The 142,824-nt window shown below is 48.0% G+C and overlaps 5 protein-coding genes across 7 annotated transcripts; 3 read left to right on the top strand and 2 right to left on the bottom strand.

Annotated features, from left to right (window-relative positions):
• Positions 1-262: 262 nt before the first annotated feature.
• Positions 263-14,483, top strand: LOC144169328 (SPRY domain-containing protein 7). The gene is made up of 5 exons (XM_077698421.1): positions 263-544; positions 1,053-1,169; positions 7,510-7,670; positions 10,784-10,886; positions 11,757-14,483. The coding sequence occupies exons 1-5, from the start codon at positions 433-435 to the stop codon at positions 11,852-11,854; spliced, it is 591 nt and encodes a 196-aa protein (XP_077554547.1). The 5' UTR covers positions 263-432; the 3' UTR covers positions 11,855-14,483.
• An 807-nt stretch (positions 14,484-15,290) lies between these two features.
• On the bottom strand, positions 15,291-75,556 carry LOC144169326 (uncharacterized). 3 transcript variants are annotated; one of them, XM_077698417.1, is made up of 24 exons: positions 75,326-75,556; positions 74,961-75,077; positions 72,179-72,330; positions 70,961-71,045; positions 69,288-69,534; positions 61,406-61,671; positions 60,253-60,590; positions 56,576-56,767; positions 55,239-55,347; positions 52,733-53,112; positions 49,198-49,375; positions 48,102-48,208; positions 44,657-45,756; positions 43,979-44,045; positions 43,076-43,178; positions 42,194-42,389; positions 38,045-38,200; positions 30,992-31,089; positions 30,057-30,142; positions 27,026-27,087; positions 25,595-25,699; positions 22,673-22,918; positions 21,283-21,503; positions 15,291-15,712 (listed from the first exon to the last, which is right to left on the bottom strand). In XM_077698417.1, the coding sequence occupies exons 2-24, from the start codon at positions 75,075-75,077 to the stop codon at positions 15,605-15,607; spliced, it is 4,719 nt and encodes a 1,572-aa protein (XP_077554543.1). In that variant the 5' UTR covers positions 75,326-75,556; the 3' UTR covers positions 15,291-15,604. The 3 variants fall into 3 exon arrangements, with proteins under 3 accessions (XP_077554543.1, XP_077554545.1, XP_077554544.1); XM_077698419.1 differs by lacking the exon at positions 38,045-38,200; XM_077698418.1 differs by lacking the exons at positions 74,961-75,077; positions 75,326-75,556 and adding an exon at positions 74,695-74,826.
• A 1,949-nt stretch (positions 75,557-77,505) lies between these two features.
• Positions 77,506-88,180, bottom strand: LOC144169327 (ras-related protein Rab-18-like). Its single transcript, XM_077698420.1, has 7 exons — positions 87,849-88,180; positions 84,316-84,371; positions 82,973-83,034; positions 82,678-82,750; positions 80,991-81,109; positions 79,979-80,107; positions 77,506-78,213 (listed from the first exon to the last, which is right to left on the bottom strand). Exons 1-7 carry the CDS (start codon positions 87,917-87,919, stop codon positions 78,118-78,120), a joined length of 606 nt encoding a protein of 201 aa, XP_077554546.1. The 5' UTR covers positions 87,920-88,180; the 3' UTR covers positions 77,506-78,117.
• A 192-nt stretch (positions 88,181-88,372) lies between these two features.
• LOC144169329 (uncharacterized) lies at positions 88,373-97,849 on the top strand. The gene is made up of 3 exons (XM_077698422.1): positions 88,373-88,635; positions 94,435-94,681; positions 97,298-97,849. Exons 1-3 carry the CDS (start codon positions 88,503-88,505, stop codon positions 97,806-97,808), a joined length of 891 nt encoding a protein of 296 aa, XP_077554548.1. The 5' UTR covers positions 88,373-88,502; the 3' UTR covers positions 97,809-97,849.
• A 22,947-nt stretch (positions 97,850-120,796) lies between these two features.
• LOC144167452 (uncharacterized) lies at positions 120,797-133,953 on the top strand. Its single transcript, XM_077696713.1, has 5 exons — positions 120,797-120,996; positions 124,985-125,136; positions 125,264-125,331; positions 131,395-131,478; positions 133,743-133,953. The coding sequence occupies exons 1-5, from the start codon at positions 120,895-120,897 to the stop codon at positions 133,865-133,867; spliced, it is 531 nt and encodes a 176-aa protein (XP_077552839.1). The 5' UTR covers positions 120,797-120,894; the 3' UTR covers positions 133,868-133,953.
• The last annotated feature ends 8,871 nt before the right edge of the window (positions 133,954-142,824 follow it).

Genomic DNA, 142,824 nt, shown 5'->3' on the forward strand with positions numbered 1-142,824 from the left:
CCGTTTTTATCTCCTAGGTGCCACGCGCGTCGACTTGCCCCTCAGCTTCTACGGAGTGGGGGGGCTAGCGCCGCCCGGATTCTGAAGCGGAGTTTCGCAACTGTATATATTGAGTAACTCTGACCTAAGAAGCATAAAGAAAGTAGCAGACGACTCTCTTTAAGCAGACGACGCCGACATTTTTAATTTTCTGCTTACTAGCGCGATCTGGCGGGTGTTCTCCACGAGCATAGTCACGTGGACATCTGCAGCATCCCTATTGGCTAGCTGTGCACCTAGCGTTTGCTACAGTGTACTTCACTTTCGCTGTTCGCCGAGTGATATCGGTTATATCATAGCCGTGGGTGAAACGGGGGTGTAAGTAGGTGGCATCAATACGCTGAAATATGCGGTGTGATCTTTGAGCTACGAGGACAGAAACAATCGTCAGCGATGTCAACTTGCTTCGGCTGCATTCGCCGGTGTTTTAACGTCGGAGGGTTCAGTGCGGGTGCCGCTCAGGGCAGCCGTCTACCTACAGTCGTGCTGGACATGCATCATATGGGTACGCACATCTCGAAACCACTTGCACTGAGCTTCGTGCGTAAGCTGGCGCCTACGAGTTTCTGTCCTTTCTGCTGGTAAACTTTCGGGTCGGTGCTGTTGTCGAGTTGGTTCTGTTAACATACGTCAACGCCTGCTACTACTGCTCCGAAGCGTTCGTGGATTCACTCCCTAGGTTATTGAACTGCGGTGCTTAAAATATTTTCCTCTGCACGTAGTGAGTTTTTTAAACGTGTTGCTGAAAACGTGATGTCGCACTTTGTATTGGTGCTTTCCCGTCTAGGCTTTACACTTCTGCTTTTTATGATTTGTATGCTCGCGAGCAGAGCGATTGACAGAAAGAAGCCGGCCGAGGTATTTCTCTGAGTTTGGCAACACAGAGTGTTGAACAGATCGTACATGCTTTCGCTGTGCTGGTACCTTTGATATACCTTTTAGTCAAGTCGAACAGCCAGGGGTACTGCCAACTTATTCAAACATGACTGCCTCTTGCGCTGTTTTTTTCACAGGCCAAGATGTAGTCATTGTGAAGAATGGGCAGAGGATATGCGGCAACGGGGCTGCACTAGCCAACGCACCACTGGTTCAAAACAAGTCTTACTTCGAAGTCAAAGTACAACAGGCCGGTAAGTGACCTGACTCTTTTGCCTCGATTTTTAGATTCCTCGCCAACAAAAACACACTGTCACGCCCCCTGGTGCCCGGTATGCATGCATGTTGGCATCAGCTGTATTAAAACTGTCCCCACTTCCATGTGCAGTCAAGGCGAAGACAAAGCATTGACGGACTCGAAAGGCCACCAAAGCTGACTGCACCCATAGCCTCCGATAAATTCTTCGTCTGCGCTAATTCGCATACATTTGCGGAACACATGTCCACATGAAAGTCTTGGTAGGTTCGCTACGCATCAAATTTCCAGAACATTAAATTTCCAAATGCCCACCTCGCCATCTTCACAAAAGATGGAACCGGGCCCTTGTTGACCCAAATGCCCAACTATATCTGTTTGTCTGTGTCTACCCTACTTAGGTGCTTGAAGTGCATCCAAAAGCAGCTGTGGTCACTCGTTATAAAAGGACGATTGCGTTTGGGGTCACGTCATCATTTACGTGCGTTCGTTTGCTGTCTGACCTTGATGTGTTACTGTAGGTATAAAAAGCTTGAAATAGGCTAGCAATGCTTGCAAACAAAACGGAGACACATAAAAATACAGGGCTTCCATTCTTGCGCCAATTTGCACCAAGGCAAATTCTCTGCTCCAAACTGATATAAAAACAAAATATTGCGCCAGTGTGCTCCAAAATGACTGCCTGCATTTTTTTTTTTGTCAGTTTTTACCACCCCCTGGCGGGTGTACCAAAACAGCGCGAGAATGGCATGCCGTGTATGCTCGTAGGCGTTGCTCTTCGGTGCCATTTGTCGCATTTGTCACAGGTACAGTCTCAACGGAAAAAGATTGACACAAGTGATTCATGACTGGAGCCGAAAAATCTCGACACGTGGCGCAATCGTTGCCCAGCGCGCCGATAGCGAGAGTGGCAAGCACGTTCCATTTTCCAAGAAGGGGTGGCTGGCAGAAAGCAGCCCATCCTGCTGTCGGCCCATTCGAAAGCCCACATCTTGCATAAACGCTTGTGCATTCCTTATCGACAGACATGCCTATGCACATGATTTCTTTTTTTTTTTCCAGAGCTGCCAGCTACCTTACCGGCAAATATTTTCTGGACGACGCACTGTCAAAAGCAGTGGGTGGCAGTGCTTACGTCACAGGAGAGCAAGAGTTTAAAACCAGGTGTGGTTCGAATAATTTTTATCAGAACGACACACGACATAAGTTGCAAGCAGTTTGTGGGAGTGCTTAGCGCCGACCACCCCTTCTTAAGAAAATGGAATGTGCCTTGCGCTGTCACTGTAGGAGCGCTAAATGACAATCGCGCCGCCTGCCACGATCATTCCGCTCTAGTCATGAATCACTTGTGTCAATCTTTTTCCGTTGAGACTGTACCACTCGGTACACGTGCGGCTGAGTATCTCGTTCTCACTCTTTTTGATGTAGCTTTAATACCCCTTGCTCGGGCTCTCCTACAAATACCCACACTACACAGCGCTTTGTACGCCGACAATATAACAGTATGGATGTCACAAGGCAGCGACGCGCATAACCAATACACACTCCAACTAGCGGCCACAACAACCACAACAACAGCGGCGGCAGCTGGGCTATCCTGCTCCCCCCACAAATCGCAGCTCCTTCTACTCCACCCACCCACCGACCCAAACAATGGACACTTAACATCCAAGTCGCTTTGTCGGGCTCTACCATACCTCTAGCAAACCAAATCAAAGTACTAGGGCTCAATATCCAACAAACTCGACTCAACACACACCATCCACCTACTCAAGACCCACGCAGACCAAATTTCGGAACTTCTACGGCGCGTCTCCACGCGAGGACATGGCCCTAGGGAGTCAGACCGCCTCAAGATTACCCACGCCCTTTTCACCCCACGCATCACGTATACCCTACCATATCTCGCCATCACCCGCACCGAAATGACACGAACAGAAACCATACAACGCGCACTATATAACCGTATGCTACAGCTACCCCCCAGCGCTGCTTCCGACACTCTCCTCCACACGGGCACCTTTAACACACCATCCGAACTTATAGAAGCACACCGACAGGCCCAACTATCTCGCCTTGCCCTAACCCAAACCGGCAGAACCGTCCTATCCTCCCTCAAAATTAACCCGCCCATCCACCACTTCCCACCCCTCCTCATCGCTCCAGAATATCGAGAGGTTCTCTATCCCCTCCCTATCCCCCGCAACATGCACCCCACCTACCACACAAACCGTCGCCTGGCGCGAGCACGATACCATGCCCAACACTTCCCTCCCTCCTCGGACACGGTATACGTTGATGCTGCCGAACAGCAACCCCGCCATACATACATTATAGCAGCAGTGAACCATACTCCAACCCCTCTACCTCAGCCACCATCCGCGCTGCCCATTCCAATGCGGCGGAGGAAGCTGCGCCACCACCCTTCATCCCACCCCTAGCCTCATATTAACGGATTCACAAACGGCCGTTAGAAATTTCTGCAGGGGCATCATTTCGCCCCTCGCCCACAAAATTCTCTGCTCCCACCCCCCTCCTGACCGCACCATCTCCCTTTTGTGGAATCCTGGCCATATGGGCTTTGGGGGCGCGGAGAAGGCACATGAGGCGGCCCGAGCTTTGATACACCGGACACCTCAGCAGAGCCCCCTCCTCGCTTCACATCCCCCTCCTCACCTAGAGCCACTGCTCACCTTCCGTGAAATCACCCTCCATCACAGGCTTTCACGCACCACCCCCTCACCCCTCATTATCCCCCGCTGAATCATCCCTCTGGAGGCAGATCCAAACCCATTCACTCCCCACTCGATCAATTCTCACCCACATATCGCCATCCCTCTTTCCCACTCGCACTTGTCCCCACTGCGGGGACTACGAAGACAGCCCCCACGCCATCTGGCACTGCCCCGCCCTGCTTCCTCTTCCCCTAACCAACCCCCCCGACTCCAGGTTTGAACAAGGACTGGACTCGTCAAAGGCAATGCTTGAAATTGCCCAGGGGCTCATCAAGTCTGGTGTGACTAGGAGGAACATGGATGATGTTGAATGTGGCCAGGTGCTACTTTCTGAGGCTAATTCTAGCCTTGCCAAGAACATGGCCAAACTGGCAGCTGTCAATGAAGAATTGCAGAAGCTCTGGAATGCGGTGCAGTGGGATCATCAGTTTCATTTCAAATAAACAAGTTGTGATTATCTTCTGACTCTGTTCAGTGTCCCAATTTTAGACACTTACTAGTTTTTCTTAAGGCAGCATTTCATTCTCGATGCAACGCATTGTTACTTGCGATTTCCCTCACAAAAAACCCTCCTATATGTCTCTATACAATTCATAATTTATTGCTCCAAGGTGCTCCAAAACTTGTATTTGTCTGCTCCAAAAGTGATCCAAAACCTAAATATTTCTGCTCCGAAAATTGCTCCAAATTTCAATTAGTCAGTAGCACCCCTGAAAATAGCAAACTGCAATGCCAAGCCATGGTGGCTGGGCTACAGCCAAAAGAAAAATGATTGCATTGTAAATGGCACATCCGTAACTTAAAGGAGCCATGAAGAGAAAACACAAGTTTGGTTCATTCAAAAGATTGTCTCGTTAGAATCATACTGACACCACTTTTAACGTAAACTTCGCTCAAATAAGCTACATAATTAGAAAAAACGGGACTGGTCATGCGACCCACCAGCTCATTCCCCGCAACAGAACCTATGATGTCACATGAGCTAAGCTCTGCGATTGGCGGAGGCTGGCAGAAGCAGACGCAAATTAGGTAGAGCTTACAAACTAGACGAACGAGCGATTTGCGCTTAAATTTAGGGCACATTCTTTACAAAGCAATCAGAATGATGGAACAAACAGTGGAAGTTACGAAAGCACATGTAAACATAGAAGTACTGATGCGTTCTGCTGTTCGTACTGCGCACAGCATGCTTGGTTTAGCTGCACAGCACTACGGGCACTACGGGGCTTGGGGTTGTCTCAGACGACACTGGCCGATTGACGCAAGCAACGGTGTCTTACGTGACCCCATTTGTCGAGCGAGCACTGTTTCAGGGAACGAATATTTTCTCCCAGAACAAAAACAAGCCAGGTTTAAATGCGGGCAAAAACAAACCAAACGCTTGCGACGGTATGGTGGCGCCATCTAGGTTACGGAACATAAAGAAACGCGGGAACAAACCAACACCGCTGTACAGGGTGGAGACAACCTTCGAACGGTCCCGTGCCGCCGCAATTGGGCCAACGGGCTCAACGCGTTATTCTTTTCGTTTCCCACGAGACCTAGCAACGCGAAACAGACAATATGATTCAAACTTCTTCAGTAAACCGTGTTGCGGCGATAATTTTAGCGCGGTTTTGACACAATGACTTGCTTCGGCGGCGAGCGAGCAACCGAAAATGGCGGCGCCAGCGTATACGTGTCTCTACCCTGTACGGCGGATGCGTGAATGAAGGTACTCTAGGCTGCAGAGCGGTCGGTTCCTGCGATGTCATTTGGGACCACGAAAACGCACGATTGAGTGGGAAAATCAAAATTTTAACCTAAATTGTTAATTTCTCAGTGAATAAAGCACCATTTGTATCCGGACAAGTGCTGGGGGAACTATAAAACACGAAATCTTTCGAATAAAACCAACTTGCATTTTCTCTTCATGGCTCCTTTAATGTTTGGAATGATCTTGGGAGGCACGTCGGAGCAATTGCACCCAAAAACGGAAATAAAGTAAGTTACAACAATTTTGGGTGGCTAAAAAGAACAAAGAATGAATGGACGACCCATTTGGGGATCTTTTAAAAGAATGCATGAGCATCTCGTGCTTTTCCTCTCGAAGTTTATGCTCTGCCCGATATGCAGAGCCGACTTTTCCGGCTTCAAAATCCCGCCACTCGGCGTTTCTTGCACGGCCCTTGCATGCTGTGCCAGTGCTTTGCGTTGTAACCGTCTCATTCATCACATTTGTGCACTTAGCAGCGTCATTGGCTGCCTGTTGATCATTTTGTTGTCCACCAGTATCGGCTTTTTGTTGCTGTTATTCCCAATCCATCCCTTTTTGCCACCTACTTGGCCCTGCACCTGCTTCACACTCCATGTGTAATTACAGCACCAACCGGTGGCCCACCAGGGTAACAGAACGGATGCTGAGAGACAGGACTTGAAGGGAAAGGCAAATGGTGCGATGGAGGGATGAATAAGGAAATTTGGGGATAAAGAATTGTAGCTTTTGGTAACTCGCTTGTGCCACTTACATCTCTTGAGTTTTTACGTATTACATGTCCATGGAGGGCCACTTCAGCAAAAACAGTAAAAGCTCGTTATTTCAAACTCGAAGGAGGCCATAAAATTGTTTGAATTAAGCCGAGTTTGAATTAGTTGGCGGGCACTAGAATGAATGGAAATTGCGCTACACTGCACGGGCAGAACGCAAAGAAGCCACCTCTGGACTCGTTATCACGAATTAGGCACTACAACACGTTTGTAACAGTTGATTTTGTAAATGTTTTGTAAATAATAATGTCATGCGCTGGAGCACTGGCGCCGGTGGTGTGGCACCCTCTTTAAAAGTGAAATAAGCTGTCGCAGGAACTGAGCGCGCGTGCCAGGGCCAGGCTGTTGTTTTTCTGTTTTGTTGTTTTGCATCTGTAGTAAATTTGGTTTGGTTTGGATTTGCAACACCTTGTAATCACTCTGAGCCAACTTCTGCGATGAGGGATGGAAACCAGGGGATCATAATTCGAACGAATTCTGGATACCAACACGTACGAATTATCGGGAGTTTTCCCCCATTGAAATCTACACGGATGTGCCGGGACAAGGGCGGGAGTTCGAAATAACTTAGTTTGAATTAACGAGCTTTTACTGTACTTGCATTGTGCGGAATTTACATGTGGTGGGCCTTCTTGCATAGCACGGACGTCGTGCGGAAAAGCCAGCACACGAAGACACAAGCCATGCGGAGAAGTCAACTTTTACTTCTGTATTGTTCGAATATTAGAAACAAGGAAATTGAATACTTTATCCGCTGAAAAGACTCCTGGCCCTCAAATTAAATCGCGAAAGCTATTTTGTAAGTACTCTTGAGTGTCGGAGTAGTTCCCTACTTGCTGATATCCGTACTGATTTCTCGGCATGTGTGTACGAGAGAGAAATATGTGCTGTAACTCTGTGAAGGCACTGAGAGTAAAAACCAGGGGCACCCTGACAGGAAGTTGACATCTGCTGACCTGTGCTGTCCTTTTTCCTGCTGCTTTTGTGTATTTCACGTTTCACTCGCCTTCCAGTCTCCTGGCTTGGAAGAGAGGAAGCGAAGCTCGTATGTATTCCTTCCCATCTTTTCCCGCCCAGGCCTGTGGGGTGTCGGGGTGGCCACGCAGAAGGCGGACCTGAACCGGGTGCCCCTGGGCCAGGACCTGGAGAGCTGCGTGCTCACCAGTGACGCCACCGTGGTGTGCAACAAGGAGGTGCTCCACAAGCTGCAGCAGACTGTGCAAGAAGGGGATGTCATAGTAAATGGCCCCACTTCTCTTTCTCTACGTCTTACTGCCAGGTTGCAGCGCAGGGCTCCTTCTTTAACCCCTCCGCGCTGTCTTCTTGGGCAAGGATGCTGCGGGCTCTTGCTGCGGCCACGTTTACGTCTACTCCCCCTGCTCCCTTTTTCTTCTGCAACGAGCACATCCTCCTTTGTACCGTTGGTGGTCATCCCATGGCTCAGTGGCCAAGGCATTGCGCTGCCGAGCCCAAGGACATGGATTTGATCCCAGTTGTGGCGGCTGCTTTTGAGATGGATGCAGAAAGTGAAAACACCCATGTCGAGATTTTTGCGCAGGTTAAATATCCCCAGGTGATCAAAATGAACCTGGAGCCCTGCACTACAGCGTGCCCCATAGCGTGGGTGTAGCTTCGGCGCGTTAAACTCCCGAAATTTGACTTTTTAAAAGTTTACTTGGACATCCATTGTACGTATAGATTGTATTTAGTGAAAGTTAGCGGGCGATTTTTTTCGCTTGGCAACACTGAAAACCGCCATGACCACGCCCGCCGTGCCTGCACATGCACTTTGTGCCCGCATCGCGTAGGAAAAAAACACCAGCATGCATACCTGCCGCGTTTCAGCCCGATTCTCGGCGGTGGCATCGGCAGATATATTATTAATCGCACTTGCGCTATGTGGTGGTGCTCTGCTTGCCCTCAAGCACTGCATCTGTTGTCTCGGCCGTGGCATCAACAGATATGAATAATAGGAGCGACATTTTGTGGTGATGCTATGATAGGATGGAGAAAAGTAAAGATTAGAAAGGCGAAGAAAGAGTAGAGAACAGTAGTTCCACTGTGGTAGATTCTGTCGCACACAACACACCTCAAACACTTCTGGCTGGCGTCATGCTGCTTCCAGGAGATCAGAAGCCTCGAAGGAAATGATGAAGCGTAGGGGCGAGTGAGCTCTCTATGATGAGGAGTGAAGTCTGCAGCGGTTCCAACCACTTCGAAGTTTGCTGGAATGGAGTGCAGCTGACAGATGGGTACTGGGCAGTGGGAGGTGGCACTCGACGACCCACACCAGCAGGGCAAAAGCTGGGCGACATACAAGTCCAGGGTGACAACCAGCGTGGACAATGGGCCGTCGAAATGAAGTCCCCGCCCCCGAAGCGAAGGAGCACGAAAAAACATGTCCGCTTAGGTCCAAAGCGACAACCAAACTTCGAAAGAGAAGGCGCCCTCCGACATATGAGCAATCAGTGCCCAATTATCAAACATGGCAGCTGGCGGTCAGCTGATCTGTGCCAGCAACTTCACTCATGTCTTGCAACGGGTAGGTTGTAGGATGCTACGCAAAACAATGGTTAACGTCAAGGTTGTGGCGTCCGTGTCGGCATGTCTGCTGGCATTTCTCAAAGGGAGCGCCGGGCGACAAATATACAACGCTATACGATACCCGCTGGCTCCGTAACCAAAGACACGTGGCGACACCACGTGAGAGCTAAGCACGCATTTCGCCGCGGAGAAGAACAGTTGCGGTACGTCGCTGAGAGTGAAAGGAATAAACCCAACACGTTTGAGCTCGGTGGGACAGCCTATGCGTGTGCCGCCATGCCTGAGGCTACACATCCCCATTGCTAAGGTGACACACATAGTTGCTGGCATGCGTGCCGCCCCAGTGAATACAACCTATATACAGTAGCCTTTACAATAACCTGTATGAAATTCAATTACTTACGATGCTATTTCAAATGGGCATTTTGTGTAGCCACAACTGCAGGCTGAATGAAGTAATTTTGCTACCGCAGCTTATCCTACAGGTTTTCTCGCTCAATTTAATCCAATCGACATGCAATTTAATCCAAGTGCCATCTAATTTAATCCAGACGCCATGTAATTTAATCCAGGTGCTTGCGAATTTATCAGAGTGCCAACCAAAATAACCCAGCTATCAGAAGGATGTTCAAAAGTGTTTTGTAGGAAATTAGGCGCAGCTTTGTGGACTTTGTGGTGTGGTGAAAATGTGGTGTTTCTGTGGTGGTGATGTCATATGCGCACAGCTTAATGGGCATTTACTAACACCTGCAGACCAGGAGAGTGGTCTCATTTGATCTGTTGGTGCTGTTTGCTGATCGTGTGCGAGATCGTCAGAAGTATCCTTTGCTCGTGTATTGTTACGCTAGCAGAATTGCCAGCATATTGTTACGCGAGCAGACTACATCTGTCACGAGCAGGTGATATTTCCCATGATCTCGCAGACGATATTATAATTTGGAAATAATGCTTAACGCTTCAGAAAAGCATTCATTAATCGAAAATCAGAATGAAAAGGGCATTTAAGTAATGTGGTTTTATCAAAAGAGCTTCTGAAGGCATTGTTACATAAACGGGCGATACTTCTGAGGTGTGTTATCGACGGCGCTGTCGCAGACAATCAGCTCACAGCACGTGGCACCAACGGTCTGGGTGGGTTGATAAATGCACATTAAGCTGTTTGCATAAGATATTTTGCACATAATGGCTCAAGAAACACCATGTTTTCACCACACTGCGTGCAACAAATCCTGCAAAGCTGTGCCTAATTTCGCACAAAACACTCCTGAACATTCTTCTGGTAACTGGATTAATTTGGTTGGCGAAGGAATTAAATTGATTGGCACTTATATTAAATTCACTAGCACCTGGATTAAAATACATGGCATCAGGATTAGATTAGATGGTGCTTGAATTAAATTGAGCGGGAAAACCTGTAGTTTATCCTCCCCAAATCGTGGAATTCTAGGTTATGTCACATCTTTCCTCACTTTTCCTGTGTTTGGTGTAAAGCTATTCATCTGTGCTGGAAGTTTAGTCAACTATGCATGGTTTATGTAACATCACTCAAATTCATGTCATGATAGAAAATGGATGACTAGTTCGGTCTTACCTGGAGTTTGTTTGCAGTACTGAAATGTACTAACATAAACTGCACGGCACAGGTAGTTGTAGTGCCAAACAAAAAAACCACTCTACTGCTATTGTCTTACACGGCTGTCAGGCTTGTGTGTAGCTAACCAAAAACTCATTCTGTCAGGGAATCTGGTTGCAGTTTGCAATTTTCAGCTTTCAGCAAAGTGAAGTCCTTTTATCTTTCTTTTTCCAGGGTGTCACGTACGACCATCTAGAGCTCAACTTTTATCTCAACGGGACGGATTTACGCGTTCCTGTCACAGGTGTCAAAGGAGAAGTCTTCCCCGTCCTTTACGGTAAGCTACCTGGGAAATTCCAGTAAGATCGCATCCTGTACTGTTTTAGCGCCTGCATTGTAGCGTGTGCAACATAGTTTTAAACTCGTTGGCCTGTTAGCTTCTTGCTGTGCTTTTCTGAACGTAATTTGTATGCTGAATATTGCCAGCAAAGCAAACGCATTAATGGTGTACACCAATTTTGAGATCAGAAGAAGCTTCAGTTGAAAGCGGATTTAGCTTCCTATTAAGTTACCCTGTGGTCTGTATACTGAGAAAGGCATTTTTATTTCTGCTTTTGTTAGTTCAAACGTCACAATTCTAACCTCTTCTGCTTTGCATCTTTGTGGAATTTAAATGAGTTTGCATTTACGGTAGCATTCAAAGGCATTCAAAGCATTCTGCGCCCCTACAAGTTAAATGCAGTTCTACCTCAGGCAACACGCTCAAGCACGTCATGCAGTGCTGCAAGTGTAAAGTAAACTTCCGATCAAGTATGTAGTTTGAGGTGAATTTTGAAATTTACCATTTCCTCATTCCGATCAGCAGTTAATTAGGTAGCTTTACAGTGTTTCAAAAGACACCTTTTGTGCTGTCCGTCATGTTTGCCACTACGATTTCAAGTTCTACGCATTAACGCTGTGCTAATTCGCAAAGTAATTCCTTGGTCCTTTATACTGTTCGTGAAATATCTGCTTGGCTACAGTGCTGACACAGACTGCCGCTAACAATTTTTCAAACCCCCTATCAAAAAAAAAAAAAAAAAAAGAGAGACTACCAATAAAGAAAAAACAAACAAAAAAAAAAACCAAGGCTATTCGTACAAAGAAAATCAAGTGGGAAGTTTGAGTGTCGTAATGCGTCCTCTCCCCTTTTTCTTCTTGCGTCCAGTTGACGACGGTGCCATCCTGGACGCAGTGTTCTCCTCCTTCTTCCACACACCGCCACTCGGCTTTGAGCAGATCATGGTGGAGCAGTCCTTGCTGTAGAACGGCCTGCGCTTCCACAAGTCCCACATTGCCAGGCACTACTGCACTCGCACTCTGTTGCACCACAGGGGGTGGCGTTGCGAGCCTCCTGCCGATGTAGTCGCCGCTTCGCTACACCACCGCCGCATCAGCAGCAGTTCTGGTCGGTCACATCCCAAATGAATCCGGTGCGCACATTCGAAAGCGTGGTTGCGCTTGTGTGTGGAAGCCTGCAGACTGTGCGTTAGCGGCGTGGGGTGTGAGCCAACTATGTTTTGGGCAAAGTTAACTTAATCTTGTACAGTGATCGACGATGGCAGGCTCTCCGAGAGACAGCTTGGAGGCTGCGTGCGATTGAGTTGGGGAGCTGTGGTGCTTTAACGACATGGGGGGTACTGAATGGTTGGAATGTGCGGAGACTCCAATGTTTTTTTTGGGGGGGCTGACAGTGCAAGATTTTGTCGAAATGATGACTGTTTGAGGAAGACCGTTTGAACTGTTTACGTTAAGGCTCATGAAAGTGAATGTATGATGCAACAAAGCACCACCGTAAATATAGGAACAGCAGGCAGGGAGAGATCGAACTCACCTGGCTGCAAGTCAACTTTTGACCTTGTCGACCCCTCCTACCGCCATCACCCGGAAGATGGCTAAATTAACGAGAAAAAAAAATGAACAAAGAAAAACCTAAATTTTGTTGTGAAAGTCAGCTCACTTTAAACCGGAGAGGAGAATATGGGTTTGTGACATGTATTGATAGAAACATCTGCCACTCGTTTCAAATTGAGTGCGTAGTAGCCAGCCATCCTGCCAGGCTTGCTTGAGAGCACCACAGGATGTTTGGGTGCTTTTTGCTGGCTTCCTGGCTGATGATTTAGTGGATGCAGCTAGGAATCCGCAGTATGTACTTGCGTCTGCTTGTACAGTTAATTTTTACGCATCTTCCTGTATTATAATGCAGCGGTGATTTATAATACTGCGGAGCACTACAAGGCTTCTATAGGGAACAATGACTGTCATTTGTGCATACTTTGAACCACCTAGGACTTCAGCTCTGGCTGAGCATCCTGTGAACAGCTGTTGTTGCTATTGCTACCAAATAACTATGGCCACACCAGAAATGTCCTATGTACTTGTATGCCAGTGATCGTGGCTGCCCTCACCGCATCCACTTGCTCACAGAAAGTGAAAGTTTGGAATGTAGGCAGAATCCCAACTTGCACTAAAGGAAGACCGCTAAAAAATAAAACCACAAACTAGTGTTCTTACGAGCCTTGCATCTTGCAATTTGCTGTTGTAACAATTGCAGCTTTGAGTGCAACCGGTTATGCTGACACTGCAGTAGGACAAGTAACTACAGATGGTTTAAATTACAATTTTGTTCACACACTTATTTGGCAGTGTACTTTTCAAAAAATTATTTCTTGCATCACATTTGTAATTATTGCTGCATAGTAACATATGATAGTACTTTCTTTTACAAGTTGTTTGTCTGCAGTGTGTTAACTTGCACTTAACTTTTCTGTCCACAAGTGTTAGGGGACACTGTCAGTCTGCTGCTGCTGTCATCTCCTCGAGGGGGCTTGCCTTGTCAACGCGTTCTCATTAGATGTAGCCACTGACACTAGTCTCTGGCAGCTATGATCGAGTCGAGTAGGGTGCAAGCCTTGTAATGGGATAATTTAAATAAGAGCGATTTCTGCGGAATTTGAAACATTCTGCTTCCACCTGATGACTGTGTGCTGGTTGGAGCTATCAATGAATGGTCTTGAAAGCGCGAAAAAGCCGCATTGTTGATGAAGCTTTGCATGCAGCTCGTGTAACTTGTGTGCGCATGTGTGTTGGTGAAAGGCTGTGCGGTCTCAAAATAAGTGAAGTGGTCTGTGCATCACAGCGCCTGATGTGAACAGAATGACACGGGCAGCTCGATGGACTATGGTTAGGAGATGCCTAATTGAAACAGCGTCGAGTGATACGTTGCAACTAGAGCGCCTGCACAAACGGAACTTCAAATCTGGGATTCACCTGCGAGTAGACAAGAGGAACCAACCACCACATGCCGAGAATGCGTTGCCTCGTATTCAACTTAATCACGCAAAGGACTAAAAACTTGCTATTGGAAGGCACTATTGACTGCTGCATGTGAATGTTGCACGTGAAGCTGTTCTGTGTGAATGGTGCCGCTCGCAATGTCGACATCGTTAGAGATGAAGACTCGTTCGGTGAACAATTTGAAAGATGATTTGCTCACCTGGTGCCAAGTGGCACTGCTTTGGATGATCGTGGTGTTACGGCTTGATGCATTGCGTACTTCCCGTGAAAGCAACACTTCCTTGCCCCCTTGGCATGTTCGCTTTAACGGAACTCCACTGTACCGAGGCGAGAGTTTGACCAAGTTAAGGATGTCTCAGGTGTGCATCTCCAAGAAGCAAGATAAAGTGGTGAAATGTTTGCCCCTTGTGTATATACTGCTATGAACCATGTGCGCGCACACCCAGAGATGTAAGCATGGAGTGAGGAGCCAACCAGAAAATTGCGAACGTGTACGTTCAATGCTTTGCTTCACGTCCAAGGCTGAAAGTCTCCCTGGCCGCAGCAAACAGACTGGCGTGGTTACAAGGCAGTGAATAAAAGCAGCTGTTTTAGCCGACACTGTCTTCTCTCACTTCACTTCCAGTTTTTGGAACATTTTATGCCACTTAAACGGTCATTGATGGGTATAATTACACGAGTCACACCAATTGGTTCCCAGTTCCCAAGAGCTGTGTTACAAGAGGTATTGCTATCATAATGGTGTCAAAGCAGAACATAAAGTGCCCCAGCCACCCTTAGTAACATGGTTATCACAACGGAAAAATTAACAGCCAAGTTTGTTTGCAATGCACTGACAACGCATTTTTTTTCTTGTCTAATGCTTTGCCCAACTAGCGAACACCTAAAGAAAAATTATGCACCTGATGAATTTGTAGCCACTGAATCAATGGATAACTTCTAGGATGTTTTTAATACCTCACACCCAGTATATGCACAATCCCCCTAGGGGTTGATTCTCCTTCCAGACATTAAACAACCTCTGCCATATTTTCCTGACTAAGTAATATGTACATAAATCTATTCAATTTTTCACTATTACATTAATTTAAAACATTGGCAACACTTCTAGTGCTGTAAATAGGTGTCGGGCAAACACTGCACATCAGCATAGCCAAACCCAGCTCCATAACATCCACATCCCAATGTGTAAACTTCACTACGATACCTTAATTTGTAGCAGCTGCAATGTATCAGTTTCAGTGCTTCCTGCACTAACTTTCTTAGAGAACCAGACGACTCTATCAGCAAATCTATTTTTTAGCCACAAAGTCACTATCAATTCCACGCTGGCAAGCAGAAAACATTCAGCGAAATTCAACAGGTTGCAAATGTTGCCTCATGAGGAAATGTTGCCACAAAAATGTAGTTTTTGTGTATTTATTAATACATTTTGAAATAAAGACACAGTGATGAACAAGATGAGTCAAATGGCTGCATAACAAAGTGGCAACAAAGGTAAAGAGGGAAATAAAATACAATGGCCATGCTGCAGTTTTTGTAAGTTTGCTAAAAAGAAAAACATTCCAGAAAACGAGGAAACGGAAGCATGCAAGCAGTACGGTGGAAGGGTGACTGTCAGTGAGGCAAATGTCCTTGCAGTATCAGTTTGGTATTTGGGGGAAAAAAAAAAAGTTCTGAAAGCATGCACAACATGAGGAAGGAGGCGGCGCGGGCTCTTCAGCATTGCAGTGGAACCTGGGTGCGAGACTGGTACAACTGCAAACTGCGCTGGTACAACTCCAAATCGACGTTTTCAGCCGGTCCAGAGGACGATGGTTCGTACACCTGCAAAGACACACGAACAAGTATAGGTAGCCAGATTAGTTTGCATATATTTTTTTTTTTTACATTCATTCATTCACCCTCTTTCGCATGTCTTTGGAGACCCTCTACCCATCTTTGGGCCTGCTGGTAATGCTGCAAGGCCTTCATGGTAAGCAGTATTTGGATAGCTTTTTTCCCCCCTTAACTTTGAGCATATGTGAAAAAGTGAATGTGTAGAGTTGAGCATATAAAATGTGCACAGACGCAGCTTGGATGCAAGGAAATTGTGGCAGGTACTTCACACATTGGCCCTATGTCCTCTTCTAGCAGTCCTCATCACTTTATCATCATCATCATCATCATTAATTCTGCCAGTTCTGAAGAGAACCCCTGCCAAACCAGACTTGAGAGCTATCTCCAGTTTTTATTCTTAGGAACTGAGTCTCGCTTTGAGTGTGCTTCAGCATACTGAAAACACACACAACCATTTTTCGTCAATGTCACACAAGTAACAAAAATTTGGCTGGCGATTATAATACTCCCTAATGCAAAATTTGTGCACAGGGTGGACTGCAGTTTTCTGGGTGACGGCGCATACTTGCTGCGTCTCACAAAGCAGGGGTGAGACAGCTGAACCAGATTTGGGAGCAATTTTTGGAGCAGCAAAATCTCAATTTTGGAGCAGAAGAACCTTGATTTGGAGCAGAAGAACATTTATTATGTCACCTTAGGAGCCTAAAAAATCAAAATTTTGGCAACTCAGGGAGGGGGGGAAGTGCACTTTTTAATCGGTTTTGAACGTACATAACACTGAAACAGCCTTTCGATAGAGTTTTTCTACCAGAGTATCAAAAGGTACGAACTGCACTACATCTTTACAAACCATTTTTAAATTCTTAGGCTCTATGCATGGATAGCGTGGAGCGCCGTTGAGAATATCGCATTGAAAAACTGAACAATTGTAAGGCATTTTTACTATCATGTGAATGCCTAAATTATTATTTGTGCATTCCTAGACTGGGCTTTACACACAAGTGTAGAGCCACGGCAAAAGTTGCGCACAGCGTAGTGACAGTCGTCGCACCCCACCAGCACCCCCCCCCCCCCCCCCTTTCCCATTTCAATTCCCAAGGTGCACGTTCACAACGGTCGTAATTTGAGTAAAGTTGGTATGTTTAGCCACCTCCCTTTTGGCATTGAATTTCACTTCAGATAGATGAACCTTTAATACTAGCGTGCAATAAGAGCCCGGGCCGTCCCGTTATCGGACACTGCTTGAACATTTTGCGGCGATGTAGCCTGCGCCACCACTTCTGCAGTGTCGATCGTCCCACTCCCGCCACTCGCTGTCAAAGGCAGCAATACAGTCGAACCCCGCTACAACGAACGCCGCTTCAACGAAATTTCCGCTTCAACGAAATATTTCCAATTCCCCGTCAGCTAGCCATAGAAGTCAATGCAACAAAGTCCTCGCCACAACGAACCATTTGTCTGGCTTGCTTTCGCTTCAACGAAATTTTAGATGATTTGGGCTGGGTTCGAACAATTATTTTACAATAAAATAAGCATAGCGCCAGCTATCTGTAATTTTTTATACATTTAGGACGCTTAGTTTCACCGAAAACATGCGCGTTGCGACCACACCGCCACCAAAAACAAAACAAAAAATAACTCATAGGCGCACGCCATTGCTTGATGGTGATAACGATGTGGCTGGCCGTCTTTACACGAGGCGCAGGCCCGCTTCGCCAAGGCGGAGCCCCAGAGCTACAGCCAATCCGTATCCAATGTGCTCCGCTGCTGGCGCCATAGAGATAATATGCGTTGTGAGCAGCTGTCCTTGCCGTTTTCCTTCTACCATTCTTCATAGCCAAGAGCAAAAATCATGTTTGCGTGTTTGGTCTTGAAGCCTAGTCGTCCTATCTTAGTCGCGGGCGCGCGGTCATGTTAAATGCAAGCGCGCATCTTGCCTGCCAAGGTCAGTAGCTGCCGTGCCCTGTCGGAGGATAAGATAATGGCACTGCTCCTGCCACAAGCGAGAGGGGGGCTTCCGAGGGCCTAGCAGTTATCTGCAAGTAATCAGCTCGGTGGGCACGCCTTGTTGTACAGCGATACGTTTTGCGCCTGCATATCTTCACCCCCCTCCGTAAGGCGTTCTTTGGGTGGTGAAAAAACAGATAACCATTGGTATGTTTGTTATCCAAATAAACATGACTTCTTGCGCGTCACTCCTTTTTCTAAACATTGTATTATGCTGCCAATGTTGCGGAAACGTACGGGGCTATTTTTCTGGCCTTTCCGTGGTGTGTTGGGGCAGATTTCGCCTCAGCGAATTTTCGCTTCAACAAAATTTTTCGCACGTCCCATCAATTTCGTTGTAGCGGGATTCGACTGTAACTCAGCGTTTTATAACACCGCAACGAGTACGAAATTTCACTTCAAGCGCGCACCGCTCCTCACGAATTCGCGGGCCCCACGCTGTTTTGAGAATGAACTCCGGTCTTTCAAGTCGCGCAACTTCCCGCAACAGATCAAACTACTAAATGTAAACCCAGCCACCCCCATAACCAAAACAACGGTAGAAATCGGCGAAGAGCACTCTGCCTGAAACACGAGCAACTGCTTTGCCCAGCGGCCATGTTTTTTAATCTTCTCCACACCAAGATGGCGGCGCCCAGTGATGTCGTTCCGGAGATACAGCGCTCCGAAGATTGTCGTTTTTTCATCAACTTGCACAAGTAAATTTCATGCGGGTTTTTATTGAATGAGCAATCAATTAAACCTTCACAAACAACATCACCCTGGTGGTGCTGGAAAATTATGCTGTCAGTAAGCATTTTTCCCCACTCAAACTGACGGGAGCGTTAAAATTCTTGGCTCTCGGACTGTTTTGGAGCAGTTTGGCGCAATTTTTGCGAATTTCAAGCTTTTGGAGCAGCCCGGCGCAGGAAAACACATTTGTATCAAAACTGCGCAATATGCGCAGCTGTCTCACCCCTGACAAAGTGATCAGCACATCAGCGATACACTCTGGGGTTGTCTTGCAGTGCATCGCCTTGGGAAACCATGTCTTGCACCTTTTGCCACACTTTCATCCTACGCTTTCCTGCTTGCTCTACCTTCGGTGGCCTCTTCGTTCACTTCTCTTGTAGCACGCCGCTGCCGGAGAGGATGTCTTGCGCCGTCTTGGCATACCATCCTCCCACTCACACTTTTGCCATACTTTCCTCCACCATGCTCCTGATCGTTCTCCGTTTGTCTTCAGTGACCCCTCAGTTCGCTCGGTTACGAGGGACGACAACACTGCAGAACCACAGCAGTGGGTGCTTACAGCGGAAAAATTGTCAATTTGGGCGCTGCCACAAAAATGTTTTTTTTTTTTTTCTGTTGAACAACTAGCCACATTTAGCATTGTTTTTCATGAAATTGTAGCTTATAGTTTGCCCTTTCAGATGTACAGCAGCTGTTTTGTGACAGGTACAATCATTCAGAGCTTACTTGTCAAATAAACAAAAACAAAAAAAATGCACACAGAAGTATAAACGCAATAGAAAGAGGCAATTGTACTATGCCAGAAAATAATATTAGGGAATCTGAAATATACACGTTGTTCCTATCCTCCTTAGGTATCAGTCCTGTACACCATGTTCTGGATTTTTGAAGGCCTGTCAATCTAGCGGCCTTGATGGCTGTGCCACTCAGCGAACCAGTCACGCGATGGCAGAAAGCAAAGGTAAACATTGCAAGTGGAGTAGAAGGCATTTGTTCTGCTTTGTGCCGTTGTTTTTCGTGGCAGATCTCGCAATTCCTTCTCTTCTCCATCCTTTTCGGCAGGCGACGAAAAGGGGGCGTGTCCCTGTGACACTTCGTTGTACTCAAATATCTGTTTCATCGGAACTAAAATCTGACGATCCCACGTTGTTGCTGGAGTCATCACTGCTGCTGGGGCCAGAAAAATCAGCAGCACCAACTGTCAAAGTCCCAGCGATGGTAGACAGCCTTTGCGGAGCACGGCGTGAAGTGGCCACCACTTCCGCCCAACTTGGAGCTATACCTTGGGTTCAAATTTCGCTCGCAACATACCGTATAAACCGAAATATAGGTCGAGTTTTTTTCCAAAAAAATCCGCACAAAAGTCACCCCTCATCTTATATAGCGGTCATTGGCAGAATGTAAATCGTTGTCTGGCAACAATGTGCAAGCGTAGTCCGTCGCCATCGCCATTCGTGTCGGACTGCTCTCTCGCACTATCAGGCCTTAATTTGATTTCGCTTTTCTCTAGTTTTTCGTCTTTTACTCGTCTATTGTGCGTGCGTGCGTACATTTCTGTACGTCTCTGTTCCGAGATGAGTGGCGGCAGTCGACGCCAGTTCACCGTGGCGTTTAAGCTGACGGCAATTGAGTCACCGAGCAGAACGGGAATATGGCGGCGCAACGCCAGTTAGGCGTTTCGGAGAAAAGTGTGCGGTACTGGCGGAGCCAGAAAGCTAAGCTGTGCGCGTGCAATCCCCGAAACCAATCGTTCCGTGGACGTCAAAGCGGTGCACCCTGAGTTGGAGAACAAAGTGGCGGACTTCGTCCGGGAACTTCGTTCACGATCGCTCCGGAGGCCATGCGCGGACCGGCTCCGCGAACTGCACAATGAGTGGATAGCCGGCGACAACAAAAAGACCCATACGGGCCGGTTGCGACCGTGTCAAGCTGGGTGTCCTTCTCTGGGCAGTCGCTGCCCGACGACATGGTTACACGAGCGTTCAGGAAGTGCTCCATCAGCAACGCGCCTGATGGCATGGAAGATGACAGTGCGAAGCAGTCATCCTCGGACGACTCTGAGAGCTCCGATGAGTGACTTCGTCAGGCATAGTGAGTGGCAGTGACAGACGGGCGTCGAAAATAAATATAGACATTGTGAGTGCGCTTCTGTGCCGACTTATTTTTTTTGTCATCTTTTCCCACCTCAAGGTAGGGGGTCGACCTATAATCCGGTTTATACGGTACTCTCGAAATGTAAACGAAACTGAAACTGAAAAAGGAGTGCCAATAAATACGCCAAATGGCGATAGTTGATTGCAAGGCACCGTTTTCAGTTTTCGCAGGAGGTTAGAAGTCATCGTAACCCTGTGTCCGATGGCCTATGGCATTGTAACGAAAGAGTTAAGTGCTGTGCACTAAAAGTTATGCACTAGGTTGTGTCATACCATTTCTCAAAGTTTTTTATAACCCAGCAGTTCGTCAACAGAAGCTGCTGGAATTCACTTGCATACTCGCACATACTCAGTGCCGAGGACGAAGCAGAAAAACGGGCAAAGAAGCGAACCCATGGGATGTTTTGGATGCGTCTGACTCGATTTGGTCATTCCTAGGCACACACGACTAGCAATGAAGCGCTTCTTGTAGTGTGAGAGCTGAGCTGTGAAGTTAGTGCAAGGTAAGGTTCGCAAAGTGATACAACCGACTTTTGGAAATAAATATTCGGTTTGCGGGCAATTTTTCTGTCTGTGTTTCATTCTCGCAGCAACGAAATTCCCGCAAAAGTGAGTTTTTTGGGCTTTCCCCGGCAGTTTGGTGGTTGTGGGGTTCGTTGACTGTACCTTGCAGAGGGCCCTGCGCAGCCGGAGGTCCCGGCGTGCGGAGAGGGCGCGGCAGTAGCGTCCGCACGACCCCAGTGCCCAGCTCTGTTGCCGCCTGGCCGCCAGGGCCGCCACATGAAAGCCCGCCGTCAGGTGCTCCAGCTGGAAGTCCCCAGCCTCCACGCTGGCGCCACCACCATCTGCCGCCTCTGCCACTGCAGCCCCCCCTGCTGCTGCCGCATCTGCGTACACATAAAGCAGGGAGGCATTCACAATATCCGCCTCCGGTCACTTGTCAGGTCACAGACTGTTCACAACTAGACACCACCAGCAAAAAGAAGGAAAGATACACTAAAGGATTACAGAAGTACCCCCTACATGTTTTTTTTTTGTCTTTACAGGTAATGCTTTTCGAACATATTCCCTTTTTGTCTTTACAGGTAATGCTTTTCGAACATATTCCCAATCCCAAGAGTCCATCACACAATAAAAGGTGGTCAAAGGAGGGGGATGGCACAGAGGGGACTTTGAGATTGCTGAAAAGCGTGCAGCCAGCGTTAAGCTTTTCGTCAGACATTTGATGTAAAAAAAAGAAACAAGAAAAGAAGGGCAGAGCAGCTGCCATTATGAGAGAAATTTATGATGTATGCTTATGTTGGCAACTTTGGGCCATTCAACCATGCTTTAACAAGCTTTTTGAGGTGCATTTCACCAGTTCCAGCAGCACACAGCTATTGATAGTTAATGCAGTCCAACTGCCACTGAGAAACACAGTGTGCTCAATTCTGCATTTTTAGGTGTCCAACAACTGAGGAGTTCAAATAAAAACTGGCTGAATGGCATCTACAAATTACACACATAGCCCCAGTATTTTGATGGCTCTCTGCAAGCAGGAAATGCCCTCTAATGAACTTCTGTAACCAACTAAACTCATTCATGGCTGAAGAACAAAGGTGAACAGCAGCACACATATACATTTCACTACCTGAGCAGTCAAAGTCCATTTCAAGATTTTGAGCTCTGAAGGATCAGACAAGGAATGCCGTAGCAATATGCATAAAAAAGCAAACGCCAGGCTGCATTCTGCTCAAAGTCCATTTCAAAATTTTGAGCTCTGAAGGATCAGACAAGGAATGCCGTAGCAATATGCATAAAAAAGCAAACACCAGGCTGCATTCCAGGTAGCACGAAGCAGTGGGGCTCTTCGATATAAAGTCCTGGACTCGCCGCAGATAGTCCGCCGGTAGTTCGAGGATTCCCCACTCCAAAGAAACATGCATTAATTGAATGCCGGATTGTTTTGTTGGGAGTCAGCGGCGAGTCCGATACTGATATTCGAAGAGCACTAGCAAGTTTGGCACTGTTCAATCGAATAGGCCCACTAAAAATGGGCGAGGGCATGGGAAGAGACCTTGGTTGGCGGCGGCGGCAGCTTTGTCCTTGGCCAGCTCAGCTTGGCAGAACTCGACGACCTTGTGGGCCAGGTCTTCGCCGGCGAGGTCGCGCGAGATGCCGATGCGCGCCAGCACGCGGGCCCCCGAGTAGCGCTCGCGGGCCGAGCTGCGCTTCTCGGCCGTGGCGGCAGCACCGTCCTTGGGCCGGTCGACCTCCTTCACCAGCACCGACCAGTCAATGTCCAGCACGTCCGAGATGGCCTCTGCATGCGACACCGTGCGATCAGGGCGTCCCTTTGGGCAGGGAACAAGCACGGCACAGCCTCCGGGCAGTTGCCTGACACACCACCTCTCCACGAAACAGCACCACACCTGTGCACAAACACGGGGTCTCTACCCAAGAAGTCACTGAACGATGTATCGTCCCCAGGAGTAACTACACTAGCAGTTTCCACAAGGCTTGATGAGTAACAGTCACGGTAAAACCTTGTTACTAGTCTCTTGTAACTATGGGGCTCTAGAGAGGTTGAAAAATTGTCCTCAATAACAGGGCGTCTCTTGTGACAGTGTCTGCTGTAACGATGCTTTACTGTAGTTTCCTAGAGGTGTGGGGATGTCAATGGAGCACAAACAACCAAACAGGGCTGTGAACTGAAATGAACATGCTCGAATACCAAGTACTGCCGGTTCAATATCTACGGAGCTTCATTCGGTGCACGATTGACTTGATTCTTTTACAGCAAACATAGCTAGCTGTGCAAGAATGAAATAAAGAAAGAAAAGTGAAGTAGAAAAGTAGATTTATACACTTCGTTCTTCCACATGACTGGCCTCGATAACAATTAAAAATAAAAAAAAAGTGGTGCAACAAATGAACTCGCCAACTGGTAATGTGGAAAAGTGTAATTTTAGTACTACCATGTTCTGACAGGATGAAATCGCTTGGACGGGCGCCACTATAAACACTGAAACAATGCAATTATCGGAGGACAGTAACTGTAGTGGCCAGCGGGTGAGGTCAACAAGCATTTACCCAGCAAAACTTAAGCTCGCTTGCAGCAGCTGCATTAGCCAGCAAGTGAGCTGTACAACGCGAGTTCCATAAAACACAGTCCTGGACTATTGCACTCTGACTGCAAGTGGTTTCTTTATGCGCGGAAAAATGAAATCCAAGACTCTGACGACCAACGTAGGTAGGGTGGGCATTCATTAAGCAAACGAACATGGCACAATGTGCGAGTTCGATTTCGAAGGCAGACACACGAGGGTAGAGATACAAGAGTTGTAAAAATAATTACCGACAGTGCATTTTTATCCACCCTCCATTTTCATATTAAGGTGCATCACCAGGAAGCTTTTCTGCTTAACACATTATCCACTTACCTTGCCAGATTAAAGTGTGGAATGTGTAAGCCATTTCCTGAATATTTCCTGCATATTTACATGCGTTCAAAGGTGCCATTTCTTCTTACACAATCCTCTCCACCGATCTGCTGACAAGGGCTATAACGACACATTGGCTAAATCCACTAAAGTGAACTGCCATGGTATTTCACTCATAACCTGCGTGTGCCCAAAAATCTGACATTAACAATGAAATAAAAAAGAGTAAAAATATTGAATGCTGTGATAGCAAGAAAACACACTGCAAACCAGTGTGATCTTATTACTGTAGTTAATGGATGGTGTTTTCTCTTCTGCCGTGGATTACAGAAAAACAACTTCCACTGAGAAACCAAATAACAGATTACGTGGGTATGCATCCCCAAATAAGACTCAAAATCCCTTCACAGTCCCTTTAGCGCGCCTTCACTCAAATCTCACTCAAGAACATTGTATTTTTTACACGCCGAGGCAGCCGGCAAGACATGACGGCGGGTGGCAAGAGGACGAACATCAAAGTAACGAGGCCATCTGGAATTTCACACCAAACCTGTGCCCCAGTCAAGATACTCACGGCAGCTGACGAAAATCAAATCTTGATGTCACACTCAGCAGCTGTATCCCATCCCCCCCACGCCCCACCAAATGAAACCTTTCACAATAAAGTGTCGTTTACATACTGAACCCGAAAAGGCTGAATTGCAAGTTCTACTACCAACACCTGAGTTGATATGTTGGCGTTGGCTGACAAATACCACACTAAATGGAGGCGAGAAGATTCTCATACCATAACAGTTTCGCAAATATAAAACAAGGCAGCTGTGATGACAGCCTGCCAGGAGTCAGAACAGCTGCCAGATCACGCGCATTTATGCAAAGTTACAGAAATTGACAAAAAATACAGAAATGGCCGAGGAAAGCAAAAGGTGCTCCTGAATCATGAATCAGTGCTCATAATGACTTTGCAGGCAAAACAAATGGCTGACACTTGTGAGAAGTGCTCACTACCTGGCTGAGAACTGTTTTACATTTCACAGCACTCCTGGAAGGAACACAGAGCAGAATTTTCACACCCAGCACTTCACCCATAGTCCACAAGCAGTTCCTACAGTCAGGAGGGAAAGAGACAGCAAGCAAAGAGTCTCGGACAGAGGCACAATGAATTGTTCTTTTACTTCGATATTTTGCTGTGCGGTGTATGAAAAAGGATGCAGAGGAGTGAAAAGAAAAACAAGCGGAAGAGGGGAGATGCGAAAATCAAAGAAAGCTAGGGGAGGTAGACGACGTGAAACGATTATGCAAGTGGCACCTGTTGGTGCAAGATGGGAAGGAAAAACACAGGCGCTGAGTTTGCAGGGCGGGAGGAGTGCCAAGAAAGGGTGCAATGCTCAAGGATCAGGGCCATGCGACAGCAAAAGATACCCCGCAAGTGCTGAGTGATGTGCGCACATGGGGGTAAGACGGAAGCAAATAACTGAGGCCCGGCACGTCTGAGGGGCAGAGAGAGGGGTGAAGAGACGGTGAGGGGAGAAGGCATAATAAGGTGGGCGACTCACGACCAGGCTCGGGGGCCGGTTCTTTGCCCCCGGACTCATCAATGAGGGCCTCCAGCTCATCATCGCTGATGGGGTCAAACTCGTCCTCTACGGCGGCCGCACCCTCTGCACACACGGGCGACACTCCCGCTCATCAGCACTTTACACGCACCAGCGTGTAGGGGAGAAGGAGGAGGGGACATGGAGAGGGGGAGACCATAACGACACTACAGAAGACATTGCAAGGCACCACGGAGATGGCACCCGCCCCTTTTTTGAAAGCGGCAGAATGCTCAGCATGCCAGTGCACTACAGCGCCGGCAGCAACAGCGACGTTTTTAAACAAGAACTGGCCTCTTATTCCCCAGGTGCTGTGAGTAAGGGGTTCAATCCTGTTTGTGTTTCAAGCTATTGCATGTGAAAGGTATGGACGTCAAACACAACTGCCGAGAACAGCTTGCAGCTGGGCATACTGCACAATTAGCGCGCATGCTTTACCTCACAAGAAATGGCAAACCAGAGTATAGCAATGACTGTTGAGCACTAGTCTGTTAGAGTGCTCCATGAGAACTGCGTATGAAATTCCCCTTTCTTTCTCAAAGGCATACATAGGGCAAAGGAGACGTTTCCTTAACGAGCGGCTCAAGGAGCATCACACGCTCTATAGGCAGACGGCCATTTCGGACAATCTTTCAATGTACTGTGCCAATTGTAAATGCACTCCGGCATTCAACGATAGCATGGCCCTCTTCACATCTGATGGTAAAACAAGCAGAGAAATTTGGAGAGCTGTTTTGCATGATATCGGGAATAGAGGGAGAGTGCATTAGCTCACCTTTCATTGCCTTGCTAGTGAGAGAAACAGAGTTTCCCCGGAACAAATAAATGGATTTGACACATATGCACAGTGGTTGGCAAACGTGGTGGCTCATGTATATATTCCCTTTCTGTTGTGAATAGACTTCAACTGTTATTTCGCACTTCCCTCGTTTTGTACGTTTATTCCACTCAGTGTTCGTTTCCTGTAGCTTAAAGGTGCGCTCCCTTCGCGATTTCTACAAAGACTGGCACGGCACTGGAATAAAGATGGGATCGGACGTCTCCAATGATGCCCGCTTTGCTCTCAACTTCTCAAAAATTAAAGTCGATGATAGCCCTTCTGTTCCACATCATGTTGCTGAACAATAACTCCCCCACATTCTTGTTTTCTGGTACACCGATAATGTAATTTCAATTCTTGCGCTACACAAAGATACTCGAAAAACGCTTTCACCTTGGCAAGCAAAACTGCACATTAAGGTCATCCAGGGGTGTATCTGAGATGATGGCCTCCCTGAAATTCTCATCGTGCAATTTTTGATACAGAATGTCCCACGTATGCACCCTCCTAGATCACAGATGAACTGAAGTGCGTCGTATAACTTTACTCCCGAAATCTTCCTGGACGCTCACCTCCTCCTGCAGCAGAGCGTGGAGATTCTTCAGGGCTGACGGGCACTGCATCCACCTCAATCCTGAAACAGAGAGGGAAATGTCAATTCGGGGGGAAAAAAATTATGCACAGTAAACCAAACCTGAAAGGGGCTAGCAATAAGAAATTCAGGACACCTGACTTCTGATGAACACACTTTTCTTTCTTCCTCTTCTATCCACAATAATATTAGGCTGTGCAAACTGTGATTTTGGTTTCAAAGCAAATAACGATTTTGTTCGAATAGTCTCAAATCGAAGCAAATGCCTTTGTATCGAAGTGAATATTTAGCAATTTTCAATTACAAAACTGGATGTCACAATTTTTCAAGCATCCTTCAGCAACAAGTGTTAAGGGGGGAGGTGGGGATCGGAGCAAACTTTTTTATTTTTTGACATAGAGTAATGAAATTTGGTAGGCACATTGGAAAACACTCCAAATGGTGAATTTTGAAATTTAAGAATGATACCTTCAGTAGTTTTTGTGTTACAGAGGTGTACATGTTGTCCGCTCGTGGAAAGCCTAGCAAGGTATTGACATATGGTAGGAAGTTCAGAATACTTTTAAATTGTAGTCAAAAGAACACTACAGGGTATGACATTCTTCGAATTTTTTTTACACCCTTCATTTTTTTTACAGAAAACATTATTTTCACCTGTAACCAGTAGTATACAGCTGACTTGGCCGTAAATGTCACTTAAAAAAATATCTAGGCCCTAAAATGAAAATCCGAGAATGTCATACCCTGCAGAACTCTTCAAGGATTGAAATAAAACAAACAGTGTCGAAATCCGCCCAGTGGTTGCCATGCTATCCTTTCCACGAGCAACGAAGAACTCGTAAAACGCACTTTTGAGAAAACGGCTCTTGAAGTTTACGAAGACTTCACGATTTTTCGAACTGCACCAGCAGCATAGTCCTTGCTGTCCTTGCTTGGGGACAACCTCAAAGACCTTTGCCCTTTGATTTGGTGCATCTGGGAGGCCTTCCTGGCCAATTGAAGGTTTTCATGTGCAGGCCTTCAGATGGCAGAAGCACCAGTTTTACACCTAGTGTACCACAAAGTTTGCTATGGGCTACTAGGGTACCTAAACTTTACTTGATGTATGCCTAATGCATAACTGTCTCCAAAATGAAGAGTAAGGCATGGTTTCGTTTTATATTAGTAATATTCCAGCAGACTTTCAGCAGATTTCTGGGTTTCATAACATTGCCAAAGCTACAGCTTAGTACATGAGGCTGTTCGGTGTCAAAAAGTTATATCTGGGCATCACAAGCATAAGATGAGCTATTTGAAAGCAGAGTATAGATTTTTTACACAATTACAACATTGATTATTATTAGCATACCATGCTCTTCACCTTCAGGAGAATCAATCATTGCAAGATCGACAACAGAATTGCAAACATTGCGAAAATAGAAAACCCAATAAAAATATCGAATTGTGAATGCTGCACTACGGCGTCTTTTCTAATTTATTTAACACTCAAAATATTATTTTGTAATTCCAGACTTCGTTGTACGAACTAGTTTAGAGCCACGGCAAAAGTTTCTCAAATAAGCTAGGTGACGGTTCATTGCACCCCCCCTCCCCCCCGCCCTACAATCCCCTACGCGCGCGTTCCCCACGATCGTAATTTAGGTAACCTTGATATGGTTGATAACTTCGCTTTTCCCATTAAATTTCACTTCCCGTACATCAATTATTATTACTCGCGTGCAATAGCAACCGATCCCGCAATCGGCCGCTGCCCGAACACGTCGCGCCAATGCAGCGCGCGCCGCAACTTCTGGCGAGTCGGTCATTCCATTCCCGAAGCTCGCGAGCACGCTGTGCAACACAGCAATAACTCAGGCTTTTATAACATCGCAATGCTCACAATGCGTCCAAAAGTTCGCTTCACGAACCGCAATCGTAGGCGCACGCACCGCGCTTCCCACTCAAGGACAGACCACGGCGACATCGCGGGCACGTTTTCGATGCGTCTTTCGAGCCACGCACCTCCCTATCTGGCGCACGATCTCAACATTATCGCCGCGATAACAGTAATGTCACTGTTCAGTACCGCAACAGATAAAACGAGTAAACTGCTACCGAGTCGACCGGGAAACCTTGAAAACATCGGGAGCGCAGTGCGCGTAAAATGCGCAGCAGCCCGGCGGCCATGTTTTTGCTGGCATGGCGGCGCCCAATCAGGAGAGCCGTATCTAAAAACGCGGCCGGACAGCCAATCGCGTGTTACCATCTATCGGTTGCTTCGTTTCACTATCTTTCTCTTTCTGCCGTTTGTGCGTTTGTGAGCGAGCGATGACAAAAGGAGCGACCGGAAAACGAAAGTTAAAGAGTCGGCCGATCTAACGCGACCAAGATGGCGGCGCCCGGTAGCGTCGTTCCGGAGATACAGCGCTGCGAAAATTGCCGTGTTTTCGTCATTTTGAGGAAATATTTTGCCACCTCAGCCGATATAAATATTTTTCTTTGGCACTTCGCGATCGTTTGCGGCGGGGAAACTTTGTGAACGCATAGAATATAAAACGTGCAATCCGAAAATGTGAGTTCCGAAAAAACGATTTTTTGGTCACTTTCCGAAATCTGATCCCCGCGTCCCCCCTTAAAAAAAAACAGGCCCATTAAAAGGGGCTAGCACAATTTTTATACGGCGTAAAATGAAAATACCAAAGCTATCCAGCTGTTTTGGCTGGGTAGACAATATTACATTTTGTATGAAGGCAAGTTTCATTTCATTTTAAGACAGCTATGCCGTTTTATCTAGAGAGGGTTATCCGAAACAGCTTGAGCTTCACCCCACTATCAGGATGCAAAAATGGAAGTGCAAGGGCGGAATCGGCCGAACGTCAAGGAGATGGATATGCGCTCCACAAGCGCATTTTCTTGCCCTGGATCATTGAATATTTTCATGCTTTCCCCAGGGATGCTGCAGCTGCAACAAATCTACACAGCGCATCACCTGGGTATCATTCCCCCCCCCCATCACAAATGTTGCCACTTACAGGTTAGGGTCCCCAGCGTCCTCTGGCTTGTCCTCACTGGTAGCGTCATTGTGAGCGTCTGACAGCACCTCCTTCTTAACAGAGTCCTGCAAGGGACATAGCAACATGGGCCGTCATGAGCAAAACCTAGGCTAAAACCACAGCCTGCCACCACTTGCACTCTTTTGCCAACCAAACAGTTGCTGCTCGCAAGCCTAAGTTTGCTCACCGAGAGCAGCGCCTCCCTGTACAGCAGAAAAGGAAGCCCTGAACATCTGACTGGCTCATGAAAAAGCCAGGTTAAACATCCTCTTGCACATAGGCAATGATGGGAAAAAAACATGAAAAAGAAAACATGTTTGTTCCCAAGTTGCAATAATTTGTAGCAACCAGGAGCAACTCAATGAGCACATAAGCCTGGTGCAGCTTTGGTAACTAAGACCAGAACAGGAATGAGGCTGCCGCAACAGTGTACAACAACACAAGAACCCAACACTTCATCGCAAACAACGTGTGCAACGCACGCATTGGAACAGATGCTACCAGGGCCTGCAGACAATACAAGGCCGAGTCCCCACTTCACAAGAAAACCTAGTGTGTGTGGAGCAATTTCCAAATAATGTGAGAGCAAAGCAAGCGAATTTACAAGCTGGACAGAGTGATAATGCGATAATGCGAGCATGCCTACGGAGCAAGCAACATTGAGACATCACCCGCACTTGCGTTATAATCAACCTGTCCCTTTTCTTGCACCCTACACTCTGATAGCCACCCAAAAAGCGAGCTCGGAGGGGAGTGAGTGAACGTACTTGGCACAACCGCAAACATATTTTCGCAATCCCTGCCCTCTGCAACAGGGCAAGAAACATGATGTATTTCTCAAGCTGTGTATGCTAGAACCGGGTTCAGGCTCAATGGGAAAGGCAAACGGGCGGTAAAACCCAGCCGTCTCTTACCGCCGCTGCAGCATCGCCCCTGGTGAGAATGTCGTCATCGTCGTCATCACTCCAGTCGCTGTAAGTGTCGCCACCGCCAGCCTTCGCCTCCTGGCCCTCTGAGGGAATCAAGAGTCAAGCAAGCAAGGGTCAAGGGCTTCCACAGAAATTCCAGGTTTTCAGCATCCAGAAACCTGGCATCAACGGGCACTTATTTTCCGGTTACTCGGTGAGCATGCGACATTGTCAATGAGTGGACAATTCCTGATTGATAATTCAGTTCCATTAAGAAGTCACGGCTAGGACGTGTCACCATCAAAGCTTACTTTTGTATGCACTAGTACCGTATCAAGCGGCATATAGGTTGAGATCTTTTACCGAAAAACTTGCCAAAAAATCACCCCTCAACCTATATAGCGGTCACTGGCATAATTATGGTTGTCATCTGGCGAACGGGCAGCCTATCGAGCCCACCCAAACCCCAAAGGCACCATCGCCACCACCATCAATCGGACGCGATGCAATCTTTGTTTTGTTGCTTCTTTCGTTGTCAGCGAATGTGTGCGTGCTATTTTCTTCTTGCTCATAATGAGTTTAGGCACTTGGTGCCAGTTCACAGCAGCATTTAAAAGAAAATTTGGGGGTTTTCTAAGGCCAACGACGTGTCCGCCTTGCGCCAGTTCAGTACCACTAAAAGAAGCGTCGGTTATGGCGTTACCTGAAGGGGCAGCTCTCGGTATGCAACGCTCAATAGACCTCGTTTTATGGGCGCTGCTCTGTGCACCTGTGCTGCTGTACAAAGTGGCGACTTTTGTCCACGAGCATCGCGCGACGTCCCAACGAATGAATACCCCAAGGTGTTTGCTGGCCACCTGCACAGACTGGCTCTCGCTACGGTCTCCACACGAGTACCCCATGCTTTGCGCTTGCTGCATGATGACAGTTTTTTGTTTAAGAAAAGCTGCATAAGCAATTTCGTGGATTGAGCCGATTATGACTTCTGTGTGGGCGACAGCCAGCGAGGAGCAGTCGTCCGACAACATTTCAGACAACCATAACGAGTAGTCTCAGACGAAACAAGATAAAATAAATAAAACGATGTTGTGTACAAAACTTTTTTTTTTTTTTTTGCATTTTTCGGCTACAAGGTAAGGGGGTCGACCTATATTCCGTCTCGACCTATATTCCACATTATACGGTAGTCTGAGGCAACAAAATGCTCTGCACTTCACAATGACACTTAAACGAGGCAATGTCGAACATGCACGCGAGATGTAGCTTGTCCACCAGTTTCTCATGCCCCACTAACAATCTAAGCTGCACCTTGGATTATTCAGAATCTCACACAGTCTCACATATCACATACTAGATTACATATTACATATTGCATACATTTCCATTTCTTCCCGTCTACTTTGTCCTTCATTCCTCCTGTGCTTATTTTCACTGTGGTATCCTCTCTATTGTATGCTTACTATCCTCCGAAATAGAAACATTGAAACCACTTGCACATGTCCATTAGGAATTAACAACTTCCGGAAATCATTTGATCCCACATTTTACATCTCTATGTATTGACTCAATGATTAACTTTTGTGAATATATATCTATGTAATGGATTACTAAGCCTTATTATCCCTAATGGTCAAACCCTAGTTGCACCTTTGGAAGTTCTCATATTAGAGGGCAGAGAAAGGTGGGACATCTTAATATAACAAAATTTCACATTTTGAAGCAACCTTAGAAAAATTACGGCAGAGTACAACTTTATTCAATCACACTTGGTTAGCACGTATTTGCTTGCGTAATGAACCCACTCGTGTAATGATCCCTCTCCCCACTTTTCTTCTTGAGAATTTATTTTTTTGCCACTTTGAATAAAAAAATGCAGCGTGAATACGTTTTTATCTCAGCATGGTTGCCGATGCCGTAGACGATCACAGTAACTTGATATTGCACTACAGCACGTGCAGAAACGCTAAAAAAGCATTCCAACAAAAAGAAATCTCAACAAGAAATCTCACAATTTAAAAATTGCACGCTTGTGGAGCGCCACTTGCAGAACACAAAACAAACCACCTTGCGCCATGAAAACGTTGTGGCGTGCGAACAAAGCACCAAACGTACTCCGCACTCCTTCCCTGCTCTTTGCTGTTCCGGCTGGTTCTGGCGGCGTGCGAACAAAGCACTAAACACACTCAGCACTCCCCTGCTCTTGTTGTTCCGCAACCTCACCATTACGCTCCTTAGTTTTGTTGTTCAGTTCTATTCCGACCTTTTTTGTGCCCCTGGTGCGCGCCGTACGATGGGCCAGTACATGAGCTACACAGCCGATTTTAAAGGCCAACTGCAACGAAATTTTCGGCTCATTAAATGCACCATTTTCCGGTAGTATTACCTTAAAAATTGCTGCCTGCAAAATTTGGAGGCCCAAATATGCGTCGCTTTATCATAAACGAAGATCAAAAACGCTCTTTTCAAACCGAAACTGGAAAAAAAGGGCGGCCATTACGGATGGCCGGAAGTGACGTTACACTCAGGAATCGAGTGGGCGCAGCCGGCGGATTCTCACACGGCTGTGTGTGAGAAGATGGTGCGTACCCGATGTGTTTCGGGTCATCCGTTTCTTCAAACATTTAAAGCATGCGTGAAAAGAGGTTGGGAAGTTCGTGCTTCGTTTTGAGCTACAGAGACGCGCCTATAGTCGTCCGGTAAAATGTAAACACAGGCACCCCGAGGCGCCGTGGCAAAGCTGGGAGCTATGAAATAGGCACACAAAAGGCAGTGTTGAGCGCTAGATGAACGCCGGCACAGCCAATATGCCCCGTGCCGATTGAATTATCTTGTGTTTGTGAGAGAAAGAAAAAAAAAGCTACCGCGGGAGGAAAGCGTCGAAACATGCCGGCTAGCGTGCAAGAATTCGGTTTCGTCGGATGTCATCAAAGTTCAAATCCAGAATTTTGTTGTTTGTTTATACGGGCAGTTTTGTTTCTATTAGCAGGTTAGCACGGTGCCCGCACCAAATTTTTAGATAATGGTGCCATGCATCGAGGAAAGCAAAGCACTGCAGTGTTTTCGCTTTCGTCATGAAACAGTGACCTTTCCCAAGACACAATGCTGCCAAATGTGCCCTCTTTTTTGTGTTTTTTGTTTCTAACTGGTCAGAGAAATGTTGCCAACAGCGGCTAGTAATTATTTCTTTTTTCACGAAGTTGTTTGAACTGAATCGAACTTGTGCAGTTCACCACATGCTGTACTTGTTCGCGCCGCCGCGATAAAGCGCGAGACACATGGATGAAGTGTCAACAGCGCACGCCTCGCGTCGGCTACTTGCGCTCACGAAGAGTCGACCGGCCGCAATCGTGCAGTGGGTCACACATCTATCTGCCGTACACGTTCATTCTTCGACTGGCCGCGACAACAGCGCATCATCTCGTGTCGGCCGCTGTGCGTACTGTGCAGCTGCGCACTCGTAGAGACGCCCGGCCGGCGTGCGCCGCAGGGCTGCCGTAGTCGTTCGCGCGCCGGCGCACCAACCAGCCGCGCCAACAACGTATCGCCTTGCGTAGGCTGTTCACGCGTCTCGCATACTCGTCGAGTGGACCGAAAGCCTGCTGCCACCGTCGCGACCACGAAATCGTCCGTCGTGCAACTGCCGTACTCGCTCGCCGACGGTGTATTGCCTCGCATAGACCGGCTCCAGCACTCTTCAAATTTGCTCTTTATGTCTCGGCAACCCAGAGCTTCTTCAGCTTTTCGCATTACGGAAACGCGCGAAAGTAATTATTCATGCATGAGGCAGGAACTACACTGCTCAGTCGCTGAGGCCACGCATAAAAGGGCTACTGAGGAGAGGCAACGGTCGCACAGGAGTCCTGACTGGCACGTCACATCCGGAAGTTCGCCGCAGTGGCGATAAGCTGTGGCGACACTTCGCTAGGTGCTGCGTCCGCTGAAGGGGCGTGCTTTCGAATGGTTTTAATAAAAAAACTGCGCATTTATGGAGTTTAAAATTCGGTCACAAGAGACTTTAGTGGTGCATACCATACGTTGAAGCCGAATTTGGGGCAGGTAAATTTTCGTTGCAGTTGGCTTTTAAACTGAAGATGGTGTAGCATGCGTTCATACACATGGAAACCGTGCGGTTGGGCAGCACTTCAGTGTTGGCCCAGTGCGTGTACGCTACGGGCGAAAAGGAGAGGTTTTTGAGCGGAGAACAGAGATCGCCGTGTGTTTTGTGGGCCCAAAGAAGGGAAGTTTCCCGGTGTCAGACAAGAAGTTTTGGAGTGCTCTGATGGCAGAGAAGGCGATGCGCTGTGGACCAACAACAAATGTGAGGTCGCAAGCGACTGCATTGAGGAGGACAGCTCCATGACAAGTAGGGGGGCCACTAGTATGATGGGAATAAAAAAGAAATTTGATTACATAATCCCATGTGTTTTTACGAAAATGGCGAGGCTCTGACAGCGCTTCTTTTAGCATCTTTATTGTATGAAATTTCAACTTTTAAAAATCTGCTGCAATTTTTTCCTAACCCTCCCCCCCCAAAAAAATGGGTTCATTACGCAGATAAATACAGTACATTCAATGCAACACTTTTTTTTCCTTTTAACTTTGCAAAATAAGGTCAATATAATCAGCATTTTCACTTTGCTTGACCAAGCATGCTTTTGGGAGTGATCTCAGATAATGATACCTGCAAAACTCCAAATGCATTGAAGGTTGGAAATGTGCTACTTAATTTTGGACGCACTCGTGACTTGTATCGATGACAGCCGAACGTTTAATCCACTACAATTTCTCAGTGGATCACTCTAGAAGCCCTAGCAGTGTTCATTTGATGATAAAAAGTGGCTTGAAGCTGTCATATAAAAAATGTTGTGTTATCAAGATACATACCACACTTGGGCATTGCAGATATAGGTTAACGGAAAGATGCGACACCATGCTGACACAGCAACGGCCAAGGTAGAGACAAAAAAATGGGGGGAGTTTGGGAGGTTTGGGAGGTACCGTCAAAGTACACTGGGTCCAAACACCCAAGAATTAAATTGTGACAGTTCTTCCATGACTGAAAGACGCTAAAAACACGAACTAAAGAGAAGGTGGATGCTGTTACTATGCAAATGGAAGCAACTCAGCACTAGTGCAGAATTAGTCTGGCTGCTTCTGACCTAACGAATGATGCATATCATACAACAACACATACTTGCCAGGACTGCCCATGTATTTCAAACCATCCGGATCCCTCAAATTATAGGCATGAAATTAACAGCCTTTGCGGAGTAAGCCCATGTATCTAGTAAGGTATATCCGGCACTACTGATGAAGCCGGCAATGAGCTGAAAATATTCCATCCTTCCAGGACTTGGCAAGTAGAAAGGAAAAAATGACAGCAACTGAATGTTGCGAGGGCATTGCAAACAAAGTAACGGAAAATGGAACTCGAAGGTCGCAGGTGTGAGAGGAAGCAGACTAGCCTTGTGTCACCTACTACTCGTATACAGTACAGTGGAATCTCGATGATACGATTCTGAGTGATACGAATTACAGGATGATACGAATTTTAGAGAAGACCTGGCGAAATTGCATTGTTTGCAATGGGAAAAATTTCGGCTGTTACAACGGCCTGCGTGGCCCGGCGGATGATACGAACGAACCAGCCAGGCGCCCGACTACTGGGCGAGCAAGCGACGGTGATGTACGGGCTCTCTCTCTGCTCTTTGTCAGTATCTCTCCAGGAACGGCCGAGCTGTTGTTTTCTGCTCTCGAAATTGCGCCGCGCATGCCACAGGTGTGCTGACGGCACTGTGGAACCACTTGCACGCTCCGCGCAGTGTGGTCGGCGGCAGAAACATGGGGGCGGCTTCGGTTGCGAAGTGGTGCGCCGGGGCGCTCTAGCGACCGCTTCTATCCGCTCTTTAAAATGCTGCTTAAGGCACACACGAAGTTGCTTGTGCAGTAAAGGAGCCGATAATGTTGGCGAAAACGGTATTATAAAACATCATCCGTGCCACCAGTGAAAGCACCCATGAAATACCTGCCGGGGTGGTAAACAACATCTACAGCGAAGCCAGATGGCTGTTCCAAGCGCTTCGAAACTGCTGCCATGAGGCGCGCGCCTCGCCATTGGCGCTAGTCGTCAGGCTCCTCTCACTGCCACGCATGTTGCGCGTCATTTTCTGACCGAGTCAGAAGCTGCTGCGGGCGCAGAATCGTCGACACGTCACGCCGTTCACGCCTTCACTGTTGCGGCATGTAGCGAGCTTGGGCGCTGAGAGTGAGAACAGTGCAAAGTTTTACGCACTGCAGAAAGGACTGCTCAGTGACATGGAGGAGAAAAAGTGGAAAAACATCACGGATTTCTTCACGCAAAAGTTAGAAAAGAAATAAACAAAAACTTTTTTTAGGGCTCAATTTTTTGGTCTGTGTAGGTTCAAGCGAATTTCAGATGATACGAATACTTTTCACGGTCCCGCGAGATTCGTCTTATCGAGATTCTACTGTATACATGCACCGTTTTCTGAAGCTTCAAAACTTAGACACATTCGAAACTAATCTCACAGTGCAGGTACGATGACGCAAGACTCTCAGGAACGCAGGGCACTGCATTCGCCCCCAGGCTTGAAGGGCACGCTGTCGCTTTCCTCCATGTGTTCACATCCCGGCAAGCTGTCATGGTATTATGGGAGTTTTTGTGCATTCACATCATACTTCGGTACGTTCGCAGTGCGCGCAGCTTTCACTTATAACTTGCTTCCGCACCCTCTTTATTATTGTACTCCTAGCGACAGGTTCCTGCACATACATGCCGTTCTTTCCATGGCCGCCAGACTGCGATCGTGTTTCCAGGCACCATTAGGTGCGGCATTCTCTCACTTTCTGAAGTGTTCTCATCATCCGTCTGACCCTATTTACAAAAAGTCCATTATGGTTCCCTTCTCCACGGGTTCTTCACGAACCTAGCTCCCAAGGGAATGCCTCCGCAGCCAAGGTGCCCAAGAGAGAGAGAGAGATATAGATAGAGGGGGAGGGAGGAAGGGAATAGGCCGGTGGCGACAGCACAGCACGCACCGTCCATATCGTCGTCCTCCGACTTGCACTCTTCGACGAGCACCAAGTGCTGCTTGCTGCTGTCGGAGACCTCAGCCTTGGTGGGCGACTCTCCGCCACTCTCCTCGCTCACGGGGGACGACGCCACCTCCACCTTGGGGACCACCACTGTGGCGGCTGCATGCACACCGCCAGGGGGGAGGGGGGGGAAGGGGGACACCACCTTACACACACAACAACACGGCACACACACCACCCAGGGTCACCCCAGGGGAGCAGGAGGAGGGGCAACTTCAATTTGATTGATTGGGGGGGGTGTAACACGCCGACACAACGCAGGAGATGAGGTGCGCCGTAGTGGAGGGCTCCGGATTAAATCTCGTACACAAGGTTTTTACTTCTCGCCTCCATCAGAAAAGCGGCCGCCGCAGACGGGAATCGAACCCGCATCCTCGTGCTCAGCAGCACAATGCCTTAGCCACTGAGCCACTGCGGTGGGTGGGGCAACTTCAAGCCCGAAGAAGGGAGGGCGCTCTGGATTAATCGGGTCCACCATAGCATAAAAACGGCTTCCGCAGCTGAAAGACGAGCTTGAAAACACGCAGCAATGGAACACTTTACTGCTGGGGATCGTCCTAGCCCTTAAACCACTGAGGTGGCCGCAAATGCCCAATTCAAGAAATTACTTCAGTGAAAAGCCACCGAGAACCAATGCTGCTGCCAGATGGCTTCATAGCACGGCGTAAGAATATTTAGGTGTTGACACTACGCGTGGCGGCACGGCCAGATCTTGTTCGCCGCTCCATGCGCTTCTCCGGAACGCCGCCAGAGTGCGCCCCACCACGAGGGCCTGTCTGCTCGCCGAGCTACGGCAGCAGTAATGCAGGTGCTGTGGGATCGTCCGGTGGAGCGGCGTGTACGTAAAGTTTTTTTAATTGCAGATAGGCACAGATAGATTGAAAATGCTGTCGACACCAAATAATTTTGGCCTACTTTCATTTTTACTCACAGAAACTGCAGCAGTGCGCGAAACAGCAGCGAGAACGCAGTCGTGTGACCCTTTCGAGCTAGTTGTCGAAACGCTTCTATTGCGAATAATTTTTTTTGCTCATCCGCACGACTCCCAAGAGCGTGGTTACTTTACCGTCTTTTAAAATAAAAGGTTGTGTTAAATGCACACACTCGCCCTTTTGGGCCGAAGAGCTTACGCGTAGCATAAAATGTTGTTTGAGCAGTGTAAATCACCGAAGGTGTGAGGTGGTAATGCCCGTCTTGTAGAGAATATGGTAAAATTCGTCCAACTGTGGTTCTTTAACGTGTCCAGAGACGCCAGTGACGCTTTCATATTTCGCCTGTATCAGAACTGCTACCTCCATAGCTAGGCACACAACCCACGCTGTTTTGCTGTGTAGCGTGACGGCTGCGGCGTTGTATGCGCGAGGGTCCGGAACGAAGCTAAACCAATACAATACATATGCGACATTTTAATGATTGATTGATTGTAGGGTTTAACGCGCCGACACAACGCAGGCGATGAGGCGCGCCGTAGTGGAGGGCTCCGATTAATTTTGACCACCTGGGAATCTTTAACGTGCGTCGAAATTTCGTACACACGGGCGTGACATTTTAATGGCTAAGGCACTCCAGGGCTGCCTACTCTACGCGAAAATGGTCAGTGAAAATTTCCCAGGTGTTTCTCTATCAAGCTCGGCTTTCACGACGATACCGACGGTGCTGAGCGGTTGTCTATCTCATGGAAACACAGGCGTGCACGCCCAGATATAAAATACTGACGCGACTCTAAACTGGGATTGGCGGATGTCAGTTTGGAATAATTGCAGTCGGCATGGTAAGGCGAATTCGTGGACCACAAAATTCTCCACCGAACTTAGTAGGGTTAGGGCAAATTATACAGCTTTATAAACGTATTATGTTAAACCAAAATCTGCAGCGGGTAAAAACTGGGCCCGCGATGGCTGTATAAACTTAACTGCATCGCTGCCATGCCATACGGCATGTGGTGTGCCGGTGTAAAATGCTTCTTTGAAAACACATGGAAGATACCGGCATCAGTAGCCTCAATTATTTCTAATAAATTTAGAACTTGGGCTAACTGGTTCTTTCGCACATTTTGACAAAAAAAAACTTCACGTAGACAAGGGCGATTAAAGGAAAATACAAGAGCTCATGTTTCTGTTTTCTTTCTTTGTCCTTATCTATGCACGTTTTTTTTTTTGTCAAAATTTGCGGAAGCCTCAATTATTTCGTCTGGGGACCTTGTGACCTCCAGACTTTTGATATTGTGAGATTTTACTGATCAGGGAGCTCAATCGAACAACATAAGTGTAACACTGACTGCGGCATCAGCGAAAGAATGCAACTGGTGCCTGTGTTCTGTACGATTTGAATAATCCAATTTGGTTTTAATTTGAAGCCTTGCATTGAGGTGTCTATATTTCCCACAGTGGCTTATCCAGAAATAATTTTCGGGGGTTGCTATACGCCACAGGTAAAAAAATAAAAAGAAATAGATCCTGAGGCGAAACAATTTTCGTTTGTCTGCTTTAGTAATCGCTGTGTTATTTGTTTCGTCGACGTAATATCTGCACAAAAATACGGATACGTATAAGAACCATACTTCTGAACAAACCAACATTCTTGTTATCCTTGTTTTTACATTTTAATATAACGATTCGCTGTGTTAATAGCATTGCTCTGTCTAGGCCCCTGATTACCCATGTTTACATTCAGCATAAGGATAAAAAATTATTTTTGTTCCACGAAAGCCAAAATAGCCGTTATGTGTAACACTCATTTTTAACTACAAGTCGCCTTTCTTGCTGGAGAAAACGCAATGCATTACAAGTGCCGTTCGCAGAGATTTGCCGTTGAAAAGCACATAAGTGCCATTCGCAGAGATTTGCCATCGAAAAGCACATGTGCCGCGATACCGCGCACTGCGTCGCCTTGCTGTACCGCGTGAGTTCCACAACGCTCACTGCGGCTGGTGCCGCAGTGATCGGTGACGAACACAACGTGGAAGCTGAATCATAACGTCTACTCCTCACTCTGGCAGCAGAAAACACCGAAACGCAGCGTGAATGACACGGAAATTCAAGCCCGCCGCGCATCCACCGCAGCTGCGCCCGCTACTCCGCAAGCGATCGCCGGCCCCTCATTCGCAGTGCCCCCGCGCTGCTGCGGTCTGCGCATGTACTAAGGGCGAACACGATCTGGCCGCGTTCTCCGCCGCCGCGGCCGGCGAGTGTCAACACCTAAATATTCTTACACCATGCTTCATAGAAAGGAAATTTCCAGGGAACAGCCACAAAGAATCAATGTTGCCATAGCATGGTTTCAAAAAAAGGCAATACAACTGTGCTCTCAAGTTTTCCCTATGAAGATAATGTAACGGCTCCAGCCTTAAAACTGGAATCTCAGTGGCTCTAGTGCTGCTTTCAGCTACTGTTCAAGCTTGTAAAGAAACCATAAAACCCCACTGCAAGGTGGGACTGGACAACAACAAATTGGAAAATGAAAGGTCACAAACCAGTCCCTGCTGGGTGCTTCCTCTGCATGTAATATTGAAGTCCAATGCACTCTCAGTACTATTCACTGTGAAGAAGTCGGAGAGGTACATGGGAGAACCACATAGATGGCAAATATCACTTCTCTCAGAAATGAACCGCTTCCCTCCAAGCTAATCTCTGCAGAAGATGATGATGATGGTTGGTGTTTAATGGTGCAAGGCCAGCTAGAGCAAATCTATGCAGAGGACAGGTGCTGCGTTTTACCAATTCAGAATATGCACACAAACAGATCAAAAGTTTGTCAATGCATACAGCTAGCTAGAAGCAGATAGCCCATTGGTAGCTCGAACTGTGACAGATCATAGCGTCTCAGGGTCCACGCAACCTAAGACGGGGTTTGCGGTGCCACCTACATTATCTGCACACACTATCCAGGTTGGATGTAGCCTCACACCCAGCACCCTGGAACAGGTTTTATACACGAACATAAACCTTGAAATCATGGCCACTCTCCAGCACAACCCAAGAGACAGCATGCCAAGTAAAATTTAGCGTCAAAGGTCAACTGCAGAAGTGGCGACGATTTCAGGTTGTGCACTTGAAACGCACGTGGGGGCAGGCAGGACTGCTCTGTCCCTACCTTCGGGCGCACTGGTGTCGGGCGACTGGTCAGGTCGCTCGGGAGGCTCGTCCTGGCTGCTGCTACGGCTGGTCTTGGCCAGCGGCGCCTTGTCGCGTGCACGTCGCGGGGATGAGCCCCGACTGCCCCCTGACCCGTCCCTGACCTCATCCGCTTCAGGCTTGGCATCTCCATCACCCCGCTTGGAGGGCACATCCTGGCATTCGGGCAAAGGCAGTGGTAAACTGTAACTCTGAATGGTGAAACACTTGCGCGCATTCCACTGTTAACACACCGGCAGTTGTAAATGCAAATACGAGTGCTTGGAGAGAAATAAGACGTCCAGCGTTGCTACTAAAAGCAAGCAAGAAAAAAACCACGTTGGCAGCACCAAAGGTAGTGGAATTACTACCGAACAATAATAAATCCTCAAAGCCCCAACAACAGTAACTCAAACACATTGGCTTCAAATGGCCAGTTTCCCAGGTCACTAAAAGCTTAAGTTGTTAGATGCGGTGGCGCAATGACAGTTTTCACATTTAATTGGGTTGGACCAAGAGATTTCACTAAAGACTCGACCTGATGCAAGATGTTTTTAATGACAAAGCACCAAATGGCCTACTGAGCAAAATAGTGTTGTCAGTAAAGCAAAATGGCACTTAAATCCCCATTGGTTGCAAATGCGGGTATGTGCTGGCCCAATGTCCCCTCGACCCAGTTGGCACAGTAGGAGTGGGGAGGAATGCACTGGCCTCACCCAGTACCGCAGCAGTCACCAGTGAGCCAGTAGCGCTTTGCATGGCACACCGCCGAACTCACTGCAAGCACTGCAGCCACTCCTACTTTGTGGCAGCGCCACAATATCGGCATTGGCGAAACCAGCGCAGCAAGAGTTCTCCTCACCTTGGTGCTCCTAGGTGGCGGCCTCTTGCGCTCGTAACCGCGATTGGGTGAGACAGACCGTGACCGTCCGCCACCCCCGCGCACATCCCGGCTTCCACCGGGCCTGCACAAGGAAACACCCTTCATAAACCACCCACTCCAGGGACACCCACACCAGTGTTATTGCACTCGAACTGCACTATCAGTGCACTGCACTTGAATTGCACTATCGTATTCATGGCACTACAAAAAGGCACCCTCCTCTACAGTGGTCACTGAAATAGTGAATATTTTATCTTTCGCCCCACAAAAGGAACTTTTCACTAACCGTAAAGTTTTCCATAAAAAAAAAGATAATAAAAGCAACTGCTGTTACGGAGTTCTAATGCCTTTTGTCACAATGTTCTTATGCTTTTTGAAAGCATGCAAAATTACGCAACCAAAATATTTTTCTGTACAATTCGGTGCTGGGTTTTACCAGGAAAAAACAAGACAAAAGCTACACCACTGGTAAAAACCATTTCCACCAAATGGCATTTTGAGCCAGAGTGGCAGGACCCAAGAAATGAAGCTCGTCTAGGAACCAAAAGAGGAAGAGGATTTATTTACGTGCAACCCAGGTTGGGCACTCGATGCTGGACTTTGCGAGTGGCAAGCCTCATGCCGCAAGGAGCGAGCCCCGAAATGCGAGCTGTGGACTCAGCCTCTTTGTTGCAACTAGGTATCTTTCTCATCGCCTTCACTCTTTGGAGGAATGAGGTAATTCTATAGGCGCACCCTAATCACGGCTAAACGGACAAATGAAATGTGTTGATCGGCTATTTATTCCCAACAGGCGACTGGAACTACAGTTTTCGCTTGACAGAAGATGGTCGGTAGATAATTAAAGATGGTAGTGTAAGATCGACAGCACCCCGCCCTTACCTCAAGTCTCTGGAGTCAGGAAGGGGATCCACATCTCTCCTACTGTAACGGCTTGGACCAGAGTCGTCTGAAAAAAAGTTTTTTTTTTTTTTTTTTAAGCTGTCCTCATCATAAATCACCAAAGCAACATGTGAGAATTAGGACAAGGATAGCAACACATCAGCAACAATGCTCATTCCCCATCTAACTACTTCAGAGCATATCAAAAACTAGGTCTCGTTGCCAACTGCACATTTGCCTCCAAGAAAGAAATAGCAAACAAAGCAAAACAACAGAAGAAAACAGCATATTCTGGCTCAAGGAAAGTTAACTGAAGTCCAGAGCACTCTTGTGTTCTTATTGTGACCCAAACAATGGAATTTGTTTCATCCTGTTGTCTCCCATAAGGACTCGCAAGGGTTCTTCCAAGCGGCACCTTTGGCTTGGAGTGATGAAACCACTTTTTTTCTTGTTTTTAATATTTCCGGGCATTTCATGGACCTCTTCTTTCACAATGGCCATTATGCTGCCCAGTTTCTCCCTGAGGGTGCTGAATAGCAATGTGCCGAGGGTTCAGCATTGCACGTTAAGTGCAGCATCAAATCAATTACGCATTACAAGCCTGGTTCTAGGGCCCCAATTAAGATCTACAGAGACCGCGTGCTCGTGGCTGACACGGCCGCATAAAGGCAAGCTCACCAATCCTGGAAGGAGCGGCCCCGCGGCTCTTGTAGTCTCCTCTCCTCCCGGGATCCCCCCTGGTATCCGAGCCCCTCGGCTCACCCCGGTGCCCGGGTTCTCCGCCACCACGATACGGCGGCTCCCCACGCTCGTACGGATCCCCGCGGCCCCCCATCTTGGGTCCATCGTCACCGCGTGGCCGGGGCGACCCACGCGAGTCCGACCTCTCTACGCGGGACCCATAGGCCCGTTCGTCGCGTCCTCGTGAGTCGTTGCGACGGTGCGGCGGTGGTGGCTCCAGGCGGCCCTTCAGGTGTGGCGGCTCTCCCCTCGCGTCCATGCGGCTCACGTGCTCTGGACGCCGAAGGTCTCGCGGTCCGCGGTCCCTCATGTCCGAGCGGTGCGGTGGCCCGTAGCCGTCCGCGTAGTAGTCGCCAGCACCGCGGCGGTCCATGCGCGCATAGTAGTCTTCAGCCAGGCGGGCATAGTCATCGGGGGGTCGGGAGTCGTAGCCCGGAAGGTCACCGCGATCCATGCGGGGCGGCAGCGGGGGCAGGTCCTTGCCACGCATGTCCATGCGGGGGTGCGGGTCGCGACCGTCGCGGTAATCGGAGCGACCGTAGGGGTCTGGCGGGCCCCGGCCATCACCTCGCAAGTAGGGATCGCCACCCCTGCCGTGATAGTCCGGCTTGAGGTCGCCTCGCCCATGGTAGTCGCCACGCCCGTGGTAGTCGCCGCCGCGCAGGTCCTGCTTGCCCAGGTCGCCCCGCATGTCACCTCCCCGGCGGTAAGGGTCTCCGCCTCGCAGGTCGCCCCTAGAGTCACCCCGGGGGTCACCCCTGGGATCGCCTCTGAGGTCTCCCCGCGAGTCGCCTCCCCGCAGGTCCCGCCGCATGTCCCCTCCCCTGGGGTCTCCCCTGGGGTCTCCTCTTGGGTCCCCCCTCGGGTCAGCCCCGCGAAGATATGGATCGCCCCGACGCCCGTCGGGACCCCTCAGGTCCGATTTCCCCCGGGCATCCTGGTTTCGGGGGCGAGGCGAGTGGGGGTAGTCCATGCGGTGCAGCTCCATGTCCATACGACTGCGGGGTGGCAGGCCGGCCAGGGCGGGAGACGGTGACCTGCGCCACAAAGTACATTGTTATACAGGTGTGCACAACATCTAACCACTGTCGATATACACACTACAGCAGCTGCACACTCCCTCTACCAGCCAGCTGTTTGGATAAGATGCTCTCATGCAGTGCGTGGACAGTTCATCCATGCAGTCAAACACGGATACAGTTAAACCTTGATGTTACGAAGTCGGTAAAATTCGTAATTTACTTTGTTACATGAAATTCGCTGTTATAATGAAGCGTTCATCACGTGAAGCGTTTTTTGCAAAAGAAGACGTGGCACACATACACGGCTGGCACACTGTTTCTGTTTCTGTCAGAGCTTAATCGTCTACGCAGGCATCAGTGTGATCTGCATGGAGCGTTTTCTCCCGCAAAAACGCACCCCGCAAGCCACAGTTGCGCTGACGCACCAGAAATTTGAGCTGCCAGCGGCGGCATGCATTGCGAGCTGCGATGTGCCTCGCATCCCTTCTACCTCTTACAAAACGAGTCGATTGCGCCATTTATGAGGATGCAAGGGGAGGAGGAGGGCTGTTTTTCTTCCGAACCCCAATTCCGGCGCCACCACTTTGGCCTTGTCCCGCGCCGCTCGCAAACTCGCGTCGCGCTCGCTCGCACGTTTGGCTACGTTTGCCTGTTGTGTCACATGCACACCGCTTGGAATTTGACTGGGTGCCTCTTCAACTGCCTCCGTTTTTCTGCGGAAGGGACGTCAGGGCAGATGTTTTGGAAACGGAGTGCCTCACTGAAGAGGCGATTGTAGCATACATAAGGGTGGATAAACACTGCACTTGTGAAGGATTCCCCACTGTGGCAGCTGTCTTACCTGACAGCAGTGTGATACCGTATTTACTCGCATAATCCTCGCACTTTTTTTTCAGAAAAGTCACTGCGAAGTTAGGGGTGCGAGAATTATGCGGGGAAAAAATGCGGTGCACAGTGTGGCCAATTTGCCTTCTGCCAATCCCGCTAAATGTAGCGGTCGTTTTTTTGTATATATAAGCTCAGTGTTGCCAACAGCAGCTATTTCTTTTTATTTTATAATTTACAACGTAAACAGTATCCCGTCGATCAGCGATCATGAAATTGCCGCCTTTGCTTTCTGGCGCGCGCCCTATCTCGTCGTCATGTGCGTGCCCTACTTGTGAAGCTCGACAGTAACGCAAGTTGAAGTCAATGACGCCGAAGTGCCTGCCTGCGGCGCGGTTGCCGTGTTCGATCGCGTACTCCATCGCTTTCAATTTGAAAGCGGCAGTGTAGCTGGCGCTCTTTCCCATGGCGACTAGTCTAGTTGCGCGCACGCGAAACCGGCTCAAGTACAGTGCGAGTAGCGTGTTAGGGCGCCTGGATGGCCTTGGGTACACAGCGCTATCCGCCGAACGGAGAGGCGGCGGGGGAGGGCGCGTTGGAGAGCGCGTGCACCATGCGGGTTTCGCGAGCGGGCAACTTTCGCCGCTGCAAAGTTGGGGGTGCGAGGATTATGCGAGGAACCAAAAAATCCAAGTTTTGGTGGCTCACATTAGGGGTGCGAGGATTACGCGAGTGCGAGGATTACGCGAGTAAATACGGTAATACAGCTCGAAGTGTGCAATGATGATGATAGTCTTATCAGTCTCAGAACCATTACATTTGAAGTTGACAATCATTGGATTTAATAGCTTAGGGCATTTTTTTAGCTTAGGGCATATTTAAGTGCCTTGATCATATCAAATTACATGCATCACTCTGAGATATTTGGCATTTTGGAAAGTGCAGCTTCAACACTTTTTTACACTGAAAAGGGTAAGTGCCCTTACGGGGATATTAACAAACAAAAAGTTATAAATCTAAAAAGTCAGCAAAATCAATGGAATGTTCAAAGTAACAAACGAGACTTCACAATAACAGATTGTTTTTTTTTTCAAGTTGGAACTATTTTTGCTGAGCTTACTGCCCAAACGCTTTTCTGTGCTGGCACTTCTTTTTTAGCCTATCTTGAACAGCCACAAGGGTCCCACTAAAAGTAACTAGCAGCACAACAAAAAGTACAGTATGCTGACACAACAAAAGAAAGCGGTAGTTTAAGTGGCATGCTTTTTGCTAAGCATTTTCAACACTTAACGACCACCAGTGTGATTGGCTTTGTGCACCTTCTAATGAAAGCAAGAGGAGACGTTATGCATCAAAACTGCTGGTTTGTCAGACGAAGCAATGCACAAAGAAAACAGACAACACCAACAGACGCAACACAGACATGCAAAAGCTGGGTGCAACTGCTGAGTTGTGCCATTTGAAAGCACCTGTGTTAGCAGCTGTCACAGCAATGCCTGTCAGCCAGGACAAGTGGAGATCGCATGCACACTTGCCTTGAGCGATGGTGATCCATTCTGCGTGCATCACGGCCCCTGCCTTGGTCGTAACGACCTCGCTCGCTGACATAGCGGTCCGTGTGGTCTGGCATCACTTCGCCCGGCTGCAAAGAAATGGCAGGGAAGTAGGAGCCATCATCATCACCTGGGTGCAGGGGAGGAGCAAGCACTTCACGTACTATGTAATGACACCAAATTTCCCTTGTATTCACAATTTGGACATGGTGAACCTCAATGATCGAATCAGTAGGGTTTAACGTGTCGACGCAACACAGGCAATGAGGCGCGCCGTAGTGGAGGGCTCCGGATTAATTTTGACCACATGGGGAATCTTGTACACACAAGAGTTTTTGCTTTTTGCCTCCGTCAGAAAAGGGGCCGCCACGGCTGGAAATTGAACCCACGTTCTTGTGCTCAGCAGCACAATGCCATAAGCACTGAGCCACCGCGGCGGGTGTGAACCTCAATGAAGACGTGCTCATTATTTGCTTTCTGGCTGGTACAATTATGCCCCAGCTGGGTGCATGAGTAGGTTCATTCTACTGCTTGGTTACTTGTGCAGCATGTTATAGGGTTACTGTGTATTGTTATAAGAGTTATAAGTGGAGACTCATAAGTGGAGCACGTTATAAACTCCCTCTAAAATTGGGTACTCTCTAAAGCTCCTTCAAGCTCTCACTCTTGCAGCAATTTTTTTTATAAAAGCACGCTTGTCCAACATATGGGTGTAGAGTAAGAAACTTGCCAGAGTGTGCGGCTTGAGTGTAGAAATTGGTTGAGCTGCACATATGTCGCAGCCATTGTAAGATGACGAGAGCAAGAGCGTGCTGCGCAAAACTCAACGCACCTAAAAAAAGCATAAGTATTCGTGAAGAGTGGGCCACCAATGTGATGCACACATTATTCAAGGGTGTACTGGAAAAGGGGGTCATGTTCATAAGCCCTCTTTCTTCAGCAAGCGCGTTTTAATTTAAAGAAGCACCTTCCACATAGGGATAGGCCTAAAAGCGAAGCGGTGCATTACAAGAGTGAATAACTGTTGCCTTGAGAGGAGGCAGGCATCCACAGCGTCAATTTTTTCCGCAGAGCTCACCTCCAGCATGTCAGCCTCTTCTGGGGGCGGCTCGTGGCGGCTCCCTCGGTGGGGAGGAGGGGGAGGAGGCTGGTCGGCGTCTCCTCGTTTGCGGCCGCCCCGACCACCGTCCGCATCGTAGCGGCCCTCGTAGCCCTTGGCTTCTCTCCCACCGTAGTCTTCCAGGCGTCCATGGCGGCTGGAGTTGGACAAGGCGTGTCCAATCGGCACCCAGATAATTAACACCTCAGGGAGTGCGTTTAACTTTAACAATAAATCCATTATATCAGCAAACGACCAGCCCTGTTTGCCACGGCAAGACCACAACTCAGGGTAATTATTGATGCAGACAGAAAGGCAGGGGTCACTGTTTTGAATTACCCCACTGGGCATGCTACACCCACTTCACTTTGGAAGCACTGCAGCCCAATGTTTTGAAAGCCAAGTGTGAGCTCGTAAATGAGCCCTTGTCAATGCCTTTCTGCACAAGCTCTTATTACGCTCAGACGACGACACAAGGGCAAACTGTTGCATTGGAATTGCTTGGTGCAACTGGTATGTCCTAGAAACCCTCGCAATCTGCCACGCAAACTGCGCCCCTGCATTGCGCTGTGGGCCACCCATGCCATCCACCTCCAAGTGTTGACGCACAAAATGAGGAGCAGACGACAACTACAGTTGAACCTCGATATAACGAACCTTGATTTAACGAAAATTAGCGATATAACGAATTTTTTCAAGTTTTCTATCAAAATTTTGCTACATCCATGTATTTTTATCTCGATTTTACGAAGTAATTTCGTGCGGCGCTTTCGATTTAACGAAGTCATGGCGAGAAAAGAAGAACGAAATTCCGGTCGAGGCACGTTTTATTTTGCCTCTCAGAGCCTACATTGAAAACATTCGGTACTCACATTAACTCTTAAAAGGCTAAAATGAAAGAAAAGCGGTGAATTATGCGGTTGACAACAATTAAAAGTGATGAAAGAAGCTGCTGCAAAACCGCTAGCGGTCATGGACGGTTTAATAGTGCGGCCACCATTTTGACGTCTCCATCGTCGCCTACGCCAGCGCCCCCTGTGCTTAGGCTGCCGAAGGCCGAAGCCTACTTCAAGTGTCTTTTTCTACGTGTCCTTGCTCACAGTGCTGCTGCTCTAGGTTGTGCTCGCTGATAACCACATTAATATTTTGTTCGTCCATCATTAGGTGGGTCTTATAAGCAGCATGAGCACTCCAACGGAAAGAAAAGTGTTCCGAACAAGAGCCTGAGGAAGTGTCGGTGAAACCGAAGGCCATTGAAGTGATGGATGCCATCGACGTTCTGCGGAGGCACGCAGGCGCATGCGAATGTTGAAGAGCAAGCCTTTTTAGCGCTGTCAGCATACGAACGTCACGTAAAGCCCACCCTGGTCAAGAAACACCAAGCACTGCTTACGGACTTCTTCACTACAGCTTGAACATCGTGTGCTGGTGGCAATAAATTGCTCTCTGAACGTGGTCAAAACGTGTTCATTAGACAGCTGCGATGCGGAGAAATCGGTTTCTTTAGGGCTCAGCGGGCACAAAAGTAATTGCTTAATCAAATTTGGCCAGAAGATATTTAATGTAAGCTTTCTGCGTCAGTGGGAGTACGTAAGCGATGCTCCACAAAGTGAAGCGGTCTGTGTGTACTCCGCTCAACTCTCAATCATGGCTTTATCTCGAGTGTCGTGGTTGCATCATGCGCCCATACTGCAGAGCCTTTGTGCATGAAAAAAGTCTTTCGAAAGGCTGGGGTACTGATGACCTCCAGTCATCAGTACCCCAGAACCCGCATCCTCTGCCTCCTGGCTTATCTCGCGGCACCCAGGTTTTTCTCAACCGGGCCCGTTCTGGCTTCGCCATAACCGCCGACATCGTCGCACGGTGGCGAGGACGGCACACTCACTTTGACCCTTCGGGCAATGAATCCCAACAAGGCAACAACATACCGCCGGCAGGTTCTCCGATGTCAACATCGGCGGGAAACTCCCATTCTGTAGACCTCGCAGGACCTCCACAGACCGGATCAGCTCCCAGTTCCTCCCCTTCTCTCTTGGACCCCAATGTGCTCTGCTATGCATGCCATGGCACAACGAAGCCTGACCTTCCGCACCTCGTCTGGTCTTGCCCGGGCCTTGCCGTGCTTCGCGCCCAACACCGCCCGGCGTGGGTTCACTCCTACGAAGAGTGGATTCGGCCCTCTTGGCATGTCAAGGACACCTTGACAGCACTCTGGAGCTTTGTCTGTGCGGCGTCGATGGCTGGACATTACTAGCGTCCTTCCTGCCCTCCCCCTTCCCCTGCGGCTTCGTTTTCTTCCTTCCTTCCTTTCGAAAGCTTTATAGCACCCTCCCGCTGTTGGCCCGCTACACCCCTCAACGCCGCGCCTAAGCCTACCACTGAACGGACGAAAAGAGGCGTAACTTCGAACCAGCACTTCGCCGGGGTGAAGTTCACGGGGCATGGACGCGGGTTCAATTGACTAACAGCGGCGTTTAGTAGTGACCAAAATGATAAAAAGAAAAAGTGGAAACCTAGTCTGCTATCACATTTAATGAGGCGTTGCGGAAAAAGCACCGGTTTTACGACGACACGAACTACTGTCGGCTATCCGAATTCCATTGCCTAAGTGTTGAAATTCACACAATTTTCGCAGCCAGTTTTAGTACAAATTTCGGTTTAAGTGGAGAGGTAACTACATAGCAGTTTCTGAGCGGTGGGCAAGGTTTTGAAACCTCAATAACGGGTTAAATTAACTGTAAAATCGAAACCTCGATTTTACGAAATTCGCGATTTAACGAAATTTTCGCCCGCAAGTACGACTTCGTTATATCGAGGTTTAACTGTATACCAGAACGGGTAGTCCTCATATTCCTTCACGTACCCACCACACTAGAATGCGAAAAGCTCATTCAGGTGGAATTATCACCTGCGAATTTACCAAGGCGAACAATTTTGACATTAACCTCAGTGTCCTTTGAGTACATCAGACCATGTCTAGGTTTGGATTTTCAGGGCCTATAAGCCACATGGAGTCAGTAATGATGAAATAAGGACAACACCAAGTTCTAGGCAGAGCCTCAAAAGGACAGCAATGAGAAATAAATCAAAGGCCTCCCGCTAATATGCGACTGGGCATTATCAGCTGATTCACATAAACAATAGTGTCTGTGTTGTGTTTTGTTGTGATTGTTTAAAATCTGTACGCTAAATCCACAGTTCCCTTTAACAGGGACCTGCCAGACAACTACGGTAATAATGAGTGAACTGGTCTGGCCTGTATTTGCTAACGCTTTTACCGTTAATCCCTTGCGCTCCACATTGCCCACAAATTAACAAGTCAAACGAACACACTGCAGACAGACTTCCCACTGCGTGGCTCCTACTTGCCTGTAAAAATGCTGCAACTGCCCCCCCCCCCCCCCCCAACACTTCAAACAAGCTTCCAATGCCTACAAGGACCTGTAACACTAATAAATCAAGACCCCCAAGCCAAGACCCCCAGTAAAGAGCAATTCAAGCATCGGAGACTCACTCAGCCTCCTTCTTGCGGGAGGAGTCGCGTGCGGACGAAGGGGGCCCCTGTGATGAAAGAGGGGGAGCGGCCACGGAGCTGTCACCCGGCGGTGGGGGTGGCTGGGAAGAAGGTGGCGGTGGCGACTCCCGGCGAGGCCGCTTGGAGGGTGGTCCCCCTCCCGCTCCTCCCCTGTGGGGTGGGCCGCTGGCGGGCGCCTCCCGTGGGGGGGAGCGGCCCGATGGTCCGTAGCGTCCCCCACCCCGAGGGGGCGGCCCCCCACGCCCACTGCCGCCTTCGCGACTCCCGCGGTGGCGCGACGACTGGGGCGATGGTGGCCGCTCGGGAGATGGGCTCTCCGGGAACGGGGCTGAGCCGTGCGACTGGGCGGCACGAGCACGCTGAAACAGAAGCGTTGTTGGACGGCCAAACTTAGTGGACGGCCGAAAGAAACGGAAATGCCGACCCCCTGTGGTACGACAGTTAGGCGAGACAGAAAAAGAGAGCAGGGAGAGCACACATTATTGCGAGCTTGTTTTGCAAGCACACAATGTTCTATCACAAAATGAAAATGACCTTGTACATCATCATCATCACTGTGCCATAGTTCCGTGTTACTGACAAGAAGATTGTGCCCCGGCCTCCAGCCTAAACGTGGAAGGAAGACCCAATATGTACCCTGCGAACAGATGCGACTGTATTGGGAAGGAGGGTCGAGAAAATTGACCCACAAAGAAAAAATTTGCAGTGTTCACTGACATCTTGGCTGAAACATTGTTACTGTTCCTTCAACCCCAGCCAATCCTTTCCTCAATATTCCTACTACCTCCATTATTTTTTCTACCCCCCGTATGCATGCGGGTAAAAATTATGCACGTGCACACACATGCGTGCACACACATGCGTGCACACACACATGTGCACGCACATTTATATGTATTTGGGTGCACAAAAACTCAAAACAATTGCCCCCAAATGGCAAAGCACCGCCCACATCTGCATTTCACCAGAAAAAAATGTTATTTTATGCCAGGTGTCCTCACAGCCTCACAGCTCATTCTTGCCTCCAAACTTAAGGGTGCCCGGAAATAATTGGATACACTACTTTGGATGGCCACCGAGACACCTGATAGGGCAAAAAAATCCCACTGCTTCGCATTTAAGAAGAATGGGTCTGGAACACCGAATGTGAAGCTCAAAGTGTTCCAAATACCACGGAACCCCAATGATGCGTCCCCCAGTTTAACGACGACCCACTTCTTACGACAGATCACCGAGGTCCTGGCAAACTCCCCATGGAAACAATGCTATAAAAACCCTGATTATGCAACACTAGGGTGCATGCAGTCTGCTACATATGACAGACGCTGGCGGGGATGAACCGGCCTTTCTTGCCACCTTTTATACTGCTTTGTCCCGAGCTTCATTTCTTAACCCCCAATTGGCGCTGCTTGGTGTGAAAAGGTAAACAGTCTGCGGCAGGCCCGACCACCTGCTGAACAGGGCCCGACCACCTGCTGACCACCTGCTGAACCTGCCGAACCACCTGCTGAACCACCTGCCCGACCCTGCTCAAGCAGGGGGGTACTGGCGGCCGGACGGCACCATGCGGCAGCAGTGTGCCAACACGCCAACCAAGAGAAGTCAGTCCGGGTGGCCGGTGGACTGCCAATCTTAAGCTCCATCGAGCCGATGACATGAACACACACGCGACATTTTTCCATGACACGATACCCCACGGTAATTGTTGCTTTGTTTTTTTCTTTTCCAACTTTGCTCCCATCGCTGCCTCCTACAATCCTTGGTTTCACTTTCCTTTCCGCCGCCACTCAGCTGCCGCCTTGGCAGTTTAATGCTCTTGCCTTTTATCCCTCTAAACTTGTTTGGCGATGGCGGCCTCCTTCTTATTTTAAACTCACATGCGTGAAGCGCAGGGCTGGCGAGCTAGTGCCGGACGGCAGGGGGGTCGCGGGGCGAGTGGCTGTGTGCTAGTGCAGATGCCACGGAGGGGGGGGGGGGGAGGTAATGCACAAAATAGGCATTTTTTTTTTTAGGAACGTGGGATTTCAGTTATGGATTCACAAATTACACAAAAAACACTACATGTAGCCATTTAAATAAGTTCTCATCCCATCTGTTGCGTATAACCAACTACTAGGGCGCCAACCATACGACACCCCGGTCATACAACGGTTTGGCCCATTCCCGTGAAAGTGGTATTATCGGAATTACACTGCACTAAAAGTACGTATTACTAAAACGCTTGTCAAAGAAGAATTTCTGGTGCCTGCTCATGCAAAACCGTCTTCTGCAAGCCCACTTCTGAGAACACTGGCAAGATGAGTCGGACGACCCACTACCGCATCAAATGAGGATGCAGACTGAATACAAAAAAGTTCTACTGACTGCGATGACGACAAGGCTGCATTAAGAATTGCGCACCTACAAATTTCTGCTGTGGGACATACACAGGTCGCACTCTGCGGGAAAAAAAAAAAGCGCAAGAGGACGACAACGCTGCACGTACCTCGGCCCTCAGCTGCTTCTCTCGGTCCCTGCGCCTCTTGCCCGACTTCTTCTTCTTGCGTGGCTTCCCAGCAGGCGGGTAGGGTGCCGGGGGGCCCCCCTTGCCGCCGCTGCGGGAAGAAGGCACCCCTTCGCGAGACCCACTCCTCGCTGCACCACTAAAGTGCCTAACAGGCAGCAAGAGCCGGCTGCTTTGAGACGCAAGCGACACGCAAGGACAAAGAAAGGCTGATACATTTGTTCAAGTATCTCACAAGTTGCTAAACAGTACCTAAATACAAAAACTCGGGGTCAGCTCCTTTCTCAAACTAATAGGAAAAACCGGAAATACGACTGTGACAACCAATTCCCACACATGCTAACACGTGCACACAACTCCCGAGCACCCGTCCCTCACCAATGCAAGCAGTAGAAATGCCACTGCCCAGGCTACGTAGAGGGATTGTAATTCTCATTTAAAAAGGTGGGAAAGCAGTGTCCCCTGCGAGAGAGCCAACACTATGCTACTTCTTGGAACGGACAATGGTATGCAATTCCACTCATTCATCAGACCCCTTCATGAAAAGTGGCAGCACATCGGTGTTCAACTGGTTTGGGAATGAACCACTCGTCGCAAGCTAGGGAAGCTACGCCACGAGTGGGATGTGTCATCCAGCCGCAGTTCCCTCTTGCACACCGGGATTTATTTTACAACAATGAGCGGCTATTGCGACTGGTGCAAACCCACACCCTTCCTTGTTGCTACCACCTGCACCATATTTATCCTTCCATCTACCCCTACCCCAATTGTCAAAATGACCGAACATCGATTTTGGAGCTGTCCCCGTAACCTTTATATCTCCTTACCAGACGGTGGGCACTGGGCTGAAGTGCTGGGCAGCGCTGGTTGAGGGCTGCCTCAAGCTCGTTTAATTCCACTGGCAAGCCTAGCTAGATAACACTGTTTACGTATTTCAGTGTGGCAAAGCTGGTAGTGAAAGAAATGCCATCTCTTAGACGTCCGCATTCTTCCTCTGTTTTACAGGAGATCTTAAAACTAGCAATGAAAAGTAGAAATGAAAGAACGACAGCTATTATCTGAAATGAAAGACCTGTACTTCTAACGAAGAGCAGTCCACAAGTGGAAGTTTTTCTTTTTGGAGACGGAAGAGAGGGGCAATACAAACACTTTTTGTCTCCTCCCTTTTTTGTACCACCACGTTGCTTGTAAAGCTGAACAAATGACACGAACAGAAGTCCCGAGAATACATCTAAAACCCGGTGAGCGAACAGATGTGCATGGAACGATAATTTCCAGCTGCCTTCTGCAACGTTCGCTGGAAAGGGGGCGACACTCACGGCTGCTGCGTGGCCGCCTTGTGCTTGGCATCGCCGGGCGGTCCGGGGCTGGGGGTGCGTGGGCCGCGTGACCGGCCTGCGTACCCGTCGTAGTCGCCACCATCCCGGGGACCCCCACGGCGACCGGGCGACGAGGACCGGCCGACATTCGGCGACCGCCCTCCGCCTCGGTGCCGATCTCTGCCAGAACCACTGAAACATACCAATGTCCAGGGGTCAGGCCCGTGAATCGGACACTCTTCTTCCATTCGGACCACATCCAAGGCCAGGAACATCATTCCACATCTTCAGTTGCGCACAGAACATGCTTTTTCTATACACTGCCCCCATCTCTGGTGGCCCACTCGATTTTGACGCGCTGTTTTAGAGGCCTGCCAAAAGACACCCATCACCTGGCTCTATGATCTTTATTTATGTGGATAAGTGCCCGCAAACATCATGATGCTTTCAGAGTGGTGTACAGAAGAAACAAAGAAAAAGAGAGGAAAGGGAGAAGCCGTAGGTTTTTCTCATCGGTAAGCTTACATTTGAGTCCAGACAGAACTTTGCTTTCGGCTAGGTGTAAGTCATTCGTTAAAACATATTTGCTCAAACTGTCCTCACAAGCACTCACTGGTTTTACTTGCTGTCCTCTCAATTTTTTGCTACCATTGCTTCGACACAGTTGTGCCCCTCAGGCACATGTGCAGGCTGCGTCTAAAAGCTAGTGGTCAGCCAGCTACTGTTGACTAACACTAAAATGCCGAAGTACCATGTCTTTTAAAACACATCCAACAAAAGTTGCAGGACACTGACACTACATTTCCATACCCTCACCAGATTATCCCTTCCAGTAAAATGCCTTAACTCTTTCGTTACCGTGCCTATTCAAATTGATCACCGGTGACTGATGCTTTATATCACTGATTCCAACCTGTTGTACTCATTTCTAATGCACCTAACGTGCACCAAAGGTTAGTCTAGGCACTGTACTTTCGGAATCAGTTTAAATTTTCCAACTCCGGCGAGTTCCATTCTCAATGGCGATTGGGCTTCACCGCAAGGAGTGGGCAGCATGCTTGTTAACATTTTTTTTTTTTTATATAACCCACAAATTTTTCTGCACAACTCAATTTTTTTATATGTTGTGTTATCAAAATGTTTGCCTACAAAATGTGTATTAATATTTTTTTCTACTATCAGGGGTTTGTTATATACAACTTCTGTTTTATCATTTCCTTTCATGTCTGCACAACAATTTTGATTTTGATAATTTTTCTCGCAACCATTATTTACGAAAACATTTTAAAAACTGGTGCTGTTGGAAAGGGCATTGAATCAGTTGCATTTTATGTTGTGGCAATATGCGCCTAACCAATATGTTAACACAAAAACAAAAATTTTCTTAGACACCTAAAAATCATTCATTTTCCAGAGGTGACGCCAGAAACTGATACAAATCTGATACAAGCTCCCCGTACCCATTTGCAACATTCACAACCTTCAATGTGCCACATTTTAGTCCGCTGATACCATTATCATGATTTTAGCATTTCTCGCATTATCAGGCTTGTGCGAATAGTAATATTTTAGTTTGAAGCGAATTCGAAGCAAATAGTCCTTGGGGTCGAATACTTTCGAAGCGAATTTGAATAGCTGTCAGGTGTCACTGAGCTTCTGTCACTAAGACACTGAGCTTCTGGGCCTAGCGGGACCTTAATAAAAAGTTCTATACAGTGGAATCTTGATGATACGTTTCTGGGTGATACGAATTTCGGGATGATACGAATTTCTGAAAAGTCCTGGCGAAATTGCATTGTTTGCAATGGGAAAAATTTCAGCTCTTACGAACGGACCTGCGCGGCCCAGAGGATGATACGAACGAGTCGGCGAGGCGCTCAATTGCCGAGCGAGCAAGCGACGGCGATGTACGGGTTCTCTCTCTCCTCTTTGTCGCTCTTTCTCCAAGAACGGCCATGCTGTTCTTTTCTGCTCGCGAAAACGCACCGCGCACTCCGGGCGCGGCCGGCCGCGGCAGCATGGCAGCGGCTTCGGTCGCGAAGTGGTGCGGGGTGCTAGGGCGACCGCTTCTAACTGCTGTTTAAAATGCCGCTCAAAGCACACACAAAATTTCTTATGCAGTAAATGAGCTAATCATGTGTGTGAAAACAGTGCTATAAAACATCATCCGCGTCCCTAGTGAAAGAGCCCATGAAATATCTGCCGGGGTGCTGGACCTAAACATCTCCGGCGGAGCCAGCTGGCTGTCTCAAGCGCTTCGAAACTGCCGCCATGAGGCGCACGCCTCCCCATTGGGGCAAGTCGGGAAGCTCCTCCCACTGCCGCGCGCGCGTCATTTTCTGAGCGAGACAGAAGCTGCCGCGCGCGCGGAATCGTTCTGTTTTTTCTGCACTGCAACACCAACTCGCCCAGGAAAGCGTACTCGTCGACGCAGGCGTGAAAAAAATCGCACGCGCAACGTCGGCGCGCACAAATCACGTGCAAAAACGCGCCATGCGGTTCACGCTTTACGGCGTGTAGTCAGGTGTAGTGCTTGGGCACCGCGAGTGAGGAGGCGTAACTCCAGAAAGGACCGTTCGGTGACATGGAGGTTAAGAAAAAGGCGAAAAACATCACGGATTTCTACACGCGAAAGTAAGAAAAGAAAAATAACGAAAACTTTTTTAGAGCTCAATTTTTTGGTGTGTGTAGGTTCATACAAATTTCGGATTATGCGAATATTTTTTGCGGTCAAGCGAGATTCATATCATCGAGATTTTACTGTATTGGGTTGGCACCCGTGGACGCATTTGCCATGTCACTTGACTGATTGAAGCAACTGATGCCCACTGAAGTTCAAGCAAGAGCGGAGTGTAATCAGCACTTTATCACTGCCCGCATGTCACACGGTAACCAAACAAATTGTTTTGTTACCGTTTCATTGTTTGAAACAATGAAACAGGAGCCTCAACTACCTTGATGTACATGCGCGCGTAACAAGGCTACGACAACGCTCTGAATGTGGCTTAGCTTGCCTTGGCTCCCCATGTAGTCAAGATGTAGGCCCGATGTCCATGGCACTGTGGCTTGCCTAACAAAACCGAAACTTGAACGCAGTTTTGATATTCGTTCACCCCGAATACTTCGAAATATCGGAAATTTTAAATTCGAGCCGAAGTGAATTCGAATACTGTAATATTCCTTCGAATATTCGAAGCGCCCAAATATTCGCACAAGCCTATGCATTATTGAACTGGTATCGCTGCCACGAGTGGCATATCTGTTTTCGTGGTGCTGTATTCTACATTGGCCCACCACTTATTTTGACACTTTGGCGTCCCGACACCATCTACTGTTTTGCTTAGAACACTCCTCCCTCTATTCTTTTATGCAACGGCTAAAAGAGCACCGCTGTTTTGCCGCAGTTGCGTAGCGCTAGAATCATGGGTTTTGGGATGTATACCCCAAATCCGAGCCACAGCGATGACATTTCTTTTTTTTTTTTTAAGACTCATTTATTGTAAAATGTTCTTTTGGCTCAATTATGCGCATTCTATTGGTCAATAAAAGTGGTTTGGTACCTTTTAGGTTGGTTTTGCGGTGGGAAGCTGCATATCAACGTGCTCAATCAACCATTTATATCGCACCAGAAGTACTAGGCTTGTACCTATCTTGGAAAGGAATATCACTGCCCTCACCGGCCACCGTCCTTGTCTCGTCCACGTGATGTCGACCTGGCCCGACCAGCGTCTCGGCCGCTGCCCTTAGAGCTACCATCAACCGAGCGGTGAGACCCGCCTGCCCGGTCTTCCAAGGCAGCTCCCCGGCGGCCACGGTGGTGCCGCTCCGCATTCTGAGCCTGAAGCGACGCGTGCTGCGAAGTGCCCCCCCGGCCGTCCGACGGCGAGGCCGCTCCAGACGAACTCGAGCTCGACGAGTCTTCGCTGTCGTCGTCGTCCGAGCTGGAACTGGACGAATCGGAGGAAGACGAGTCGTCCGACTCGCTTGACGACTCGCTGCTGCCACTGGCCGCACCCTGGGACATATAAGAACAAGCTTGCAGTTAGCCGACTGGTGTCGTCCATACAACAGAACCTTTTCGCAGGTGATCCTGTTTACGGCAACACAGGTACGTAACAGCCACTGAAAGAGGGATAACCCGAGTACTGCTTCGGGGCAAAAAATAACTGTCACGAATATATGAACGAACTCGTGTAGGAGGTGTCCTAGAGCTCAGATGTAGAGAAAGAAAAAGTGGGGGACTTTGGCGTGCCATGTGATGCAGAAGATTGGATACAAATGGGCCACACGAGTGACAGAGACAAGAAGTGTAGAGAAGATAAAAATTTTCTATCAAGCTAAAAATAATAATAAAAAAAAAAAAACGGGTGGAGGGGTGAGGACAGGTGATTTGAATGACGCAGGATAAAAATGTAGGCGAAATTCAACTGAAGAGGCCTTCTCTCTGCAGTAGACATTACCGGGGTAATGGTGATTGCTATCATTATAATAATTATTATTACTAATACTACTGTTGTTATTCAGAAAATGCTGCTCTGTGTAAAATGCACCTTTCCTAATCGCATGTGCAGTAATTTTTTATAATTTGTAAGGTATTTCTTTAATAATTTTTCACAAAAATAGGGTGTAACTGGAATTAGCCCCAAAAGGAGCACAATGGAGCTGACCACAGGGACTAATGCAGACTTCCGACGTCTACTTGAGCCACTCTACCGCATTAGCAAAAAATTCAATGGGATTCTGCGCAACACCGCTCCATGCGATGTTTTTTTCCGCAGCCACCTATCGGCTAGGGAGAATCGAGCATGTGCTCAGAGAATTTGGGCCCACCTGCTGTGCCGAGTGTCCCGAGCGTGCCGACTTGCCACCACCACCACCACCTGCGGGCGGGTGGCCGGAAGAAGCCGGGGGGCCCGAGCTAGCGGCGGCGGGGGCGGCGGCACTGCTGGCGCTGGCTCCCTTGCTGCTGCCGCCCCCGCTGCTGGAGGGCTGGTTCTCCTTCTGCAGCAGGTCCAGCTCCCTCTGCAGCTGCTGCCGCTTCATCTCCAGGGACAGCTCCTCCTTGTAGTCCAGCAGCGCATCGTCCATGGGCCAATCTTTTAAGGAGAGGGAGAAGGCAACGGGGGCAGCGCGAAAGAGGAAAAAAGAAATGGGTAACGGGGAAAAAGAGAGGTGGCACTTCAGTTTGCAGATGAACTGTGCAGGCAACGTCTCCACTGCCAGTCACCTGCCCCCAAATGACTCTGAAGTGCGGGACTGCCGGACTATTAGGACACAACAGGTCACACCATGTTACTCTAATACGCATTATCCTACTGCCTCCTTTCGGGTATCGCACTCCTCTTTGCGCTACTCTCCAAAAACAGAAATCCTCAATTTGCCATTTTGGACAGCTCAAGAACTGCCTGAAAGGAAGCTAAAGACTGCCCCCGCAATAGGAATCTATGGGCAAAAGAAATATCCGCCCGCTTTTGGGCAGCTCTTGGGCAGAAGGGCAAATCAAGGAGACCAAGCATTTTCGATTATCCTTCTAACCTTTAGTTACTTGTTTCATCAGTTTCTGCCTCTTTTTTGGGTGTTCTGGCTGTTTTTGCTCCTCTGCTGTTGTTCAGCTAATTTGTAGACGGCCTTTGTCTCTCTACCGCTGCATGTCCATGCTTCTCACGTATAGGTAGATGAAAATTTTAGTTGCTGTCTTGGTGATGCACCTTTGCAAACTCTCCTCAAAACTTGCCCTGTCTTGCGCTTTTCAAACTTTAAAAGATTGCCAGCCCGTATCTCCCTGTATTGCTCTGCTTTGACGGGGGTGCCTAATGCCAAACAAACTGCCGTTTTCTGATTTACTCTCACGCCTGAACTGATGTCTCATTTTAAAAGCACATTAAAGGCTGAATGAAATTTCATTTTATCTGAAAATTACACATTTTGTAGCTCTCTCGGCTTTTGTTCAAGTAACAATGCATTATTTGCTGAGCAATAAGTAAATAAACCTGCCATTTCTCTCCCTGGTTCTCTGATTTTTTCGTGATGCAGCCATCGCGTCACAAAGTAGGAGCAAGGCACTGGTGCGGTCTAGAGTCTAAACACTTGGCACTAGGCACTCTCATGCTGGAAAAAGTATCTTTTATGTCTACAAGCCATGGCAGACACCCCAAGGCCGTTTCTCTGGCCGCGGAAGCCAGCTTGAACTTTATTATTTCTCACTGACTTTCATCCCTTTTGTGACATCACAAACGGCAGAACCCAAAGGCGTACAAGGCATCAACACCTGCTCTCACGTTTCTGGCATTTTCTGCCTTATTAAACAACTGCTAGTTGTGAGAATGGTGTATTTAGATTCTCGGCACTGTAATCAATCGATACACGCCAACTTGTTCCCACCCTTTAGTGTCTCTTTAAGCAGACTATGTACTGCATTCTCAAATGGGAGTCCCGGAACAATTACACCTTGCAACAGTTCTCACACTACCTCATGTTTGTTACACCCACCAAATGCTCCATGTTTCGTCACAGTCAGATTTCCTCTTCCTAGTGAGTTTTGAAGTTTTACTATGCATTGTTTTTCCACACTCCAACAACATGGGAGTGTGGTGGTGCCACTTGGTGATGTGGTGGGAAAGCACAGGGCAAGGAGGAATCACCACGGACTAGACAGGAATCATCGTAATTAGAGGTATATCACAATATGGCTGTGACTGGAGAGCAAGGAACTTTGATATGCATAATGATATCCATCCTAATTGAAGAGTAAAGGGTTGTCTTTCTTTCTCTCGTTCAATGAGGTGTCACCACGAAAGACAATGACCAATTCTGTGACACGACAAAGCTACAGGTTGCGCTTTTTCAACTGCCTCATCTATGGTGGTTTTTTGACAGTACTGCAGATGCCACTACAGCAGGCCGTGTATGCATACAGGTGAAAACCCATCACCGAGGCCATCACCTAGTACATAATAAAAGTTGCATTCTTCAACCAAATACGTGATGCGCTGTGAGCAATTCTACAATGTGCACTATGGTCAACCTATAAAGACGAGCACAGGTCTGAGCTCTATGAGCAGAGCAGTGTACAGGGCACTGATATGGCGGTTAAATGGTTGAAAGCAGAGTGCTACGATATCATCAAAGGACTGTATTAGAGGAGCTTTGATCTGCAACCTTCATGCGTCCCCCCTTGCAGCAGGAGCAAGAGAAAGAGGCGATAAGCAGAGAAGGCAGGCCTAGAAGCCAGTGGTGACAACTCTTGGTGCTTTATCCCTCCGATGGTACTAAGTGCTAAATATTTCAGGGAACATACACCTCAATACTGTAGGCAATTTGAAGTTTCAGTTAAACATATTTCGGGGCCACAGACCTGAAAGGCGCATCTGGCCAGGGCTGACTACTCCTTTTAACTCCACTCTAAATGCCAGAACTGCGAAGCCTGTAAGCTCAATGGCACGGCACTGATCCGGGACTTCCAAATCTTCGCCTCGCTGCTTGCCATGGTTTGTTGACACCTGCCCTACAGCTACAAGATTGACACGCCCACAGCTACAAGATTGACACGCCCACTCAAGTGCGGCCACTGGCAGTGACCTCCCGCTCTGGGAAGAGCACCTTGTCTGCAACCGCGACACCTGTGCTGACGGTGAGGACTCCCTGCAAGAGACTCAACGCCGGCGGTTGTCGTTTGCCCTGCGCCAGCGAGGCGTGCCGCGCCCCACTCAGCGCCATACCGTGGCAGTGGGAGCCAGTCCCGGAATAGTGGCCCTCTCTTCGGAGGGGGAAGGGGTGGTAGGGAGGAGGGACCCAGCGTCGGTGAGGTTCCCAGTGTGCCAGGACAGCGTCGCAGCGACATCGCGAACCGTGCGGACAGTGCGGCGGACGCCACTGCCACGGACGACCCGACGGAACTCCAGAGCCGGAACCCAGTACTGAGAGCGGCGTGCACGATGAAGATCCCCAGGGCAGTTTTAGGTTATTTCAACTACTCCCACTACCACCACCCTCCTCGTGGATCCAGCGTTATTTTCTCGAGGAGTGAAGAGAATGACGTTATCACTCTGTTGATCTAGCTATGCTAAAGCAAGCCTTTTTTTTTACCTATGCGCTTCATAATTCATAACCCACTACTACAGTCGAAATTACGCTATGAATGCGGCGTGAGCGGCGCAGACTACCGTATTTACTCGCGTAATGAACCCACTCACGTAATGGACCCCTCACCAACGCACTCTTCTTCTTGAGAATTTACTTTCTTGCTACCTTGCATAAAAAATGCAGCGGGAATAGAAAAGCTACTGTTTAATGTTTTTATCTCAGCATGCTTGTTGATGCCGTCGACAATCACAGTAACTTGATATCACACCACGTACGGGCCAAAACGCTGAAGAAGCATTCTAAAAAAAAAAAAAAAAAAAACAGAACTCAGAGACGCGAGAGTGAATCTAAATTTTAAAAAGCGCACAATTTAAAAATTTCGTGCCTGCGGAGCGCACCTGCTGAACAAAAAACAAACCTTCTTTTGTATAGCACCATGAAAGTGCTTCGGCGTGCGACCAAAGCACCAAACATACTCTGCCCTCCTTCCCTGCTCTGTGCCTCCATGCTGTTATGAGACTTCGCCATCAGGCTCCATGGTTTTGTTGTTCAGCTGTGTTCCAGCCTATTTAACAGCGAAGCTGTTTAGCAAATCGTAATTTTTTGTGTCTGTAGTTAAAAATACCAAGAAATTGCCGAGCACACGCATGTGAGCACAAGCTTCATGGTGACCGCCCGGGAGTTAAAAGAAATTCCAAGAAAATGCCGAGCGCTCATGCGCGTGTGCCTCGTGGTGACCATCCAGCGTCCCCTGTGCACGTTTGTCAAGCCAAGCATACCCACTTGGGGAGATTGGCCAAGATTGCGGCAACTGCCTGGCAGTAAAAAATACCAAGAAAATGCCACGTGCTCGTGTGTCCATGCCTCGCGGCAACTGCCCAGCGTCCCTGGCGGACGCTGGGCAGTCGCCGCGAGGCAAGCCAGGCATACCCACGTAGGGAGACTGACCAAGATTGGCCAAAAAAAAACTCCAGCGTTCCCCACAATCACGGCAACACTAGCTCGAAATGAGGAAGACTCCAGCATTTGCTGTAATCGTGACATCTTCTTGAAATGAGAAATACATCATAGCGTACACCCCCCTCCAAGGTGATGTCCAATGATTATCACTCCCAACAAAATGAAAGAAGCTCACACTAATAGCAACAATGATAGGTTAAAAGTCGTTGCGGCAGCGAAGAAAAATCAAATTGGCAACAATCGCAGATTTAAACCTTCGTGATGGTTGCAGAGGTAGCATACAGCTTCGCTACCTTCAAGTCTCACGCGTTAGTGTGAGCTTCCTTGATTTTTTTGTGCTCCTGGTGCACGGTGTATGGTGGGCCAGTAAATGAGCAACACGGCCGGTATTAAACTGAAGGTACTTTGTACTTTTGATCTGTTTTATGTATTAATAGGAGGTCCCCCTGACAGTTTTGTAACTTTGGGACCTCCTTCCGTATTAAATGTTGTTGCAATGTTGTTGTTGTTGCAATAAACATTGTTAGTCATTGTTGTTAGTCTAAGGTGGTGGAGCGTGCGTTGAAGCATATGGAAACCGTGCAGCTGGGCGGCACTTCAGTGTTGGCCCAGTGCGTGTACGCTACTGGCAAGAACAAGAGGTTTGGGCGATAAACAGGGATCACCGTGTGTTTCGTGGACCCAAAGAAGGGAAGTTTCCCGGTGTGGAAAAAAGTTTTGGAGTAACTTGACAGCATGGAAGACAATGTGCTGTGGGCCGACAACAAACATGAAGCCGCAAGTGACTTCAACGAACTGGACGGCTCTGATGGTAAGTAGGACAATGTCGAGTAGGGGGCCACTAGCATGTTGCGAATAAAAAAGAAATCTGGTTACATTATTACTCACGTGTTTTTACTGAAAAAGTAAGGTTTTAATAGCACTTCTCTTAGCATCTTCACTGCGTGAAATTTCAACTTTTAAAAGTCTGTTGCAACTTTTTCCCGCATAAAAACCCTCCCAACAAATTCACGCCACATTTCTGCAGAAAAAAAGTGGGTTCATTACGCGAGTAAATATGGTAAGTGCAATGCCAAAAAATTAGCACTTCAGTCGACTCAGTGCAGTGAAAGCATGCATAGCGGAACAGTGAACAGCACATGCAGGGTCAGAAGGGCAAGCAAAAACAATGTGGCTTTGCTAGAAAGCGCAGTCGCTGTATAGCATACAGGGCCAGGAAGGTGAATTCGGGTAACTCCAACCAACAGGACAACGTAAGACAATCAGAGTTTGAAGATACCAAAAGCGAAGATGGCAAGAAATGATTTTTTTTCTAGTACCTTCAGACACGCTCTAATGTTCTGCAACCACTTTCTAGCCTGTGCTTAGAATTAAGAGTCGCTGCTTCATTTAAGGAACATTAGGAATGGAAAATGGCAAATCCTACGTCGAAATTGCATTTGAAAGAAACAGCGGTTCTGGTCAAATAATTTAAAGACTAACAGCTTGAGTAGTGCAAGCTTTATTTCTTGCTGTGTATTTTGGTAAGGCATGCTAGAAATGGTAAATGCGATAGGATACATTTAAATGAAATCTTTACATTTGAAATAGTAAATCCAGCACTGCAAGCACAATGCGACTGCAGTTTTAATTGCGACACTTTCTGTCCAGAAGATATCTTTATTTTAGAACTACAGTGGAATCTCGGTCATACGAATCTCAAGGGGCGGCAAAAATATTCGTATCACCCGAAAATTCGTATCATCAGAAAACGAGAAAAAATGGAAATGTGCTGCGCATGCGACAGGCGGCGGCAATATGGCGTCGGCTCTTGCCGTGAAGAGGTGCAGGTAGCTTCAGCAACCGCTTCTAACCTTTTGTTAAAACGGAGCTCAATGTGTAAATTAAATTGCTCATGCGGGAAAGGAGCTGACAGTATGGGAGAAGCACTATAAAATGTCATCTACGCCAAATATCCACCGCGGAGGTGGCCTAGCCAGCTGCTGCTAGCGCTCCGAAATTGCCGCAATCACAATGAGGCGCGCGTCTCCCTATTGGCGCAAGTCGTGAGGCTCCTCCCAATGCAGTAGCGGTAACCGAGGCAGAGGCTGGCGCCTGGGTGTCGGGCTGAATCGTCAGCGCGGGCGTCAAAAGAACGCGCGCTCATCGCCGACGCGACGCGCGCACACGAACTCAAGCCTGAACCGCATGCCATCCGGGCGCGTCGGCGTTTGCGCGCGCGTTCTTTAAAATGACGCGCGACGCGCGCGGCAGTGGGAGGAGCCTGCCGACTTGCGCCAACGGGGAGGCACACTCTTCATGGCGGCAGTTTGAAAGCGCTCCGGACAGCCCGCTGGCTCCGCCGGAGATGTTTAGGCTTACCACGGTGGCGGATATTTGACAGGCGCTTTCCCTAGCCGCGCGGACGATGTGTCGTTTTCGGACTCATCAGCTCCCTTACTTCATAAGCAACTTCTTTTGTTCTTTAAAGAGCGGTCAGAAGCGGTCGGTCGAGCCACCCGCCCTACTTCGCGGCCGTTGACGCCGCCATGTTGCCGCGGCTTACCGCGCCACGCGCCGCATGCGGGTGGTATTCGCGGTGGCGTCAGCGCGCCTGTGGCGTGCGCGGCGCGTTTTCGTGAGCAGAAAACGCTCCATGCAGTTCACACCAAATGATTTTGTGCCTGCGTGCGACCAAGGCCACACGGCCGCACAAACACTCCCGCCTCCCGTCCACGCCGCAGTCATCTGCTCGCGGCTCGCGTGTTCGTATCACCCGCACCGGGTGATAAATGCGAACGGATCATCCGAATTTTTTTACATTGCGTACAATGCATTTTGGCCGGGGAATTTTGAAAATTCGTATCACAACGAAATTCGTATCAACCGAATTCGTATCACCGAGATTCCACTGTATGTAGTACTCAGGGTGGCTATGCCTTATTTATAGGCACCCTACCCTTCTTACGGTAAACTTGCAAGGGCCAGAAAAGTGCAAACCACATGGAGTGATTTTGCAAGCAAAACGGGGAGCAACACTGCGAGGAACGAACTACTTCCCGACGCGGAGGAAATCGCTCATCACTTCGCTCATTTCTGGCTCGCCCGAAAACATCACTCATCACCAGGAAATTGTTACAAAGGTTTTTTAAACGGGCCTTCTTCTTGCCTAAGAGCTACCATATTTACTCAAATCTAACGCGGCCTCAATTGTAACGCGCTCCCGTTTCTTGCAGTCCGAAGAAGAAAAAAAAAAACGCCATGTCCTCGATTGTAACTTTCATCATTTGTAAATTGGAAGTTGTAAATTTCAGTTGTATTGGGAATCCCAGATTATTCCCTTTCATTTGACTTGAAAATATTCACTTCGTATATGGCTTTGAAAGCCAAAAAAGTCAGAAAACACCTAAGCACTTCTCATGAGTTACGACTGCGAAAGCATCAATGTGCAATGGAATGCCGCAGAGTGACCCTTCGGTGTGCTGACATCGCAGCTAGTGGTGGGAATCCATGAACTGGCCGTGAGCCTATGAACTCCCGGTAACAACCGAATTTAAACCAAGACAAGGTAGTCGCTACTTCTGGTCGTAAAAAGGTTGCGTTGGAACCCCTTTTCGCACACCAAACATGTCTTTGCTGTGGACAACACTACAAGACAAAGCTGTTTGCACTGCACTTCAAGAACACTCACCGTCCGACGCAGCCCCTTCCCACGTCTTGGCCGGTTTGGCTTCTTTGGCCGCTGGCTCCTCCTCGCCAGACGATGGGGTCCGTGGCCGTGTCACCACCACTGTCGACTTGATCTTGCTTTCGGCTTCAAGGCGCCGACTGCGGCTGCTGGCTCCACCACTGCCGCTGCCGCTTGGCGCACTGCCGCCACCAGTGGCGCTCGCAGCTGTGCTGCCAGCTCCACTGCTGGTGGCCGACGCTTTCCTCCTCTGAGGTGCAAAACAGAGAAGGACATAGTTGGCATCAAGTACAGTTGGCGACTGTTACAGGCTTTTGTTATTCATAGGCAAATACATGGGCATATGTTATAGAACATAACTATACATTGACAGCTAGTTATACATAGGGGTTGTACATAGTTCGGAAGAACATAGTTGGCAACTGCTACAATGTTTCTACAGACAACATATTGTTGAGTCTTGTCAAACAGGGAGACACACAAGTTGTCATCACGAAGACGCCGAGGGCAAAGTATTTATTAGGCGACGTGCCTAACTGGTAAGGAAAGACAGAGAGAGCACCGGGCAGAGGCTGGCAATATGGCGAACAAACCCAAAAGCACAAGCCACAAGCCAATGCGCTTCTTCGTTGTAGTCTACTGCATGGCACTTACTCACACAGGGGGAACACCCCGTAGTGTTTGTGGACTTTTGGCTTGGAGGTGAAGTGGATGCACACGTGACAATATTTCATGATATGCGCTATGTTAGCCAAGTGAGAAGCAAGACTTCGCAGAGCAGATGTGGGCAAAGGATGGCAAAGGACATCTATTCTGGCAAAGCAGGATTTGTTAGTAACACATGGGGGTTACTTTCCTTGGAAAAAGCTTGTACAGTTCTGAGCAACATAGCAGCATAATGGCTCGAAAATGAAGGGGGCTCTCTTTGGACAACAGAAAGTTACATTTTAGCGCTGTTTAGCCAGTTTCGAAAATAACCCTGAATGCAAAGCAGGGTTGTAGCAGAGAAAGTATAAACACAAGAAGCATCAGCCTAGAGAATAATCACTGAAGTAAGCTGGTACACGTAAATGCAAGCACGAGGAACAGGGTCATGTGGGTGAGGATCAATGCTGGTCTTTGCGTAATTCGAAAGTGAATAGCAATAAAGGTGGCAGAAGAGAAAAGAAGCATCCACTGGCATCCCGTGTTTTGTTTTGAACACACCACGTAGCACCACACAGTTCCAAGGTGGTCATTCTGTAAGAAATTACCACCGGTTCTGCCATACGCGAAGATGGCTGGTATGACATCATAGATGGCTGGTATGACATCATAGGTTCCGGTTGCTGGAAATGAGCTAGTGGGTCACATGGCCATTCCCTTTTCTTCTAAATTTTGTAGCTTATTTGAGTGAAGCCTATGTTAAAAGTGGTGTCAGTATGGCTTTAACGAGGCAATCTTTCGAATGAACCAAACTTTTGTTTTGTCTGCATGGTCCCTTTAAACAGAAAACAACAGTCTAAGCAGCAAGAAGCATGGGTCAGTGGTGGGGATTTGACTGTCAGCCCGGCCAGTCCCCGCACTGTCCCAGTGGACAGCCGTGGCGCATTCGTGAGCTATGCAAGGCTCGGCAGGACTGGTCGACCAAGCTACAAAGCAGTCTGCTCTGAAGGGGCAGTTCCCCTTGCACCCACCTTGGGCGATGGTGAGCGGCTGTCGGATTCCTTGGCATCCTGTTTATGGCGAACTTTGTGTCGCAAGTCCTTCTGGGCAGCATCCCTGCAGAAGACAAATGCCAAATAGGGTGAAAATGCAGTCCTGGGAGGTACAAGTGGCTTCCCCCCACAATGAGATAGGTGTGCGAATGACTTTCTTGCTACTGCAAATGGTGCTGTGGGGTCCGCTGCAGAAGGCATTGTAACAATGGTAGCACATCTGTTCAGGAGCTTATCTCATGTGGTAAAGTTTACGTGCGCACCCATTAACAGTGCGATTTGTTTTTGCAATTTAATGCTTACGTACATGCACCTGTGCTAGCAACATCATATGCTACCCCATTTGACTGCACGCTTTCAGCTGACTGGAAGAGCAGAAGTCACGATTTGCCTAAGAATAGTCTTGGACTGACCTTACAAACATGCAGTACAGTCTGGTTTCGAATACAAGAAAAACAGACTAAAGCAAGCGTGCTTCCTTCCCTTCTGGTTTGTCCAATTTTCCAAAGCACTTTTACAAAAAAAAATGAAACAGAAGTGTCGAAACGAACATGGTGACAACAAGACGACAAGGAAGTTCCTCCGATTCCTGACTGGCACAGGGCGTCCCACAATACCAAGAACGTCATGTAAGGACATATAGCACCACCATTATTATTTCAGCCCACCAGACAGCCCTGCCAGGATTCACCTGCTGATGATAAACAGCAACGGTGCTCGATGCATGCACCAAGAAAGAAATACTGGATGCACTAAACAGAGCACACCAAAGGTGTTTGGCATGCAACTCCCATGAGCTGCAGCAGTGTGCACGTAGATAACACAAGCCGTACTTACAAATCAAAGCCCCGTTCTTAAGAGGAAGATGGTTAAAGCACAAAGCTTTCTCCCATGCAACCCGAGTGAAATTCAACGTCCAAAACCCAAACTGCTTCTGCCGTGCCAGAATGGCGCAATCAGATAGACGTTAGCTACACAACGCCAGGGACCCCGGTTCGATTCCGACCACGGGAAGCCTTTTTTTCTCGAGACACTTGATGTGCCTTCACCTATCATCGTCACCCTTTTGTGAAACCCACTGTCTAAAGGCTTTCCTGCAGTGCATTATGCAGCAACATCAAGTGCCATCAGTGAGGCACAGAAAGAGCCAGCCCAGCGGCACATTTGACGGCCAGTTTTCGAGCCAAGAGCTCTCACCGTTCGGTCTTGGGCAGCCTGGAGGAGGAGGTGGTGGAGGAAGACGGGGGATATGCCTCGTGCTGGTATCGGCACTTGGTCCCGTAGGAGCATGCCCCGTTGCGCATCCAGTTCCTGCACTGCTCCCCGGGATCGTTACTACGGCTGTGCCTCTGTGGACAAGGACAGAACGGGGCAGAACAGAACAGAGCGTCGCTGAGTGCCAACGCCCCATCAACACACATGCACGCGACTACAAAAGATTACTGTACGAATAAAACTGAACAAGTTCAGTGCTCTTTGTATATTTTATCGTTTATGTCTTCTTCGCGACTGTATGGGTTTTTCAGGTTGGACAAGAGATGCCTGGCAAAGTAACCTCAACACATTTTACCCCGCCTTAAATTTCAGTCACTTCTTTCAACCTCGCTTCAACTTCAAGATTCGAGCAAAGCCATGTGCACCTCAACCATCGGTTGGACAACCACAAACCCCAGATCAACACACCCTCAGTTTTGACCTCGTCTCAACCTCTACGACAAAAGGCTATCGCAGCAGAAATACTAAAGAATTCCATCGTCACAGTTTCTTGCTTGACATTCCCCGCGAGTTAATGTAAAAAATTTCAGTAGAGCCTAGCCCAAGGAAACGTCCATTGGTGCAGCAAAATCCCTACACCTGGCGCTGATATGCAGAAATGCAGCAATTGATGATTTGATTGTAGAGTTTAACGCGCCGACGCAACACAGGCGATGAGGCGCGCCGTAGTGGAGGGCTCCGGATTAATTTTGACCACCTGGGGATCTTTATTGTGAGCCAAAATCTCGTACACACGGGCGTTTTTGCTTTTCGCCTCCATCAGAAAAGCGGCCGCCGCGGCCGGGAATCGAACCCGCGACCTCGTGCTCAGCAGCGCAACGCCTTAGCCACTGAGCCACCGCGGCGGGTAGAAATGCAGCAATGCCGAAAGTGCTGGACTGTTCACATTCCTTATTCTTAGGGGTGGTTTTTTTTTAACAATCCGGGGATCTTTAACATGCACCGAAATCTCGTACACACGGGCGTTTTTGCTTTTCGCCTCCATCAGAAAAACGGCCACCGCGGCCAAGAATCGAACCAGCGTCCTTGGTCTCCAACACGTAACTTTGCTCTATTTCAAAAAGGGGCTTTGTAAGAATCAACTTTAATGCAAACTTCAATCAGACAAGCTATACAATGAGAACATAATAAAGGACAGCAAATCACCAGCAACTTTCCCGAACTCGCCACAAATCTAATTTGTATCACTGGCCGATGCCAACAAAATAAACCACAACTTTTAACATTTCTGCAGGCCCACAGCTCAAACACAGTGTTTCAAAAAAAAAAAAAAAGATGTTAACCTGCGGCGATAAGGTGATTAAAAAACAGACACAGTGCAAAAACCTAGAGAAAATGAACATAAGTTATGGCGGACGCTACAAAGTCGATACTCAAGTCTTTTCCCTTTGTAAATGACGGGGAAACTAAGCCCCCAGAGAGCAACTCCCATTATGGCCCAACAGCTTTTGCACTCGAAAGAATTACAAAAAAAATCACATCCACAGTAGCACAAAAGTTCAGGTGGGCTCAGCTCATTTACTTGTAGTTTGTCTTACCGCCCAAAGCAAGAATGAAGCCCATGGCTACTTTTTAACGGCACAGGGTTATTACATAGTGACAACAGCCCGCTAGGTTTTACTAGGTTTGATCAGCAATCCCACACTTCGGGTTTCTTTATGCAAGTGTCAAGTCAGTGCACTGACTGCTCATTGTCGGCTGCTTTCGGGGTTATAAGTACAGAGCAGAGCCCTTGAAACATCACACTGTGGCATGGTAAGCTGATCCCTCATCAACGGCAGCAATGTTTTTCATCGTGCAAATTGGAGTGAGGTATGAACCTCCCACTCTTTCAAATAAAGCAAAGTTGTATGCTGTTTTCATTGCCCCTTGAAAACATAAACCTCCAACTAAAATGTAAAACCTGTCCAAATGAATCCTACCTATCATAGGATTATTGACAGTCCAGAGGAAGCTGTTAAAAACGAATTGAAGAATAGATTTGCCGCGCGTTATTAACATAGTTGTCGGTGTTTATGCATACTGCGTGTAATAAAATTACCATAAATATTAGTAGACAAGCACTAAAGTTTCTGGTTAGGGTATTCTTTTTATGCGGGTCTTTAAAAATCGTTTCATCTCCTGTAATTGCGAGCGGCTTTACGTGCACAACTCAATTGCCACCAAAAGCGCAATTCAGAAGTCCTTGGCGCCCAGCCAAAACCTTAAGACAGTCGGGCAGATATTTTTTTTTCGTGATGGCACCTAAAATACGCACTACAACCGTGAAACGTCGTAATAAGCCCAGATATCATCACTCCATAGTATTCTGCAACGAACATACCACGTAGAGTACGAAGTCGGCGAAGCTACGCAAGCTCTAGAAGAAAAAAAAAGGTATACCATAAATCCCACGCAGAACGCAGGGATGCTCTCACTGTTCCCAGCCGCAACCTTACCTTCATTTTAGCTTGCGCCGGCCAGACGAAAACATTGGAAGGCGTCAGTTCAGAAGCCGCAACTGTTCGGAACAGCAGACAACAACAGAGCTCGTTCGGTTAGCGCCTCGAGGCGTCGCTCGAGTTCAGATCAACCGGCGCGTGCACCTAAGCTTGTATCCATCACAGCCGCTAAAAACGGCCGTCCGGTCGTAGCAGTTTTTCGTTTTTCTTTTTCTTCAACTGAACTGCGAGATTTACATTAAATAAGCAAACGGTTTACTCACCTCCTGAGCTGTTACAGCTCCCGGTCCTAGTCGATCAAAGACGCTCGGTCTTCTGGGGCCGTCGCTACTTTCCTTTACATTTTCCACTGTTACCTTGCGCTGAACCTTACTTGACATCTAGAGAATACGACGAAAAATTAGACCACTGGCACATGATTCCACCGCCGGTAGCGAAAGCCGATCATGCTGTGATGTAACAAACCAAAAGGACTTAGCACGTCCCAAGTACTACACCCTCACCGCAAGCAACTGTGTTTACCCGACAATGAAACATCTAGAATATTGACATTCGAAACTATGTGCACAGATTTAAAAGGACTGCGATGTCTGGGATGGTGTCAAGGGTCTTTGAAAACTAACGTTACCTTCGACTGTCGCAGCCGTAGAGCTCATCACATAGCGTTGTCCCTTCAAAGAAAGGGAATAAGACACACAGATAACATAAAGACTAACGACGGAAGAAATTATATTACAAGTACTTTCGCCTAAAACGTAGACAGCATTGGCAAACACCAGTAAACACTGCGCATGAAAATAGATTATTAATACAACGACGCCATGAGAGCCCGCCGCCGAAAAGCAAGATTTGGCGGTCTCTGGCGGGATTTCACTTTTAACAGCAGCCGTAGTAGTGCTTTTGCGTGCGTTCTCGTTACTTATTTGTCGTAACTATTTGACTAAACGAAAAAAAAGGCATCTGAAAGTATTCGAGCCATAATTTTAATAAGGTGCGCAGAACTACATTGGCGCAAAATTTTGAACGCCGGTTTCGGCGGAAAAATCAAGTCACTCCAAGGCCGCCGTGGTTCGAGTCGTGTTTTCTTTTTTCCATTTCCAAATTGTGCAGACACAATGACTCTGTGCTTCATTTCTTCCTGGTGGTTCATAATTCATCCCTGGCGATTTCGTCATTCCGTCCATGGTCTCTCTTACCTGAAGGACGGGTCCTAGGCATCGCTCGATGAGCACGCGGGCCAGCTCCTTCTAGAATCGAGAAACTTCCTTGTAGCTGCGAGGGAGGTTGCAAAATCAGCTTCCTTATTGTTCGCGTCAAAGAAATAAAGACCGCTATGTAATCAAGACTCGCGCCTCTGCATTACAAGGAAAAATGGGATCATTCCGAGATGTGCGTTAATCTTTTTGCAAGAGAACATATCCCAGAGAAAAGTGGAGGGGTGCGTTATTAAAGAATCGACAGTTGGGATAGGTGGTTTTGTACATTATTGACTAGCGCTTGAAGACGAGTGCGAAAGATGAGAAGACACGCGACGGAGGTCGCATAAGTTCACACAAGCAAAGCGTATACCACTGACCAGACTACTGTTTCCGGAGTGACCATTAGTGCCTGTCAAGGCCACATAAGGACCCGAGAAGCCAGGGGGTGCATAGTTTATGCTGTTTACATTGACCCTGACAGAACTGAAAATACTGGACTTCCATGAAGCTCTGCGACATGCTGCTTGTCTCAATACCGGGACACGAGTCCCTCAAGAGTAATAAAGCAGCGCATACACAGGTCAAGCCATTACTCACGCAGTGCGTAAACTGCCTCATGCTTCCCAAGGCAGAACCTCTACTCAAGTTCACAGACCGCCTCGTCCATTGCAGACAAAAGAGACACGACTGCCAAGCGACGAGGCCACCGCCCTTCAGAAATTACAAATAAACTCGCACCCCACAGCACTCCGCGCTGTGCCGTTTACCCACCTTCTATCATGCAGCTATTTCTGCCCGTGCACCGGCACCTTGTACCACTTGGTATGCGAGCATAACTCTTTCCCAACTCAGTGGATGGTTTGACTAGTACAGGCCCCGCGACCCAGCAAGACGTGGTGAAGACCCAGGCAGCCTGTCAAATCCAGGGCACAGGGCAGGTGCCCTAACATCAACCCTTAACGCTTGCCCAATAAAAGTTTTCTCAATCAATCAACAGATCAATCAATTGGCTTTCTGATGCTGAAGGCATGGCAGGTTATACTCTGATAACCCAGCTTTGGAGATCCTACAAATTTGTGTATTTTCACGGTGGCATTCTCTCTTGTTCTGCAAGTACTGTATAAACAAATGATGCTGGAGCACTGCTCCGAGACTACCAGCACAGTGAGCATTAAACTTTTACAACATCAAGCCCTGTGCGTAGATAGACCTATGTAGAGGAGGGGTGTAAAGTACATAGGATATACTCCTTGGAGATGTACAGATAAATTTGGAACAAAAAGACAGTTTAGTCCAAAATGAAGACTCGCACAAACTTACTCAGTAGGCAAGACCCAAGACTTTTCGGACAGAGGGAAACCCTACCAGTGCGCTACAGCAAATGTGGAGGTATGGCAGATCACCCAAGAAATTTCTCAGGTCATCAAAATAAACAAGAAAAGCAGCATGCAGAAACTTGTAGAGTGTATCAAGGTGTGACATTTCTTCTCACCATTTGTAGTAAAATTTGAAATTTGTTCCGCAGGCGCACAAAAACATAGCCGAAGGCATTTCGCATCCAACTGAGCAAGCGTGTTCGTTGCCTGCATCCAGACACTCAAGACAAATATGAAACAGTATATGAACAAATACTTTAATGCCAGCATTAAAAAGGAACCGCACTCGTTTTATACAGGAAACAACACACTGCCAAGTGCCATAAAATGTGATCGCAGAGTCCGAAATAACACATTCAAGCAACGCTCCACATGCCGGGAAAGCCACTGATGAAGCTTCAGCTACCCAAAAGAGCAACCACACAAACTAGCCTCGTAGCATTTAGAGCACAACAACTTCGCAAGGTGGGCCTCAATGAAATTAAGTCAACAGCGGGGAGATAACGAGGGGTGTTGGACGCAGCGTTTAACATTCTTTGGTGAGTTGTTAACGCGTCAAACTAAGGCAAACAGAAAACAAGTAAGGCCTATCGCAAAACAAATGTAAATTCTTGACTTAGCCTTTACATATGTTACAAATATATATACTATATATAGAGAGAGAGGGAGAGAGGTATACATATAAAATGAAATTCCACAGCTTCAGCCTTGCGCAGCAACATGCCCTTGGACCCGTCGTCACACAAGAAGAGACAGTGTGTTGCTTATTTTGACGCTGTTAAATATGTGCGTGCACAGCACAGTTTTGTACAGCTGCGGCGCGAAATTTCAATTAACGATCGTTGCTAGCAGTAACACCAGCTGCCCGTCTTCGTTGCCTGTTCGCTAAGGCGGATGGCATCGTTGCGGAGGTTCTCCCAGAGGCCAGGGGTCTGAATGATCTGCAAAACGAGTTTTCAAAGGTGTAAGAAACAGACGACAGCAGCAATTTTTGCACTGTAAACGTGGCAAGCATTTGTTTAGAAGTTGGCTTTACAGAAAAACTTTTAATAGGTGACACGAACAATAAAAAGTTACACGATGCCTGATCAGATGACGCCACTTGGCCAGAGAAGTGCATCGGCTTAAAATTAAAATGCCCACATGTGCAAGCAAAATCCTGGCACCATGCCAACAATGATTTATTATGACTGCTGTCAGTGTTGGTACCTAAAAATGCTAATTATTTAGGCAGTACCCTTAGACGGATTTGCCTTATAATATCCTGCCTTGGACACTATATGTTCTGCAGGGTTTCGGCCACAAAAAAGTGCAACGCTATCATGTTTTCATTGGCTGACCACTGATTTATTTCAAGTGATGTTTTTTAACTCACTGGAACAATCCGAGATATAATGACTAAATGTTGCAGCTACATAATGTTCAAGATATTGTGTAAAAGTCCTTACATTCGCCACGTAAATTTACAGTTGATTTTTGCTCTTGAATTTCAACTGCATACAATGTTCTGCTTCACACCTCACTGCACAAATTTCTCCACCACAAATGTAGCAGCACCAATTCCTTGAAGGTGCAGAGATGGGGCTAAAAAACTGTTACAAAAACTAGAACTCAAGCTCTTGTAACAGCACGCAGGTCTCCAAAAAAAAAAAATCAGCAAGAATGTTGGTTACTTCACCCAGAAAAAACACAAAAAATTTAAGATATACATTATGTACACATACTAGCAGAGCAAAACTCCTGCAAACATGAAATTCCTGACTGTAATACTTCTTGACTTACTAAAAAAGTTATCCCTAGGAGGTTTTGCATGACTGGAGAAAGCAGTTCTTCGAACTTAAACATAGGTTGGCCACACAAGCATTGCAGAAAGCATTGGTTTTCTGTTCCACTCTCTTTTGTTTGTAGCACAGTTTACAGTTTCCATAGTTCTTTACAGTTTCGACAGTTTTAGGTTTTCTGGGGCTTGTGTTGAACATGGGTGTCAAGTTTCCAGCTGGTTTCACGCACTTTTGCTTTCAATAAAGTCTTAGGAGTCAGCGCTGCTAATATCATCTAAAAATTTGTGTGTGGGCTCATCCAAATCCCTAGAAATGCGGTGTTTCTGCGGCGCGGTCGCGCACGATGTCGACACCATCGCTGTATCTTCAGAGTGCTGTCACGACTCCGGCAGCAATTTTAAAAAATCGGTGCCGCGGGAAAAAACAAGAGCAACGAGGATGTAGATGTCTCTACTACTCAGTGGATGGAGCCAGCTCTGGCTCCATCTTCGAATTTGAATAGAAAAATGTCAAAATTTAAACTTGAAAGCATCGATAAACTACTGTCATTTGAATAGGCATGGGCAGGAAAGTGTTAAGCTATGATGCTAGCCGCAAGGTTGGCCTCTTTGTCTCAACTAAGCACACACATATTACGAGAGACTGGTCCTCTTATGCACGGTCACTATCTCTGTTACAAAAAGTACGTACATACATAGGCACCAGAAAGTACCTGTCAACTGACAAAGCAGGAAAGCTCCCTCCCCCTCGCCACCCAAACAGCACGCGAAAACTTGCAGTGAATGCTTGCAGTGTAACTGCATAGTACAAGAAGCCGACCACTGGGTAGGTGATAAGCTACCAGCTGCATGCGGTCAAGATTGCAGAATGACCGAGGCAGTGCACAGCACGCTCGGTGAGCAAGAGTGGAGGGGAGAGAGGTCACCTTTTCTACAAGTTCCTCGAAGGCGCACTGGACTCCGTCTCTTGTCTTGGCGCTGGCTTCAATGAACAGCATGGAATGCTTCCGGGCATAGTTCATGCCCTGCTCCTTGGTCACGACCCTGTTCTCAAGCTGCACGTGGAAAAATGACAGAGGGAGAAGACAACGAAGTGAGTTAAGCATTGTTGCAGTGCCAATACATGCAATGTTAAACACTAGATTTTTTTTTGAGCTCCTCACCCGGCAATGAGTTGAGCTACAACTGGACTATGTAACATTCCGAAGTGGAGCACAGATTAATCTATGCCACCCGGGGGTCTTCAAAATGCACCAAAACTTTCAACACATGGGTGTTTTCTTTCTTTGCCTCCATTATAAAAACAGCCACTGTGGCCAGAATTCAACCGGCTTCCTCAGGCTCATGCCTTAGCCACTCAGCTATTGCAGCGAGGTTCGATTTTTTAATTATCTCGCTTAATTAAATGCAGTTTTTGTTGAAGCTGGCATGTTTGTTAATCTGACATGACAATATTTTGAAGAGAGCTAAACTCCTCATGGCCTTTACGGTCCCTCTAAGAGCAGTTCATGGAACCAAACTGCAACCAACATCAGAAAAAAAAAAAAAAAAAAAAGTCATGTTTACAAGAATCTGTAGAGAGAGAGAGAGAGAGAGAGTGAGAGAGAGAGAGTGAGAGAGTGCGCGTGTGGTGATTTTTTTACTCCTCTCCAATCTGCACCTTTGCCTTACAATCGTGACCATCTTATAATCAAATCAATACGGTACATCTAAGGTGGCCTACAACCCAAGTGGGAATCAGGTTCAACTAATTAGGCTCCACTGTCTGTTCACACTATGAAATGTACTTTGATTCAGTGCAGTACGGTGCCCAGTTGATACAATGTGCACTACCTTCACTAAAAAAGGACTAACAGCAACCGACACACTGTCAGGTACCTAACATTCCCGAATATAGCACTAAGCAGCTCCCAACACCTTCTCCTTTGAGGCTCTCACCCTGTCGATCTTGTTGCCCACGAGCATTTTGACGACGTTGTTGCGCGTGCAGTACGTCTCCAGCTCAGCGAGCCAGTGGTCCAGCTTCTGGAACGTGCTGAGGTTGCAGACGTCGTACACTGCAAAAGACAACAGGGGAAAGAGCGTGTACAAACGGCAGGCAATGCTTCCCCGCAATGAGTTCGACAGGAATTCCACAGCTCTGTAACCTAAGCAGGCTAAGGGAGTACAGCATTTCCTCAACTATAAGCTCCCTCCACCTCAGCAAAGATAAGCACCCCTCCTTGCATATTAAAGCATTATGGTTTTTTGGAGAAGGAGTGCTTAGAATTGAGAAAATAGCGCTATGCACGTGAGACTGCTTGATGTGAGCCTGCTCGAGCGTGAAAATTATATGCCTAGTAAAAGCAGCTGGCCCTACCGGTAAGTTTAAGCAAGCAGTAGGCTATGACAGAGCACTTGTTATTCTAGAAGTTCCCCCGCGAGTGGCCCTTCCACACAACAAAAAGGTTATTTGGCGTTCCCGGGGGCCCGCCGCTTACAAAAACATGTTTAATTTGGAGATGTTTTAAACATAGGCAAAAAGACAAGACTTCTGCACAGTAATGCAGTTTATACGATTGAACCCTTAAACTGCCCATTACTATTTTATTCTGTTGTTGTCATGATCAGCTATAAGGCAGAATTTGTTGAGACTGCAACTTCCTTTAAAACTACCATTACACTCATTATTTCAGTGTATGGGAATGTGTTTCCAATCATTCTTGCACAAATAAAAGTAACTTATCATTTCTGACAGTTGAGTTAATCCTGATATTTGTGATACCAAATTTCATGTCTCTCTTCTACTTTTTGAGCTAGGAACCTTGTATATGACATTCTTTTGCCTCTAGCTCAAAGTGCAGTATTCGCACAACATCGACTGCCCTTCTACATTAATGCCAGATGCTAGGGCAAGCCCTGCATTACACCAAACCACCTTTCGCACGCACCAGTGCAACTAGTGACTCTTAGTTTGAAACCAACCACAAGACCAGTACGTTTGAAAGAATACCTTCGTGTTTGTCACCCAACACAACACAGAACATTCAACGATGTGCCACTTTTCCACAAGTTTTCAGTACCTGTTTTGCTCTAGAGAGGAAAACTAAGGAATGTGCTTCACTCCGTGGCAAGAAAGCAATTACTAGGATTCCAGCCTAGGCTTAAATAAACGCGCACCTCGCCTACACCTCGCACTACGGCAGAAAGGTTCCAGGCAATATTGGCTTAATTCAAGCTATTTGAATGGCTTGAAATAAGCCAGTATTGCCTGGTTTCAAGTCAACAATCTAGAACCAAAGAGAATGCCTTGTTTATCGTATTTCCAAGGAAGGAAGGAAGGAAGGAAGGAAGGAAGGAAGGAGGAGGAGGAGGAGGAGGAGGAGGAATAGCAGTAGCCACCACTGTTTCGCACCGTAACATCATTCACCAAACTGCAGCTAGCCGATCTACACTGAAACCAATATGAACAGTTTTACATGCAAATGTTCTTACGGGCCACCAAGTTCAGCAAGGGGCTGAAACTAAAATGCTGCAGTCTGACTATCGTTCCTGCCTGCTATCCACAATGCCTGTCGCTACCAATTTTTCCTAGATTGCGTTCTTTGAAATACACCTCGCAGAATGGAGACATGCAGTGACCTACCCAGGATTGCCCCCTGGGCTCCCCTGTAGTAGCTTGGCGTGAGGGTGCGGAACCGTTCTGAGCCTGCCGTGTCCTGAAAGTGGGCAAAGTGACAGCAGACAAACAATAAGGCCACAGGGAAGGCTAACCCCATCAATTCCCATAACGCGCAGAAAAAGAAACAAACAGGAAAGAAAACAACGCGTTAAAAGGCTGCTTAAAAGGTGTGGGCACTACAGGAAATAACAGTTAAAGCTAACATGCACCACGTTCAAGCAACACTACAGAGAGACAAAGTTCAATTAAGGAAGCATACCCAAATGGCCAACTTTGCCTTGTTCCCGTCCACGGTGACAGTCTTTACTTTGAAATCAACACCTGCAGGGAACGAAAAGAGACAGCAGTTGGAATTAGCTTGCGATTGCAGTGGAAATGAGTTAGGCTTGAGTGATCAAGCTGGTGCATTTAAAGGTTCTTTCAGCAATTTTCGATAGTTTAAAATTAATTTAACGGTGCTCTTTTAGTGCAATATGATGTCTGGCTATTGAAAACACTACATTCGGAACTCCAGCAACCCAGCATACATGTTATAACTCAAGTGACCAGCTTATTTGCATCCATCCTGCCACGGCATAAAAGACCATACAGAATGTGTGGATATCAGAGCGTACCAATGTACCTTGCTACCAATGGGAAAAGAAACCATCATGTGTGTGAGATCTACGCTTTACGTTCACTGGCATCAGTAACGTAGCTTAGTTATTCCTAACAGAGATCCACACCTAGCCAGTTATGTAACTTAAGGGGGCACACTAATCTTAGAAACTTTTTTTTGCTTTCCCACCAATTTTCATGAAACTTTATGGGCTTGTTCAGTTTTTTTTAGCTGAGTTCAAATATCTAATTAATTTTTATGTGAGGTAATTAGTTTCCAAGTTAATTAAAATTGTTCCTCGATCGTTCTTGAGAACAATAGGGAAAAACTATTGAACAAAAATTACCAGCAAGGCATGAAGAGATACCAGAAGTTGTGAAGAATGAAATGTGGGAAGCAGTTTTTTTGTTTTGCAACCTTATACAGGTTTACAACAATTCTAACTTATATGCTTGAAGTACACCTGCTAACCAATTAAAAATAACACTAATTAAACAACTACTGAAACAAAATGCAAAATCTGCTTCCCTTATTACATGGTTTCAATATTCAACTCCACAGTGAAAAAGAAATGATCTTCCTAGCTGCACTACATGCTGGGATGTACCTCTCAAAAATTTCTGATCACAGCGATACCACTCGTGACGAAGAAGTGGGGAATTATGGGAAAATTGTTATTCTTTAGTTAAAATTAGGCCTCCGGTACTGTCCCAAGTACAAAATTTTCGGAGGAAAAACTGTGTAAAGCAAGAGAAAAATAATACCTAAAAAAATGTTTTTTGGGGCAATTTTTTGGTCCCAAAGGCCCATGTGCCACTTTAATTATTTTACACTCAAACAGCAAGGGATGGAAAATATGAAAACGACAACTTTAACCAATCCCTGTCTTTTTTTTTTTTTTTTGGCAGGAAGCAGTATACTGAAACTAGTGGACTGTATACATCTGGTACGTTACCCAGACATCACACAGCTTTAGAATCGATTTTAATACAGGCAATGCTCACCTATTGTTGCTGCCAGGTTCGGATCAAACACGTCATCCGTAAATCGCAGCAGCAGGCTAAAAAAAGAGCAGGCACAGATTGCAAATAAGCATGAATGAGCTTACAGTTTTCCATATCTGTTATTGGCAGCCTCAAAATTTGCTCCAAAACTTACTAGTGAGGATCAAATTAGAATGAGCCCTTTTATTACAGATCTCATGGTGTGGTTACTAGCAGCTGGAAATTTGCATAAGCTTTTATGTGTAATGCATGTGAACAGTGCAGTTTTCGTGTTTGAGAAATACTGTTTCACGTCATGTGTTCATTCCGAACAAGCAGTGTGGCTTGCAGAGTTTGGTGGCTAAAGCTTTTTGACATTTCACCACAGCTGCAATCTAGAGCCAATGAATCGGGCAACTGGCAGACCACCTGAAAATTTGCCAGCATATTCACACCACACACCAATGGCCATTATGGATGTTAAAACCGGTGTTTGAGTGCCCATAGCACCCCAGCAAGCAACACACAAATAATAGAGAAACAAACTAACCAGCCTGCACGCTATCTGATACTTTATTGTGCAGACCATGTAACCACACATACTAAAACTGGCTGCTGCCAGGGCTATTGGAAGGACTTGGTCCCAATATAGCAAAAAAGGTTGACAAAGAAAATGGTAGACTTTAAGAACTCAGCCAAAAGCAATCCAAGCTGGTGACTATCCCTTTGCGACACGATGTGTACAATTGTGCACGCAACTTTTAAGAGCATTTTTGTGAGTTACAATCATTGTCATCCCCACCTGAACCGCTCAGCCAGCATTCGCATTTCCCGCTCTACAGAACAGCACTGCCATTTCGGGAATGCCGCGCATTTACCATCCACCAATGCTATACCAAAACAAGAGAGCAAGATGAAGGCCTTGGTGTTCTACGGTGCGTTAAGTAGGTGTTCTGGGCGTTACCTTTTCTGTCTACTTAGAATGATTATTAAAGCAAAACTGAAGCTGTTAATTGATTGTAGGGTTTAACGCGCCGACGCAACGCAGGCGATGAGGCGCGCCGTAGTGGAGGGCTCCGGATTAATTTTGACCACCTGGGGATCTTTAGCGTGCGCCGAAATCTCGTACACACGGGCGTTTTCGCTTTTCGCCTCCATCAGAAAAGCGGCCGCCGCGGCCGGGAATTGAACCCGCAGATGCTCAGTAGCGCAAGCACAACGCCTTAGCCACTGAGCCACCGCGGCGGGTAAAACTGAAGCTGTTACTGTAATATATAAGGGCTACAGATCACAATGATGTGTATGCATTTTCTTTCTGGCAATGGTTAGGAAACGGTGGACACGTTTACAATGGCATGTTTATGATTAAAACACGACCTAATTTATTAACTAGTACTTATGAGATCGACTTGTCGATGGTTATTAAGTGAAATTTTGGTTATCAAAAGCATACACAGGCAGTTACAAATTTTTCTGACAGCCACATCCTCATATGTGTTGCAAAGGGCTATGCCGGTGTCAGCAATGTACACAGCCATGCAAGCGGTGATCGCTGCAGATGCTACTGATACCGAAACCCAGCAGACAAACGGGCACAATGTTCTTGCAAGAACAAAGGGCTTACAAAAACAACCTGTCATAACATTGCCAAATTACAATGTTGATGATCACCATTGCAGCCAAAGCTGTCAGTAGTGGGTCTGAATACAGTTACAGAGCTTACTGTCATTCATTCGTAACACTTATTGTTGCTCGAACCAATGTTGCTGTGTCGAGATTCAATTAGATCGTTACAGGTCTCTTTACAAAATATGTAGATCCCATGACGACTACCAAAATATAAAGGTTGTGATACCCTCAAGAACTGGCATAATACTGAGTATTAGCTTTCCTCGTTGAAAGTGCTTAGTGGCTGTAGTAATGCTGTCTTGTACCAGTTTATTTTTTAACAGCAGCACTAGTTGTAAAACTTTCTACTGGCTGCATCGGTCAAACAGTAGCACTCTCATTGGCCTTAACTTTGGGAAGTTAAGGATTGGTACAGCACACCTTGAAGCCATAACGAAGTAATACTGTTATTTTTCTTTCACACACGTGTATGTAGCAGCCACACAGCTTGCTCTCATCATTCCTGCCAAGTGTTCAGGTTCTTCAAGGAGGGGGGTTCCACCCACCTTGCAGCCTCCTACTGTTTTTTCGCATTAGATAATCTCAACGACGAGTACATGCAGCTCTTTTGTGACACTTGCGGGTGCTTCAACAATACAAAAAAAAAATTAAATAGAAAAAGCTAGCACTGATTACTGTTACAAGCTTTTGAGACACAAGAAATGTGTCTAGCTTCAAAGGCACCTACAATGTGAAATTGGCTTGTGTGAAAAATGAGCAGCAAATGAATGCCAGCCATCAAAAAGAGTATTTTTTACACCTGGAGACACTTATCCATATCTCTTCTTTTTTTTTTTTTTTTACGGGAGTACTTCCTTTTCAAGTTTAAGCACATACTTTTACTCGGATCTTAATGTGGTGAAGCCAATATGACTTTAAACAGCCACACAACAACAGTGGCCTTGAAGTCTCTGTTTCCAGTAGCGAGACACGCTTGTAGAGCGAATGAACCGAGCAGACTAAAGAACGATAGCTTTGCTTGAGTAGGGGGACGCCAACTGTTGCAAGGATTTATCATTTCTACGGCTCTAGAGCACACTGTATGTTAAAAAACCCTGGTGGAAAGAAAGTTCGCGCCCTTTAAAATACGATAGCTTAAAGGTCCGAACCATTTGAATACGATTAGTAGGCAATGGCAAAAGGTACTCTCTCAAAGTCTCAAACCTTCAATTAATTAAGCAGGCTGTTTATAAAACAATACGTCGGCGAATCGCGCGGACAGTTTTGTCTTCGTTAAGTACAAACGCGAACTGTCGCACGGTAATAGACCATGTTGAACCTTATCACTTGGTTTCCTGAGGGCATCATTATCTTGAAACCCGAAGCAAGCAAAACGGCGATTGCGTTGTCAAGGCGGGTGCAGGAGGAATCAATGGCATTTCAACTCTCAAAACATGCTTTCATTTATCCATAAGCTCAACACGGCAATTCAAACCAGCTGACAGGAAACTTGATCCCGGTCACGCGCCAGAACGACATGAAGCTCCTCCTCGATATCCTTGACGAGAAAGCTGGTAAAGCTACGCGGACTACATTGTCAACGGTCCAGCATTTAGAACCCTTCTATGAGTCACAGTTATTGCACCTGCATTCGGCACGCCTCCGCTTAAACTAGCCGCAAGAGTAAATGAATAACACACATTTCGTTAACCAGCACAAACCATAAAACAGCGAGAGTGACGCAGCTACAGCTGTAAACATCAGAGTGAGGCAACCAAAACGGTCGTAAATTGTTCCCACCGATTTGCGCACGAACTGCGCGCATCGGGATGAATCCAACGCACTTGGCAGCGGCAATGAATCGGACGTTCGTATGACAAAGTTCTTAGGCTTACCCAGTTAGATGCGTGCTAAAGAGGAAAGACAAAATCCCGTCGTCGACTCACCTCGATTTTCCGACGTTGCTTTCTCCTATGATGAGGATTTTAAGCGTCGTGAGCACACCTTCGTCGTCCATGACGCTTGGTCACTACGTGAATTTTTCGGGCGAATCCGATGTAAACATGCGCGCGCCAATGAGAAAAACGACAGCTGATGGCCGTAAACGCCAGAGGCCGCCCGCGACTTAACGAATCCCCGTTTTGGAAAGGGTACCTCCGGTACCGCTAGCTAAAATCAACGTTAACGTTTACAGCGTAGAGATTGCGTCGCTGAAATTCCAGGGAAATTCCAGATGTTTTCGGCTCGATAAAAGTTCTCCTGTGATTGGCGTTTTTGCTCGTCGCCAGCCAATCGAAGACAACGTTCTTACAAACAAAAAGTTATAAAAAAACTGTATTTTATTAATACATAATTTTGGTATGTATTGTTTATATTTATTTAACAGCACAATTAATATGAATTAATAATATTGTGTACAGTTGATTTGTCTTTTTGTGCTTTTGGCCGCAAGCTAGCACATCGCGCCAGTACTAGCCAAATCCAGCCTGAGCGCACCTGTCATGGCGCCTATTCCGCGCGCGGTGGTTCTTCTTGTGTGATGCATTTTCGGAGTGTGTGGGTAACGTAATGAGCTTGCGCTCATTTGATCGTTCGTCGCGATGCCTTTGACTTGTTGCGTACCCCAGTGCAAGTCATCAGCACGGCGTCAGCCTACCGATGTGAAAATCTCGTTCCATGAGTTCCCGGTCACCGACATCAGAGAATCATGGATCAAGGCCATTTCACGCGAAGGCAAGGCGACATTCATTAATTGCGTGTATTTGTGGCGTTCACATCTCAGATGTGTTAAATCATTAAATGAATACAGCGTCTTTGTCTGCTCCGCTCTCGACGACAAGAAGTTTGGGGGAACCGGTACGCACGGATGGAGGGCAATACAAGTGACAGGTGGTGCCCGAACGAACAACTGCTTACTCTATTCGTTCCGCATACAATGTATATCATTCTTAAGAACAAAACGTATGAAGAAAGCAAGCCCCATGAAACCGAAAATTTTATTACCTGGCGCTTGCTGAACGAGTTATGTAACCGCGGGACATAGCACCGTTATAACTGCAAACAAATTAGCCACCCTCAAAAGCCTTGCTTTTAACTGTAGTCATTGCCAATGCAAACCGAAAATTTGCGAAGACCAGCATTATTGAGCTCTCAAAAAAAAACAAAAAAAAACGAGAGATAATAGCCCTTTGGAATGACAAATGCCGGCTAAATCCCTTGTGTAAGCAACTGCCATGAGGGAGGTGATTGCAAGAGCCGGATAATAATGAAAACTGGTTGCATCATGTTTGTTTTCTTCTTACGTTTTGTTGTCTTAATTGTTATATATTGTTAAACACAGAATAAGCTGTTGTGGGCTGGGCTGTGGAGTTGGCGCTTTGTCGTTTCCAGACGCACGTGTTCAAAATTTTCAAAGAAAACGTTCTCGAGTGTGGCGGTCTCGTCGGTACCCCTGTCGACATTAATAACGCTTACCAAGTTCCGTAAACAAGGACCTCGGCTTGTTTTTGTCCTTGTCGCGAGTTGCCAACCCTAGGGATGCAGCGTGTATGTACAGGGGGAATTAAAAGAAATACGAACAACGGAGCACACAGCCTCCGACGCATGCCGCACCGTCTGGCTGCACTGTCAGTAAACTGTGCGCATGCGTAGTTCTTTCAGGGCGTTTGAGGGTGTGGCCTACTGTTACGGGAAATGCTTGATAAAGAAGTGATGCCAGTCATGTATTTTGAGGCGTCTTTTTACGCTCTGTCGCCACTGAGCATCCTGTTACCTACTACATTCAGGAGCCTAGCGCGCAGCAGGTTGATTGCAGCTAGCATGGTGCCCTTCAACGACCATCCTGCTCAGTGGCGACACACCGTGAAAAGGCGCCTCAAAATAAACTACCCGCGTCGCTTCTTGATCAAGCCTTTCTCATAAATGTAGGCCACACTCTCAAATGCTCTCAAAGAAGTGCGCATGCGCGCAGTTTACTTACTTTGCAGCCAGATGGTGCAGCGTGCGTCGGAGGCTGTGCGTTCCGCTGTTTGCATTTCTTTTAATCCCCCCTGTACTTTGGTGATTGCCTAGACCTAGTTTTCTGAGCGATTGATAGACGAAAAATGGCCTTTTTTTTTAAAACATTGCAGTGGCCTTGATTAGCTGCAGGACAATCTCTCTCGGAATGTCGTTCGTAGCCACATCACTGGCACATCAACGAGCGAGTTTTGTGTTCAAGATGTACTGGTGTTTTCGACATTGCGGTCTTAAAAAGTGGCAAGCCCAGCTGCTGTCAAACGCTGCACTATGACATTACTACTGTTACGATGTTCAGCCCATTCGAGACGGACCTTTCGGAGAGTGAGTTCAGAGTCAGGCTGCCATATAAACAAGCTTGTCCTGGAGAGCCGGTTGACCACCTTGCCACAAAGGAGCTCTTCTCATTGAGTGGCATAGTCACAAGGCTACGAAATGCAGGGTTGCTGTGAATTCTTCGGCGGAGCCACCTTGTTGCATCCACATATTTGTGTACTCGAAGAGAACGCTATGCCGTAGACCAAAGCAAAGGTCATAGAATACAAGCACTTTGTTGAGGCGCTGAAAGTCTTTGGCATTAATCTTCAGTCTGCCAAACACCTCTTCAGTCATATCATATCTTCAGTCATATCATCATATAAATCAGTGTGTCTGCTTGGCTCGGCTGGGCCTTGCAGATAAGGTCTGAGGCAGCATGTAAACGAGGACGGCGCTTGTCGCACAAAGGCCAGTCTCTGGTCGTTCCAAATATAAAGCACGGGGGTGGCACGACTTAGAAGGTAGCTGTGAATTCCATGGATGGCGGGAGGTGACTTCTGCGGTGTAGCGAAACGCAAAACTTCCTGTTTGTCGAGATTTCGGTGCGCGTTATAGATCCCCAGGTGGTCAAAATTAATCTGGAACCCTCCACTACGGCGCGCCTCATGGCCAAGGTGTGTAGCTTTAACACGTTAGACCCCACAATCAGTCAGGAAGTTCACTATTGCTGGCCCGGTAAGGGCACATCAAGTTGCGGTTATACTAATTCTGTTTCCAGGTCACTTCTGACACTATGTTGGCATGTTGGACGTACACGATGATTGGCTGCGGAACTCAAGAAAGAACTTTATTCTCTTCATTTGCGTGCTACCCGCCGCGGTGGCTCAGTGGCTAAGGCGTTGCGCTGCTGAGCACGAGGTCGCGGGTTCGATTCCCGGCCGCGGCGGCCGCTTTTCTGATGGAGGCGAAAAGCAAAAACGGCCGTGTGTACGAGATTTCGTCGCATGTTAAAGATCCCCAGGTGGTCAAAATTAATCCGGAGCCCTCCACTACGGCGTGCCTCATCGCCTGCGTTGCGTCGGCGCGTTAAACCCTACAATCAATCAACTTCATTTGCGTGCTGATCAGCGTGTGTAGCCGTTGCCCCCCATGTGATAATGCCGTTACCATGATTACGGCGCATTCCCGTAGCAGTCTTCTGTGGTGACGTCTATTGTGCATTTTATTCGGATCCACGAAATTTGTTTATTGACTGTTTGTGTCTCTGTAACGGGTTGCAGCGGATAAAACAGTATTCCCAGCCATTGCGCCAACTGCAATGTCGTTGCAGTGGCTTGCAGTGCATTTTCATGGTGTCTCAGCTTGCAAAATTTGTACTTGCACCCATTTCATGGTGAGTGGTTGTGCATAGGTTGAACGTGGTTGCGATGGACTTGCCAGGGTATTGTAAGGGCTAATGTCAGCAAGTTGGTGGGGAGGACTGTGTGAGGAAAAGAGCAAATTTGAAGGTGTAAATTCCCAATAAATATTTTAGCTGTTGACAAACATTGTATCTGGAACAGTTCGGTTATGACATGGGATTAATGCTATACCTAATACGCTAAAAAAAACGTTGATTGTCTAACTTAGTCGTGTATCTTTGCGTGGCCTTTCAACAGTGTTCACAAAACAAATACAAGCAGAGCTGTTCCTTTTTTAAAGGGGTCCTGAAATACCTTCCGCCGATGCATGGATGTACATGTACCCAAATAAAGTAATGTATTTGCAATCTCCTCCCGCAAGAATTTTGTTAAAGCGATGAGTATTAGTTGAGAAATCGTAAATCAAAAACCGCGCATTATCGTCGCTCCGCGTTTCCTCCTCCTTTCGACTTGCTCTCCACTGTTGACGGCGCACGAGCCTTGCCTCCCATGATGCTGTGCTCCACAGCGGTGACGTACTTCCGCTATTGCGCTGCTCAGACTGTCGTCTGCTACGGGCAAGCTTTGTTGACACCATGAATCCCGCACTCCGCTCAAGGCTGGAAAAGCGAACGAAAAATCTGGCCGCATGTATGCGGCGGCCTGGCCTTGCCCTTTCGCGGTGTACGTTGCTGGCGGCACATGACTTTTAAGTGCAGAGCATTTCAGTAACTCACGATGTCACCCGCATTGTCCCGTCGTAGTCCGCGCCGTCGTTGTCCGCACCCCTCCCCCTACACTATATAAAAGAAAATACTATCCGGCGCCAGGTTTCGATCCCTCGACCCTGCGGGCGGAACGCAATGTACATGGTGCTCTACCCACTGCGCCACAAAGCCGACACAGAACGGGATGCTACGAACGCGCCTTATATCGTTGACTCATTCAAATTACTGCTGACGAGCGCTCTCTCGTCAGCAGTTGCCACAAGTGCAACAATATTAACGTAACGCAAACTACTTAACGTCGTGCGCCCCCGGAAATGCTCTGCATTTGATCGTGCCCCTCGCGAGGGGATGTTTCACTGCGTCTTCCTACTGGCCAGTACACTTTTCGCCATCTGTAGGATGTTGTGCGAACCCTTTGCGGCTGATGGCGCGCGATTTGAAACAATATTTTTATCGGCGGCGAACTCGCAGCCGCACGGGGAGGGTCTTGCGCTCGTTCCCTTGATGCACCGTGCACTGTTTATCCAAAAAGCGCCGTATCAGATGTGGCCCCGCTGGTGCCGGGTCTTATTTTGCGGTGGTGGTAATTCCTGCTGGCGGCGTGTGAAAAAGTCATATTAAACCGATACAGAACCCGTGCACAAAACGCTTCAATCATGTGACCAGTTCAGCTTGGGGCGACGCGTGGTGGAGAGCGGCAACGTTGGCAAAACATGATCCACCGCGGCTCTGAGCTTTCTAGCGCTGGAGCGAGCGCCATTTCTTTGACAATCTCAAACATCGGTTGCCTTGGCAACAAGGCACAAACCGCTCCAGAAGTCAGTTACAGTTGCGTGATCCCGGTTCAGCTTGGGGCCCCACTTCGCGACATGTGGGCACTGCAGGTGTACCACTCACTCCCATTGGGAAAAGCGAGATGTGTTTGGCATTACAGGAGGCGATGGTGTGTGTGTTGTAGACGCATTTGTTTCGCGATGAAATGCGACGTTGTGCTTCTGCGGGTGGATAGTGCTTCCCATGGTCTGGATTATCTTTCTCGAGTGACGTACGACTCAACCTCGCATGGGGTATGTGCAGTGTGCGTGGCTAAAAGCCGCGGCTTGTGCGCCAGAGTTAAGTGACTTGCTGTTCGTCCCCGCAAAGCGTGCGCGAGGTGAGTACCGAATCTACGATGGGCAGGAGGCAACCCATCCTCTGTCAATCGTGGTTCAGACTTTCAACGCATGTTGTGACGTTGTGTTCGTTAGAAACGCATCTCTGGATTGTTTTGAAGTTGAATAAAATGTATGCGTCAAACCCGACATTCAGCTCAGGGCGTTCTCTGCGATTGCACCAAAGAAGTGCCACGGGACTTTCTTTATGGTACGTACTCACGTAAGATAAAATCCACGTCGTGTTATGGCCGTGTTGCATTCAATACAAACGGTTAAGCGTTTGTTTACACTTGTTTCGTTTGTCGTAAAATGTCAAAGCACTCCGGCACTCCGCTGGCAGATCAGCCGGCGAGCCGACGCTGAGCAGACGACTGATCTCTTTGCCGGAAGTGCGTGAAAAAGCCGCCCAATAGCAGGATGTCTAGCTCATGACGAACATCTGGGAATTGATGATGTAGACATGTGAAGATGGCGGCATCCAAAAACACGAAGGGAAGGGTGAGAAAAAAACGACAAACTTTGCAACAAAAGTGTGAGCTTTCCGCTGCGCGTAAAAGAGTAATACTTGGCACAGAGGACGTTGACGACCCAATCAAACGGTTGCGCTAGTTCATTTAGTGTGCTCAAAATGCCTTTCAGGGCCCCTTTAAGATCTAATAGCACCGATTTAGGTCCTATTGACGGGAAGTGAGGTGTTTTATCCACAGCGCATTTGCGCTACCTTTCGCGACTAAAAAACCTGCAGCAGTGGGTCTATGGCTGGAACATTGTGGTACTAAGCACAAGGTGCAGCAGAAATGGCTGCGTGTCGAGATGTTGGGACACATTCAGTATCTGCGGGTGAATTGAAGTTACCCGTCGCCATTCATTATTGTGCGCCTCGTATAGCCTTGGCACATCAAGCTTCCATTGATAACTTTGTATTTTTGATAATTTTGACGGTGAGGGGTCCATTTATGCGCGTTGCTCCTCCAGGTCCCAACAAGACCCTGTGGCAGCCCACCGAGACGGCGAAGGTGTGCAGCATGCACTTCAGGCCCGAGGATTACAAGGAGGGCGCCAAGACGCGCATCCTGAAGCGCAATGCGGTGCCCTCCGTGTTCCCAAACTACCCGGCCTACATGCAGCGCACTGCCGAGCGCATCAGGGCCGAGGCCATGAATCAGACGCAGCGGCCCCACGTGCGCAAGTTCGAACCCAGCGGGGCTTCAGCTCAACCACCGTGAGTGAAGCAGTCTGGCCTCTTTACTGCTTGCTCCGTGGCGTAGTGCCGAAACTGCAGGTTGTTCATGATGGGGGTCGCTGTCAGCTGCTATTTATATCCATTGATTGAGATTGAGGGTCAAAAATTAGTGTTTTGAAATCGATATTCTGAAGAGCAGGTGATGTATGCAGTTGCTGCGCAGTAGCAAGTAATGCAAAAGGTTAAAAAGGGGCCAGAGACGAAATGCGTGCTTGGTTCACTTAACATTCTGCTTTTTCCCAATAGCAGTGATGCGACTTTCAATGCAAACTTCCACCAACTGAGAGAAATACTAGAGAAAACAGGTGAAGCAGTGGCGACTTGCCAGCCACTTTATGACATCACAGGGACTTGTTCATGCGGTTGGCAACCAACCAAAGTCAGTGCCAAGAGACAAGACTATGCGATTGTAGGGGTGCCTCTAGTTCCACAAGAGCATGGATTGCTAGCGTGCAGATTGATAACATTGAGATTGATTGAGTGCTTTTAGTGCTTTGACACTTTATTGCTATAGCGCTTTAGTGCTAACAGTGCTTTGACAACGTTGCTGCTGTAGTGGGGTGTGCTTCCTTCCCGCAAGCACGCACCCCATGAAGCACAAACACACCACGCCGCATATGGACAAATGATCCCCAGGCTTTATTTGCCTTGGCATATTTACATAATCAGTGGTACGGTGGTGCCCTCTAACAGTACGAGCGCACACTACATTTGCTGGCATTGTGTGGCAGAAAATTTGAAGGTTTTTTTAGTAAAAGAAATTGGCAAGTTACTAAAGGCTAACTTTTTAGAATTAAGCAGTGCTGTGTTTTGTCTTCATGGCTCCTGTTCAGGCAGTCTGTTAAATTCCACCCATCAGACATGTATGCATTACAGCCGATGGCAACGTATTAAGAAGGACGGAGCAAGAGAAATAATACCACTATCGAAATACATTTTCTAGCAAAAATGTGCGCATAGCTCAGGAGAACAAATTACTAATTAGTGCACACGTTCTAGAATTTAACTTGGTAATGTAATTAGATACTGTTAGTAACTTTCTTCACTGTCTTTCTAACTGACAGCATCAGCCAAAGGTGAGACCATGCAGAGTCATTGCTGCTGTTTGGCACAGAAAGTTTCATACATTAATACTAGAGGGAAATCTGGTTCCACTGTCTAGGGGAGCCGCGCTTGAGCGAGCGTTTCGTCATGTACCGGGCAGGCACATTCCACTTGTCCTTGGCATGGCTCATGAACAGCCTGAAAAGTTGCCTCTGGCTGCAAAACAGCAATAATATTACTGTAGAAAATTAATCAAATTTGTTTTTTTATTATAAAATTGAACTTCCAGATAGATTTACTTGTCAGTAATTATTTAGAAGCTTTATGCACAATGCAGAAGAAAAGAAATGTCACCTTTCTAGCTTCGAGACAAAAAAGAAGCCATATGGCTAGCTAAGCCAAGTAGGCGAGGAACGTCGCTAGCTGCAATTACGCTGCTTACGGCGGCCCGCGATTGCAGCGCCAGATTTCCCTCTAGTATATATTAGTATGAAACTGTGGTTTGGCTTGCTGGACTGATCTTTGTAGCTGCCTAAAGCGAAACGGCAGGGTGAAATGACGGTCGTGGCGCAAGGCAGTTCAAAACACCAGTGTTTTAGTGATCGCTTGTCAGCTATGTTTGACTGATGTGGTTTGCGAATGTACAGTGCCCCTTGTCACATCTGTCATTTTAAGCAGAGCACATTAGTTAAGAGATGGTTGTAGCGTTTTTGCCTTTGCATCATTTGGTTCCCCGCACTAGTTATTGCTATCGAAGACGGCAGGGCACCAGTGCACGTGAAAGGTAAGGGAGAAATAAACGGTACTGTGTAGTTGCGGTGTTGCTTGTGGTTCAGTTTTATCGCACTGCTGCAGTGATAGCATCAAGGTCTTTTGATACCTCACCAGTGCTGTCACTGCTGAATTTGTGTTGCAGAAATTTTGAGTGTGTGTAAATATTTGTTCTCTCTTTTCTGTGTGTATGCGAAAACAACATTCTGAGGCCAGAACCAAGTTGAACGAGTTTTTAGAAGCTGGTTCTCTCAAATAAAACAAAAATGCATGTTGTCCTTACAGCCTCTCTAAAACAGAAGAAAAAGCCTAGCTTATAGATGGTATTCACTGAAAACTTTAGCTGTCAATTTCTTTGCTTGGCAACACTGGAAACGGCCACGGACATGGCCGAAGCACCACGGACATGGAGCGGCTTGTGCCACTGCGCCCGCACGCCACAGAAAAAAAAACACCGGTGTGCATCGTCTGCTCTGTTTCAACCCGATTCTCAGCAGTGGTGTCAAGAGAGATGTTATTATTCGCACTCACATCGGAGTCGAGGCATTATTTTTCATTCGGTGGTGTAGAGTTTGGAATAGCCAACACACATAATGTGCTTAGCACGAACAAGTACCGCCATCCCGCGAAGCTTGACATAACCAGTGACGACGCACTCACATGGTTGCCTGCATGCGTGCCTTGCCAGTGAATACAACCTATACTTACGGGAGTTTCCCTCAAATTTTCTCTCTCATTATCTTCTTGGTGCTTTTTTTTTTCCTTCTTTCTTTTTTTAAGTTCGAAGAAACCAGCAATCTCCAAGAACTCAACATCCCCAGAGAAAGCAGCGTCCAGCTCGGAGAATACGCCAACCAAGAAAAACTCTGGGACGGTCACTCGCGCTGGTTGTGCGAAGACGGTGCCGCAATGCAAACAGGGCTCTAAGCCACCTGGTGGCCCATTTGTTCAAAAGGCTCCCGACTCTTTTTGCGTTTCCGTTTCCTCCGGTGCTGTAGTAGCCGACAACGACGAGGTGGAGTTTGAAGAGGAACTCTCAATCGTGATGGAGGAGGACAGCATATCGAGTGAGCACGACATACCAGAGTGCCTGGACAAACAGAGAACGCTCGGTTCCCAGACGTTGGTGACTGGGGTGACGCTTTCGGCCCTCTGGGATGAGATTCGGTTGCTTAAACAGAGGTGCTCGAGCCTGCAGAGACAGCTCAACGAGGCTCACGGGGAAAACTACGCGCTCAGGGTAAAGATGCGTTTCATCCAAGACCTTGGTGCAAAAGGACACAACACTTAGTGCTTGGATGCTTTCAATAAAAAGTTTTCTTTCTAAGTCGTCACAGGTTTTTGTGTGTTCGTGTGCAGAAGTTTCTGGAATCTAGCGTGGACGGAGGCGGTCACTCTTTAACAGAGGTTGTTATTTCAGTCAAGCAAATAGTACATCATTAGATGTTCCGCTAAGAAGGTGGATTTTCTCTGCCAACCACCAGTGATGCAAGGGGCCGGCCATTTGGTAAGATGTTTTCACCCACAATAACAAACAAAATGTGTGGAAAATTCGAACTTTCTGCCGTAACTCATTCAAACCTACTTGTTATTTTTTTTTTTCCACGTCGTCTTTTTTTTTTTTTTTTTCCTCTCCCATCATACTTCCATTAGGGCTCTTATTTCCTCCTCCCCGTCCCCGCAGAGTCGCATGTCGGCAACATGGCAAACGTCCTTACTTTCTTCTAATAAAGAGCCTTATCTCCCCTTTCTCTAACATGAAATGTTCATGCATTGTAACACTTGACCGTGGTCTAACCGTACATGTGGTTGATTAAGAGGCACATCATCTGCAACTGTGATTGCCCTCCTCAAGAACGGGACATTTGCTAAGTATTGATCTCTGGTTGCTCACTGTATCCGCTCATTTTTGTGGCTAGACATTAATAAGCGTGCCATTCCTCCTTGCTTTTCTTAGCATGTGACCTTCAATGAGTGGACTCCTGATGCAGAAGAATAGCACTTAAGATTGTGCAGTGTGCCTTTTCACTGCATGCTGGTAGAAGGAGTATTGCTTCTTCACTGTAGCACAGCTGCACTAGGCTGTGGTCTTCTGTTTAGAGCACAGCTCTTAGGCTCCCTTTTTTGGCTTGTATGACGTAAGGCCTAACCAACCGTCTGGAGCATATCCGAGGGAAAAAAAACCCGCCCGCATCTTCCCACGGGGGGAACTCGAGTAAATGCGTCGCAAAGTGATGGGGGTATCGCGTGAATGTTGCGTAATTGGGTATGGTTTGGGGATGCTTAATTGTTATTTCGTCTTTATTATTCTTATTGAATGAAGGAGAAGCGAAGGCAAGGAGTGTAGAGTTAAAGTCTGTCTTTATTGTTTGGTGCCGTCGTTGTATTGGACGGAGAGGATGACTGCTTTGTGGTCGCTAAAGTGCAGTGTCAAGGGGTCTTTGAGGAGCGGTCGTGCGATTGCGTAACTGGTGAAGACGTTGCTTCCATCGCATCTACTCGAGTCAAGCAAAGCGTCAAGTCAAGCGAAAGCAAAGCAAAGACGCCCTTGAGTGAATTCCGAACGCGCGCACCGCCGCTTATATACACACCTCCCGCGTTCGAGGGAGAGGAGTACGGGGGAGAGACGCGCATGCGCACACTTCCGTACACAAGCGCGCGAACTTTCCACTCACCCACCACGCCGTTATCACGTGTACACGCCCTGCCGCTGTTACTGTTGAGCGCGACGCAGCGCACTGGTAGCTACGACGCATGCGCGCACAGACGCTCTCCCCACGCACCGTCGCGGCTGTTGTTGAGAGCGACGGAGCGCACGGGGTACACGTGCTCCTCCCGCACCGCCGCACCTGTTGAGAGCGAGGAGGGTACGGGGGAGAGACGCGCACCTGCGCCTCGACGCGACGCGCATGCGCAGTGAGCGTGTGGACGGCGCCGACGCCGAAGCGCGACATCGTGCGACTAAGAAATGCTCCGCATTTAAAAAATCCTCCGTCGCATGCCCCTGCGCGAGGGACACGAGGGGGTGGTCACGTGGCGTAGGTTGTGGTAGTTGGCGGTGGTAGTTGTAGTTGTTGTCGTAGGGGTTGGGAGTTGGGTTGCGAGACGAGAGACGTAAGTACGTAACGTGTTATTTATTGCCATCGTTTGCACCCCACCCTCTCTGCGGGGCAATCGGTTGGATCTTTGTTATTATTCTTTTCTTTCTTATTATCCCTCTCGGGAGGGCAGTGCGCCATCGTCGAAGTTCATAAGCGATGGAAGCAACACCTTCAACCAGTACCGCGACGCGAGCCAACGTCAGCGTTGCAGTACCAGTTCAAGACATCGTGCCATCCTCTTCATCGACGGCGGCAGAAGACAAGGTGGCGAGACGGCGCGCTGCCGACGCCGAACGCAAGCGTCTGAAGCGCGCTGCCGACGCCGAACTTCGTGCACGAGAAGCCGCGGCCAAACGTCAACGTCGGGCCGCGGATCCTTCGCTCGGGCAACGAGTATATTCGTAGCGCGCGCAGTAGAGGGAGAGGAGGTAGCACCTGCTGCTGCAACGCCTCTTTCAGAGCCGGAGCACGCGCATGCGCGCCCGCACCTGTTGTTGAGAGCGAGGAGGAGCGGGGGAGGGGCGCACGTGCTGGGTGGCTGCGGACGCCGAGTTACGGAGGCATAACATCGTGAGTTAAAGAAATGCTCTGCATTTAAAAGTGGTGACGAAAGCAAAGATAAATGAGGTAAGGTATGGTGTGAGGAGGAAATGTCAGGAGAGTGACAATGAAGGTGGAGCAGAAGTGTGTGGTGGGGAGGCCAGGGTGGTGCCGTGTCCGAGCACCTTCTGTGCAGCTGCTGTAATACATGCACTGCCCAAGACAAGGCTGAGCGGTGGCGACAAGAACGGGTGTCCCAAGATCTTATTAGAGATGCAGTTGCACAACACACAGGCTCGTCCCCATAACCTTCTACCTATGCAGTTCGTTCTGTACAATAAATGATGCAGCCAGTAGAACTGCTTCACCTGCCGCAGCTGCTGAATGCGCCGCCTGATCTTAGCACCTTCGGTCGCCGATTTTTCCACCGCCTAATCCAATCCCCCCCTTGGGAGGGCGAGCTTATCCGCACCCCCAAACCCATGTGGAGGGTCTGCAGGAAGGACCACCACAGAGAGAAGCGCGAGCCGACCTGCAAGAAGGTGCCACATTCGTGGACGCCGCCGTCGATGCGACCACCAACCGCGTTACCGTCGCTTGTGCAGATGGGCCAGCGCGGGTGAGGCGGGCGTTTCAGTTTGACACCACGCCCAGCACAGTGCGACACGAGCAGGAGGCGGTACTGCTGCCGGCGAACCACATCGAAGATCGCTACCAGGAGGAGGAACACCGCGGCCGGGCGTTTACCGTATATACTGACAGTAGGGAGGCGGTGGCAAGACTCGGTGGCACCCCAGTCATCAAATCTACAAGCCACGTCATCAAGACAATTGCGAAGAGACTTAGCACAACGAAATCCATTACCGTGCGGGTGGACTGGGTGCCGCGGCACGCGGGTGGCGTCGGGAACGAGGCCGCCCAAGTGTGGGCGAGCGACGAAGCAAGTATCCGCTCCTACCCATTACACCCTCCCGCCCGGCACGACCCAGTCTCCTGCCAAGCAAGAGAGCAGGGCGAATTAAGCTCCGTGCCGCTACACCTCATGACCCACGACCACTGCCGGGAGGACTTCCCAGGGGGGCCCAAGTCCTGGTACACAAAATAAGAGCAGGGGCTGCTCTTACGGAGGACGTGCTCGCAAAATGGTGGGCATACGTTCCCCAACGCTCAAGATCTTCCGCCTTCTTTACCGCCCTCCCCATCCCTGACGAGACCTTGAGTCCCCTTCCGAATAAAGAATTATAATAATAATTTCGGGAAACACACCGCACTTTCTTGGTGCTAATCATTTTATCTTTTCAACTTTTCCGCTCAGGTCCTATTCTAGGTAATCAACCGTTTATTGTCAAGGCTTCAGTCAGTCCAGAACTCACCACGGTCCCTCCGAGGCGTAATCTCGCATTCGTTTATCACGTATGTACCTATCGCACGGATTGAGCACTCCTCGGGCTACCCCGCGTGCTACCTGCGAGTGAGGCCGAGAATGATCCGTTCTTCCCGCGCCCGCCCCCAAAATCCGTGGTTTTGCACCTTGTTTTCCAATGCACTGAAGGAGACAAAAACGTACCACAAACGTCCTCACGGCAATGTAGCCCATACTACGTGTCACAACGCCGGGCCACCGATAAGGCGAACGTTATGGCGGTCACACTTACCGGGAACGCGGTAAGTGTGACCGCCATAACGCGTGGCTCGAGGTACCACTAGAGCAGCCAAACGGCGCCTCGCGGAAACCGCGCATGGATGATGATGATGATGAAAAAACTTTATTGTAGTCGTCTCTGTTAAGACGGAGTCACTGCTTGGGAGTGGCAGTGTCATCGTCCCTTCAGACGGCGGTCAGGAACCCATGGGCCCTGGCGGCGTCTTCCGCCAGCTGGACGACTGCTGTTTGGACGTCGGGTTGGGAGCTAAGCAGCGCGGCCTCCCATTGCTCGTGCCTCGTAATGCGTACACCTGGTGTCTCCGGTTTATTGGGACACTCCCAAACCATGTGTTGGAGCGTGGCGGCTGCGGCGCCGCATCACTTGCACTTATGTATATTTCTGGAAAGTTGCGGTGACATGGTGGCACAGGGCGGGGTGTGGGAAGGTGTTCGATTGTACCCTGCGCCATGCAACCGATTGCCTTCTGCTAAGTGTACGATGAGCGGCTGGAAATGTGCGTCGGCCTAATCTATAATGCTGGATAATTTCTTGATATGTAGCCAGCCTGTCCCCCCCCCCCCCCCCCCCCCCCCCCGTCGATGACGGCACGTTGTCTTCGAAGTCGGCCTGGTAGCTGAATCCTCGGACCGCTTCGTGTGCCATCTCGTTTCCCGAGAGAGACGAGTGTGCTCGTGTCCATATATCAAACGTATATGTCGTGAGGGCAGGATTGGTTTGCTTTGAATTATCTTGGCTGCAGCTTTGGATATTCTTCCTCGTAAATAATTTCGTAGTGCGGTCTTGGAGTCGGGTATAATGGTCGTGGCTGACGTGCCCGCAACGGCCAGAGCGATGGCTACCTCTTCCCGATTTCGGGATTAGCCTCTGTGACAGAGCATGATGCGACCGTATTGCCCTGCTGGACAGCCACTACCGCTCTTCGTCTGTGGTAGTCCGCCGCGTCAACGTAGCAGACCTCTAGTTGGAGTGGTACTGCTTGTGAAGTGTCGTGGCTCTGGCCAGCCGTCTATCTTGATGATGCTCCGGATGCATATTTTTAGGCAAAGGGGCCACACTGAGGTGCGCGCGTAACTCGTCCCCAAGCATGGAGTCCCCAAGCAAAATTTTTGTTCCGTGTTGGTCTGCGCAGGAGATGCGGAGAAGGTCTAAGATGGCTCTTCCGGTGGCGCTTCCGGTTAGTATGTTGTACTGTGCTGTGCGCGGGGCTTCGACGAGTTCGTCTAGGGTGTTGTGTATGCCCATATCCATCAGTCGTTCGTTAGAGGCCGAGATTGGGATGCCCACTGCCAACTTGATGGCTTTGCGTATAATACGCTCAACCTTTTCTTTCTCTGTTCGAGTGAGCTTGAGGTACGGGGTGACGTAGGTAATTCTGCTTATAATGAAAGCATGCACGAGACGTAGGATGTTGCCCTCTTTGAGCCCATGGCATCTGATGGCTACCGTATTTACCCGATTCTAACGCGCACTTTTTTTCCGAAAAAATAGGCCGAAAAATCGCATGCGCGTTAGAATCGGATACAAAACCGAAACTGCCGAAACAGCGGAAATTTCGTCCGACCCATCGCCATCGCCATCTCCAGATGGCGCCAAAGCTTTTAGCAAAGATTTTTCGGATGCAGCAAGCCTAGGCTTTTCTTCCTCCATGGCCTAGGCGCCTAGGCCTTTCTATCGGCGTTCACACAAATCGTCAAATCGTTTCACTTGCGCACTTGATAACAGCAATGGCAGCAGCGGCTCCCACGCGTTCAAAACGAGCGGTCGGCTGAAGAGTGCACCTCTGGAGAAGCTCTCGGGATGGGCGTGCGAGGGGTGGGCCACGATCCCATAGACCATGGCTGAACGTTCGTTCAGAAGTGTGGCATCGCGAATGCGCTTGAAGGCACCAAGGCTGAAATGTTGTGGTCAGCGGACAGCGACGAGGAGTGAGATGAGTGAGATTACTTCGGGAAATAAATCGCCTGTTTGTCTCGCATTCGTTTGTCTGGGTCACAAAGTCCCGTGCGCGTTACAATCGGAGGTGCAAGTTTTTTCGGTTTTTTTGCCAGGAAAATCGGGTGCGCGTTAGAATCGGGGGCGCGTTAGAATCGGGTAAATACGGTATTCTTGCAATTAGCCTAGTAATTTGAGTAGCCGTGTTTTGCAGGGCCTGTATTGTGACCGTATTGGTTCCCGTTTCCTGTATGCGCAGACCGAATATACGCATACACTCTGTTCGAGGTATGCATCTTCCCTGTAGCTGAACCTGTATATCCGGATCATTTCTCGGCCTACGAACGGCTGTGGTGGGTCTGAAGATAAGGATCTCTGACTTCTGAGGCGAATGTTAAGTTCGGGCTCCGCATGTAATTAATGAAGGCCGCCGGTGGCCCATGTATTGGCGTCGCCTCCGCTGGTAGCTACTTTCCCGTGTCCCTTTCATGTAGCCGCACGGACGCCAAGTTCGGAGCCGCGGAGAGCTGTTGTGCCCGTCCTTTTGTGTGTCAAAGGATCGGGGCGATTAGCCTGAGTACCTCTGTCGCGTCGAAGGTGGCAGGGTCATTCGGCATAACAAGCTGACGGGAGGCCAGATGATCGTATCTCTTAGTGTTGAAAGCGCGCGCGGTGTAAGTTTGGAAAATCTTCGACTCCGGCGGCGGGCGCTCTTCGTCGACGGGTCGTTCGACTCGACGATGGTCGCCTCGGCTGGCAGCGTCTCTCCCCGTGGTCTGTTCAGGTGGCCGGCGGCGCCCCTTTAGTCTGGGAGGGAATTAGCAACCCTCATTGTCCCGCCGCGCGCGCAGACGCACGACGTCGTGGGAGGCGTCGCGCGGAGGGAGGTCAGCCGCGCGGGGACCGCTCCGGGCCCTCGGCTTGGCTGTTGTTTGTGCAGATGCCGCCCGCTGAACGTAATGGATGGTTCACTTTAGGCCGCAGATGTCCTGTATTTCCTGGCCGGGTGTAACAGCGTGCGTAGGAAACGCACTTTGAGGGCATAAGAGAGAGAGTTGGGTCACGTGACCGCAGGTGGGGACATGTGTGTGATTGGCTGGTTCATGTGGCCAATCAATGGTTTCTATTAATTGTTTAAAGGGTTTTTCTCTCTTTCTTGTACGCCCCCTTTTTGGAGGCGGAGTTTTTGTTATCAAAACCGAAGTGTTGGGTTTTCTCGGGGGTCGGTCGAGAGGGATCTAAGAGTATAGATCTCGGCCGAACAGGCTGCTGCGGGCAGAGTGACAATGTAACCGTCACTCTGACCTGATGTAAATTTGGAGTTTTGTAAATAATGTAAATAAACCTAATATCTAGCAAGGAAGGCAGTCCTCATCCCTCACCCGCTCCAAGCATCGGTCGTCGGTCATCGGAGCGAGTCGAGATCGTCCTCTCGGCTCGCGCATCAAAAGAACATCACTATTTCGCCTCCATCAGTTCGCCAAGAAGATGGAGAGGCGAAATTTAACTGCGAACACGTGAGTCCGCGTGAGGAGACGTAGTTTTCAACAATCGTGGCAGACTCTTGTAGTCTTTCTTGAATGTCTCCGTCCCTGCATCCTGCGGTCTCGATTGTTATATCATCAGCGTAGAGGCTGTGATGCACGTCAGGAATTTGCTGTAGTAGGGGAGGTAACTTAATCATGGCCAAAATAAATAGAAATGGTGATAAGACCGACCCCTGTGGGGTGCCACGGCTACCCAGACTTATAAAATCAGATTTGAGGTCCTGTACCGTTATTCGGGCGGTCCTTTGGGACAGAAAGTCGGCGATGTAGTTGTATGCCTTGTTGCCCACATTTAAGTCACTGAGATTATGAGGGATGGCACTGTGGGCCCCACAGCCAAAGGCTTTAGTCAAGTCAAGCCCCATTATGACTCGAGAATCAAGTGGGGACACGCCCGGGATGTCAATTATTTAATGTTGAAGTTGTAACATCACGTATTGCGTTGATAGGGAAGACTGAAAACCCACCATGGTGTGCGGTAAAAGCTGATACGTGTCCATGTGGCGGTTGAGACGGGTCAAAACCACGTGCTCCATCAGCTTCCCGAGGCAAGAGGTCAATGAAATAGGCCTCAAATTCTCTAACTTTAGAGCCTTTCCAGGTTTACGAATTAGCTTAATCAGGGCGCTTTTCCACGTGAGGGGAAGGTTTCCCGTGTTCCACACCTTGTTCATGTAGGCGGTAAGAGCCTGTATGGACGAGTCATCAAGGTTGGTTATTACACGATTGGTAATACCGTCGGGGCCTGGTGCAGATCGCGTGTTGAGATGAGAGATAGCCTCATACACTTCTGCTTTGGTGATGGGTCTGTCCAGCTCAAGGTTGGGTTTACCGGCATATGGCCTAGCTGGTTCTCAGGGGGCAGTCTGAATGTAGAGGTCCCGCAGCTTTTGCAGTAATGCGGTTTCATCTCCTTGATGCTCGTGTGGAATACTCAGTAGGTTGTTACGCTGAGTAACGCGTCTTCCCTCTTGGTTTAATAGGCACCGGATGGTGTGCCATGTTTTAAGGGTATTCACCTGCACCTCCATCCGATCACACAGAGTGTTCCATGGTTGGTTGGTGAGGTACGCGGCGTGTTTTTCGATTTCCTTGTTGAGTCTAGCGAGCCTTCTGCGCAAGGAGCGCTTATGCCGCTGCGTGCGGAGCCTCTTCTGTATACTGTCTTTGGCCTCCCACATGTGCAGAAGTCGTGAGTGTATATTTTCAAGACTAGCCTCTTCCCGTACTGCGTGTGTGGACAGGTCAACGTCATTTTGTAAGCTTTGCACCCATGTGTCCAAGTCCTCGATGGTAGGGTCCTCTTCTTCTGTGTCCTGCACCCGCCTTAGTTTACGGAACGTGTCCCAGTTTACTATCTTGTGCTTCCGGCCGGTGGGTTTAGACGGTCCTGCTGTAAGCGTAGTCTCCAAGATGAAGTGATCACTGCTATTACGAATCGGCCCGCCGTCGGGCTTCGTTTCATCACTCCTCGGCTGTGCGGCGAAGCCTCCACTAAGTGCGCCTTTCACGCAAACCCCCCCCCCCCCCCCCCCCCGTGTCGGTGACTCATGTTTTCATGCCTGGACAAGCCTGGGTCTCCGTTTCAAACTTCGATGGCGTGCCTACGCAACAGGCCCAGACGCGCTTCAAGGACACAGGGGCCCCGCGATCGCAGCGGAGTCCTCCTCTCTCGGGCTCAGCGTGCGCCGCTGCTATCGGCTGCTCACGAACTCTGGAAAGAACGTTTTGTGTGTCTGTGACGTTCGTAGCGTGTGCACGAACTAGGGGCAACGCTGTTTTGACCGTTGGCGCTTTTGGGTATAAATACGAGCCGCCCAAGCGCTGTAGATCCATTCCTGTTTGAGCAGTGAATCAATGCTGTCACTCTGCTCGAGTCCTGTACTGTCACCTCGCCCGTCAAGGCATTGTTCTTTGGCTTCGGCTCACCTCTCGCTATGAAGTAAACAGTTACGTTAGCCAATGGCTTCTGGACTTCTTCACGGCTGCAACAGCGGCTGGCCGCTCGCTTTACACCACGCTACCACACGTATGTCGGAGGCGACGGAGCTCGGCACGGGTCGGCCCTGACGGTCGCAACACTGTCCAAGTCTTTAAAGGTGCTGTCCGCGTAGCGCTTGGAGCATTATATACGAGTGTGAGATCAGGGTTGGAGTCTCGTTGCACACTGTTGCCTCACCTCGTTGGGTGTGCCGGATCCGTCGGAAGTGTCAAATTGAGTTGTTGTATGGCTTCCCAGACTTTCTGCCCTTTTTTAGTTGGCCTTGTGTAGCCCCATGTGGGGTGTGGAGCATTGAAGTCACCCAAAATGACCAACGGGTGTCCACGGGACGTGTGGAGGGCTTGGTGTAGTAGCTGCGTGAGGTTGCGTGACTGTTTGGGTGCGCTGTACACATTTAAAATGAACAATCTCTGGACGTGCCGAGCAGACGTAGGAAGAATTTCTAAAAATACGTATTCAGGGCCGGGACTGTTGACATACAGTTGTTTGGTGGGGATGTTTCTGTGCAGCAATTTTGCTACCCGCTGCTTCTGTGGGGCGTCTGTGTCAGCTGCGGTCGATTGATACGTTTTATACCCTGAGAGTTTGGCCGGAACTTCTGTTTCTTGCTGGGCAATTACATCGGGCGCTGGCTGTGAATTATGATACAGGAAATTTAGGTACTGTTGTAATACTCCCCTTTTGGATCTGTACCTCCTACAGTTCCACTGCCATATGCGGTAGCTGTTATTGCGTCTTGTTATCATTGCGAGCTGTGTTTTGTTCAGTCTCGTTGCTCAGAATCGTGGTGGCCTTCACTGCATGCGTACGAGCGTAGGGAGGAGGCCGCGTGGGACCTGGGGAGCTGTGCGGAACACGCGTAAGGCTATATTCCAGGGATGTTACCTTCTTTTCAATCGTCTCTTTGAACTTGGCGAGTGCTCCGGCCAGAGTGGTTACCATGTTGGCCAGCTTGTCAAATCGCTCGTCGAATTTCTTCTCCAGCTTGCTTTCCAGTAATTGTAGGTCGTTGTGCACTATTGGTTGTTGACGGGACGTGTTGTCCTCTGCTCGTCGTTTCGGTGGGGAAGGGGTCAGTCCTGAGGAATGTGTGACTTGAACTGTGGGCGTCGTGGCCGGAGTTGATGTAGTGGTTGTGCTACGTTTGAGTTGTGCTATTTTTGCCTTGAGCTGTCTGTTTTCAGCCAAGACTTGATCGAGTGTGGCGCGTGTGCTAGCTAATTCGGCGTGTGCGATACCGGTTGATGTTTGGGAGGGGTCTTGGTGAGTGTGTCCCTGCGAACTGCCCTTTAGGGAGGCCGTCGCTTCCCAGCTCACCTGCGACGTTCCATCCGGTGTTCTTCTGATGCTCTGCCGATCCTGCTGTACAGTGGAGCCGTGCCTCGGACCACGCTTCTTCGATTTAGAGTGAGGTCGTCGCTCGGCTGGTACACTGGTGTCTCCTGCCGATGCTGCGCTTGCAGGAGGCTAGGCGTCGGGCAGCCTGGGGAAAGGAGCGGAGCGGTCCCGTCGGCGTCCTTGCGAAGACTGACGAGCGGCCTGTTCTTTCCGCAACTGACACTGTTTGAGAATAAATGGAGTGCGGTAGCGCTGCGCGCACTGTTTGTCGCCCGTGGGATGGTCTTTGCCACAAAGGGCGCACTGGATGACAAATTCATGTTCGTCCATAGGGCTGGCGAGTCCGCAGGCACTAGAATGGTCCGGATAAGGACACATCCATTCAGCGACCCAGCTTGCCGCAGGTTGAGCAAACCTCATGCTTCTTTTTGTGAATGTAGCACCTGTACTCGGCTCCGTAGACGAAGTACGGCATTCTATTGCCGGAAAAGGCGATAATCGCCGAATTTGCTCGGCCCATGCGTCTCGCATGCAATGCGGCGGGGTTTCTTGTGTAAACTATGCTGCGATATTGTGGATATTGTGGATCACGCTTTTTACGGAGTCTTCTGGGGTCGTGACATACGCTTTGGCGGAGAACGAGGTTTCCCCTACTTTGAGCTCTTCGATGCGCGCATAACGTTCACCTCGATCTAAGAGTGCAGTACTTACCACGAGGATGTTCTGCTCGTGGTTAACTCTGAGTAGGTCTTCGGTTGCTTCGGCCGGTTCCAGGCCGGCGGCTTGTAGTACTCTGTCTCTCAACGTAGCGTCACTTACACGAGCTACATTCATGCCTTCCCGCGGGCGGATGACGACCTTGATATCGCCTCTGGGTAGTCTGGGACGGGGACGCTTACTCGTACGGAAGCCTGGACGTCGTTGCCCTTGGGGGGTCTTCCCCTTGTTGAACGTCGCTGTGTCGTTGACGGTGGTGGAGAGGGGGTGTGGACTCGTTGCGTCACGCTGGAACTGCTGCAGGGCTTGGCCGAACTTTCGGCGATGGCATGGCAGCCATCCCACAGTGCCATCGTGCTCTAGAGCTGTTATCGGTTCCCCTTCAACAACGGTTACCATCCGCACCGCTGTTCCGATGACTTGCCGCGACATGTTCGGAGTTTGAGCGACGACTGTGCGCTCGGGCGATGCGTCGTTGCTCCTTCCCGCAGCTGCGCCTGGTGCTCCCCGTGGCTCCGTCATGCCGGGAACGGTGAACCCACCACCGCCTCGCTTAGGCTTAGCGAAGCGGTGGTTCGGGTCTGGCTTGAAGCGTCTATAGCGTGGTCGCGGGTGGCTCTGGAAGCGTTAGGAGTACATCCAGGGTTCCGAAACACCCCAAGAAGGTCGTGCACTTGCCAGGTAGGCGATAACTCGCGAGTATTCGGCATCAGGTCATGAAACCGACGGAGCCAATGTGGAGATAGACTGTTCGCTCCTAGGCGCACGTGCAACCCCTTCGCGCATGGAGTTTCAAACAATAATAATGTATTCGCGTTGCAATCGAGGGCAAGGAGAATACAGATCTCGTCGCGCGCATCGCGTCATCAGGCGGCAGCTCGTGGTCGTCTGCTACTTACACGCGAGCTATATACCGGGCTCAACAAGCATGTCGACGTTGCCAGTGGCTGCCGTGACCCGCAAAAATAAATACTGCGTCGCTCGAAAAAAAGATCAGATTTCTTTTACGCGCAGACAAAACAGTTGATGCGGAGAAGCAAGAACGAATCGCAGTCTTTTCCTACGACGCGCATCGTCATTCCGCAGCAGGGAAGATCGCTAGCCCAAGCCGCCACTGCGAGCTGTGGGATGCTTTCAATTCTCGACCGACCTGGCGATGCGCAACCACCACGCCCATTGTCGGCAGCGGACGTCGCAATCTACAGAAATTTCATCTCTGTGGGCGTAAATAAGGACGAATATCTGCTGATTATGAACCGATCGTTTGAAACCAAAAAAGCGAGTCTCGGCCTTGCGATGCTTCTGTTCCTTGTGATTTTTTGTATCTTCGTGCGTTTTGTGCAGTGGGGTCAATAACAGTAGCTCCTAGTTTGCTTCTTAATTTGCGTATTTTCTGTCATCTGCCAGCTATGTATCACTGCATAACTGGCTTTACTACAGGTTGAGGAGGATCATTGTTAAACTATATGGCGAAGCTAGCTAACCTGCAATAAGAAGTTGTGCAGTGAGGCCCCCCAGCCCGGGAGCCTTATGGGAAAGCTAGCTTCTCGATTTCAAGGAATTTTTATTTCACGGCCTAGCACAGCGTATATCGGATAACAACCCCGACGATATGGTAGTGTCCGTTCTTGGTCTTCTGGCCAAACACACACGCAACTTCCTCGTCTGGACGGTATTGAAAGTATTATAAGTTGGGAAAAGAAGCTGACCTGAACGCTTTCCGCTCTCATCCGCGAAATTGATTGATAGGGGCGGGGCGATTACCGCACAAAACATAGCGTCTGTAAGAAAACGCAACAGCAGCCCAACAACCTCTCGCAAGCATATTTTGAGGTATTCACGCGCACGCAGCTGCGAGCATAGGACGTTGGCCTCCAGCACAGCGTCCGGGCAGGCGATGGCACAGGAATCTCAAACTGAGAAATAATTAGTCGCTTCCAGTTTGTCGAATCGGAGGAGACAGCTTCTCATCCTTCATCATAAACGCACAACTTGAGGTACAAGGAAGCAAGATAGAGGTATTGCGAAATGGGTCGACAAAGGGCGGCCGTATCTATCTTCACAAAAACAACAGATCACATCGACGTTACCTCTATTTCGTTCATTCATTCCACTGCGCCGGAAGATGTGGTTTCAGCAGAAAGGCCACTGCGCCCGCCGCTCTTTCCCAGTCGTCTTTCAAGCGCCACCCCACAGGTGTGAAACTCCAATTATTTACTGATATGCGACTCCGCAATTTGATATCATTAACAACTAAGCTTGCAACCCGTTACGCGCTGATTGCAAATGCAAGGTGCTGAACTGCAATGTGTGTATCAACTCAGCTAAGGTTTTACGTTCATTACTTGAGCGGGTTTCTTATCGGGCCAGTGTTGCTGTCATGCTTGGGTTGTTTTATTACGAAAGAGGAACGGGCGACACTGCTTAAGGACGGCAACGGAAGTTGCCGCTGTGCCTCATCACCACAGCCGGATGTTCTCCGCGCAGCGCAAGTAGCGCGTTACTGGGAATATTTTGAACATGGTACGAGCCGTTCTCGTAACTTTTTGGGCTTAATATGCTTATAAACTACTGCAGCGACGACAAACAAACTACGTGAAAAAAGGCAGACGATATCACGCATTCATAGCAGTCTCCTTTCAAAACGCGCGCGCCCGTTGACATCCGGGTCCGTCGCTTAGGCGGAGTCACACCGTACATGAGCTATTGCCGTTCTTAACTTTTTCCCGAGTGTACAGTCAAACTCGGTTATAGCGAACTGCAATATACACCACGATTAGTTCGATATAATTCTAAATATCCGAACCCGCCTATAACGAGTTTTTTGTAACGAGTTCGCAATACGCGGGACCCCCTCACCCCCACCACCCCTCCTCCTGCCATCCCCGCATGCAGAAACGAACATAATAAAGTGTGCCATCACCATACACAAACATATATCTACTTATTGCAAGTAATAAAGCTACTTGCCGCTGTAACTACCTACTTTCCCTAAAAGCGGTGATTCTTGTTTTCACTTTCGTTTTGGCGCGTCAACACAGCATTCTCTACATGAGACATCATTTGCATCAGTTGCAGTCCGTGTCATTCAATATCGAAACAATATTGGTGGAGCACATTGACTGCCGAAAGCACTTCATTAAGCATCGGACGGCTTTCACTCGCGACATCCTCCGCCTCTTCGGTGCCTCCAGCAGCGCCAGCAGCCATGAGATCGGTGACGGTGTCAACGTCCGAGGGGCTCACAGTGAAGGCAACGTCGTCGTCGAAGGGCACTCGAAGGGCACTGCTTTCAGCCCAACATCGGGAACGTTGGCGAGCTCTTCTCACAGTTCATCGATGCTTCCATCTTGGTCCAGACTCGCTGACTTGGAGGGTATAATCGTGAATCAGGCGCGTCGGAAGCAGTTGCGGAAAGTGCCGGGAGTCACGTCGCTCCATGCACGGCCCATCGAGTGGCCGTGCTCCATGCGAGGCTCAAAATCTCCATCGCAGCCAATCAACATCCCAATCGCCGCTCCGAGACCATGCATTTGGGCGGCAATTCTATAGGCGCGCCGAGTTCGATATATGAGATGTGAACTTCATTATAAGGAATATGTTTCGCGTGTATTTTCGTAACTGATTTTTCTTTGTTCCATATATAGCATAATTCGCTGTATCCGGGTTCATTATAACGGGTTTGACTGTAGTAGCTCGCGCCACGCGCTCCCGTGTTCCCGCTAATTGTGACCGCCATGTATAGTACGCAAGTGCGCACGCGAGCGAAGCAAAACTAGTTTTTCGCGCCACCTCTCAGCTGATAGGGCCCTCGTTACAACACTAAAGTATGAAAGAAAGGTGACGCGGCAACTCCCAGCAGAATGCCAAACGCAATCGTCACAGCAAACGTGGCAAACGCGATGCAGCTGTAGGCCGCTACGAGCTTGTGAATGTTAACGGCCGCGCGTTCGAGCGATCCAACGTCAGAAGTCAAAGTCGGCTTGCAGCTCGTCAAGGTGCTTCCTGAGCCTGCGATCTTCGTCTCGCCTCGTGTTCGTCCTCTCTCACGAGGACAAGGTCACCAGCATACGCGAGACCCGGCAGGCGGTGGAATCATCGACTCCGCAGGTTTGCCTGACTTTTCCAGGCCGGACACATACAGCAGGTAGAGGAGGGGAGACAGAGGGCAGCCCTGTCGCAGGCCCTTGTGAACCGCGACTCTCTTCGATTGTACTTTGCCAAATACAGCCGTGACTGTATTGCCCACATATAGCCTCCATATAGCGTCAGAAGTGGTGGCGCCAATTTCGAAGTGCCAAGGCGATCGAAGGGGGTTGCGTACATCCAGGAAACAGCAGAAGAGTCTTCAGCCTTCTTTTCTGGCAATATCGATGCAACTCGTGATGACAAACAGGTTATCTTCCAAACGCCTGCCTGGACGAAATACGTTTTGTAGCTCCGTCAGGCACAAGTGGTGAGGCACACCGCTGTTTCCGCCCATCCGCTGATCCACGCTTTCAACACCTGCATAAAGTCTCTATACACGACGCTGGTGACCGTAAGTACCCGTGGCCGCATTGCCGCCGCGGCTGACTATGGAAGCGCCATCTGGGAGTGCTGACGTACGTTAAGCAATGCTGTAGAGCCTAATGACGCACTGGGAGTTTGTTTGAATACCCGCTCTCATGACTTCACGGAAGACGTCACGAAAACACACGATTTGGCGGGAGAATGAAGATTTTAACCTGAATTAATTATTTTTTCAGTGAATACGGCGTCGTGTGCTGCCGGACAAGCATTGGGGGCACTATAAAACACGAAATATCTCGAATGAAACAAACTTGTATTTTGTCTGCATGGCCCCTTTTTAAGTAATTCAAGACGGGGCTGTTTAAACGACACTACCGATTCATAAGTATACATAAACCAAAAATTTAATTAGTTATGCAAGATGGGGCTGTAATAGAAAAACGTGAAACGATAATGAGCTATTCACCGGGCGTTCCTCCTCACAATGAACTGATGGTCCCGCTTTAACCATGCCTTTACCAGCACCCGACCCAGATGAAGTGCACACACACAATTACCAGAGACAGCCGAATAGGCCGTTGCAGAGCAGCGCCAGAAGCGTTTCTGACAGCAGTAACGACGGGCCCTCCTTTTTCCTGCTGCCTGGGAGTCTTTTCGCTCAAGTCACGAGCCCCTCTGCGCTTACCCAGCAGAAAAAAAAAAAAAATCTCCAGAAATTCAGGAAATTGTTTACTAATGCGCAAGATTCTTATGCCGCTTCTCTAGTGTGTGAGTTCTTTACAGCCAAACATGGCTATGCGTAGCAAGAGACATTGGGTTATTCTTTCTTTGTAAGTTCTTTGTTTCTTTTCGCCAATGATGTACCGTTACGGCGATCGTGCTTTTATTCGCTCTTTTTTTTTCCCGAAGATGTGAGGCGTAGTGGAGGGTTGGTCCGCCTTCGCTATTTTTTATTCGTATTTTCAAGTGTTCTTCGTGGACCTTTTTGGTTTATTCTTCGGTTGGGAGGTGGGGGAAAGAGACATATGAAATCGTATTTCTGATTTTGTCAGAACATTCTTGTGAAATTTTTATTTTTGTTTTTTATTTTCCTGTTTCTCAAAATTCTCTTCGACCAATTTACGCTTTTTTAACGTTTTTAACGTTATTAACGACCATTTACGTTTTTATAACGTCATAACCATTGGAGGTGTTACTTACACCGAATTAGCATTTTTGGGAAATGCAGTTTTTTATTTCCGTTATCTTTTATTCGTACTAGACACGTTCTTTTGCGAACTTTTTTTTGTTCAGTATTAGATTTTGGAGGAGATTTAAAAGGTGCATATTTCTGATTTTCTAAAATCATTACTCTGGAAGTTTTTATTTATTTTGTTTTATTGTTCTTTGGTATTTCAAAATTCTGTTAGCCCAATTATCTCCATTTACGCTATTATAACGATCAGAGGTGTTATTTTCGAGAAATTTTGATTCTTGTGGAAATGCAGGGCGTTGCACTGTTTGCTCATTCTTGATATTTTTTATTCGTATTTCGAACGTTACTTCGCGGACTCTTTTTGTTTAGTATTCGGTTTTGTAGGGAGGTGTATAAGATGCATATTTTTTTATTTTTGCAGACCATTATTGAAAAAATTTCATTTGTAGTATTTTTCTAATTTTTTGGTTTTTCCAAATTTTGTTCGACCAGTTATCTCCATTTAGGCTGTTATAACGATTAAAGGTGTTACTTCCGCCAAATCTACATTTTTTTTTGAAAATGCAGGGCGTTGCACGTCCTGGCTGTGGGGGTACTCGGCAAAGAATGCTACGTCGTTTTTTATCTGTCTATTGCCGTCATGCCACTTTGCAGATTAGTCGTGGCTCTCTCGGATGACGTCCCTCTACCCGAAACGAACGTGCCGTCATGGTGGTACTCGTTTAAATACCGCAAAAACTGAGAAAAATGAAAACCAATTCTGTGCTCGAATTAATGAGTGAGCACCGCAATAGCGGCACACGTTGCGGGTCATAACATTTTTGGCCTTGTGTCGTAGCTTTGTCCTGCAACATTCTGATATTGTAGTATTATTACAACATTTTGCCGGTTTCGATTACTCAGCCCATTTATTTCCTGTGGCTTGCTTGGGCAAATGTACCCTCTACCCCCCTCTCCCCCCCTTTACCTTTCCACAGAGCTTTGGGAGAGAGCCTTGGCCAGCTCCGGCCTCAATGATCAACTGCGATTGATCGAGAGGGCTGTCAATGTCTTTCTATTAATTATGAGGTGTAACGCGCCGACACACAGGCGATGAGGCGCGCCTTATTGGATGGCTCCGGATTAATTTAGAACCCCTGGGGATCTTTTACGTGCGCCGAAGTCTCGAACACACAGGCGTTTTCGCTATTCGCCTCCATCAGTAAAGCGGCCGCCGAGGCCTGGAATCGAACCCGCCTCCTTGGCCTCAATGTCGACGCGGGCCGAGCATCCTGGAATGAGGACGCCTCTCTGGGGCTTTTCCTCAATTTAATTACAGTTTATTCTCTCCTGTACGCTTTCTCTCTCTTATACTATTCAATCAGTGTGGACGAACACTGCCTCCATCCAACTGTACCCATCGCGCGGGAATTTCGTTACTTTTTATCACATCTCATAAAAAGTCGGGCCGCACTGTCAAACTCACGCGTCACCCGATATCGCGCATGTATGTTAAAAAGTAAGACAGCACAATGATTGTGGGCAATTTTAGAAGTGACACCTGTCGGTTCTCTTGTTTTCCACACACATGTGTCATGTCAGGCCACGTGCCAATCGAGTGAGAAGAATAACAAAAAAAAAAAAACATTTTCTTTACAGTGCTCCTCAAACCACGCGAGAAGCCATTGACCTTTGACAGTAGTGTCACTGAAACGTTTGTAGCCTCCACAATTTATGAGAAAACCGAAATAGAGTACACCGTGAATATTTCTATATGTTTCGATATTTGTTCTCGACCGTCAGTCTAGTATTGGCCGTTGTTACAGACAGTGCATTCCACGAGTTTTGTGAGAGTTTGTACAGTACGAATTTTGTAGGTTTTCTTTTTAACTACAAAAAATACAATTTATTTTAATTAGGACTTTGCCCACGTTTCCCACTGTCCGAATGACCTTTTTTTTTTGTCCGAGCCTTGCGGACGTTCTTATATTCAGATTTTTGTTTGGTGGTTTTCTGTATCTCATTTGAATCCATAATGCAATCTCACCATAGAAGCTAATTGCTCTGCATTATACCGAACCTGCAAAATACGCGTGTTAGTAGCAGTTTTGAAACAATTATTTGCCCGTCCTCTGTGGCTCAGTGGCTATGGCGTTGTGCTGCTCAGCCCAAGGACGCGGGTTCGTTCCCTGCCGAAGTGGCCGCTTTTCAGATGGAGGCGAAGAGCCAAAACGCCCGCGTATCGATATTTCCGCAGACGTTACAGATCCCTTGGTGGCCTTAATTATTCTGGAGCCCTCCACCACGGCGCGCCTCATTGGCCAGGTGAAGCTTCCTAACCTTAAACACCAAAATTTAAAAGCCCTTTTTGTTCGTAACAGATGCAAACTGCAGTAGCTAGTTACAAAATTATTAAGGAACTGCCGAAGCCAATTAGGAGGATTTTTTCACAATTTTTTGCCTGTATTTCGCGAAAGCCGGTACTCCAATAAAACGGGAACTGTTGTCCCTTCTTTTTTCCGTGCGTCGGGCTCATAAACAACAACCATGTCCTCACCAACCACAGCATGACGACACTGAATTCGATTATAATGGTAGCAAATATTCGAACAGTCATTGTGCGCATCTTTCATACCTCGAGCATGCGTCACTCTAGCCTATCTTTGTTCTAACCAAGGAGCGTGTTAGTTGAAGCTGGGGCTTGCAGTTTCAAATGCTACAATGTGTAGCCAGAAAACACTCTCGTTTTTTCAACAGTGCAAGTTTCAGTCGCTCTCAAGCATACTGATGGCAGAGACACGCTAAGAAGCACCAAAATGCAACGCATGCGTGAACAATAAAACTAATATGTATCCACCGACGCTTGCAGTGGTTCCTTATATCTACTGGCTATAGCAAACAAATTGGTGGAGATTTCGCCTTAAGTAGTCTTCGGTAAACAAAAGTACATGGCTAAATTTTAAATGAGATAAGATGGTTTGAAGTGAAATCACTCCGTGTGTGCATTTCGAAGCACAAGAATGACGACATCATCAGTGACAGCATCATATATATATATATATATATATATATATATATATATATATATATATATATATATATATATATATATATATATATATATATATATATATATATATATATATATATATATATACATACATACATACATACATACATACATACATACATACACACATACATACAAATTTTGGTACTCAACAAATTGTACGGAAGATGGTGCGCTCGAATGAATACGCACCCACGGGAAGTGATATCTCAGTAGATATGAAGGATACTCATCAGTCGCAGTTTTATGAGAGGTAACACGGGCTCCTACGAGAGTAACGTGGTTGCGGAAAGTCCCAACAGATTGCGAGCGCTATGCGAACGCGGGAAAATTGAACTGAATTCGACGTCCAGAGGAGTGTCATTAAGTTAAAAATCCCGCTTGCCTTTTTATACGCGTGTTAGGACAAAATCCTGAAATTTATTTTCGGGCAACTGTATGGACAGATTTGCTAAGAAAAACGAAATGGAGGAATCTGTAAAAATACGCAATTTTTCCGAAATATTGATTGGTTGTTATGGAAAAATCTTCTAAAACAGTGTTAATATACCTGTATAAGTTACCTATATCAACAGAAAGCAGTTAAATACCTGAACTGGCCTGCGATAAAAAATATGTGGTTGATCCTTTTTCCATATAGGAATCCGTAAAACACGAAAGTGAAATGGGCCTTCACAGGAGCATTTTAATGTTTATTGTGCATCGATATGAACTTGCACATCGGTATTTATATTTAGTCGGTATGACACCGTTAGAGGCATCAACATTAGACACTGGATTACACGCACCGGAGCATTGCGTAAATCCGATTGAAACCCCAGGCGCTCGCAAACCGTGCGAACGAAACCGAACGGGTTGTCAGCGAATCGTTTGGTGAAGTCGCAGTATGCGCTACAGCGAAAGGAGCATGATTTGCGGGTCGGCAGCAGTCTTGTTGGTGTGCTTGGCGAGCGACATCCTGCTGGCGGGTCGCTTAAGCAAAGGTGCGAACACTTCGGTCCTGCTCCGAGGCGTGTACGCCAGACGCTTGCGTTGCGGCGAGCTCAGCTTGTGGAACGCGGCGGCGGCGTTCCACATAGGCGGCGGACGGGTAAACACAGCAGCTTTATCAAAACGCCAACTATCGGTACTGTACTATCGGTGCTCATTAGCGTCATGAGGCACTACTTCACACCATTAGTGTTGGTTTGGGCAAAACCCCAAAATTACATTTTAGAAATTCTTACGGGCTATATATATATCAGCAAAAAGAGCTTCGATCTTTGCCCGGGTGAGCGAGATAATCGCAAATACGCAAAAACACAATTTCCCAATTTTCCTCTCTTAGGGGTGGAATTTTCGTAAATCCTGCCTTATCGAGCGAGCCCTGTTAGAAATGTGCTCCCAAAGTTTCTAGCCCGAGCCATGACAGAAATGTGCTCAGGAAGTTTCAAGTCTCCAGTGGAGCATTTTTGGCTGGGCTCTGATGAGTGAGTGAGTGAGTGAGTGAGTGAGTGAGTGAGTGAGTGAGTGAGTGAGTGAGTGAGTGAGTGAGTGAGTGAGTGAGTGAGTGAGTGAGTGAGTGAGTGAGTGAGTGAGTGAGTGAGTGAGTGAGTGAGCCAGTCAGTCAGTCATTGTATCAGGCACTTCTTTTTATAGGTATGTATAGATAAAAATTGCCAAAAGATTGGGACTGCATTTATGCGTTTTTGTGCATTTTACGTCTTTCAGGACAGTTATAATTGCTGTACTTGCAAATACCAAGAAACGTATTTTTAGCAAACAATAAAATAGCACGTACAATCCCAGAAATTGCGCATTTTCATAATTACAATTACAAAACTCACATTACGTCTTCCTAATAAATCAGTGCGCTCGAATACCCAAACAGGATATTGTCAGTGTATATCAGCAGTAGCTGGTTAGTAGTTTAGCTAAATACATTTAACTAGTTTTATACGGCCTCCGAGGTTTTTTTAGGAAAACTTAGTCTCACGCAGGCAACTTGAGTCTTCAGCACTGTCGTTGCGGTAACTACCACATTTTGATTCGTATAGCGCTCTCGGGCACTACCTGTTAGCCAGAACCTCGATTCAATTCAATTCATCTCTTATTTTCCAGAAAAAGATTGTCTGGATGGTCGCCAGGGCTTAAAGCTGAAAACAAACAACTTGACTTGGCCCAGGAGACCGTTTATAGTGCTCTCTATAGAGCTCGATTATAGTGTTCTGTAAATTAACGTCGGTGTGACGCAGCTGGCGCAAAAAGCGAACGTCCAGTGACAATGACAGGCTTTTTTAATTGCCGATATTGGGTCAATAACCGTTGCTGCACCTGCTACGCAATCTGCGGGCTCGTGCTATCATCGCAGTACAGCAATCTGCGCGGGGCTAGAGAAAATTTGACAGAGCAAACTAGATTCTGTCATGCTACAATTGTATTTTGTGCCTTTCAGTAAATTTTTTCATTACTCTTCGTCTACACTGGAGAAAACGCATCCCAGCGATAAGGTCTGCGGCAAACTGTCCCGGTTCAATCACCGCTTTTGTCCCCTTTAGGCACGGGCGAACCAATAAATCTCGTAACAAGCCACGTAGAGCAACCCCATTTACACGCACTCTATAATAAATCTTCCACTTTTGTCTACCCCAAGATAAATGAATAGCAGCCCTGAAATCGCTGCGGCAGACAGTCTGTATTTATTACGTCGGTTTTTCTTCTGTTGCGGCATAAAAGCCAGCATTGCGCCTCTGCTATTGTCTTCTTACAGAGCACGGCGACTGTTTTCGGACACAGCAATGGGAAGCCAAGTGTGGTGCCTTTTTGGTCTCGCTTTCTCAGTTTCTGTCGCACTAGGTGGTGTTCGAGCCGGGCAGACTCGTAGCCTTAACGCCTTTGAGGTAAGTGGACTGATTCTTTGTCACTGAATCAAAGAATTTATGTACGCAAGCTACAAAAAGGCTTACTGGTTGCAACGCAACCTGAAAGAATTTCCGTCTAGGAAAAGTAATAGATGTATCTTTATTGGCATAATTTGTGCATATTTCTTAGCGCAAAAAAGGCGTGGCTAGAGAGGACTGCGGACTGGACAGGCGCTAGACATCATCTCATTATTACGAAACAAAGATGGAACCGTAAAATCGCTGCAACTCAAAGAACAGATGCTTCTACGCAGATCACATTACTACCCACACTTCTTCTTAAGATAATGGAGTTGTTTTTAACAGCAGAGCTGTTGAGGCCGGCGCAAATCCGTCCGTCGTGGGTAGAAAACCACGAAGTCTCAAGAAAAGAAAAATGTGGTTACGGAGGTCTCGGAAATCGAACCCTGGACCTTCACGCCGTGAAACCGGCGACCGAACTATTGGGCCACCCCAACTTCTTTTTTTTTTTTTTTTGCGCTATTAACTTTTCTTTTTTGTGTGTGGGAAGTTTTGCAGAGAACACTAAAAAAAAGGATTTTCCGTTGGATACCCATGGAATCAGGTCCTTGGCCGTTCAAAACTACGGCGCCGTCCCGTGTGATCTTTTGATGTTGCTGGCCCTGCATAGTATATGGAAATCTCGAATGGCGGTTCGCCATAATGATGTTGATGTGAGGCCGAGCAGAGAGTTGTTCTTCCAGAGTGTACGGGGCATCTTAGAAGTGTGTAAAGCCCAACGTTGTCCAACCTGACAGGTTAAATGTGGTGGAAAGTGTGGCATGGCTTCGGCCTTTTTAACAACCGCACACTATAGCAAGTGACGTGCTGGTGTCTTTTCACACTTTGTAATAGTTTTTTTTGTTGGTAATGTGTATACCAAAGACAGGCAATAAAGAAAAAAAAAACTGGGCAACTCCAACGGCCCCAGCGGTACGGGTTAGCAGCGGTGGACTTAGTAACATGTGCAGCCAATTGGAAAGAGAGAGAGAGAGAAAAAAACGCGTCCCGTGGTCGGAATCGAAGCTGCGTCCCTCGCGTTATGAAACCGGCGTCTATTCGATTGAGCAATCATCGCATTTCGGGCGCATAGCACTTCCTTTGGGTGATAACGCGGTCTACTTTGGGAGAGATGTGAAAGCCTGCGGAGGAAACGATCCGGGCCTGCCAATGGCATGAAGATCTTTCAGCGGCAGTGTTCAGAAATAAATGCGACGTGATGACATACGGAGCGGAAACTTGGTGCCTTGCTAAACATCTTAAAACACACTTAGTCTGCTCAACGGGCCATGGAACAAATAATGAACGGAGTAACACTTAGAGACAGGAGACGAGCTTCCTAGATCAGATAACAAACCAGAGTAGAAGATAGAATAGTTCAAATAAAGAAAAAGAAATGGACTTGGGCTGGTCACGTAATTAGGCGAAATGACAATCGGTGTACTACCAGTGTGACGGAGTGGGCGTCGATTTACAGGTCTAGAAAAAGAGGAAGGCCCAATTCGACGGAGGGACGAAATAAGGAAATTCGGAGGCGAAGAAAGGACTCGAGCGACACGGGACAGGAGCGGCTGCATGGCGGTCGATAGGAGAGGCCTTCGTCGTATACAGTGGCACGGCCGCTGGATGAAAGGCGCACTGACGTGCGCTCTCATCCAGCGGCCGTGACAGTGGACCGCGTTAGCACGCGCTAGAACCCGCGGCCAAGTACAAACCCAATGCCCGCACTACGAACCCAAACGAAATGATATGCGCTCGGAATACGATGGTAGTTCATTCGTATAGAAGCGCGGTTTCATAACTCGAGGGATTCAGGTTTGATTCCGACCCCAGGAACCGTTTTGTTTTAGATGCGAAGCATCTCATGCTCGGGGCTGTGTCCCTCCCTCCCTCGTTGTCGTTGTCCGCCGTCCACACTCTACTGCGCATATGCGCGTCTCTTCAGCCCCGTCAGCGTTTGGGCTGACGTCAGCGCAGTCCATTATAAAAAGAAATACTTAGGCGGAGCCCGGTTTCGATCCCACGACTTTCTGGCCGCAACGGGAGGTACGTGGCGCTCTTCCCACTGCGCTACAAACCGAGACGGGAGCATGTGCTACGAACGCACCTGGTGTCCTTTACTCATTCAAACTACGTCAAGAAGCTACTGATACAACGAAGGCACGCGAAGCTGAACGTCAACGGAAACGACGAACTGAAAACTAATGGGAACTTCAGTCGACCCCATGGCTGTTTCGCATACTACTCAGGGTTCCCCTACGGGAAGATAGTGTAAATTTTTTCACTTGGCTGCACATGCTATTGATCCCCACCGCTGCTAACACGTACCCTTCGGGCCTTCGGGGTGGCCCAGTAGTTCGGTTGCCGGTTTCACGGCCTAAAGGTCCCGGCTTCATTTCCCGCGACCTGCCTAACAATTTTTTTTGCTGAGGCTTCGGGGTTTTCTGTCTACCACGGACGGATTCGTGTCGGCTTGAACAGCTGTGCTGATAAAATCAGTCGATGTGACCAGAGTTTCTCCCGTGTCCCGCCCTGCAGTGCTAACAATATATCTTCAGTACCGTGTAACCAACTATTCCAACTTTGAGCGAATACTTAGCCGGTACTATCAAGATTGAAGGCCGTCATTCAGTTCGCTTATTCGGTGACTTTTATTGCGTGCAAGTTCGACCAGTGAAAAGCAGTATATCTCAGAACGTAACGCCGAATGTGGCACACGAACATACGAACTAAAAGTCTTGCTTTGGTGAAAGTCGAGAGGAGGAGGATGAATAAACGTGTCTTTAAAGCAGTCAGCCCTGGGGAAGAGTCCTCATTCCAGGACCCCTTGAGTCCGTCCGGAGCATTGGTGGAATTGAGGTAGACAACCGGCAAGGACGGCACTAGTAAAATTCTAGTTCATTATAACAACGCGAAAGTGAAAACTAAGCAAGCTATTTAAACTTCCACGAGGCTGAACGAATTTCCCACCGTACACAATGCAAAGGCGATGCCGATTATATTTATTCATGGAACCGCCTCCTTTTTAAAGGGGTAGTGGAATTCGCTAATTCAACACGTAGCTTCGAGGTGCCACTGTTGTCCACATACCTTAATGGTAGCTTGGATCTGATAATGTTGTTTATGCGTATCTCACGTTAATAAGGCAATGTCTTGAGGCACTAGTCTCATATGCTTGCGTTTAGCCTTCCCGATGCGACCTTCTACTTGCATAGTAGTATGGCACGTAGCCAACAAACTTAACTTCTTTGACGCCACATAATAAACATGCGCCTTCTAAAAAGTCGAAATTAAAACCATGAGGCCTGTTTTTACCAGCGAATAAGCCGCAAAAGTGTCCACTTATGTCAAAACAGACTCAAGAGTGTCCATGTCGTTTACTCTTGGTTGTTGCTCTTGGTTCCAGGGAAAAAGATTGAAGTTACACCCTATGCCTTTTCGGGACACTAAACCGCGAGATTGCCCTCGTTTTCACAGCAGTCTAATTCTCCATGTGATCCGCCGCGGGGGCTCAGTGGCTATGGCGCTGTGCATGCTGAGTCCAATGTCGCGGTTGCGATTCCCGGCCGCGGCGGCCGCTATCCTGATGGAGGCGAAAAGCAAAAACGCCATCGTGTTCGAGATTTCGCCGCACGTTAAAGATCCCGACGTCGTCAAAATTAATCCGGAGCCTTCCACTACGGCGCGCCTCATTGCCTGTGAAGCGTCGGCGCGTTAAACCTCGTAATCAACCAATCAATCAATTCTCCATCTGTGGCAGTAGTGTGGCAGCTAAGGCATATTTTCTCTATAGATGCAGCGTTAGAAGTGAGCACCTGGCAGCAGGTAGTCATTTCAAGCAGGTTCAAAGGTTTCCCGGTAATTTATCAGTGACCCTTATCCCTTAGAGTTCTTACTAATGTCCTAGAGTTATATAGTGCTTACTCGGGTAAATAAAATACCTAAAATATGTGTCCTTGCATTGCAGGTGGTAGCCATGTTCCCGGAGCTGAAAGCTATTTCAGATTCAAACGACGACGGCGTCTTCGAATGTGTCACGGCCACCCGCACGAAGCTTAATTTGCATGCGAAAAAGGCCACATACGAACTCGACTTCAAGGGTCACCGCGGAACGTCAAAGTACGTACATGTGCCAGCAGTAGAGAAGACCGCGGTTAGTTTACACGAGAAAAAGATCTACTTGATTGCGCGAACATGCTGCAGTGTTACATTTACGGAGTGCTTGCACAAATATTTCTATTTTCAGGAAGCATACAACATTTGATTTGACGGCTGGCCCCACGCCTGATAGCTTCGTCTACACCACGGACGAAGGTTGGTATCGCTCTTTGCGAATAACAAGCAAGTTGGGTATCTGTTGCGTATTGGCCTTCAATTTTCTGAAGGAGTGTAATTGCATATTAGGTTTGTGACCAATCAATTGCTAGTTTTTACCGCAAAAATAAAATGAACAAGCCGGCACTCGCCAACATTTAACGGCACCTAAGATATAGCCAAGAATGTTTATTCATAGTCTACCGTCACTTCCATAATCCATCAATGACATTAATGTTTCTTGCGTTTAGCACCAGGTGGAGATAAAAGAAATAACCAGTTGAGACAAAATTATCAATCAATGACTTAGTTTTATTTTAGCTCCAAAAAGTACATCGAAAAAGGGGGGTGGCGGAGAAAGCGGAGTATTTGTGGCTGGACGGGGCTCCAGAAATCCACCGGCAGCGAGACGCAATGCAGTAGCACAGCAAAGGTTATAACAGATGTTCAAACATGCATAAGCTTTTTGATATGCATTGAATAAAATTCCCACAAAAAAGGTTTATTCACACGTACTCTCTAAGCGAACATTCGACCAGTTTCTTGCGGGAAAGTTTTGCAATGTCAACATCTTTTCAGCGAAAATTATTTTATGTTGTAGACAATGGTTGGTGCAATCTTTTGTTCCAATAATTGGTACTGGAAAAGGGTATTTCCCAAGATGACTCGTACCGGACTCGTGCCGGAGATTTAAAAACAAATCTACCTTACCTTTCATAGAACTTTGGTAACTGTATATCAATTTGTAATTATACATATCCTTTTTATAACACCGTGTTTTTTTAAGGTTGCAGCCGTGTGTTTGTACTTTTTCATAGTGCGCAATCCTCAGTTTTTGTAATACAGTAATTTTATATATATGTAAGGCTGTAGTATTCTCTAACACCAGGATATGCAACTCAAGTTAGCAACTCAAGTTAGAATTGAAGAGATCATGATATAACTGCTTTTTAATTGAGGCTGGCAAGAAATGGCCACTTCGGTTCTGCTTAATTTTGACTGTAGCTTTTTACGATGGTCATTCAATGATATACATGTGCTGACAAAAAATGGCACCGAGCGTTTCTACAGATTTTTCGATTCATACAGCATAAGGGTCAAGAACAAGTTTCCGGAACACTGATCACTTGTTCGTGGTGCATGAAACATGACTCATTTTGTTTTGGATTCATTTAAAATAAGGCTATTTTGTTCGCTCCAAGCTTGCATTTTAAAACGGAACTTGCTTGCTTTCGTCAAGATTGCCGCCCCGTCATTCCGTGGAGAAAATACCATGCAGTCATCCGCATAAATGACAAATTTACAGCGTCTTTCCATTGGGATCGCATCATTGACATAAAAAAGGAAAATAATAGGGCCTAGAATACCTTCTTGTGGAACTCCGCACTTTACATACTTCTACAGCGTGATGTGTGTTGGTTTAGCTCTTGTGAATTGATATCTGCCCGGAAGATAAGATCGGATGAGTTTCTTTGACAGTCCTCGAAAACCGTACTTTTTTTACTTGTGAAGAAAGATTGAGTGATTCGCAAGGTAGAATGCATCATCATCATCATCATCATGCTCAGGTTCACTGCATGACTAAGGCAGTTCCCACTGACCTGCAACCGCTCCTGCCCTGCGCTGCTGGAGTCCACAGTTTACCCTCGAATTTTTTTTATTTCATACCTCCATCGGATTAATGGTCTTCCCCTTCTTCAAGACCCATCTCTTGGTATCCACTCTCTTACCTTAATTGTCCACGGTCGTCGGATCGTCTCACTACATGGCCGGCCCAAGTCCATTTCTTTTTCTTTATTTGAACTACATATCTTATACTCTAGTTTGTTCTATGATCCGGGAAGCTTGTTTCGTATCTCTAAGTGTTACCCCGATCATTATTCGTATCATGGCCCGTCGAGCCGGCCTGAGTTCGCTTTCTGTAGTTGTTTAATAAGGCGCCAAGTTTCCGCTCCATTTATTATCACCTCACATTCTTTTCTGAACTTTCCGCTGAATGTTCTCCGTGACTGGAAGCAGGAGTTTAACCAGAATTCCGATTTTTTTTTTTTTTTGGGGGGGGGGATTTAAATTCTCCTGTGGGGTGTTTAGGGGCTGTTGGGGGGAGTGCATAAATTTCTGGGCGGACTGCTCGTGGTTGTGGATTTTTTTTTATTGGGTGTGGGGGGTGTGGGAGGAGATTGTATAAATCCGCAGGGTTGTACATAGGCAGGCTTTCACATCCCTCCCAAAGTGGACCGCGTCAGCTTTCGCTATAACCCACGGCAAAGTCCAAAGCCAACCAACGCCCGCGCTACGATCCCAAAGGAAATGCTATAAACCCGGAATGCGATGATTGCTCAATCGGATAGACGCCGGTTTCATAACGCGAGGGACCCGGATTTGATTCCAACTACGGGAAGCGGTTTTTTTTTTTTTTCCTCAGCGGCACATGTTTTTGTTCGCCTACACTGCTAACCCCGTACCCCTTGGGCCTTTGGGGTGGTTTAGCTGTTAGGTTGTCGTCACGGCGTAAAGGCCTCGGATACGATTCCCGGGACCTTACTAACCACCCTTTTTTAAGCTTCGAGGTTTTTTTTTTTTTTCTTTTTTTGGTGCGACGGACGGATTTGTGTCGGCCTAACAGCTCTGCTGTTGAATTGAAAGGAGTTTACCATTACCTTTCTGCAGCAAATGTCTAGAAAACTTTGTACCTCTGCATATCAAACAAAGAGGGGTTTCTGCAAGCGTAATTTGAAAAAGAAGCAGGAGGGGTCCAAAGCAGACTCCAAGTGAATGTATCACGGAGCGTTGAAAATGGTTCCATCGTAGAAATTCGGCTGTCAGCTTTTATGTGACCCCTCTTGGAGTAAGCTGAGGTTATAGTGACTTTGTATGATTTTTTCTGGCTAAGGAAGTGTGAATGCCGGAATGCCGTCCTCATGCCATATTCGACTAAACTTGTTCATTTGCTTGCAAATTGCTACAGTTGTATTAGGTGGACACACTGCATCTGAACACATGCATTCAACTTTTTTCGTTGGTAGTGTTTCTTGCCTCAACGTTAAGTGGTTCTTCTTCGCTGAAAGATATCAGTGACACATGCTGCTTTCTCAGCACCTATTTTAGTTCTTGCTTTGTTCCTTCATGTTCTTCGGATTCGATCTTCACAAAAACGATTCTTGCGCCGATCCCCCTCCTTAACTTTTCTTCTTATTATTTTGTAGCGCAAGCTACACTACACTACCTCGGGCGTTCTTCACGGTCTCCTCGGGGGGTCTTCGCGTTCTATACGCAACCTGAGGCGGCTATGGAACCTAGCGATTCTTTAGCAGCCGCAACTAGCAACGCCGCTCGCCGCGCTGAAAAATAAATATAGAAACAATAAAAAATACAAAAAGTTGAAAAAAAAATCGTATATATACAGTCAAACCCGTTTATAGCGAACTGCAATATGCACCGCGATTAGTTCGATATATCCAATAGTTCGATATAGCCGAACCCGCCTATAACGAACTTATTGTTACGAGTTCGCAATCCGCGGGAGCCCCCCCGCCCCCTCGTCCCCCCCCCCCCCCCCCTTCACGAACTCAGACATCCGCGTATGCAGAAACGAACACAGTACAGTAGCCATTACCATACCAAAATAATCCATTTATTGCAAGTATAACAAAGCTACTTTCCGCCTTAACTGCCCACGTTGCAAAAAAAAAAAAAGCGGCGATTTTCGTTTTCACTTTCGCTTTGGCGGCTTACAAGAAACATTGTTTGCACTAGTTCCCGTCCGCGTCCTCAAAAATCTAAGAAGCATTGGCGGAGCACATCTACGGCTGAAAGCGCTTCATTATAAGCGTCGGACGGATTTCTCTCGCGACATCATCGGGAACGCTGGCGAGCTCTTCCCACAGTTCACCGATGCTGCTGTCTTGGTCCGGACTCGCTGACAAGGCGGGTTCCGTCGCGAGTCCCACGCGTCGGAAACACTTACGCGTATTGGGCGTCACGTCGCTCCGTGGTCGCGGCTCTTGCTTCGTGGTCACGGCCAATCCACATCTCAATTGCCGCTCCGAGATCATGCATTTCGGCGGCCATTCTAGGCGCCCAGAGTTCGATATATCGGATGTGAACTTCGTTATAAGGAATATGTTTCCCATGTATTTCCGTAACTGAATTATTTTTGTTCGATATATACCATAATTCGCTCTATCCGGGTTCGTTATAGCCGGGTTTGACTGTAGAAGGGGAGGCTCGGTTGGATTCGTCGTCAGTTATGGAAAGTGAGTCGAAGAGACCAAAGAAGCCAGGCTTCGTCGTCGGAGCGAAACCAAGAGGAGGCAGCGAGCCGAGCAGACGGAGGAGGACCGAGCCGCACGCCCCGAGCAGCGTCGTAACCGTACAGAGAACCAAGCTAAACAGTAACATTACCCGTGCCTCTCGCTACGCACGCCCAGGCATGACTGAGCTAAGCCAGCGCAATTTTTCGGAATGGCCCGGCGTAAAGGCTGCCGGGAAGTTCCTGTTTCCGTCGTGCTTCGGCACTTGCTCAGGCGGGAGCGCGTGCGTTCCAAAGGCAGTTTCGAAGCACCTGGTCTTCGAGGGAGCAGAGTGCTCTACGGCGTAGCTCGGCAACCGCTCCCGACTTCCCATTGGAATTCAGCATTAGTTGGTGTCGATTTGGCAGTAAAAATACCTACAAGCAAATAAGAAAGAAACAAGTAAAACGTTTTGTAGTCCTTGCTCTTTATAAGCGACCCCAAACCATCCACCGCCGGCGTCGGCGGCGGCGTCCGCAGTGCTCTTTAAAGAAAAAACAGCATCCGGCGCCAGGTTTCGATCCGAGGACTTTGCGGGCCGCGGCGCGACGCGCTACCGACCAAGCAACGGCCGCGACGGTGATATCAGTGTTAGACGCGCCTTATATCTTTAACGCATTCAAACTACGTCGTCAGCGGCGTGCGTTGGCGACTCAGCGGCGTTATAGCGGCTTGATAACTGCGTGGTGTACACGTGATACTACAAACCCAATGGAAGAGATGGAAGAGAAGGCGGCGAGGCGTTGGGCTGCGGGGGCCGAGCGCAAGCGCCGCAAGCGGGCCGACAACCGTGCATTCGCACTTTCACATTCTCCCCCTCGGGGAAATGCGGGGAATTTTTTTATAGATGCGAACCTGAGCTCGCAAGTGTTTGTATAGATCGTGTTTCCGTAAAGGCAGTGGATTTTCTTGAAATTTTGACGTTATTGAAATTATTTTCGGTGTGGTACAAGCGCAGGTTAATGGAGCATGCGGGTGATCGCGAGAGCCTTTGACGACCGTCCGTATTATTGAAGACGAACGGCTTGCGTATTTCCTACAGTTAGTCTCAGGAGTTCATAGCTTTTCACGACTTTGTGGCTCCTCAGTCCGGTGCCTCATTTTCAACTTCTTTTCGGATTCGTCTTGAGAAGATGCCGTCAAAAAGGGCCTTCCTGATTAGCTTCGAACCTTCGCGATGCAAGTAAAAAAGTAATCAATCGACCAGATTTAGGGGAAAACTTTCCTTTACAAAAAGCAATCAAATTATGCTTCGTTCGCATGTGACTACCGCTTATAGTTGAGAATAGGGGACTGGATCGCACTGGCGCTTTTTTATGTACCGCTAGAAAAAGTACATGACCAAAGAAGAGAGAAATCGCACCTGCAATTACATTTGTTTCATAGCAAACAAGATATTGTTAGCGGTCGAGCAAAAAGCAAAGAAATGTGCGATGATTCAGTACAAGAATTCGCTCAGAGTTCCGTGTCACTTTCGCAGTGATAAAGATAATCTTTTACGGCACGAAATTCCTGGTGAATGCGCTATAAAGTGTTTACTAATGCACAGGCACATTTAGAAGGATCATGCCAACATTATCCGCTTTTTAAAACACTGGTGCTTCCTGAGTGTGCTGACCTTGAAATGCGAACGTGAAAGCGCTGCTCTAACCAAAAAAAGCCAGCGGGATCGTTTTTTTTTTTCCATCTCTACAATGTCCATAAATGGAGCTGCGTGGCTCCATTCATTCTAGTGTGACAGCTTTTTGTTTGTTTTCCTGTTGCTTTGCAGACCCCGACTACCACGAGAACGTCGTGATCAAATACAGCAACTTTAAAGACTGTGTGATCCTGAGTGGATCCTATTATGTACCACGTAAGTCTCCTCAGCGGAAATTCAAAATTTGCTTCACTTCAGAAGTTTAAAGCAAGGAACGGGTAAATATTGCGCTAAAATATGCCAGGCAACATTAGCTTAGCTGTTTCTTTACAGATCCTATCGACAGTGACCGGCTGTATGCGTCGTATATTTCTTGTGCGTAATATAGATCGAATTTATTTTAAGAGCTGTACATCATGTATATTGATTACTTCTATAAAATTGTGCAAATGTTCTCAGGGACACGTGCTGAATTATCAGCTCAGGCCGTTACTTTCTAGAGAATTTTACTATACATGGGCTCAGCCACACTTCTGGCCACCGCCTCGAATGTTTTTTTTTTTTTTTTTTCAGCGGCAGTTATCAAAACCCCCTAAGAGGGAAACCTAGAAGGCAGACACATACAAGCACAGAACTTGTAGGTTAATTTTAATTCCCGCAATCGCTGGGCACGTCTGTTTTTGAGATACGTCTTTAACTCGTAGGACTTACTAAACAAACTCAGCAAAATTTTGAAATTTCCGTTAAGCCATTGAAAGAATATATACGCCTAAAAAATGACAAAACACTGCCTTGTACCCATGAGCACCCCGGTTGAAAACATTCTCGCTCAAACATGGAGTACGAAGTCTAGTTTTGGTAGGAATGTAATGCCGATAACTGAAAACCGCTTGGTCATAAGGAAACAGAATAGCTAGCCCGACACTACACTTGCAACCGAATACGAATATTTTATGGAAAGCTGCGCTACAATATCCATCGAAAAAGTAGCCCTGACAAGCATTTGACAAGGAATAAAACTGTTTGGAGGAGCCCGCTTCCAAATTGTGCCAGTGAATTTTTTTTTGTTTTATCAACGTCCCCTCATAGGTTCAATTTTAATGATGCCCCTGTCTTTTCTCAAGGTTGTTCAAACGACGGCAGGAGAACGCTGCCTGTTATATTATCTGCTAGTTGCTTCACGTCTCAGATCGCTTTTTTGCATGATAACAATGCTATGTGAATGCTTGTCTGCCTAGCCTCTGTGCCTCGTTTGTGTCATATAGGGCTCTCTTCACACAGGGTATGAGACATACTCCTCGAGGGTGCTGTCTTGGGCCTGTTGGTAGGACATTGCAGAAGATCGATAGAGCAAACACAAACAAGGACCAACGAGAGGAAACACACAGAAAGCCCTGTGTGTGTCCTCTCACTTGTCCTTATTTGTGTAACCACTATCAATCTTCTGCAATGCTCGTCGAGCATCAGCGTAATGTCATTAAGCCTCAACATGTGTAGAAACTGGCGACACAAACCCAAAAGGAAACGTCATTCTAACAATGTAATGAAAGGTAGTTCTCACAGATTTGGCGAGTTGACTTTCCTTGTAATAACAGAAAATGTATGGGCACAAGCCCTAATGCACCGTGTTTCACAAAGAAATGTTTACGCTTATTCCTTGTTGCAGGGGCGACTCTTCCACTCTTGTAGCTGAAAGCCACAGACCATTGACGTGCTTCATAGTATGCGATTGCGCATGGTTCTTTGAGGGAAATTATGATAGGCGTAATTCATTTTTACACTCTGATCTATAAAAATCTCCGTAGTACTGTTGCCTTCATCAGTGATTGACAAAACTCTGGCGTGAACTCGACGGTGTATTTGAGTGTATGTTGAGATTGTCAACAAAATGGCCTAAACTACGCAAACAGCTGACGCATTACCTGTTAGGCAGAGGTAAATATTGCAATGCGTTCAAAGGTTACATGTTAGGTTCATGCCCTAGTGGTTATAACTGCGTAATGCACACCTATTATCGCCCAATTGAGATCCCATCGTATAACATTGGTCGATAAATGTATTTTTGCGACAGAAAAAACACCCCAGGAAGTGCTTTGTTGTGCTTCATTTCAGTTATGTGAGCGCGATCTCTGTAATTGGCAGCATCACCCCCATGGTATTCAAAATTGGCACATGTTTGAGATTACTGCCAAAAACTTCTCTTAGGCGAAATACCATTGGATGACCTTACTGAGATTAGCGCGATTTCAACATGGCAAGCACGCTGCGTTACATGGCATTCGCGTGCAGATGGTTGAATCCTTGTCCTGTTAAACCAGAAACAGCGAATTTTAGGCCCAAAAACTTTATGTGTATGTAAGCAAAGACATCGCGGAACGCGGAAACAAACTCAAATGTTTGCCACTCCTGCTTTCGTTCGGTAGAACTATCGCGCTTTATTTAGCAAATATTTATGTTACAAATGCTTCCTTTTGTTTCAGGCTGTGTTCTATATGTCACCGATGATGTGGCCGACAAAGTTCCCTCAGAGTGCTTACAACATTTTCAACACATGTGCGATGCCGCAGCTCCCGAAGACATCAGCGATCTGTGCACTGATGAATAATCTGCCTAAATTCAGAACTTAGGGCTCGCAAACCCACGAAAAAAGTTTTGTGAATGACACTTACTTTTTCTCTTCTTTTTGTATTAAAAGAAATGAAAAAAAAAAAACTGCGCTGACGGGTGGTATTCTGCTGTACTCATAACTAGGGACGGATTGTAGAGGGATAACTGATTTTAGGCAAATGTCTATTTATTTTCTTGATCTCCTATCCCACAATTTGATATATGGGCATGAATCACAAAATAAGATCTTTTATAGTGTTTTGTGGTGCCTATAAATGCCTATCTTGGCTTTTGAGCTTAAATGCCCTTAATAGATATAAATGGTCGTTTTATAAATGGGAGCATATATGAAAACTATATAGCCTCAAGTGTCGCTTTCGAGTGCAGTTTGGCATCGTCATCTATGTTACCAGGCAGCATTGACTGTTCGGAACTGTATGGGGTTCAACCTAGACCTCTATTCCAACCAACCCACGGAAAACAACCGCTGACAGCAATGGAATGGAGGCTCACGGATACATTCGTGAGCCTCCATTCCACTCCATATATACGCTCATACGTCATGGATTTTTTTTTTTTTAACTCGGGTTGTTTCTGGAGAAAACTGAAAACTGGTATGAATTACCCTGTGGTCGCTTTTTTCCGGAAGGATAGTTAGGGCTGTTAAAATCGCGCAGTGAGTGATCGGTCAATACAAGATCAAGAATGTTAGTCGAACCAGTTGCCACACGTGTTGGTTTCAAGTTCGGTAAGGTTAAAATGAAGGCAGACAACGAGAAATTTTCTAGTTTCTGTGCTGCTTCCTGCTACTGAAGCTTGGTTCAGCCAGTCGATGTTGGGAAAATCGGAATCACCGTACAGAAGTAAACACACGCTGGGGTGTTTGGTCGTGAGTTCATTTAAATTATCCTGCAGTTTTAGAGGGAAGTCGGGGCTGTGGCACGGCGGCCTGTAACACACGCCTAGGATGACAGATAATGGTTCAGAACGGTAAGGAGTCCATAATATTTCCAGACTCGACCTGGTCTTGCTCGGTAGTTTTTTGTTACAAGAGATAAGGACACCTGCAACCCGCGTGCCCTGACGATCTTTGCGAAACAAATTAAAGTCAAGTAGATCAAGCAGGACATCAGCGTCTGTGATATATCGCTTGAGAGCCAAGTTTCCGTTAACAGTAGTAAATTACTGCCCACGACCAAGAGGCGGTACATGGGTGGTGGGAGGATCTGTTCCAAGAGGTCCCAATACAGCTTTTTTTTTTGTTGCACTGCGTAAAAGTATTCAAAAATAAAGTCCCTGCGAGTGGGCCACCCCCCCCCCCCCCCCCCCCACCCACCCACCTCCCGCCAGTTGCACGGGCACCATGTTCAGGCTCTGTTGTTGCGAACGGAGGGGCGAGGTTTAAGGCGCCCCTACATTTTGGACTGCCGCTTGGAGGAAACCGTCCCGATGGTCAAGGAAGAACATAAATCGTTGCACCGTCCGTTTAAGCTCCACGTTAACAAGCCCTAGGCCCGGCTTCCACACTCCAGAAAATACCGCGCACGGGCTCATATGTGGATAGCCAGAGAAATACAGCGAACAACCGGTGAAGCTTGGCCACTGAGCCTTCGTCAGCAGTCGACACTTAGGCCCCGTACAAGATGGCCCTATATACCACGCCGTTGCAGACATGTGCCTTAGAGAAAAGGGCAATATGTCGCGCTCTCCAGGGTTCCAGTTTCTTTCAGGCAGCTGCCAGTTTCGTCTGCCACCGGGCCATGGCTTTGCCGTTGTCTCGGTTGACCCCGAGATATGGCTGCCCTCCACCGAACTCCGTGGAGTTGTGGTTTGGTCAAGCATTCGCCAAGTCGTGCTCTCTCTTAGTTTGAATGATTGAGCTGAGCCCCCTAGAATTGACAAAAGGCTTCAGATAGTGCAACGACCTCTTCTGAGTGCTCTATCGATGAGCACACAAACGCAATATTGTCCGCATAGGCCAAGACCTTTAGCTGTGTGTCGCCGAAGACTAAGCCTTTGATTGACTTCAACGCATGCCATCCTAAAAAGTGGTTCTATATTCGATGCGAAGGGAATCGGGGACATAGGGAACTCCTGCCTGACCAACCTTCCGACAACGATAGGGGCCCCACCTCCCTGTTTATAATGATGCTCGTAGTGATTTCGGTGTAGCAGATCTTTGTTCACTCCACCTCCCGCATTGATGGAAGAGCATGAACAAAAAGGCGTGGTCTACCTGGTCTTAGGCCTTTTTAAGGTCGAGTCGTAGGACGGCTATAGGGGTGAATGCCTTACTCTGATTCCGCAGAAACAGTGCGCCTGCGGTGCAGGTTGGTGTTGACGGAGCGTCCCCTAAGTCCACATGTCTGGTGAGGGCCCACAACACTAATGAGGGTTATCTCGAGACGTCGGCCCTGTATACGAGCTAGGATTTTGTCCATCAGTGGAGAGTAGACTGGTCGGCCCGAAGTCTTCCACGTTGGGTGCCGTATCATGGGAGGATTTTGGGGGGCGAGGGGGGGGGGGGAAGGGACGGATAAAGGCCGACCTCCATGCAGCGAAATGTAGGCGAAAAGGCGGCGAACGTCGCCCGGCGGCGGCCGCTCCGCCGCCGGCGTCGAAAATACGGCTGTTCGCCGGCGATCTACGCGAACTAGATGTCGAACGCGCGGCGGCGAACGCGACCGGAAGCGGCAAACTGCATTTTGAGGCCGCAGCCAATCACAGCCTTGTACTTCCTCGTTTTATGGAGGTTGGGGTGGACGAAAACTGAGCGGCGCGTCAAACCACGGCGTCCGCCGCGCCAAGTTTGCCGAGAAACTTCGCTGCATGGAGGTCGGCCTTAAAGGGGCACTGACACAAAATTTTGAAGGCGAGATAACTTCGCAGATAGATTGGTTGGAACGCATATACATCATCTGCAAAATATCAGCGGCGAATACAGCCTAGAACATATTTAAAATCAATTTTAAAGTGTGCGAAACGCAACCGAGCAGCCAGGAGAGGACCACGCGCAATCGACATCCCGAGGATGTTGTGTAAATAAACAACATCCAACACGTCACGAGTTTGTGTTTGCCGCTTCCGCACTGCCGGCGTTTTTCGCCGGCTCGCCCGGGATAGCCGCTCCAATCGGAGGGCCGGAGGGCGGAGCTTCTGCTCTCGAGAACGAACGACCCGATCGTTGGCGGCGGAGGCGCCGTGATTTCATCAGCTAATCGGGCAGTTGGCCGCGACCAAAGTTCTACAGCGATTCCAGGCACTCTGTTTCTATTACTGTTTATTACCATTGGATGCGAAAACGCGCCGGAGGCACGAAAAGCCCACTGAGCTAGCCGCACGGTCGCTGTGCAGGCGGCGGCCACGGCCGCGAAGTGGCCCAGGCCGGCGCAGGTAGCTCGAGTGATAGATTGTTCGCTGCACGAAATTGTCCCCAAGTCCCGACCATGGTGGCTTACATGAGAAAGGAGTTAATGATGCGATGGCGGGTTGCATTAAAAATTGCCATCTGCACCGCTTACGAGAGCGGCACTCGAATATCCGCCGCAGTGCTAAGCCGAACACATCTGTAGGCGGACCTGTAGGCAGACCGGCCGGCTGCTCCCAGCGCGCGTCTTGCCACCCACCGTCTCGAGCGTCGCGCGTCGTTCTTTAGCCGCGGTAGCATTTGCATTCGCAGCGCCTGCGTCACATCCACGGTCGCTTTTTAATTAAGTGCCGCACGAGATCAGTACGTGGGGGCATTCGCAGAAACTGCCGTCGATGCGGATTCGACAGTGCTACGGCGGCTCTGCTCTGTGATATATCTCTCTCTGTATGTAAACGGCGCACCTGCAATTCAGGTCGGGGCTGCACAGTCACGAGACCATGACAACTGCTTACAAGGTTTCGGACTTCCGCCCCACGTAGACAGAATGGTCCACGATGTTCGAAGTTGATCGCCCCCTCGGGCGTCGGCTGGGGTTAGCGAAGCGAAGTGGGGTCACGTGGTCAGCTTTGTTCACACAAAATCCATCGTTTCGCGGCACTCGCTGAAACCGAAACTGCGACTGGCCGCATTGAAAATGCCTCTAATTAAACAACCGTCGCACGCTGAAGCAAATGAGGTTTCTACAGGTTGTAAGTAGGTCACTAGCTACTTATCGCAACAAAAAAAACAAGAAGCAAAATTTTTGTGTCAGTGCCCCTTTAAGGAATTCCTGCTCCGCATTGAGTGTGGTAGCAGTTTTGTGTTTTTTTTTTTAAGATCTCGGCCGAAACGGAATTAATGTATTCGCGGAATACCTATGCTGTCAGGCCCCAGTGACTTACTCGTTGAGAGATTTTTAATCGCGCGCTTGACTTCTTCGACCGATATCGGTTCGTTTATTGTGGCATTTATGTCTGCTGGAACCGTTGCCAACTCGCCTATGACTTCCAGTGGAGGAGCCTCAAGATAAGCGTGCGGGGAAAACAGCTTTGCGTAGTACTCGCTGAAGGCAGTCGCCACCTCCCTGCTCCCACTAGCAACACCAGCAGAGTGGTTCACTTCGGAAATGGTTATAGTGGTCATCCTTGCTCGTTCGAAGGTTAAAAAAGCTTACGTGGCTGTGCCTCGCACACCAATTGCTTCCTGCTCCACACAAGAGCCCCCCAATAGCGTTTTTCGAGCTCAGCGCGGATCTCATCTGTCACGTTACGGATGTACTCGCACAATTCCCCCGGCCTCTCCCATCCGCTTCTACAAGGAAGCGCGGGCACTGCGCCAGTCGACTTGATTTCGCCTTTGTCTCTCCTGTCGCCCGAATGTGATTGCGGCATCTTTCACACGTTGTTTGAAGCGCTCCCACGCAGCTCCATGAATGGTTTCAGCATTTGATTGCTTCAATTTTTCATACGCGATAAAACAAGGCCGCGTTATCGAAGACCGTAAAGTTCATCAGCCAACGGGGAAGACGACGAGCTGATTGAAGGTGCTTTGCATCGGCTGTGGTTTAAGGATCAAACTCTGGCGGAAATCAACCTCATTGTTCTGAAACAACGCTGCTATCGTGTTCCTTAAGTCCCCAGGGGCCCGTCGATACCCAACCCGATGCCGTAAGTGCATTGGTTTGCACCTTGCGGCCATTCGAACTACCGAAGCGGCGGCCGCCTCGCTAAGCCTGATGCGCTAGCTGTGTGGCTTATCCCGGACCTAACAGTCACGTCGTACCAGATGGCGAGTGCGTCATCGTGCGTCGCCTCTGAAGAAGCCCACCTGTCATCACACGCCGGCTCGGAGGATGAAGAGATGGAAACCCGCGACAACCAAGACGCCACCCCACCTTCGGAGGAAGACGCAACAGCTACTGCGCCCTGGATTCTCGTCGCCCGTCGCGCGAAGCGCCGCCGAGACCAGCGACTCCTTACCGGTCAACAGCAGTTGGCCCAAACGTCGGACAAGCCCGCCCTTTGCAAAAGCCGGCCCGCAGCGCGCAGGCCCCGACAGCCTCCACTTCCTGCTGAAGATCTGAAGCTGGCATTTCGACCAAGAAATGGTCTCCGCCTTGCCAGGGTGAGCCCAGAAAAATTGCTAATGGCTATAGCCACTGAAGTAAAGCTGCCAGTCGGAGCAGTCAACATCAAGATGCGCGTAGACGGGGACCAAAACGTCCTTGTCGCGAGTACCCCTTGTGAAACTACAGCCATGAAGCTAAGCGAGATCAAGAAACTAACAATTGATGGGAACTCCTATGAGGTTGCGTCATACGCGCCATCTCCAGACAATTCCTGCAAAGGGGTCATTCATAACATCGACCTTGACACAACCCCCGACACAGTCCTTAAACGCATCGAGGATCCAAGTTATGAAGTTCTAACATGTAGAAGGCTTGGGAACACGGAAACGATGGTTATCACATTCTGCGGCAAACGCGTTCCCTATTATGTCAACTACAGTGGTATCCCGGTTCGCTGCTACCTCTACAAAAGAACGGTTCCTTACTGCCGCAAATGCAACGAGACTGGTCACAGGGAGGATGTTTGCCCACAACCCCCTAAAACGCCGAGGTGCGGAAAATGTGGGCTCTCTTTAACAACGGACCCGCATGACTGCCACCCCCAGTGCATCTTGTGCGGCGGCACCCACCCGACGGCGGACAAGTCTTGCGCCAAACGCTACCTGCCGCCTGTCAATCGTAGAAAGCCTCCGCTGCATCAGCAGCAGTCCTCCCGACAGGCCCGCTCTCCCTCCCCTGAACTCCGTGGTGGTGGTTCGCGCTTCCGCCAATCTCGCTCATCAACAAGGCGCAATGCCAGTCAGAGAAGGAGCGTCTCGAAGCGTCGTTCCGGATCCGTGATGAAGACGTCATTGAGGAAGCGGACGCCCTCCCGCGGCAGAACTCCAAGTGAAGGCCGGTCGAGGTCTTATTCCCGCCGGCCAACGGTTCATTTCAAGAACTCATCCGGCTGCAGCTCCCAGTTGAGGTCTCGATCTCGGTCAAAGTCCCGATCCCGCTCCAAATCCAAGCCACCGGCCAAGCAGCAAGCGAAAGGAGAGAAGTACAACCAGGTGAGCTGGGCTTCAGTTATCTCTCCCGCTGCTCGCCCCCCATCCCCTTCTCAGCAATGTATCGAGTGTAACAAGCTCCAGGCAGAAATTCAAACACTAAGGACAGAAATACAAACGCTCAAGAAGTTCATGGCAGAACAGACTAAGACCATTAACTCTCTTACACAATCCATTTCTGCAGTCAGAGAGGTAACTTCTGAAGAAAAAACACCCCCACCTCCAAGCATTCCCCCACCAGACCAACAGCCAATAATCGAAAAGAAACGCAAAATAGAGAACCAAGAAGAAGACACCATGGAGACAAACCCCCAGTATGTCACCAGAGAAACATTAAATGCCAGCCTTGGTGATGTTACAGCCCCGATACTAACCCAACTCCAAGCCATCGCCTCCCAACTTAATCAGCTTTCGGCGCAGGTTCAGAATACTCAACATAGAGTGGAGAGTCTCGAAACCCAGACTACAACCCTCCCTGGCCGTCTTGCGCGCAGAGAGAAGCCATATCATCGCCCGGTATTAAATGACACGACTACTGACCTCCCCATCAACCATAATGACCACTAGTGCAAAATATAATGCGTGCTGTCCCACTGTCGTTTGGCAGTGGAATTGCAGGGGATTCAAAAATAAGAAAGGTGACCTTCAACAGCATATTGCTCATCAACAAGAACCCCCCGACGTAATAGCGATTCAAGAATCAACGGTGGTTGCCAAGCTCCCGGGCTATATTACACAGACAACGAAAGAAGGCAGAGACGTGTGCACTTTAATTAAGAAAAACATTACTGCCATCCACCACCAGCTCTCTAGTAACCCCCATGATTGCGTCCTTACAGAGCTGGTTTCGCAGAAACTCAAATGTACGAGCAGTCTGTTCATCCTTAACATTTATTGTCGCCCCAAAAACAAAGCGCCGGGATTGGCAGACATGATCCGACAAGCAAAGTGCCTGGCGGGTTCCAACCCATTCATCGTTGTGGGTGACTTTAACTCTGCTCACTCTGAATGGGGATACACGTACGTCAACAAACGGGGCAAAGAACTGTTGAAAATAATAGATGAGGAGAACCTCATCTCCTCACGGAGCCAAGTGCCCAAACTCGTATAGGCACGAGCACAGCCCGGGATACTAGCCCTGACCTTACGCTCGTTGCACACGCCCCAAATGCCACCTGGAGCAATACGGAGGACAACCTCGGGAGTGACCATATGATACTACAGACGAAAATCCCAGGGCCTCAGTTCCGTAGGGTCATCGGGGTAGCAAAACTTACTGATTGGCAAGCACTACGCTCCCATAGAAGAGGTAAAACAGAAGAAAATATAGAAGACATAAGTCACTGGGCGAAGACGCTCGTGGAAGAAATCACGCACTACACGAAGAAACTCAGCCTCTCCGATGACATTCCAGCGGTCGACCCACACCTGCTTCATTTATGGGAGGCAAGGCGCAGCCTTCTTCGCAGATGGAAGGTGCAAATGCACAACAAGAGACTCCGCAAACGAATATCTTTGCTCAACAAAGAGGCGTCAGCGTACGCGGCCGAGCTCTGTAGGCAGAACTGGCTTCAGATGTGCGATGCTCTTCAAGGAAGACTAAGTACATCCAAGACGTGGAACATCCTCCGCTACCTAATCGACCGTACTAAAAGTCGGAGTGAAACAAGTAAGACGATGCAAGCCATCATTCACCAATTTCCTGGCACGCAAGAAGACCTCTTACGGGAGCTACAGGCAAGATATTTTCCGCCTACACCCAGGGTGCAGTTGCCAGAGTACGAGGGATGCCCCAATTCAGATCTCGATAGCCCAATAACATCAGCTGAAGTGAGGGCGGCTTTGCTGAAGATCCGCCGGAACATGTCCCCTGGCATGGACCGCGTGTCGAACAAGGCCCTAAGAAACCTGGATGACGGCTCCGTGGAGGCTTTGACTACCTACATGAACGAGTGTTGGGAGAAGGGGGTGGTGCCACCGGCCTGGAAAGAAGCAGAGATTCGTCTCCTCCCAAAACCAGGCAAAACACCTTGCACGGATAATCTTCGCCCCATCTCCCTCACTTCGTGCATCGGAAAGCTTATGGAACACGTCGTTCTTAACCGTGTACAAAGGTTTCTTGAAACGACGGACCAAATGCCTCACTCGATGTTCGGGTTCCGCCCGCACCTCTCAGCTCAGGACGTACTGCTGCAGCTGAAGAAGGACATATTTGAGGCAGCCAGTCGCACCACACCAAAAGCGATCCTGGCTTTAGACTTGAAGGGTGCGTTCGACAATGTAACGCACGAAGCAATCCTCACAAATCTTGGCAACCTGGGTTGCGGGGAAAAGACGTACTCATTCATCAAGAATTTTCTGTCTGATAGGACTGCGATCATTAAGATTGGCGACATCCAGTCGTCTCCCATAAAGTGTGGCAGTCGTGG

Source organism: Haemaphysalis longicornis, unplaced genomic scaffold, assembly GCF_048455015.1.
Source record: "Haemaphysalis longicornis isolate Haplotype H1 unplaced genomic scaffold, Haemaphysalis longicornis Haplotype H1 scaffold_2, whole genome shotgun sequence".
Classification (NCBI taxonomy): domain Eukaryota; kingdom Metazoa; phylum Arthropoda; class Arachnida; order Ixodida; family Ixodidae; genus Haemaphysalis; species Haemaphysalis longicornis.

What these genes read in the sequence shown, in the direction of transcription:
- LOC144169328 (XM_077698421.1), top strand. Translation starts at nt 433, where the DNA reads ATGTCAACTTGCTTCGGCTGCATTCGCCGGTGTTTTAACGTCGGAGGG. An exon ending in GCTGGACATGCATCATATGG is followed by an intron (nt 545 to 1,052) that starts GTACGCACATCT and finishes TTTTTTTCACAG; the next exon opens with GCCAAGATGTAGTCATTGTG. An exon ending in AGTCTTCCCCGTCCTTTACG is followed by an intron (nt 10,887 to 11,756) that starts GTAAGCTACCTG and finishes TCTTGCGTCCAG; the next exon opens with TTGACGACGGTGCCATCCTG.
- LOC144169326 (XM_077698417.1), bottom strand. Translation starts at nt 75,077, where the DNA reads ATGTCAAGTAAGGTTCAGCGCAAGGTAACAGTGGAAAATGTAAAGGAA. An exon ending in CGCCACCTAGGAGCACCAAG is followed by an intron (nt 42,390 to 43,075) that starts GTGAGGAGAACT and finishes CCCGAATGCCAG; the next exon opens with GATGTGCCCTCCAAGCGGGG. An exon ending in TGCCGCCGCCGCCAACCAAG is followed by an intron (nt 21,504 to 22,672) that starts GTCTCTTCCCAT and finishes ATGTGTACGCAG; the next exon opens with ATGCGGCAGCAGCAGGGGGG.
- LOC144169327 (XM_077698420.1), bottom strand. Translation starts at nt 87,919, where the DNA reads ATGGACGACGAAGGTGTGCTCACGACGCTTAAAATCCTCATCATAGGA. An exon ending in AGCAACGTCGGAAAATCGAG is followed by an intron (nt 84,372 to 87,848) that starts GTGAGTCGACGA and finishes CTCTTTTTTTAG; the next exon opens with CCTGCTGCTGCGATTTACGG. An exon ending in AGCCCAGGGGGCAATCCTGG is followed by an intron (nt 81,110 to 82,677) that starts GTAGGTCACTGC and finishes TGTCTTTTGCAG; the next exon opens with TGTACGACGTCTGCAACCTC.
- LOC144169329 (XM_077698422.1), top strand. Translation starts at nt 88,503, where the DNA reads ATGCCTTTGACTTGTTGCGTACCCCAGTGCAAGTCATCAGCACGGCGT. An exon ending in CAAGGCCATTTCACGCGAAG is followed by an intron (nt 88,636 to 94,434) that starts GCAAGGCGACAT and finishes TTGCTCCTCCAG; the next exon opens with GTCCCAACAAGACCCTGTGG. An exon ending in GGGGCTTCAGCTCAACCACC is followed by an intron (nt 94,682 to 97,297) that starts GTGAGTGAAGCA and finishes TCTTTTTTTAAG; the next exon opens with TTCGAAGAAACCAGCAATCT.
- LOC144167452 (XM_077696713.1), top strand. Translation starts at nt 120,895, where the DNA reads ATGGGAAGCCAAGTGTGGTGCCTTTTTGGTCTCGCTTTCTCAGTTTCT. An exon ending in CGTCTACACCACGGACGAAG is followed by an intron (nt 125,332 to 131,394) that starts GTTGGTATCGCT and finishes GTTGCTTTGCAG; the next exon opens with ACCCCGACTACCACGAGAAC. An exon ending in TGGATCCTATTATGTACCAC is followed by an intron (nt 131,479 to 133,742) that starts GTAAGTCTCCTC and finishes CTTTTGTTTCAG; the next exon opens with GCTGTGTTCTATATGTCACC.